The 115,045-nt window shown below is 36.6% G+C and overlaps 1 protein-coding gene and 1 non-coding gene across 10 annotated transcripts; both read left to right on the top strand.

Annotated features, from left to right (window-relative positions):
- The first annotated feature begins 1,264 nt into the window (after positions 1–1,264).
- Positions 1,265–114,388, top strand: LRCH2 (leucine rich repeats and calponin homology domain containing 2). 9 transcript variants are annotated; one of them, XM_078363111.1, is made up of 22 exons: positions 1,265–1,666; positions 43,375–43,519; positions 47,078–47,204; positions 51,802–51,907; positions 51,990–52,126; positions 61,678–61,811; positions 66,230–66,317; positions 66,621–66,732; positions 66,918–67,015; positions 67,108–67,166; positions 68,735–68,842; positions 73,557–73,634; positions 75,523–75,588; positions 86,383–86,431; positions 86,510–86,626; positions 99,006–99,050; positions 102,349–102,399; positions 104,964–105,021; positions 105,780–105,892; positions 106,074–106,211; positions 106,367–106,444; positions 112,536–114,388. In XM_078363111.1, the coding sequence occupies exons 1-22, from the start codon at positions 1,318–1,320 to the stop codon at positions 112,653–112,655; spliced, it is 2,376 nt and encodes a 791-aa protein (XP_078219237.1). In that variant the 5' UTR covers positions 1,265–1,317; the 3' UTR covers positions 112,656–114,388. The 9 variants fall into 9 exon arrangements, with proteins under 9 accessions (XP_078219237.1, XP_078219240.1, XP_078219239.1 ...); XM_078363114.1 differs by lacking the exon at positions 112,536–114,388 and adding an exon at positions 108,081–108,197; XM_078363113.1 differs by lacking the exon at positions 73,557–73,634.
- Positions 102,744–102,872, top strand: LOC118150832 (small nucleolar RNA SNORA35). The gene has a single exon (XR_004738963.1). It is a non-coding gene; the product is annotated as a small nucleolar RNA SNORA35 (small nucleolar RNA).
- Positions 114,389–115,045: the final 657 nt, after the last annotated feature.

The following is a 115,045-nucleotide window of genomic DNA, read 5'->3' as shown; positions in this document are numbered from 1 at the left end:
AAAATACAAAAAATTAGCTGGGCATGGTGGCGCGTCCCTGTAATCCCAGCTACTCAGGAGGCTGAGGCAGGAGAATTGCCTGAACCCAGGAGGCGGAGGTTGCGGTGAGCCAAGACTGGGCCATTGCACTCCAGCCTGGGTAACAAGAGCGAAACTCCGTCTCAAAAAAAAAAAAAAATAACTGAACATGTCCAAGCATTCTGATTGTTTAATTCAGCAACTGTACTGAATCCTAGTGAAAAATATTTGAATGACTGTGATTGAGAGTGGAGAGGGCAGTGGGTAAAGGAATGGCAGTGGCCTAAATGCTTGGGTGATAAACCTGGCTAGTCTTGGGGTTAAATTATGGTGGCCTGGAATGCCTGATAAAGGACTTTGAACTTTTTTCTCTATGTCCTCCACATTAGAAATGTCTTCAGTTTCTGGGAATGAACTCCTAAAATTCAAGATTGATGGCTTCATAATAACCAGGATTAAATCTTCAGAATTCCATCTAAAAACAAAACCTGTATTTCAGAAATAACCTTTAAGACTGTTTGTTGATCAAAGAGATTTTCATCAGCCAATACTGACACGATGAGAAGAAACTAGAGATATTTTGGAGATCTTGGCACAACTTCAAAGAGTGATAGAACAGAATGTGCATAACTCTTCCAAGTTTTGGAAGGCATCAGTCTGGCCGAGACTTACATATATTGAAACGAGAGACTTCCTTGAAAACATTTTACAAATCTTTTTCTATTTTGGAATTCTAAACTATGGAGAAATTCATATATGTTCAAAACTCAACACTGCACTCATTTTCCTCCCCAGATGACTCCCCAGTGTTTCTCTAACACTGGTAAAGGATTCCTGAGGTATTTGCAGTAAGCTTCTCAATAATCTGCCCCATATCCCTTCTAAGTGCAGTTTCTGTATATTCTGAAATGAATCCCTTCCATCCCTAGCTTATATATTTGTTTCTGTTTTGCAGAACGGAAACAGTGTAGCGACTTAGAGATTTGTGGACATACAGCCCAGATGACCTGTAGTTCGCCTGGTGTCGTTTCGCAAGATTTTGGTACCCAAAGCAACAGAACCGGGATTTAGCATCCTTCTTCTTATCATACATTTCTTAAAGCAAGCGTTCTGCTCTTTCACACATCAACTCTTCGCTATCCAACACCTCCTCCCAGCCCGCCCTCTGGTTCCTTCCCACCTTCTACCTCGCCCACGCCCCCCGCCCCCCGCCCCCAGCCTGCGCATGCGTCCTAAGAAATCCTACACTCGCGGCACAGGCTGACAGTATTGTCGGGGGCTATTCTCTCTCCCAGGAACATGGCGGCGAGTCAGGGAGGAGGTGGTAACAGTGGGGGCGGCGGTTGTGCTGGAGGTGGAAGTGGAGGTGGCGGTGGAGCGGCCGGAGGGGGAGGTGGCGGGGCCGGAGCGGGAGGCGGTGGCGGCGGCGGGACCCTGGTGGTCCCCATCCCGGTACCGACTCTTTTTGGTCAGCCGTTCCCCAACGGGCCGCAGTGGAACCCGGGGAGCCTGCAGCCTCAGCACACTGTGAGGAGCCTGGACCGGGCCCTGGAGGAGGCGGGCAACTCCGGCATCCTGAGCCTCAGTGGTCGGAAACTCCGAGACTTCCCGGGCAGCAGCTACGACCTGACGGACACCACCCAAGCAGGTGACAGGACGGGGGGAGGGGAAGCTGGCTGTGAAGGAGGAGGTGCCGGGAGTGGGTGGCTGCGTGGCTGCGTTATTGGACTCTGCAGGTCTGGGTGGGTGCACGGAGGCTGCCAGACTAATAAAGTCGGGGGCAGTCAGTTCTTCTGAACGTGAGGGGCAAAGCATGAAATATGGGAGGGGAGGAATGCTGCCTGAAGGATGTATGGAAACTGGTGGGATGTTAGGGGTGAAAGAGCATCATTGTTAAAGCGAGTTTCCCCAGTTTGGGTGGGAGGGAGGTATTGACACCTTCCTTAATGCACTTCTTTCAACTCTCCTGGATCTTCCCATCTTTCCTGGAAAACCAAACCAAACCAAATCATACCAAACCAAACATAAAAATCATAATCTCTACATATTCCTTAAAGGCATACGTGCCTGCAAGAATGGCATATCCATTTTCAGAGTACAGCAGCAGGATTGCCATCGTTTTTCCGTCTGGTTTAATCATCCTAGGATATTCTTGGCTTCTTTCTTGTCACGTATGCCTTTAAACACTGAGATTTTTCATTTTCCTGTTGTTGAGAAGGTAGTGGTGGTTAAATTAGTATTTGCTGCAGTGGCAAATTAAATCTTCAATAACTTACATGTCTGCTTACTGGAAGAAAGCTAATCCTTGTTTTGAGTTATCATAGAGTCTTAATTTTTATAGTAGAAAGCTAACAATTTTAAGGACATTTTTGAGAAAAAAATAACTCCATTCCTTATGGAGTTGTAGATTAAAGGCTTATTTTGGATGAGAAATTGGCTATTGTAATGCTCTTCATATACTCTCTAGTAGTCTTTGTTGTGGCTGGCATTTTTTGTTAGGGACACAGTCTCTTATAAACCAATGCTGGATTTTTTAGACATGTTTAGATTTGGTTAAAGGTTTTTTATTTTTATTTTTTGCTTTTCATAATCTTTAAGTGTGTTATTTATGTCTGTTTTCATCTGTTTTGCTGAAATAAATCCTGCACAAAGTTATTTTAATAAATGTCATGATTTTGAAACAATATGGTAAGTTAATTCACCCATGATGAGGCGTAGTAAAAGACCTGTTATTTTTAGAACAAGACAATTTCAGTTTTATTCAGTTTTTAGATCTTAAATCTAGGTATTTGTGTTGGAACAAGGTGGGGAGAGGAGGAAAACCTAAAATTGAAGCTTTCTGCCCAGTGATTCTTTTAGGAATTATCCCAATAACTATGAATATGTAATCAATCACTGATTTTGTATTTTGTAAAGCATGTTTGAGTATTTACTCCTTCACTCTGAACAAATTTCCAAAATAATATGTTCACATATTCATGACTCTTAGCAAGACATTATGCAACTTGGTGTGTTCTTTAAAGGCTTCATTAAAAACAGTTTCAGACTGCATCATTATAGTGATTTTTTTTCTTTTCTTCGTCTTCTTTTTTTTTGCTTATTATTCTTTATAACTTATAAAGGGTTCTTCTACCTGCGGGACAAAGTTTAAGCATCCTAGCTTGTCATTCAGAGCTTTCATTGTTGGGCTCCAATTTATTGTTGCAACCTTATACCCCAAAATGCTCCCACATAGAATCCTCTCTTTCAACTAGGTTAACTCTCTGTCTCTCAAATATGTTTTGTGCATTTCTGCCTCATCTTTGTACAAGATCATCTGTATGCTTGGGATTTCCCTCTTTTCTCCATCTATTTAATTTTATTCAAGCCCTAGCTCTTCCAAGAAGTTGTCTCCAACTCCCTTAGTCCACAGGAATCTCTTGTTTCTTTGAATTCCCATGACACTCATTGTCTTTACCACTTACTTGTCAGTGCTGGCTTTATTTTCTTTTTTGTGTTTCTGCGTTGCTGTCTCTTAGAAGAAATAGAGCCCCTTTAAAGGCAGAGTGTAAGCCGTATACTTGATCAGTCTTCTCATTTATTGTATTTGATAATATTTCTCATAAATATGAATATCATTTGATACAGTTACAAGCTTTGGCTTTTAAGCCTTCAGTTGGTTTTCTGAGGTAAGCTTCAATACAAAGCAGAAGCCTATCTTCATGGTAAACATTCATTTGTCATAAGCTTCATTTTACTTTTTCTCTTCAATTGCATGAGTGTTTCTTGTGGGAACATTTCAAAAATCAGAGTAAACAAGATCTGTGCTGCTCTTTTTTTTTCATTTAAATTAGATATCTTTGAGTGACTCATTTGCCATTTGTTTTTTGACAAAATTTAGTCATGAAACTTTTAGGGGCAGCATTTTTGAATGTAAAAAGAACATTATTTATTATGTGTAAATGAAGGCAGGTACATTGGAGTTGAGGAAAAATAGAGCTAGAGTGTGTTTGAGATTATACATACATATGTACATACACACACATACATACAGAAACACACATACAATATATTCTCTATTTGATGAAAATGATTTGTTTGGTGATATTGTTATACTTAAAGTGAGTCTTAGTGGGATAATGTTTCAAAACCAAACTGATTAATTAGACAAGCATATAATGGTTTATTGCATTGGGAAGAGACAGGAGGAAGGGAAAATAGCTAAGAAGTGGTTAATGTTAATCTAAATGAGAGGTGGTGAGAATCTGGGTGAAACAACAAGATTGAATAAGGAGAAATTGAAATTGATACCGAAAAAAGTGGGGAAGGTTTTTGCATTAAGATGAAATGGACACCTGGTTCTCCACCCTGGCTGCACATAACAATTGCAAGGGAGATTTTTTTTTTAATCCCACCTGGATCCCACCCTAGACCAATTAAATCAGAATCTCAGGGGCCAGGGAATTTAAGAAAAAAAAAATCTTCCCAGGTGATTCTAATGTGCACTCAGGGCTGAGAAACCCTACAATGGTTTATTTTTTAAGCGCTCAAGAAATATTTGTTCTTTGAGTGAAAGAACATTGATAAAAGTTTAGTTATTCACTTTAAAGCCACTTGTCAAGAGAGTTAAAACCAAAACTAAGAACTAAGTACTCAAGAATTGTTTCAGGTTGTTTGATAAATCTACGTGAAGAAAATGGTGCCCCTCAAACATATAGCAGCAAAAGCTTTTCTCTGCTAACAGTCTTGCTATGAGGAAAAAGGGATTGTAGGCAGCTGTTAGCAGAGTTTATCTTTGGTGTCTTTTTACCTCTCTCTGCATTTCTAGTGCCTGTTCTTGGCTTGCCTCCTCCCTTTGTCCCCATCATTGCTTTTCTCCTTTCTCTTTCTCTCTTCAGCCTCATTCCCCTTACTTTATTGGAATGGAGCTCAGGTAAATGTTTATGGCAGCCTCTCTAGGAGATTAACATTTAAAAAGGGGGGGGGGTTGCTAATTTACTTGAATCTCCAATTGGTGACTGGAGATTCATGACCTTTTTGAGTAGATTTCCTTCCAGATACTCCTCGATTAAAATTCACTCACGTAGGACATAAAACAGGGATCAGAAAGTTGGTAACCCATTTCAATAAAGTAGCTGACTCTTGTTGTAATGTCTCCTCTGAGATGGTCTGTGGTAGATTTGACAAGATGAAGGGAAATTGCTTAGAACTTTTTGGTTGCTTAGGACACTATGATACTTCGTTGACTTGAAAGTGAATTTAATGGTTACCCAAACAAATCCTGAAACCTTGCATAGTTGACTCTGTTCCCAGTGCTACAAATAAGTGGATATGTTTCAGCCTACTTGCAGCTGCTCCCTCTGCTTCTTTATACCTGTTTGTGTACATGATCAGTAGGTCTGTGACACAGATTTAGGAATTCTTACATCAGACTGTGCCATGTCCTGGATAATCACGTGTTTTCCTGTAAACCAGGAGTCAACTCTAGTATTTCCTACAGGTGCAGGTTCACCTTTTCAACTGTAGGACATGGTGCATTTTATCAGGTTGTAAAATGGAGCCAGATAAACAAAGCATCTGGTTTTATTAGGTGAAGGTCCTCTCAATGCATTTAGTGGAATGAGCTCATGATTGTGATTTTGTGGCCTTATTCAAATATCTTCCTTATTTTGTGTAATAAATATCTTCTTGAAAAATCAACTGTGAAGCACATTTTTGACAGTTGACTCATATTTTAGTTGCTATAGATTGAATCTGAATTACTGAAACTTGTAGTGATTTATTCAGTGATAAGTTTCACAGCATAAATAGTTATCCCTTAATTTCTTTCATTTAAAATCAAATATCTTTAATTAAAGGGTACATTCATCATTAAGATAATACCAATTATATAACTCTTTATAAATTTCTAAGTACTTTCATGTATGTTTTGATATATATTATCCTATTGTATTCTAATAATAACCCTGTAAGCTTGGCAGAGTACATGGTAATTGCTCCTTGAGATTGAGAGAGGTTAAGTGATTTGTCCAAAGTTAAATGGTGAATCTGGCAGAGTGTGTAGGTCAGAGCCTAGGCTTTTCAACTCCAGAGCTATCCTAGTGTTATTTCCGCTGTAACACGTTCTCTCTTTTCCAAAAAGCTGTTATTAAACACCGTGCCAATAAATAGGTTATTTATTCTGAAAATTCAATGCTTATTTAACTTCATAGGTTATATCGTTTTTATTTGTGGTATCGTGTGTTTTGTTTTGTGTGTATTTGCATAGCTATCATGCCTTTCTTATGGTTTTAGAATAGATTCATTAAGCAAGCATTTATTGAACTTCCAACTTTGGAAACATGATTATGGCTAATAGAGACATGGTTTTTGTTCTTAAAGGGTTTATAAAATAGTCAAGTGTGTACAGTAATATAACCATTAGAAAAGAATTTCTTTATAATATATGACGGTATCCAAAATAATATACTTCAATACACTGTACAAATAAGAGATATAGAGCTGTGGCATAAGGCTTAATTCTGAAGGGATTAATTTAGTTTGAGAAAGCTTCCCGAAAAGTTAGTTTAGGTATTTGTTGCATGACACGTATAAGAACAGAAGTGGTTGATTGGGATGCTTTAAAATTGGGGTTAGTGGAATACTTTTGCTTAAGCTTTAAATATAATATTTCAATTTAGATTATTTGTGATATAAATTCTGATGCATTTATTTGGCATAAATGTAGACAAGATCCAGAACCTCATTGAGAACATAAGAAGTATTTCTAGGGACATTTACTACAAATAAAAATAATTGAAGACTTACAAAATTGATTTACTGGGAGGTGGCATTTGTTTAAGTTCCAAGGCACACAGTGAAACTTTGCAAATGAGGCAATTGTTCTCCCAGCCCAACCTAGCAGCCCACTCTGTGAGATGCCTTAACTGCATGATATCCACCTCCCCATTCTGCAGAAGCTGGTTATCATCATGGCCTAGAAAGGGAAATCTTTTAGTTTTCTCTTTTTTCTCTACACTTTCGGTGAATTTGGGTACTTCTTAAAACATTGTAATACTCTTATAATCAGTTATCTGGAAAATTTCAGAAAGGGTTGTCTGCTTTTCTTTTATAGAAAAAAATACCTTACACACCAGGGAACCATTTAATGTAATAAAAGTAAACTGTATAAGTCAGTTTAATAGCAACATAAATTTATGTTTACTCTCACTTTCAACTAGTTCATTCAGTCTGCTAAAGGTCAAACTGTAATTTTTAATCTTTACACTTCTCTTGTTTCATGTAAATTGATAACATTCCATTAACAGTATACCTGTCAATGGACTGTAATGGATAATTCAATAGTGGATACTTTCTAATGTATTTTTTTATATCCAATTTTTTAAGGAAAAGTTTTTTCCAAATAAGAAAGTAAGTTCTTTCCTTTTCATGGTCACTTGATTCTGTGTAGTCTTTTATAATTTGTGATAATGTTGTCACTTTATTTATTTATTTATTTATTTATTTATTTATTTATTTATTTATTGAGACGGAGTTTCGCTCTTGTTACCCAGGCTGGAGTGCAATGGCGCGATCTCGGCTCACCGCAACCTCCGCCTCCTGGGTTCAGGCAATTCTCCTGCCTCAGCCTCCTGAGTAGCTGGGATTACAGGCACGCGCCACCATGCCCAGCTAATTTTTTGTATTTTTAGTAGAGACGGGGTTTCACCATGTTGACCAGGCTGGTCTCGATCTGTTGACCTCATGATCCACCCGCCTCGGCCTCCCAAAGTGCTGGGATTACAGGCTTGAGCCACCGCGCCCAGCCTGTCACTTTATTTTTAAATTAATTACTTGTCTCAGTAGAATATTAGAGATTCAAGGTGACAAGAGATAGACATAAGATAACTGTGACATAAACTTTTCTTTGAACCATATGGAGACCAACCAATTCTAGAACATTTGTGAATTTGGATTTCACTCAGAAATGACTTTTTGTAAACGATTATGTTCCTAAGAGAATCTAGTATGTGTAGTCTAGGGATTTTTACTTCTTAAAAAAATAATTGCAATATGTAATTCCTTAGTACTTTGAGCTAATTGGTTGGGAATGTCTATGTCAATGGAAAATAATTACATTGAAAGGTATTTGTGAATTAGAAATAGTAAATTAAACATAGATAACTGTGTCCTTCAACTGCCTTAATGAGTATGTAAGAGTAGATTTGTCATACTGATATTTTGTAAAGGTTGTAAAGTTGCAGTTTTCAGTGAGTTAATGATTTCATAATGGTTTAAAATAAGAACTCATATACTTATTCTATCCTAGATCAGTAGTTTTCAATTCGGGGAAGGTTAGGGTTGGAGAGGTTTCCGCCAGGGGACATTTGGCAGTATCTGGAGGCTTTTTTTTTTTTTTTTTTTTAAGAGACAAGGTCTCACTATGTTGCTCTGGCTATGTTGCCTCGGCTGGAATATAGTAACTGTTCACAGACTCTAACTCTGGGGCTTAAGTGATCTCCTGCCTCAGCCTGCTGCGTAGCTTGGACTATAGGCCCATACCACTACGCCTGGCTGAAGACATTTTTTATCATCACAATTTGGGGGTTGCTACTGACATCTAGTGGGTAGAGACAAAGGATGCTGCCAAGCATCCTACAGGGAAAAGGACAGCCCCATACAACAAAGACTTACCTTGTCTGAAAGCCCATGATGCCAAAGTTGAGAAAGCCTGGGTTAGAGTAAGATAAATGGAAAGTGAAGCATAGGTTCAAAGAAGGAGAGATGACATTTGATTGAGTTGTTGGAACAGCAGAGGTGGGCATTATACAGAAGTTGGAGGTTTGACCTTTAAAGAGGAGGCCTCAGATTTTATAGTTGTGCTTAGGTGGAGGAAACTACATGAATACTGATATCTCAGAGTCTCCTCAAACTCAGCTTGTCAAATAATGAACTCTTGTTATTCACTCTAGGCCCCCTTGTCACCCAGATCTAAGGTTTGAGAGTTATTTTCCAGTCTTCCCTTTCCTTCACCTTCTATATCTAGTGAGGGACTAAGGCCTGTTGGACGTAACTCTTTGAATAGCTTTCCAATCAGTTTCCTTCCTATCTATTCCCAATGTCATTCTTCAGATTCTCCTCAATTACTCACCTTTAACTGGACCTGTCAATAGTTTCCTAAATGATCTCTCTGCCTCAAGTTTTCTTCAACTTCAATTAGTTAGCCCTTCACACTGTAGCTTAACCATTCTTTCCAATGTGCAATTCTGATTGTCACATGTTACTAAAACATCAGTAGCTAGTTTTCAAACAATATGTTTCAGAATCTTATTTCCTTATTCCTTGTTTTGAACATAAAAAAACTAATATATACACTCTGCTTTATGTAACTGTGGTAATTTTTATATTTCATTAGTTAAAATTAAGTTGCTAAGATTCATCCAGATTGTTTAAAACTGCAGTTCATTGTTTTGAATGGCTGTTCTCTTTCATCATATGACTATACCACCCTTTATTTATTCCCTTTCTCACTGATAGCCATTTTCATTCCCCTCTACTTTTCCCCTTTTTCTCTTGGGAATAGCACTACTATCAACGTTATTATACATGTCTCTTGTACTTGTGCAAAGATTTCTCTTGTATGTATACTTCAAAATGGAATTGCTGGGTTGTATTTTTTGTCAATGTTCAAACTGGTTTATAATTTCTGTTTCCATTGACATGTGTAGGAGATCCTATGAATCTGTGTGCCCTTTAAAACAGTATTGTCAGATTTAAAAATTTTGGCCAAGTGTGTTTAAAATGGTATTTTGATGAATTCTTTCTTGATTTACATTTCCCTGATCACCAGTGGTGTTAACCTTTCTTCAGACGTCTGTTGGTCATGTGTCTTTCCTGTACTGTGAAATAACTTTTCATTTATTTTTGCCCATTTTCTTTTGGTTGGTTGTCCTTTTTTTTTAAATATATATAGAATTCTGTGAGTTTAAAAAAATACTCCTTATAAATCATTTGTCTGTTTTGTATATTTTGAATGTCTTCTTGTTTATAACTTGCCTTTTTGCTTTTTGAGGGGTGTTTTGATGGACAAATTTATAAATTTTAATACAGCCAAATATCTCAGTCTTGAATTTTATAGTCAGTGATTTTTATGTCCTGTTTAAGAATATGTAAAATATATTCATCTACATTTTTTACTAAGAGTTTTAGTTTTGTTTTTGTTATTAAAAATTGAATTATATGGATTCAATTTTTATATATAGCGTGAGGTAGAGGTCCATGTTCATGTTTTTACATATGGGTTATCTTTTTTCAGATCCTTTTTTTAAAAAAAAATTCTGTAGTCAATATATCAGATATATGGTTTACAAATACTTCTTTCCTATTCTGTTGGTTCATCTACTTTGAAACACAAAATTAAAACATTTTGATATCACCTATTTTATCTGTTTTTTTCTTATGTTGCTTGTGCTTTTTGTGTTATGTATAATGAAGCATTGCCTAACTCACAGTCAGAAAGATTTATCCTATCTGAGTTTTATAGTTTTAGCTCTTTCATTTTTTACATTTAGCTTTACTGCTTATTTAAGGTGATTTTTGTGTGTCATGTAAGATCTAGGTCCAACTTCATTCTTTGACATGTGGATATCCAGTTGTTCTAGCACCATTTTTTGAAAAGATCATTTTTTCTTCATCTAATTGCCTTGTCACTCTTGTTTAAAATCAGTTGACCATAACTGTAAAGGCTTATTTCTGGACTCTCAATTGTATTTCATTGATCTATATTTCTGTTTTTAACTCAATACCGCATTGTATTGATTATTGTAGCTGTGTAGTGTTTTGTAATTGGGAAATGTGAATCTTGCAACATGTTTTTCAAGATTTTTGGGGCTATTCTGGCACCCTTGCATTTTCATATGAATTTCAGGATCAGCTACTCAATTTTTATTTTTTTGAAAATGTAGAATGCAAGTTGGGATTTTGAAAAGGATTGTGTGAATCATTAATTTGGGGGAATTTTGTCATCTTACCAATATTAAGTTGTCCAATCCATGAATAGGGGATGTCTTTTCACCTACTTATATCTTCTTTAATTTCTTTCAGCATCGTTTTATAGTTTTCCTAAGTATTTTTGATGCTACTGTAACTGAAATTTTAAAAATTTAGTTTTTGGGTTGTTCATTGTTAGTGTGTAGAAATATAATTGAGTTTTATAAGTGATCATTTATCCTTCAACCTTACTGAACTTGTATATTCTAGTAGTTTTTTTTAATGGATTCATTAGGATTTTCGATGACATGTCATCTGCAAACAGGGATATTTTCACTTCCTTTCAAATTGAAGCCCTTTATTTCTGTTTCTTGCCCAATTGTTCTTTTAGAACTTCTAGTTTCAATAATGCTAAGCAGATGCTGTGAAAGTGGACATTCTTGTTTTGTTATTGAACTTAGTGGGAATACATTCAGTCTTTCACTATAAAATATAATGTTAGCTCTGGTTTTTTTGGTAAATGATCTTTATCAGGTGGAAGAAATTCCCTTTCATACCTGGCTTTTCAAATGTTTTTATCATAAAGGGGTGTTGGATATTGTCAAAGGCTTTTTCTGTTCTATTGAGTTAATCATATGGTTTTTGTCCTTTTTGTTTGTTTGTTTTGAGGGGGACAGAGTCTCACTCTGTTGCCCAGGCTGGAGTGCAGTGGCATGATCTCAGCTCACTCACTGCAACCTCCGCCCCCAAGGTTCGAGTGATTCTCCTGTCTCAGCCTCCCGAGGAGGCTGGGATTATAGGTGCAAAAATAGCACCTGGCTAATTTTTGTATTTTTATTAGAGATGGGGTTTCACCATCTTGGCCAGGCTGGTCTTGAACTCCTGACCTCATGATCCACCAGCCTCAGCCTCCCAAAGTGCTGTGATTACAGGTGTGAGCCACTGTGCTTGGCCCTTTATTGTATTAATATGGTATATAATATTGTTCGGTTTTTGAAAAGATCATTTTTTCTTCATCTAATTGCCTTGTCACTCTTGTTTAAAATCAGTTGACCATAACTGTAAAGGCTTATTTCTGGACTCTCAATTGTATTTCATTGATCTATATTTCTGTTTTTAACTCAATACCACATTGTATTGATTATTGTAGCTGTGTAGTGTTTTGTAACTACTACATTCCTGACCACTCTGCATTCCTGACCTACCTGCACTTCAGTTTAGTCTCATACTGCCTTGGACTTCTATATTCCAGTCTGTCAAACTATAATATGTGTGGGTTATTGAAAGTATCATGCTGTTCCATGCCTCAGGGTTTTTTTCTTTTGTTAATATCCTTTTTCTGCTTTCCACCTCTTGAACTCCTATTGATTCTTTGTATCCCACATAAGGCCTTTATCTTTTTCTCCTTTCCCCTCATCTTCTACATATAGTGATTACTCTATACCTCTATTCTAGTCACTGTGATTTAGTATTGCAGTGAATATATTTTCTTCACCTTAGCATGCACCATCAATTTAATAACTTTACTGACAAAGAAACACCACTACAGTAAATGCATGCACAGATTTCAGAAATGTTAATCATTAGAAGAAAATATGCATTGTTCAGTTAAAGAAATATGGGTTATTTGTTTGCACTTCTCTTTTTATTGGATTTAGAGTTATTTGAGTATTGGGACTCTGTTGCCACTCCAATAGCTAGTAGTACAGTGTGTGGTACATAGTAGTTGTTTAGCATGTTTTGTTCAATTAAGTATGCTTCTTGCCATGGGTGCCTTTTTGGGTCCCTGCACAATTTGTCCCTTTGCTTTTTGTGTTTTCCACTACTTCAAAAATATATACCCTGTTTTCCAGGGTATACATTTGAACCTTTCATTGTTTCCCTGATTTTTGTTTGTATTGTCTTATTTTTAAAAATGAAAAAAAATTAAAAAGGAAAAAGAAATAGCTTGTTATTGCTTCATAAGCAGAGATATGAGTATTAAACTTTAACAGTTTGGAAATTTGCTATAGTTTTTATATATTCTTATACTATGCCACTAGATATCTTTTTATTTAAGAGTAGCTGGCTGTTTCAAAATATATACAGTAGCAGCTATTCATTAAAATTGATTTCAAAGTATTGTTTATGATGTTAAATAAGTTAAGACATTGAAAATACTAAATTAATTACAAAATGTTTTAAGGATTAATATGTTCATTTAACAAACTGTATTTTGAAAATCATATTTGTAGATGAAGTCCAGGAAAAATTGAGAGATAAATGGACATTTGTAGATGAAGTCCAGGAAAAATTGAGAGATAAACGGACATTTGATGATTAGGTTTAGGAGTTTTCTCAGTAGTATAGCTCTAAATGATTTAAAATTGTGTTTTAGCATGTCTTGGTCTTACTTTGTCCTCTTACTGTCTGCTCGCCCCTGTTTGCCACAGGCAAAGTTAAGATCCCAGGATCTGCTACCTTTCAATTACGAAGTTTATCATCCTTAGCAGGATCAGAGATTAAAGGCACTCACAACAGCTTTCCGTATTCACTACTTCTTCTCTTGCAAAAAGCCTCATCACCTAATGAATGACAAAATTTTCTCATATTTATCAATATAATATTGTTGCCTTAAACACCTATCCATCATAGTCTATTGTGTACTCTTCTTCTACATTGTTCTTTCAGAACATTTTCCTTATGCCACTGTTCCACTGAAGAAAAATATATGGAGGCACCATAATTTATTTAACCATTCCTCTATTGTTAGATGTTTAAGTTACTGTTTAATATGAATAAACAACTAGGTGCAATTGTGCTCTTGGTTTTACATTGCTTTCTCCTTAGAGAAATTTAAACTTCTTTAGGACATATATTGCATTCTGTATATAAATTCTTGATAGTGTTTGGTTCAATGATATGACTCTCTGCAATAGTTCATAATAGAGGATTGTCTAATTTTTGAACTTTAAATTATGGGAAATAGTGTGACAATTTTGTATACTGACTTTCTATATTATTTGTGTGTAGGAGAATTGCTCTGCCATGGTGCCTTGGTGATCTTGCATGTTTCCACATAGGCTGCATAGGCAAGGTTCTACCACAATCTGTCTCAAGTCTTGGGGGAATACTTTGTGATCCTTTTTGGTAGATGGTAAGGTAGATTTGTGAGGAGCTGTCACAAGGCCATTTCTTATACACTTCTCTGTCTTGTAGGAGGCTACCTCAAGGCAGCTTATTATCTCCTATTTTTATTCTGGTGAGGCATGAGACTTTCCTTCAGGCACTGTTGTGACTATGAAATGACATAGCTGCAGTCTAGAGTTGACTCCTCAAGAACAGCAACCCACTGTGGTGTTGTATTTCATTTAGTCCCTCTAGTTTGGGTTTGTCCTGTAGGATTAGGGACATGGGGAACTTACACCATGCTGATCATGCTTTCTCTGTCTGTGTTAGTAATAAACTGTCTGAATCCATTTGGTCTTACTGGCAGCTCCCACTGTGCTTGACCATTTAATGTAAACAAACGGGATTTTTTTTTTGGACCAGTTTGAGGAATTTGTCATTACTTTTTATTTGGTCAATTTACTGTAAATTGCTTTTAATTTCAGGATCCAATGTTTAATACTTTGCTGTTAAATAGCTCAAGTAAGGATGGTCCTTGCTCTCTAAATACAGTATTGTTTTAGGGGGTTCAGCATGCAGCTATAAAATTAGTCTTAATCTAGATAAATCAAAGATAAAACGATTAGTTTTATTTAGTACAGTGGCTTGCAGTTGGTTTTTTTCTCCCTATCTTTTCAAGGACTACTTTTGTTTTGCAATCTGAAGCCTGCTTAAGTTGTCCTGGAGAGTCAGTTTGATGCAGACCTTTCTCATATTATATTAGACTTTCCTTTCTCATGCAGTAGAAAGGTACTAAGGTATATTAACATGCAAATAAAATATATATTGTATACACAGATCTACTTGATTTTCAGTGGCTGATTGACCTTGACCTAGGCAGAAAGATCAAAGTCAAACTGTTACCAGGGGAGGGTATCCAGATTCTTGGCATTTTGAACAAAGCATTGGACAAAATTCCATCTTGAATTTTTTCCTTGCACAAAGCAAAGAAAGCAAGATAATTGTTTTGCCGTTGCTTACTTCATTAGTCAGACTAATCATAACAATTCAGATGTTAGGTTTTTTCTTTAAAAAATAAGTTACATGAAAGCATGATTTTGTTTAGTTAATTATTTCATTCATTTACTTTTTAATTTTTTGAGCAGGGTTTCCCTCTGTTGCTCAGGCTGGAGTGCAGTGGTCCAATCTCAGCTCACTGCAACCCCATAAAAAAACTAGGCAAAGGATGTGAACAGACACTTCTCAAAAGAGGACATGTATGTGGCAAGGAAACATAAGAAAAAAAGCTCATCATAACTGGTCATTAGAGAAATGCAAATCAAAACCATAATGAGATAACCATGTTATGCCAGTTAGAATGGCGATCATTAAAAAGTCTGGAAACAACAGATGTTGGAGAGGATGTGGAGAAATAGGAATGCTTTTACACTGTTGGTGGGAGCATAAATTAGTTTAACCATCGTGGAAGACAGTGTGGAGATTCCTCAAGGATCTAGAGCCAGAAATACCATTTGACCAAGCAATCCCATTACTGGGTATATACCCTAAGGATTATAAAGCATTCTACTATAAAGACACATGCACATGTATGTTTATTGCAGCACTGTTCACAATAGCAGACTTGTAACCGATCCAAATGCCCATCAATGATAGAAAATGTGGCACATATGCACCATGGAGTATTATACAGACATAAAAAAGGATAAGTTCATTTCCTTTGCAGGGACATGGATGAAGCTGGAAACCCTGATTTTCAGCAAACTAACACAGGAACAGAAAACCAAACACTGCATGTTCTCACTCATAAGCGGGAGTTGAACAATGAGAACACATGGACACAGGGAGGGGAACAGCACACACTGGGGCCCGTTGGGGGATGGGGGCCTGGGGAGGGAGAGCATTAGGAGAAATACCTAATGTGGATGGCGGGTTGATGGGTTCAGCAAACCACCATGGCACATGTATACCTATGTAACAAACCTGCACGTTCTGCACATGTGTCCCGGAACCTTAAACTATAAGAAAACAATATTTTTATGGGTTTGGGGGTATAAGTGTAGTTTGGTTACATGGATATACTACATAGTAGTGATGTCTGGGCTATTAGTGTAACCACTTGAATAGTGTACATTGTACCCATTAGGTAATTTCTCACCCCTCAACTCCCTCCTGCCCTCCTACGTTTCTGAGTCTCCAGTGTCTATTATTCCACTGTCTATGTCCATGTGCACACATTATTTAGCTGCCACTTGTAAGTGAGAACATGTGGTATTTGACTTTCTGTTTATGAGTTATTTCAAAGATAATACCTCTAGTTCTATCCATGTTGCTGAAAAAGACATGATTTTGGCTTGGTGCAGTGGCTCATGCCTGTAACCCCAACACTTCGGGAGGCTAAGTCAAGAGGATCCCTTGAGCTCAGGAGTTTAGAACCAGCCTAGGCAACATAGCAAGACATTATCTCTATTAAAAATAAAAAAAATTAGCTGGGTGTAGTGCCACATACCTGTAATCCCAGCACTTTGGGAGGCTGAGGCAGGAGGATTACTTACACCTAGAAGATAGAGGCTACAGTGGGCTATGATCATGCCACTGCACTCCAGCCTCAGTGACAGAGTGCGACCCTGTCTCAAAACAAAAGAAGACATGATTTTATTATTTTTTTATGGCTGAGTAGCATTCCATGGTATGTGTGTTGTGTGTGTGTGTGTGTATACCCATATATGTATGTATACATATATATGCCACATTTTCTTTTTGAGATGGAGCCTCACTCTGTTGCTCAGGCTCCAGTGGCATGATCTCAGCTCACTGCAACCTTTACCTCCTGGGGTCAAGCAATTCTCCTGCCCCAGCTTCCGAAGTAGCTTAGATTACAGGTGCCTGCCACTATGTCCAACTAATTTTTGTACTTTTTTAGTAGAGATGGGGTTTCACCATGTTGGCTGGGCTAGTTTTTAACCAAGTCATCCATTGATGGACACTTAGCTTGATTCCTTATCTTTGCTATTGTGAATAGTGCTGCGATAAACATATAAATGCAGGTATCTTTTTAATATAATGATTTCTTTTCTTTTGGGCGGATACCTAGTAGTGGGATTGCCAGATGGAATGGTACTTCTACTTTTAGTTCTTTGAGAAATTGTCATACTGTTTTCCCCAGGGGTTGTACTAATTTACATTCCAACTAACAATATATAAATATTCCCTTTTCTTTGCATCGTCACCAACTATCATTTTCTAACTCTTTAGTAATAGCCATTCTGACTGGTATAGGGAGGTACATTGTCTGTCTCAAAATTTTGTCTTGTTTTAATTTGCATTTCTCTGATGCTTAGTGATATTGAGCGTTTTTTCATATGCTTGTTGGCCATTTGTATGTCTTCTTCTGAAAAAATGTCTGTTCACTTATTTAAAATAGTGTACTGTTGTGTTTTTCTTATAACAAAAGTGGTGCTTGCTTATTGTAGAAAATTTGGAAAATACATGCATAGGGAAGAAAATACAAATTACTTCTCATTCTAGCAAGCCTGAATAAACATTAATATTTTGGTAAATTTCCTTTATATTCCCAGCCCTCATCCCCTTGCACATACTTATAGCTCTTTATAAATTTATGTAGGAGTGTATAAAATATACATTTTTAAAAGAGACGAATGATGAATTTGGTGTGTATAGTTTTATATTTTAAATGCCCTAGTTATTATACTGTGAGCATTTTTTCATACTAAGGAATCGAGCCTATAATATGATTTTTAAAGGCTACAGGATATTCCATGTTAAGGATATAAAAGTTTGTTTAGCCTTTATTTTACTGTTGGACATTTAAGTTGTTTCTAATTTTTTACTATTTAAAATAACCCTGAAGTATGTATATTTTTTACATATCTCTATTGGATTTCAGTTGAAAATTGCTAGAAATTGAATTATTAGATCAATGATTATGAACGGTGTTAAGGACCTTGATTCACTTTGCCATATTGTACTCCAGAAATGTTACCTCATTTTGTATTCCCACCAATGATGTATAGAAGTGTCTAACTCAAAATAGTCTTGCCAACCCCAAAAAACCTTTAAATTTGATGAATGAATTCTGTTTTTTTTTTGAGATGAGGTCTTCCTCTATGATCTGTGTCACCGAGGCTAGAATTCAGTAGTGTGATCTTGGCTCACTGCAACCTCTGCCTCCTGGGTTCAAGCGATTCTCTTTCCTCAGTCTTCTGAGTATCTGGGACTACAAGTGTACACCACGTCACTTGGCTAATTTTTTTATTTTTATTTTTAGTAGAGACGGAGTTTCATTATGTTTGCCAGGCTGGTCTTGAACTCCTGACCTCAAGTGATCCTCTGGCGTCGACCTCCCAAAGTGCTGAGAATACAGAAATGAGCCACTGCACCTGGCTGAATTATGTTATCATAATTTTTACATTTATTTTGATTACAGTGAGGTTGAAAATATTTTCATACGTGTCTTGATCATTGGTAGTTTTCATTTTTGAAACTGTTTATGTCTTTGGCCCAGGTTTTATCTATGAGTTGTGGATATCTTTTTGCTTTTTGATAGACTGAAGTTTTTCTTTCTTTTTATGTAGCTTAACCTAGAAATCTTTCATGTGTGAATTCTTTCTTTATATTAACACTTTGAAAGTCCTTCCCCATTCTAATATTAGATGACTAGTCACTATAATGTTTTTCTTAAAGGTTCATTTTCATATTTATCTTTTTCTTCCATCTGGATTTTGTTTTAGTAAAAGTTATGTGATAAAATAATAGCATTTGTCTTTTGAAAGTAAAGTTATCCAATAGCCATTTGATGAGTAATAGGGCATTGATTTGAAATGACAAACTTATAATAAATTTTATAAGGATTGAAGTATAGTGCCTTTCTTAAATATCACTTTGATGTTTGAATGCCATTACAGTGATTCAGTAGTGGTTATTTCTTGGTGAAACTGAAAAACTTCCTAGAATGTCCTACAGATATCTCTGCATAGAGCTGCCCCTCCCTCTTTTAAATAAAGTCTTGTCTTTCCATGTGGCTTAATTGTTGCAAGTCTCGAAGTCCTTTCCTCACTGAGCACGTACCTATCTGCCCTCTGGTTAGCAGCTGTGGTTTTCCCTTGCAATATCTGTTTTAGTTTGCACCTTTGCTTCTCAAAGTGCCTGTGCTCAAAATGAGCCTTTCATTATTAGTTGCTTCAGGTCATTGAGATCTGCTTGTTATTGTTTCTCATAATTGTTAACTTTGAAGCATTTTTTTCTTCATTTTTTCCAATGTCTACTTTACAAGTTGTTTTTTTCTCTCAACTGAACTTACAGTTAATATTTTAATTCATCATAGAGTAGGTTAGAAATTCTGCAATCCATACATCTTACTCATTCAACTAGATCTCAATATTATGGACTGTTTATTATTTTGTCCTGCACAACACCCTTCTAGGGAATACTGAATCAAGAAATCACCTGTCTTTGCAGAAGGCATCTGTTGAAACAGATGCCGGAGCCATGGGGTTGTCATTTCTCATCAGGCTCCATCCAATATTAATCTTTAATACTTCAAAGACGCTTTCCATCCTTGCATCAACAGACAGCTGTGGTGCCTTCTGTTTTCTTGCTGCTTTTTATTTCTAGTCTTAACAATTCTTTTAGATGGAAAAATAGGTAAGGAATTGCTAACATTTGAGAACATATTAATCAGATTATACACACTTTGTGCTTAAATTTGAGTAATAATACTAATAGTTACCAAAGAGCAGAGAAACTTAATTTTTTCATGTTAGGAAATAAGTATCTGAGTTGGTTTATCTTATGTACTCTCTTGAAGACATATTTCTGGTATATATTTTTTATGTTACAAGAAATAAATATAATGGTCTAATTTCCATCATTTTATTTTCTATCTTTAGGAACATTACCTATCATTATGTACATGTGGACAATTTTCCCTTCATTTCTCCAAAGTGCTTGGATTGCAGGTGTGAGCCACCATGCACGGCCAATTTTCCCTTCATTTCTATTGATTACTTCTTCTAGGGATTTTAGGTTGTTGCAGAATACTTAGTCATTACGGGTAGCCCTGAAACAGTGAGGAATTAAGTGATTTTGGCTCTATTTTGTAGGCAGTAGTAGATTCAGAAATGCAGTTCATATCCGGTCTAGAGCTCATCTCCCCCTCTTTTTTAGTCAGTAAGAATTCTGTGAACTTTGAGATATACCCCAAGGATGATGCTGTATTGGTCTGGCCACAAGACCTTTATATTATAGAGACTACAATTTTAGTAGAACTAAATTGAGGTGATTATTTTTGGATTTCTTCACTAAAGTGTTACTATCTAAGCACATATTACTTGGTGTTGAAGTGGAATAAAAATTGATATTACCTAGCGTTGGTGTCTGGTTGAACTTTTGATCTACCCTAACATCTCATGCTTAATTTATAGTTAATGTTTAATGGAATTTTGTCAAATGAATGATAAAGACTAGGAGTCAAGTCAGGATGCTACCTGGCAACTATGGACAATGAGGCTTGGAAGGTGAGGATCAGAATTTGCTTGCCTCTATCACAGACTCTGGAAGTGCAGAACCACAAATAATTTGATATTAAGATATTTAAATATTTTACCTTGTATGTTTTCTGTGATTAGGCTGTAACTTCTAAAGCCTGCTGGAAAAAGAATGCTACTATTCAAAGACAATTCACCATGGTTTCACGTTTCTGCACATCTTATAAGTGAGGCACTAACTGCCTGTGTTCTGAATTGTATTTTCAAGGATATTGGTACAGTGACCAGCTTTGCAAGATAAACATACAGTTTCCCTTCAAAACAAGGTACAGGCTGGATGCAGTGGCTCACACCTGTAATCCCAACACTTTGGGAGGCCAGGGCAGGAGGATCACTTGAGCCCAGGAGTTTGAGACCAGCCTGGGCAACCACATAGCAAGGCTCTGTCTGGATTTTGTTTTTTTAGACAAGGTCTTACTCTGTCACCCAGGCTGGAGAGCAGTGGCACAATCAGCTCTTCACAGCCTCAACCTCCCCAGGCTCAGGTGATCCTCCTGCCTCAAGCTCCCAAGTAACTGGGATTACAGGTCCATATCACCACACCTGGATAATTTTTTGAATTTTTTGTAGAAATGGGGTTTTGCCATGTTTCCCAGGCTGGTCTTGAATTCTTAGACCCAAGCAATCCACCCTCCTCAGCCTCTCAAAGTGCTGGGATTATAGGTGTGAGCCACTGCTCCTGGCCGAGACCCAGGCTCTTTAAAAAAAAAAAAAGAAGAAGGCAAACATGGTGGTTCACATTTGTAGTCCCAGCTACTCAGGAGGCTGAGGCAATAGGACTGCTTTAACCTGGGAGGGCAAGGCTGCAGTGAGCTGTGATTGCACCACTGCACTCCAGCCTGGACGAAAAAGCAAGATACTGTCTTTAAAAACAAACAAATAAAACAAAAAGCAAACCAAAGCAAAGGGCAGATTTGCTTGCATCCTTGGACGAATTAGATAGTGTTTCTCTCTAAAGCAGAAGACAGTAATGCTTAATGTCCAATAAAATAAAGATAATGTCTCCCTTAGAACAAAAAGCAGGCATGCTTACTGTGATAAAAGATTTGGGTTCCCTCAGTTCAGGTTCCTTTCCTATAATGTGATAATATTGCATGTGCATTCATCCATGTGGACCCATCAATATTGCCCCCATGGGATTTCAGGGAGTAAGGGGAACTGACACATATATGCTGCTCATGCCACGTGCTGTGCTGTGAGCAATAAATGCTTCTATCTCTCACATAAGAGTCTCTTGTCTTCTGCTAGCATCTGTACAACAGTGTTAGGCTACCATACTGGCTTATAAATAGGGTAAAATCTGACGCCTCAGAGTTCTTGACAGGTACTCAGCACAGTAATTTTGCCTATAAGATGTTATCCTCCTTAAGACAAAATTTGTTTGACTAATTTTCTTTAATCCTTGTTTACTGAATTGGTTAAAAATATTGAAAAAGTAATAAGGGCCCATTTGTTTGACTAATTTTCTTTAATACTTGTTTATTGAATTGGTTAAAAATATTGAAAAAGTAATAAGGGCCCATCTCTTTAAGGAGTCAAGAAAGCTCTGTGTCATCTCAGATGAAATAATTTTGAATTTGTAAATTAGGAACAGCTGACGACTTTATAATGATATTCATTATTCTCTGAAACAAAAATTGAACCTAGAAGTAAGATTTATGTTCTGCCTCCTATTGCAAGTAGCAGTATTGGGTGTGTGTGTGGATGCTGTTAGGAGATTTAGAATTCCTCTCACCCTGGTTTATGGTTGCAGTGGGACAGAATATTTGATATGTGGGATGGAAGGTCACAGAAGTATGTTGGAGGAGTAGAAAATCACAGATAAAACATAGGCTTTGAAGACACATGAGTTTGGAACTTCAGTGCTGTCAGTTATTACTAGTTTTTGATTTTTTTTAACATTGGGAAAGCATATCACTCAGTCTGTCTTTGCTTCATATGTGATTTAGTCTGTTTTCACACTGCTGATAAAGACATACCTGAGACTGGCCAATTTACAAAAGAAAGAAATGTACTGGACTTACAGTTCCATGTGGCTGGGGAAGCTTCACAATCATGGTGGAAGGTGAAAGGCACTTCCCACATGGTGGCAAAAAAGAGAAGAGAGCTTGTACAGGGAACCTTCCCTTTTTAAAACCATCAAATCTCATAAGACTTATTCACTATCATGAGAACAGCACGGGAAAGACCTGGCCCTATGATTCAATTACCTCCCACTGGGTTCCTCCTACAACACATGGGAATTCAAGATGAGATTTGGGTGAGGACACAGCCAAACCATATCATTCTGCCTTTGGCCCATCTCAAATCTCATGTCCTCACATTTCAAAACCAATTATACCTTCCTAACACTCTTCCAAAGTATTGACTCATTTCAGCACTAACTCAAAAGTCCATAGTCCAAAACCTCATCTGACACAAGACAAGACCCTTCTGGCTATGAGCCTGTAATATCAAAAGCAAGTTAGTTATTTCCTAGATACAGTGGAGGTACAGGCATTTGGTAAATACAGCCATTCCAAATGGGAGAATTTGGCCAAAACAAAGGCAAATGGGAGAATTTGGCCAAAACGAAGAGGCTGCAGGCCCCATGCAACTTTGAAATCCAGCAGGGCAGTCAAGTCTTAAAGCTCCAAAATGGTCTCCCTTGACTCCATATCTCACATGCAGGTCACGCTGATGCAAGCAGTGGGTCCCTGTGGTCTTGGGCAGCTCTGCCCCTTGGCTTAGCAGGGTACAGCCTCCCTCCTGCCTGCTTTCATAAGCTGGCATTGAATGTGGCTTCTCCAGATACACAGTGCAATCTGTTGGTGGATCTACCATTGTGGGGTCTGGAAGATGGTGACCCTCTTCTCACAGCTCCACTAGGTGGTGCCCCAGTGGGGACTTTGTGTGGGTGCTCCTACCCCACATTTCCTTTCTGCACTGCCCTAGCAGAGGTTCTCCATGAGTTCCCAGCCCCTGCAGCAAACTTATGCCTGGATATACAGGCATTTCCATACATCCTCTGAAATCTAGTCAGATGTTCCCAAACCTCAGTACTTGACTTTTGTGCACCACAGGCTGAACACCACATGGAAGCTGACAAGGCTTGGGTTTGCACCTTCTGAAGCCATGCCCTAAGCTGTACCTTGGCCTCTTATAATCATGTCTGGAATGGCTGGGACACAGAGCACCAAGTCCCTACCCTGCACACAGCACCGGGTCTCTTGGCCTGGCCCATGAAACTGTTTTTTCATCCTAGGCCTCCCAGGCTGTGATGGGAGGGGCTGTTGTGAAGACCTCTGACATGCTCTGGGGACATTTTCCCCATTGTCTTGGGAATTAGCATTCATTTCCTGGTTATTTATGCAAATTTCTACAGCCAGCTTGAAATTTCTCCTCCAAAAATGGGATTTTCTTTTCTATCGCATTGTCAGGCTGCAAATTTTCCAAACTTTTATATTCTGTTTCCCTTTTAAAACTGAGTGATTTTAATGGCACCCGTCACCTCTTGAATGCTTTGCTGCCTAGAAATTTCTTCTACCAGATACCCTAAATCATCTCTTTCAAGTTCAAAGTTCCACAAATCTCTAGGGCAGGGGCAAATGCCACCAGTCTGCTTGCTAAAACATAACAAGAATGTCACTTTTGCTCCAGTTCCCAACAAGTTTCTTATCTCCATCTGAGATCACCACAGCTTGGATTTCATTGTCCATACCATTATTAGCATTTTGGTCAAAGCCATTCAACAAGTTTCTAAGGAGTTCCAAACTTTCCCACTTTCCCAAACTGTCTTTTTCTGAGCCATCCAAACTGTTCTAACTTCTGCCTGTTACCCAGTTCCAAAGTCACCTCCACATTTTTGGGTATCTTTTCAGCAGTGCCCCACTCTACTGGTACTAATTTACTGTATTAGTCCATTTTCATGCTGCAGATAAAGACATATGCGAGACTGTACAATTTACAAAAGAAAAGGTTTATTGGCCTTACAGTTCCATATGGCTGGGGAGACCTCACAATCATGGTAGAAGGTAAAAGGCACATCTCACATGGTGGCAGACAGGAGAAGAGAACTTGGGCAGGGAACCTTCCCTTTTTAAAACCATCAGATCTCATGAGACTTATTCACTATCATGAGAACAGCATGGGAAAAGACCTGTCCCTTTGATTCAATTACCTCCTACCACGTCCCTCCCACAACATGTGGGAATTCAAGATGGAATTTGGGTGAGGACACAGGCAAACCATATCAATATGTGAAATGAGAAACAGTAACTACCTAACAAAGTTGTTAAAAGGATTAGAAATAATCTGTGCAAACTGCATGGTATTGTGATCTAGCATATAGGGAGTGTGTGTATAAAGTTGCTTCAGTTCCATTTAAGTTATTCTTGATGTGAATTTAGAGTTCTGATTTCAAGTTATTTCTCCATTAACTCCCATGTTCCTTTAAGCAGAAAATTATATGGTGATATCTCTATTATAATGATGAAGATGTGTTCAAATAGCATACTTCATTATTAGAAATTTTATCAGAGGTAAAAATCACATAGCCCTCTTCTTAACAAGTTTGTTTAATTTCCCTCTGCTTTCCTCTAAGGATACATGTGATGGCATTTTTAGGATCAGAGGTAAATATGTGTCAGGCTTTCAAATATTACCAAGGATTTTAAAATTTTTTTTATTTTTATTTTTATTTTTTATTGCATTTTAGGTTTTGGGGTACATGTGCAGAGCATGCAATACAGTTGCATAGGTACACACATGGCAGTGTGTTTTGTTTGCTTTCTCCCCTTCACCCACATTTGGCATTTCTCCTCAGGCTATCCCTCCCCACCTCCCCCTCCCACTGGCCCTCCCCTTTTCCCCCCAATAGACCCCAGTGTTTAGTACTCCCCTCTCTGTGTCCATGTGTTCTCATTTTTTTTTCTTTTCTTTTTTTTTTTTGAATTTTTTATTGGATTTTAGGTTTTGGGATACATGAGCAGAGCATGCAAGACAGTTGCGTAGGTACACACATGGCAGTGTGCTTTGCTTTCCTTTTCCCCTTCACCCACATTTGGCATTTCTCCCCAGGCTATCCCTCCCCACCTCCCCCTCCCACTGGCCCTCCCCTTTTCCCCCCATAGACCCCACTGTTTAGTACTCCCCTTTCTGTGTCCATGTGTTCTCATTTTTCATCACCCGCCTATGAGTGAGAATATGCGGTGTTTCAGTTTCTGTTCTTGTGTCTGTTTGCTGAGGATGATGTTCTCCAGATTCATCCATGTCCCTACAAACGACACAAACTCATCATTTCTTATTGCTGCATAATATTCCATGGTGTATATGTGCCACATTTTTCCAATCCAGTCTATTATCAGTGGGCATTTAGGTTGATTCCAGGTCTTTGCTATTGTAAACAGTGCTGCAATGAACATTCGTGTACATGTGTCCTTATAGTAGAACGATTTATAGTCTTTTGGATATATACCCAGTAATGGGATATAGAAAAAGGAACACTTTTACACTGTTGGTGGGAGTGTAAATTAGTTCAACCATTGTGGAAGACATTTTGGCGATTCCTCATGTGTTCTCATTTTTCATCACCCACCTATGACTGAGAATATGCGGTGTTTCATTTTCTGTTCTTGTGTCAGTTTGCTGAGAATGATGTTCTCCAGATTCATCCATGTCCCTACAAACGACACGAACTCATCATTTCTGATTGCTGCATAATATTCCATGGTGTATATGTGCCACATTTTCCCAATCCAGTCTATCATCAATGGGCATTTGGGTTAATTCCAGGTCTTTGCTATTGTAAACAGTGCTGCAATGAACATTCGTGTGCATGTGTCCTTATAGTAGAACGATTTATAGTCCTTTGGATATATACCCAGTAATGGAATTGCTGGGTTAAATGGAATTTCTATTTCTAAGGCCTTGAGGAATCGCCACACTGTCTTCCACAACGGTTGAACTAATTTACACTCCCACCAACAGTGTAAAAGTGTTCCTTTTTCTCCACATCCTCTCCAGCATCTGTTGTCTCCAGATTTTTTAATGATCGCCATTCTAACTGGCGTGAGATGGTATCTCAATGTGTTTTTGATTTGCATCTCTCTGATGACCAGTGACGATGAGCATTTTTTCATATGATTGTTGGCCTCATGTATGTCTTCTTTTGTAAAGTGTCTGTTCATATCCTTTGCCCAATTTTGAATGGGCTTGTTTGTTTTTTTCCTGTAAATCTGTTTGAGTTCTTTGTAAATTCTGGATATCAGCCCTTTGTCAGATGGGTAAACTGCGAAAATTTTTTCCCATTCTGCTGGTTGCCAATTCACTCTAGAGACTGTTTCTTTTGCTGTGCAGATGCTGTGGAGTTTGATTAGGTCCCATTTGTCTATTTTGGCATTTGTTGCCAATGCTTTTGGTGTTTTGTTCATGAAGTCCTTGCCTACTCCTATGTCCTGGATGGTTTTGCCTAGATTTCCTTCTAGGGTTTTTATGGTGCGAGATCTTATGTTTAAGTCTTTAATCCATCTGGAGTTAATTTTGGTGTAAGGTGTCAGGAAGGGGTCCAGTTTCTGCTTTCTGTACATGGCTAGCCAGTTTTCCCAGCACCATTTGTTGAACAGGGAATCCTTTCCCCATTGCTTGTTTTTGTCGGGTTTATCAAAGATTGTATGGTTGTAGATATGTTGTGTTGCCTCTGATGCCTCTGTTTTGTTTCATTGGTCTATATCTCTGTTTTGGTACCAGTGCCATGCTGTTTTGATTACTGTAGCCTTGTAGTATAGTTTGAAATCCAGTAGTGTGATGCCCCCCGCTGTGTTCTTTTTCCTTAGAATTGACTTGGCTATGCGGGCTCTCTTTTGGTTCCATATGAAGTTCTTGGTGGTTTTTTCCAGTTCTGTGAAGAAAGCCAATGGTAGCTTGATGGGTATAGCATTGATTCTGTAAATTACTTTGGGCAGTATAGCGATTTTTACGATATTAATTCTTCCTAACCATGAACATGGAATGTTTCTCCATCTGTTTGTGTCCTCTCTGATTTCGTTGAGCAGTGGTTTGTAGTTTTCCTTGAAGAGGTCCCTTACGTTCCTTGTGAGTTGTATTCCTAGGTATTTTATTCTTTTTGTAGCAATTGTGAATGGCAGTTCGTTCTTGATTTGGCTCTCTTTAAGTCTGTTATTGGTGCAGAGGAATGCTTGTGATTTTGGCACATTGATTTTATATTCTGAGACTTTGCTGAAGTTGCTTATGAGTTTCAGGAGTTTTTGGGCGAGGCGATGGGGTCTTCTTGGTATACTATCATGTCGTCTGCAAATAGAGACAATTTGGCTTCCAACTTTCCTATTTGAATACCCTTTATTTCTTTTTCTTTCCTGATTGCTGTGGCTAGAACTTCCAGTACTATATTGAATAGGAGTGGTGACAGAGGGCATCCTTGTCTAGTGCTGGATTTCAAAGGGAATGCTTCCAGTTTTTGCCCATTCAGTATGATATTGGCTGTTGGTTTGTCATAAACAGCTTTTATTACTTTGAGATACGTTCCATTGATACCAAGTTTATTGAGGGTTTTTAGCATAAAGGGCTGCTGTATTTTGTCAAATGCCTTCTCTGCATCAATTGAGATAATCATGTGGTTTTTGTTTTTGGTTCTGTTTATATGGTGAATTACGTTGATAGACTTGCATATGTTGAACCAGCCTTGCATCCCCGGGATGAATCCTACTTGATCATGATGAATAAGTTTTATGATTTGCTGTTGCAATCGGCTTGCCAATATTTTATTGAAGATTTTTGCATCTATGTTCATCATGGATATTGGCCTGAAGTTTTCTTTTCTTGTTGGGTCTCTGCCGGGTTTTGGTATCAGGATGATATTGGTCTCATAGAATGATTTGGGAAGGATTCCTTCTTTTTGCATTATTTGGAATAGTTTCAGAAGAAATGGTACCAGCTCCTCTTTCTGTGTCTGGTAGAATTCGGCTGTGAACCCATCTGGACCTGGGCTTTTTTTGTGTGGTAGGCTCTTAATTGCTGCCGCGACTTCTGCCCTTGTTATTGGTCTATTCATAGTTTCAGCTTCCTCCTGGTTTAGGCTTGGGAGGACACAGGAGTCCAGGAATTTATCCATTTCTTCCAGGTTGACTAGTTTATGCGCATAGAGTTGTTTGTAATATTCTCTGATGATGGTTTGAATTTCTGTGGAATCTGTGGTGATTTCCCCTTTATAATTTTTTATTGCATCTATTTTGTTGTTCTCTCTTTTCTTTTTAATCAATCTGGCTAGTGGTCTGTCTATTTTGTTGATCTTTTCAAAAAACCAGCTCTTGGATTTATTGATTTTTTGGAGGGTTTTTCGTGTCTCAATCTCCTTCAGTTCAGCTCTGATCTTAGTTATTTCTTGTCTTCTGCTGGGTTTTGAGTTTTATTGATCTTGCTCCTCTAGCTCTTTCAATTTTGACAATAGGGTGTCAATTTTGGATCTCTCCATTCTTCTCATATGGGCACTTATTGCTATATACTTTCCTCTAGAGACTGCTTTAAATGTGTCCCAGAGATTCTGGTATGTTGTGTCTTCGTTCTCATTTGTTTCGAAGAACTTCTTTATTTCTGCCTTCATTTTGTTGTTTATCTAGTCAACATTCAAAAGCCAGTTGTTCAGTTTCTATGAAGCTGTGCGGTTCTGGGTTGGTTTCTGAATTCTGAGTTCTAACTTGATTGCACTATGGTCTGAGAGGCTGTTTGTTAATATTTCAGTTGTTTTACATTTGCTGAGCAGTGCTTTACTTCCAATTATGTGGTCAATTTTAGAGTAGGTGTGATGTGGTGCTGAGAAGAATGTATATTCTGTGGATTTGGGGTGGAGAGTTCTGTAAATGTCTATCAGGTTTGCTTGCTCCAGGTCTGAGTTCAAGCCCTGGATATCCTTGTTGATTTTCTGTATGGTTGATCTGTCTAACATTGATAGTAGAGTGTTAAAGTCTCCCACCATTTTTGTGAGGAAGTCTAAGTCTCTTTGTAAGTCGTTAAGAACTTGCCTTATGTATCTGGGTGCTCCTGTATTGGGTCCATATATGTTTAGGATCATTAGCTCTTCTTGTATCGATCCTTTTACCATTATGTAATGGCCTTCTTTGTCTCTTTTGATCTTTGTTCCTTTAAAGTCTATTTCATCAGAGATGAGAATTGCAACTTCTACTTTTTTTTGCTCTCCATTTGCTTGGTAAATCTTCCTCCATCCCTTTATTTTGAGCCTTTGTGTATCCTTGCATGTGAGATGGGTTTCCTGGATACAGCACACTGATGGGTTTTGGATTTTTATCCAATTTGCCAGTCTGTGTCTTTTGATTGGTGCATTTAGTCCATTTACATTTAGGGTTAATATTGTTATGTGTGAATTTGATACTGCCATTTTGATTCTAGCTTCCTGTTTTGCCCGTTAGTTGTTGTAGATTCTTCATTATGTTGATGTTCTTTAGCATTTAGTGTTATTTTGGAATGGCTGGTACTGGTTATTCCTTTCTATGTGTAGTGCCTCTTTCAGCAGCTCTTGTAAAGCAGGCCTGGTTGTGACAAAATCTCTGAGTACTTGCTTGTTCACAAAGGATTTTATTTTTCCTTCACTTCTGAAACTCAGTTTGGCTGGATATGCAATTCTGGGTTGAAAATTCTTTTCTTTAAGGATGTTGAATATTGGCCCCCACTCTCTTCTGGCTTGTAGTGTTTCTGCCGAGATATCTGCTGTGAGTCTGTTGGGCTTCCCGTTGTGGGTGACCCAACCTTTCTCTCTGGCTGCCCTTAGTATTTTCTCCTTTATTTCAACCTTGTTGAATCTGACGATTATGTGCCTTGGGGTTGCTCTTCTTGTGGAATATCTTTGTGGTGTTCTCTGTATTTCCTATAATTGAGTGTTGGCCTGTCTTGCTAGGTGGGGGAAATTTTCCTGGATAATGTCCTGAAGAGTATTTTCCAGCTGGGATTCATTCTCTTCGTCACATTCTGGTACACCATCAAACGTAGGTTAGGTCTCTTCACATAGTCCCACACTTCTTGGAGACTTTGTTCATTCCTTTTTGCGCTTTTTTCTATGATCTTGGTTTCTCGTTTTATTTCATTGAGTTGATCTTCGACTTCTGATATTCTTTCTTCTGCTTGGTCAATTCGGCTATTGAAACTTGTGCATGCTTTGCGAAGTTCTCGTATTGTGTTTTTCAGCTCCTTTAATTCATTCATATTCCTCTCTAAGTTATCCATTCTTTTTATCGTTTCCTCGAATCTTTTTTCAAATCTTTTTTCAAGGTTCTTAGTCTTTGCATTGATTTAAAACATGTTCTTTTAGCTCACAAAAGTTTCTCATTATCCACCTTCTGATGTCTAATTCCGTCATTTCGTCACAGTCATTCTCCATCCAGCTTTGTTCCCTTGCTGGTCAGGAGATTTGGTCCTTTCTAGGAGGCGAGGTGTTCTGGTTTCGGGTGTTTTCGTCCTTTTTTGTGCTGGTTTCTTCCCATCTTTGTGGATTTATCCACCTGTCGTCTGTGTAGTTGCTGACTTTTCGATTGGGTCTCTGAATGGACACCCAGATTGTTGATGATGAAGTATTTCTGTTGCTTGGTTTTCTTTCTACCAGTCTAGCCCCTTCGCTGTACGACTGCTGAGGTCCACTCCAGGCCCTGCTCGTCTGGGGTGCACCTATAGCAGCTGCGGAACAGTGAGGGGTGCTACCAGTTTCTTTTTCTGCTATCTTTGTCCTAGAATGATGCCTGCCAAATGTCAGTCTTTTGGTTATAGAGGGGTCGTGAAGCTGCTTGAGGAGACAGTCTGTAGTTTATAGGAGCTCAATTGCTGAGCTGTGAGCTCTGTTGGTCATTCAGGGCTGTTAGGCTGCTATGTTTAATTCTTCTGCATGAGAACTCAAAAAAAAAAACCCTTTTTTTTCCAGCTGCTCTTTCTGAAGGGGTTGGGGCTTTATTTTTGAGTGTCCGCTGTGCTGTCCTGCCCAGCTAGGAGGCAGTCTATTCACTATTTGCCTGCCGAGGCTCCGCCCTGCTTGTGTGAGGTTCACTCTGTTGCTGCAGGCTCTGCCCTTCTCCTACGGTCTCTGCCCTGCTGCCACATGCTATGCCGTGCGCGGGAGTCTCTCTGTTGTACCGGGTTGCCTCGGCAATGGCATGCTGCGTCAGGAATGGCCGTGTATCTCAGTAGGGGCTGATTGCCTCGGTAATGGCGGACGCCCCTCCCCCACGGAGCTGTGCTTTAAGGGAACCTCCTCACCGGGAGCATTTGGAATCGCTGTTTTGTTTGTTGCACTGTGCTACCCCAAACGCTGTGTCCCTGGGATTTCCTGAGCTGGCTCACTGTCCAAGTCCCGTTCATTCTCAAGTTCAGCCCTCTCAGGTCTCAGTTTGCCGGTTCCACAGGGCACCCATAACAGTGCGCTTTTGTATGGAGCACTGTGGAGCGTCTCTGCGCTCTGGCACGGGCCGGAGCCACACTGGCTGCCGGCTACACCAGCCAAACCCTCTGCCTGGCATCCCACGTCTCTTTTATACCTGGGAATTTCCCCGTTCTGTGGGCAACTAAGATCTGTCTGGAAATGCATCCCCGACTCACCCTCTCCGCGCATCCAGCAAGAGCTTCAATCCTGGGTTGTTCTCACAGGGCCATCTTGAGTCCTCTCCCCGATAAATTTTCTTAATGTGTAAAACTTTCTGCATTCGAAAGACTTTCATTTCTTTCCCAAGCTTAATGATCTTTGGGGGATGAGAGGAGTCGACTGTGGATCTCAGACCAACCAATAGGTCATGAAATGTTTCAAATGCAAAATGGTGCTGCAGCTCACACATGGCTGGTACATCGCTGGAAGTCTCTGCCTTCTTCGAATTTCTTCCTTGAATTCCAGATGTCCCATAAAGCTGCGCAAATGCCCCAGTTCTCAATCACGCCATGAAAAAGGTGATCTGGAGGGTCTCCACACCTGGCTGTCTGCTTCCGTTTCACCCATCTGTTTCCATACACGTGCTCCTTTGTCAGGATTTTTATTTTTAAAGAAGAGACTATGATAATCCATATTATTAAACAGCACTTAAACTTAAGTTTAACAATTTGTGCAAAAAACTATCTCTACCCATTTGTACACTGAATAATATAAGAATATAATTAGTATAGTATAATAGTATAATTTCTGAAAGTCATTTTGTATATTTGGCAGAAATGGTAGACAGTGGGCCAGGAATTTCACTGGGCAGCAGGTAGACCAATCTGTATCTCTGTGGCTGTAGCTTGGGAGACAGCAAACAGATTTCCATTCTATCTGACTACTCTCCTTCTTCTCTAGCCTCCTTGACTTCTGAAGCTTAAGAGTGTTACAGAATATAATTTAGATTGGGTTACTTAAGATTATTGACCGAGGTCTCTAACAGACCCCCAGCAGCTTTACAAGGAATGTCTTGAAGGAAGGCGGGAAACAGTACACAGCAATCTGTCTACTGTTGATTTACTGCCAGTACTGCTTGATGTGATTTATGATTAAAAATAAGACAAGAAAAACAGCTCCATGGTTTTAAAGATGCTTATCCCTAAGGATACTAATTAACTGAGGTATCAATACTGTACAAGAAAAAAAACATACACAGCTACGTAATTTAAAAATATTTACAATCATTCTCTCATTAATTCCAATAAACTATCATTATGGTGTATATTAGTTTCTTGTGCTTGCCATAAAAAATCATCACAAACTTAATAGTTTAAAAAACAGAAATTTAGTTTCTCACAGGTTTGGAGACCAGAAATTAGAAATGAATTTAATTGAGCTAAAATCAAGATTTTGGCAGGGCCACACTCCCTATGGGGAGGCTCTAGGGAAGAATCCATTCCTTGTCTCTTCCAACTTCTTATGGCTACTGGCATTGTGTGGCAGAATTATTCCAGTGGCTGCCTCCTTCTCTCCGTGGCTCCCTCTTCAGTCTAATTTACCTTCCACCTTTCTCTTATAAGGATACATGTGATGGCATTTAGGGCCCACATTGATGATTCAGGCTAATTTCATCACAAGATTCTTAATTACAACTGTAAAAACTTTAGCATATAAGATAACACACAGAGGTTCCAGAATTAGGATCTGATATTTTTGGAGGCCACAGTTTCAGCGTACTACAGGAAGATAAATAACAAGTTTTAATGTCCTTTTTATGTGGAAAAGGTGAACCATTTTTATAATTGTCATTTCCCAAGTACTGTTTGTTGCCTAAGGCTTTGAAATTGTTGTGAGGCAAATCTCCCAAGGAGGAATAAATGAGCAGTTTTCCGATTTTTTATTTATGTTTTTGAAAAGGACAGGATCTCACTCTGTTACCCAGGCATGAGTGCAGTGGCACAATCATGGCTCACTGCAGCCTCATCCTCCTGGGCTCAAACCATGCTCCCACCTCTTAGCCTCCAGAGTAGCTGGAACTACATCATGCAACCACGCCTGGCTAATTTTTATATTTTTTTGTAGAGATAGGATTTTGCCATGCTGCTCAAGCTGGTCTGGAACACCTGCACTCAAATGATCCTCCCACCTGGGCCTCCCAAAGTGTTGGGATTACAGACGTGAGCCACTCACTGCACCCAACTGTTTTTTCCTGATTTTTAGTTGGAATTTTTTTTTTTACTGGAACTCAATTAAAATACCAGTTCTGCATTTATTTCTCAATTATTTGTTCATTATTAGTCATATTTTTCTAGCTTCCCTAGTGTACATGTTAATTAAGTGGTTTTTAATGTTTAAAAAGCTCCTTTATTAATTGTATACCACAAGATAAACATTTTAAATCAGTTTAAATTTTATTCATTATAGCTCTACAAAAGTTAATCTTCACTTTTTTGATGGAAAATATGAGATGCTGTTAGTGTGAGACAGTTCAAGAAATTAAGATACAAATAGTTTTGTGTTATTTCCCATTTTTCTTTCCATAGTTGTATTATTTTTGGCACTATTATTCTGTTTACCCAATGATTTAGAAAGGCTGTTTACAATGATTTAAAATCTGAAACACCCAAGACTTAGATTTGTTATTCTTCATTTGGTTTAACTTTGTTAAATTAGAATAATAATTATAATTTTAAGTGGTATTTACTAAATAAATACATGAACTCATCCAGGAAATAGTTTATGAATGCACATTTAATTAAGTTCCCCTAAGGGAACTTATAATATTACTTTGTAATTTAACTAAATAATCTTTTATTTGGAGGGGAAATAAAGCATCATGAAAAATGTGTAGATTATTAATGTCTTGATATTATTTAAATCATTAAATTATTCTTGTTATTAATGTTTTAGTATTTTTTTCATGTCCCTTTTTGGTACTTTATTTGCTTTTTTATTTCATAGACTTTATTTTTCAGAAGTTTTAGGTATACAAAAAAATTGAGCGGATTGTACAATTACCCCATATTTCTTTTCTCCAGCTCATAGTTTTCCTATTTTTAGCATCTTACATTTTTGTAATGATTTTTTACAATTAATAATATGGTATCCTTGATGATGATGAAAATTGATGAAGCAATACTTCATTATTAAAATCTATACTTTACATTAGGGTTCAGTCTTTGTGTTGTATAGTTGTATGTGTTTTGACAAATGCATTTGTCATGTATGCATCATCACAGTATCACATAGAAGAGCTTAACTGCCCTGTAAATTCTCTATGTTCCATGTATTAATCGCTCTTTGATATGGTTTGGCTCTCTATCCCCACCCAAATCTCATATTGAATTGTAACCACCCTGTGTCAGGGAGGGACCTGGTAGGAAGGAGGTGATTGGATCATGGGGATGGTTTCCCCCATGCTGTTTTCGTGAGAGTGAGTGGGTTCTTATGAGATACGATGGTTTTTAAGTGTGTAGCATTCCCCTCCCACCCTCTGCCTTGTGAAGAAGGTGCTTGTTCTTCATGTTCTGCCATGATTGTGTTTCCTAAAGCCTCCCCAGTGATGCAGAACTGTGTGTCAATTAAACCTGTTATCTTTATACATTACCGATTCTCAAGTAGTTTTATATACCAGTGTGAGAATGGGCTAATACAGAAATTTGGTACCAAAGAAGTGGGGCATTGCTATAAAGATTACTGAAAATATGGAAGCAACTTTGGAACTGGGTAGTGGGCAGAAGCTGGAATGTTTTGGAGGGCTCAGAAGAAGACTGGAATACGTGGGAAAGTTTGGAACTCCCTAGAGACTTGTTGAATGGTTGTGATGCCATGGTGATATTTACAACAAAATCTAGGCTGAGGTGGTCTTAGATGGACATGAGGAAGTTATTGGGAACTGAAGCAAAGGTCACTCTTGCTATGCTTTAGCAAGGAGACTGGTGGCATTTTGCCCCTGCCCTAGAGATCTGTGGAACTTAGGACTTAAAAGAGATGATTTAGGGTATCTGGCAGAAGAAATTTCTAAGTAGCAAAGCATTCAAGGTATGACCTGGCTGTTTCTGAAAGTGTTCAGTTATATGCATTCACGAAGAGATGGTCTGACATCGGAACTCATGTTTAAAAGAGAAGAGCATAAAAGTTTGGAAAATTTGTAGCCTATATGGTAGAAAAAAAAACATTTACTGGGAAGAAATTCAAGCCTGCTGCAGAAATTTGCATAAGTTAAAGAGGAGCCCAAATGTTATTTTCCAAAACAATGGGGAAAATGTCTCCAGGGCATTTCAGAGATCTTCAGGACAGCTTCCCCTGTCACAGACCTGGAGGCTTACTATGGAAAAATGGTTTCATGTTCTGGGTCCAGAGCTCCACTGCTCTGTGTGGCCTCAGAATATGGCGCCCTGTGTCCCAGTCACTCCAGCTTCAGCTGTGGCAAAAAGGGGCCAAGATGCAGCCTTTAATGTTCCTTCAGAGGGTGCAAGCCCCAAGCCTTGCTGGCCTCCACATGGTGTTGGGCCTGTGGGTGCTTAGAAGACAAGGGTTGAGGTTTGAGAATCTCTGCCTAGATTTCAGAGGCTGTATGGTAATGCCTGAATGTACATGGAGAAGTCTGCTGCAGGGCCGGAGCCCTCATGGGTAACCTCTACTAGGGCAGTGTAGAGGGGAAATGTGGGGTTGGGGACCTACACGGAGTCCCCACTGGGGCACTGCTTAGTGAAGCTGTGAGAAGATGGCCACCATCCTCCAGACCTCCAGACCGACAGCTTGTACCAAGCACCTGAAAAAGCTGCAAGTACTCAGTGCCAGCCCCTGAAACCAGCCATGGGGGCTATTCCCTGAAAAGCCACAAGGGCAGAGCTGCTCAAGGCCATGGGAACCTGCCCCTTCCATCAGTGTGCCTTGGATGTGAGACATGGAGTCAAAGGAGATTATTTTGGAACTTTTTAAATGACTTCCCCGTTGGATTTTGGACTTGCATGGGGCCTGAGGCCCTTTCATTTTGGCCAGTTTCTCCCATTTGGAATGAGTGTATTACACAATGCCTGTACCTCCATTGTATCTAGGAAGTAACTAACTTGATTTTGATTTTACAGGCTTGTAGATGGAAGGGACTTGCCTTGTCACAGATGAGACTTTGGAGGTGGACTTTTGACTTAATGCTGGAATTAGTTAAGACATTGGGGAACTGTAGAGATGGAATAATTGAGGCCATCGTTTATTTGCCATCATATTTATTTGCCATCATATTGCCTAGCTTTTTCATGCTTTGTGTATTTTTATGTTGGTTTCTGCTCATCTGACTTCATAGCTATATCTTTTTTTTTTTTTTAATTACTTTCGTGTGGATGGGGGACTTTTTTCTTGAAGATGCAACAATGATGTTGATTGGGTAGGACCTTCTGTCTTTGCTTCCAGGTGCATGCAGTAGTGAAGAATCTGTATGGCTATCCTTATTGTGTTAATATGAGGTTCTTGGTGGGGACTGTGGTGAAGTTGTGCTTGTCACTAGAATGCCTGATGGGCCCATCATCAGGTTTTTTTGAGGTGAAGTCTCAAAAAAACAAAAGTCACCCAGTCTGTAATGCAGTGGTGCGATCTCTGCTCACTCACTGCAACCTCCACCTCTGGGTTCAAGCGATTCTCCTGCCTCAGCCTCCCGAGTAGCTGGGATTATAGGCACATGCCACCACACTCAGCTAGTATTTTTGTGTTTTTAGTAGAGGTGGGGTTTCACTGTGTCATCCAGGATGGTCTCAAACTCCTGACCTTGTGATCCACCCACCTTAGCCTCCCAAAGTGCTGGGCTTACAGGCATGAGTCACCATGCCCAGCCAGGTTTATGTCTATCCTTGTGACCCGGGACAGCATATGCTAGTTCCTGTGTTGGCAGTTTCCAGGCAGGCTAATAATTTTGGCATCTGGCTGGCTTTCTCAGATGCTAGTTTTAGTAGAAGTATACCAGGCAGATAAGCAGGCTCTTGAGCTCCTGAGCGGCTGGGGTAGTGTGGGTGATAGAGGTAGAGGTGGTGGTAAGATGATCTCCTAGTTCCCATGCACTGTGCTCTTGTGCTGGAAGTGGTTGCGACAGGCCATGCAAACTGGCTTCTAGGCCAGAAGGTGGTGCTTGTAGCTGAGACTGTAGAAGTAGGGTGTTTATGCCCAGTCTCTGTCTCCTAGAAGTGTTCATGTGTCCCTGGTGGTTGATTGGGTTGTGGAATGCCCCAGAGCCTGGGCCCCAACAGCGTTTGGCATAGGGTTAGGGGGATGAAGCTGGGTGGATCCAGATTGGGCAAGCTTGTACTTAGCACCTACCAATAGCAAGTGCATGCATCAGCCATGATGTGGGGGTGGGGTGGGCAGTATAGTCCTCAGGCCTCTGGTGAAATGCTTGGGTGAGAAGTAACTGCTGCTGTGCTGAGGTCCTGCCATGGGTGCCAGGGAGGATGAGCCCACTACCGTCCCTCCCCCATCCCAGCTGTGGCAGCCAACCAGGCTGTTCTGTTATGGCAGTTTGCACCCAGGCCATAATTCAACCATGAGCCATTGAAGCCAGCACCCAGCTCAAGACCAAGCCTCTTCAGTAACTCATCCTGCTCGGGATTGGAGCATGGGGAGCCTGGTTCCAATACCAGAGGCTGGAGCCCATGTATGCCATGTCTGATTCTCAGTTTTGGTTGTGGGATCCCCATCCCTGCTCAAGCCCCTGCTCTGCAAGATGCAGCCTGATCTTCCCCAATGGCCAAGAATGGTACTGCAGATTCCCAGGACCACTCATAGTTTGCTAAGAGCTAGGATCAAGAATGGCATCTTACTGTGACTACTTAGTTCTCAGGAAGGGTGTGGGACCCAGGGCATGTTACCTCCCTGGGGCAGTTCCTTCTCACAGTCTCCTGGATGCCCCCTAAATCAGATTCAGGATTTGGATGGGTCAGGATGGTTTCCTGTAGCCTGGACTGTATGATTCCCAGTGGGGAAGTGGACTGGAGAAAGATACTCTCTCTTGTATTAGGGATTCATTGCCAGTTCCCAGACTGTCCTGACCACACAGTCTCTGCTTTCCTTCTCATTCCTAGATTTTGGAGTTTCTTTTCACTTTTTCTGTTGAACCCCGTGTTCCCTCCTGGATAATGTATTCAAAGTGTGATTGTCTGTCTACCATTTGGTTTTTCGAAGTGGATGAGGTGTGCTGGAAATAGTTCTAATCAGTTATCTTGGAAAAAAAAGGTCAGCTTTTTGAACTTGTTTGATCTCTTCATATGGTTACTGTGTTTTCTCATGACCATTATTTTCAGCCTTTTCTGCTTGCTGTTTTTTTCTCTACTCACTTTCTAAGTGTAGGCCTTCCTGATAGCCAATTTTTGATCTTTCTAATTTGATACTCTGATATTAGGTGATGTCCTACATTTCTGTGATTTAACAGAAGTAACCATATTCCTACAACTTTCATGTTTTTTTTTTTTTTTTTTTTGAGACAGTCTTTCTCTGTCACCCAGGCTAGAGTGCAGTGGTGCCATCACAGCTCACTGCAACCTCTGCCTCCTGGGTTCAAGTGATTCACCTGCCTTAACCTCCTGAGTAGCTGGGATTACAGGCGTGTGACACCACACTCAGCTAATTTTTATAATTTTAGTAGAAATGGGATTTCACCATGTTGGTCAGGCTGGCCTCGAACTCCTGACCTTGTGATCTGCCCACTCTCCACCCAAAATCTAGTTGGTTTAAATGAGCAGAATGATCCATTTTTCCATTTTAGGTGAGCAGATGTTTATGAAAGATCTCAGAACTGTTTACCTCATTTATCAGGAAAGTTTACATGGAAAGAAGCTATTAATCAAATGTCTACTTGTAAATGTAAGACGACTAGGACTCAGGCTTATATCTTATACTTTTAACATGAACTTGTTGAAAGAATCGTTAACAATTTCAAAACTAAATTAAACAAATCTTAAGTTTTTCCCGGCAAAAACATAAAAGTGGAAATTATAACAAGAAATTCTTAAAAAATAAAAACAACTGTTCCTTATACTAGTTCTTGAGTAGTTACCATAGAACAGGTTCTTTTTGTTACTTTCTTTGAAAAGAGATTTTTGGTCCCAAGTCTGCTCCTGCTTGGTATCTGCTTCGGCCTTCCTCTCTCTCCAAGCGGCTTCCTAGATGGCCTCTGGGAACCCTGGAGCCCGACTGGCTGTAAGAATCATGTGGTGGAGGGCTGCCCCTTTCTATGGGCGGAGGGAGCCATGATCCTCGTCTGCCTACTTGGTCTTGGCCCCTCAAGTATCGGTCGCTCTGGATGTAAATTTTGCTGTAACTGTCGCGGCCGTTGCGGCCCTGGTACTCCTTGTAGTGGCTTCCTCCTCCAGAGTGGCCTCCTCCTCCACTCCTCCTGTAACTGCCGCTGTAACTGTTGTGGCCCCCAGTGTAGGCATCGAGTGAGCGGTGCCGGTACTTCTTGTAGAGGTCTCCTCCTCCATAGTGGTCGCTCCAGCTGTAACTATTTCTGTAATTGTCACGGCCCCTGCTGTAGGCATCTAGGGAGCGGCCCCCTCTGTAGGCCTTGAGGGAGCGGCCCCTGCCGTAGGCTTCCAGCGAGCTGTCCCCTCCGTCGGCGTCGAGGGAGCGGCGCCCTACATAGGTGTCAACGGAGCGCCCCCCTCTGTCAGTGTCAAGCGAGCGGCCCCTGCCGTAGGCCTCGAGGGAGCGGCCCCCACCATAGGCGTCGAATGAGCGGCCACCGCTGTAGGCTTCCAGCGAGCTGCCCCCTCCATCGGCATCGAGGGAGCGGCGCCCTCCATAGGTGTCGATGGAGCGCCCCCCTCTGTCGTTGTCAAGCGAGCGGCCCCTGCCATAGGCCTTGAGGGAGCGGCCCCCACTGTAGGCTTCCAGCGAGCTGCCCCCTCCGTCGGCGTCGAGGGAGCGGCGCCCTCCATAGGTGTCGACGGAGCGCCCCCGTCTGTCGGTGTCAAGCGAGCGGCCCCTGCCGTAGGCCTCGAGGGAGCGGCCCCCACCGCAGGCGTGGAACGAGCGGCCCCCGCTGTAGGCTTCCAGCGAGCTGCCCCCTCCGTCGGCGTGGAGGGAGCGGCGCCCTCCATAGGTGTTGACGGAGCGCCCCCCTCTGTTGGTGTCAAGCGAGCGGCACCCGCTGTAGGCTTCCAGCGAGCTGCCCCCTCCGTCGTCATCAAGCGAGCGGCCCCCACCTTCGGCGTCGAGGGAGCGGCCCCCTCCATAGGCGTCGATGGAGCGCCCCCCTCCGTAGGTGTTGAGCGAGTGCCCCCCTCCATAGGTGTCGAGCGAGCGGCCCCGGCTGTACGCGTCTGGGGAGCGGCCCCCGTACTCGTCATGGCGGCCTTCTCTTACATAAGATGGCGGTGTTCCCTGCCTGGGGGCGGTGCTGTACGGGTCCCCGCAGCTCTCAAAGGGCTCTCGGTAAGGGCTTCTGCTTGGATGATCTGCATAGTCACGGTCGCGACCCTTGTAGCCGTCTCGGTGGCCATGGCCTCTCGAGGGACAGTAGCCCCAGACACTGGAGTGGCCATAATGATGGCGGCTGTACTCTCTGGGTGAGGGAGCAAAATCCCGGGAGTCGTAGTAGTATCGGCTCGAGTAGCTGTCTCTGGGCGTCTGCCAGCCCAGGTAGGGGTGGTAGTGTGGAGGCTCCCAGCAGGGCAGGCCTGAGCAGCCGCCTCGCTCCCCCAAGGCTAGGGTGTTTCCCTGCATTTCACTGCCACCGCTGCGAGCTAGGCCCCATGGTGCGGCCCTCTTGCGGCGTGGGCTGGCCCAGTGCAGTACCGGCTGCAGCCTGTGCTTCATGGGCATTTGGGCTCTGTAGCGCCTCACGTAGCCGCCATTATCATTGGGCCTGCCCCATGATGGGGGTCGCCACGGGCTGCCGCCACCCCCACGGATCCCGCGCGGGAACATTGGGTGGCTGTAGCTGCTAGGGGGCCTCGGGCCCCACCGGCTGCTCTGGAACGCCGGTTTCATGGCCTGGGCCACCCTTATGGACTTACCATCCAGGTAATTGCCATTCATATCTCTGGCGGCAGCCCTGGCGTCTTCCGGGCTTTCAAAGGTGATGAACGCAAAGCCCCTCGACTTCATGGTTTCTCGGTCTTTCATCAGGTCCACCTTGACGATGCAGCCATACTTGCTAAACTCTGCCCTGAGGGCTTTCTCGTTGGTTTTGAGGTTGAGGCCCCCAACGAAAAGCTTCCCCGGGAGATCCACTTCCATCATGTCTGCCTGTGGAGTGGTCGCTCAGAGGCAGTGTGAGGGAATGAGGCAGTGGGAGGGGATGAGGCGGCGCGAGGGGATGAGGCGGCGCGAGGGGATGAGGCGGCGCCAGTTGCGGACTTGGAGCGCTCTTTATTGAGGGCGGCTCCTACTGGTTGGGGGTGTATATCTCAAGAAGAGAAAGTGTCTTACGTCATAGTTCTTGGGAACACCCACATTTATGATACAGGTAGAGGAAAACCTAGCAAAAGAAAATAAGAAGTAGGCAGAGAGGTGTTAGGAAGAGATCCCAGAATTATAGTCTTCTAAGCCAAAGGAAAATAATATTTCCAGACATATGGAATGGTTATTGATATGTTGGTTGTTGGTATTGGTGAATGTGAGAGTGCATAGAAACCAGTTTGTAGTGCCTTGAGAAGTCTATGGTAAGTAAGAAATTTAGTTGTGTTGTGGATTTATGTAAGTTTGGCTGTGAAAGAAGAAGAGGCAGATGGAGGGGGGTGCGGGATCGTGGGAGGTATTTTTGTGTTTGCTTTTAAGGATTAGATATAAATCTTCATTGCTATTTTAAAAGACATAGCATGTTTGGATTTTAGACATATTGAAGCATATGAAGTATGCTTAGTTAATAAACATGTATTCTATGAGTATTTTTTTTTTTTTGAGACAGAGTCTCGCAGTGTTACCCAGGCTGGCGTGCAGTGGCATGATCTCAGCTCACTGCAACATCCACCTCCTGGGTTCAAGCAATTCTCCTGCCTCAGCCTCCTGAGTAGCTGGGATTACAGGCACCCACCACCACATCCAGCTAATTTTTGTGTTTTAGTAGAGACAGCATTTTGCCATATTGGCCAGGCTGGTCTCCAACTCCTGAGCTCAAATGATTCTCCTGCCTTGGCCTCCCAAACTGCTGGGATTACAGGTGTTAGCCACTGCACCTGGGTGTATGAGTGAATTTGTTAATGATATTTTTTTCCCCTCAAGGGTAACATTGTCTATTTTAAAATATTTTAAGTAGTTGCTTAGATTCTAAGTGATTCAGCAAGTGTGAAAATAGTTATTTTAATTACCATAGATATAGGTATATGTCTAATACTCAGACACTTTTTTTTCCAGATCTTTCCAGAAATCGTTTTACAGAAATTCCTTCTGATGTCTGGTTATTTGCACCCCTGGAAACATTAAATTTATATCATAATTGCATCAAAACCATTCCTGAAGCCATTAAAAATCTGCAGATGTTGACATACCTTAACATTAGGTAAGGAAACAAAAATAAATTTTGTTTTTTATTGTCATTCTAATTCTTTTTTAGTAGCAAAGGAATATGTTTGATATGGCTGTGTAGCTTAAATTTATCTCAATAGTATCTTATTTGTGTTTTTCATATGTTCATGTTATTTTGTAGGTTTTTATCTTGTTCTTGAGAGTGGAGCTTCTCAAACTTTAACACATAGGAATTACCTTGGGATCTGTTAGAATGCAGATTCTAATTTCTTAGGTCTGTTGTGGGGTCTGCATTTCTAATAGGCCCCTTGGCAATGCCCATGCCTACCTGCTGGTCCTTAGACCTCAGTTTGTATAGCAAGGCTTTACACTATAAATATTTTCCTGAAATTATAGCATCACAATACAGATTTTACATGCATCCTTAGATATGTGAAACAAAGAAACAGTGCTTGAGCTATTTTTTCTCACTTTTATGACCTCTTGCTTCTACTTCAAGTATGGTTAGAGTGGGATGGGAATGTTGAAAGGTTTGGAAGTGGATGACAGTTCGTATTTATACTTAGTAAGTGCTTATCATGTGCCAAGCAGTATTCCAAATGCTTTACCCATATTACCTTATCTAGTTTTCATGACAGCATTTTGAGATAGGTATTATTGTTATCCCTGCATTACAGATGAGGAAACTGGGTTAAGCTCTTTGTCCAGATTCATAGATATATGCAGCAAGTGGTAGAGCCAAGATTAAAATCAAAGCAGTATGACTGTAGAGCTCTCATTCATACATAGCTCTTACCCTATGTATATAAAAGAGTGAACACTCAATAAGTATAAGACAAAACTTTCCCTGCCAAATCAGTAACATTGAATGAAAATTGATATATTTTGACTTAATTTTAGAATTTGTTCTTTTTTTATTCAGTTGGAAGGGATAATCTCCTCATTAACCAAGTTGTCTAAATTCACATATAGAGGAGTAATAACTATAATATACATAAATGATAATGTTCTCATCTCACTTCTTTTATATGACTCCTCCAGTGATATTACCTGACAGTACATGCTATTTTAACTGAAACCACTTTACACTGCCAGGTGCAGTGGCTCACACCTGTAATCCCAGCACTTTGGGAGGCCGAGGTGGGCGGATCACAAGGGTCAGGTGTTTGAGACCAGACTGACCAACATGGTGAAACCCCATCTCTATGAAAAATACAAAAATTAGCCGGGTGAGGTGACAGACACCTGTAATCCTAGCTACTCGGAGGCTGAGGCAGGAGAATAGATTGAACCCAGGAGGCAGAGGTTGTAGTGACCTGAGATCACGCCATGCCCTCCAGTCTGGGTGATAGAGCAAGACTCTGTCAAAAGAAAAGAAAAAAGAGAAGAGAAGAGAAAAAAGAAAAGGAAAGAAAAAAGAAAAGGGAAAAGGAAAAGAAATGTGTGAGAGAAATTTCCTTCCATATATATCAATCCTTGTTCTCTAAGTAGGTATAAATCTCCTTGGCCTGGCATAAGGGAGGTTTGTGGAAAGTGAGGTATGTTTAAGTTTTGTCTTTGTTTCTGTTTCATTTTGTTCTTTTGCAGAAAAAATGATTTGCCAAAAACTGAATTATATTTCTCCCTTAACAAATATGGTAATCTTAGTTTACTAAAACTTTCTCTGATTCTATCCTGTTGTGATCTGTAAGAGTCAACTTTGATTGTTTTTTATAGTCATAAAAATCTTTGAGCAAACTATATTGAAATAACATTTGTTCTAGTGACTGATTTCCTCTTTAAAGCATGTAGTAAAAAAAATGACAATTAATAACTTATTAGCTAGTATGAAGAAACCAGATTCTCATGAAAGATGATTATGTGTTAACTCAATGAATAGATATATTTTTTGAGTCTTGTTCTGCCTCCCAGGGTGGAGTGGTGCCATCTTGGCTCACTGCAAACTCCACCTCCCAAGTTCAAATAATCCACCTGCTTCAGCCTCCTGAGTAGCTGGAATTATAGGCACCCCACCAGGCCTGGCTAATTTTTAGTAGAGACAGTGTTTCACCATATTGGCCAGGCTGGTCTCAAACTCCTGACCTCAAATGGTTTGCCTGCCTCGGCCTCCCAAAGTTTTGGGATTACAGGCGCGAGCCACTGTTTCCGCCCTGAATATGCTTTTTAAGGGAAGAAAATAAGCTGATTTTAAGCTATTTTTGGCCTGAAGAAGTATTAGAATGAGTTTGCCATTATTTCTTCCATGTATTTATTTATTTTGCTGAAAATATCTTAATAAACTTATAAGATAATTTTTCAACTCTTCTCTCTTCCTATATACTACCCCCCTTTTTTAGTAGAATCCTACAGAAGGATCCTTGTGTGCCCTGGTGTGAAGGGGCCCAGAGGGACCGTTTTTCCAAGGAGCCTACTAGACCCTGAAAATATGAAGGATTATGACAGGACCCTAGCACATTTGATATTCCAGCAGCCTGGCCAGTATTGCTAGTTGAGGGGCATTGCCATTTTTTGTTTGTTTGTGCCATGTGATTAAAGCCAGTCTAGTGTTTCTGGATGTCCTTTGCCAGAGAAAAGATGAGGTGAAGGGTCTTGAAGTCTCCCTCTTGGGTAACACTGGACTTTTGTTGCTGTGTATGTTATACAGAATGCTACATACAGGTTTATAAACGTCACTTTGAAAAATAGGAAAAATAATAGCTTATTGCTTATCAATGCTTGTTAGTATGTAAATGGAATGGCAAAATGTGTATTTTCATAAGGGGTTTTTTGGATTTTGGCATATAAATTTGACCATAGTAATTTGAGGGCCGAGGCCCCAGAGCCAGATTGCCTGGGTTTGAATCCTGCCTCTCCCACTTTACAGCTGTGTGACTTTGAGCAGTTTACTTAAACTCTTTGTGACTATTTCATGATCTGTAAAGTGGGTATCATTGTGAGAGTTAATTCACATGAGCTGCTCTTTAATGTTAGTTATTATATTTAAATGTATCTACAGAGATGAGAATGTTTTTACCAACTTTGAGCTGAGATAAAGGTGCTAATAGGCTGTTAAACTTTAAAAGGGAATGGGTTAGGGTTACTACATGTTTTTGAAGATACAGTCCTATTCATTCTTTTATAAATTTGAACATAGTGCATGCATATTTATTCCTGGAGACTTTCCTTAGCATAGAAGTATTGAATATACAAGACATATTAAGGAGCAAGGTTCTGACATTCTTGAGCTCAGTAGAATCATTCCGGGTTTTTGAGAAGTGATGGTGTGTAGAGCAGTATCATAGGTCTGACTGCATAGGCTTTGCTATGCTATGGATCTCTGCTGTACTTGGGCAAGTCACTTAAGCAGTTTTAACTTTCATTTTCTGATTTGTATAATGAAGATAATAACTACTTGATCTTGTGTTGTTAATGTGAGAATTTAATGAGACAGTGCGTATAAGAAATTTAGCACTGTGCCTGATGCAAAGTGAGCACTCAGTGATTATTATTACTTAGTGATAGAATATTATTTACTTACAAAGTGATTTCTTCTTTTTTAATATGTCACATTTCATACGTATTTCTCATAATGAGACTATCTGATTCTTTTCAGTCGAAATCTTTTATCAACATTGCCAAAATACCTATTTGATCTTCCCCTTAAAGTTTTGGTCGTCAGTAATAATAAACTGGTATCCATTCCAGAAGAAATTGGGAAGTTAAAAGATTTAATGGAGTTGGTGAGTAAATAGTTATATTAATTGAATGTAATATGCATAATATATGCACTTTTACATTTTGGAAGATTATTATTTTATAGAATTTCATTTTAATTTTTTAAAAAAGTATTACCTTTGTATATGTCTCAATTCAGTAAGACTTAGTAAAATCTTGAGCTACTGTATGTCTGAGTTTTCCCAGTCACAAAATAGCATGGTTCTTTCTTAGTCCTAGTGATGTTAGAAGGCTTGCTTACAAACTTTAAGAAATACTTTTCAAATGAATAAGCATTTGTTTACCCATTTTATGGACAGTAAAGGTCTTAGAGAAAAGCTAAGGGAATTTATTAAATAGGCTTTTGTAAGACTATGATATATCCTTAGAGAAAGGAGGTAGAAGAAAGTGTCTACAAACAGTAGAATTTGCAACATAACTTCCTCACTGTTTGCTTATGTGATAATACTTTTTAGACTGAAATAAATGGTAAGACGCCATTATATGCAATTGATTATAGAAATACAGAATAATTTAAATTAATTACCTGGGACATAACATTTTAGGTATTAAAGGACATTGAATTGTGAGAGAAACATATTCAGATCCTCAAACCTTTGAGCTATTTTTTATATCTTTTGTTTACCTCTACTTTACACAGTGTACCATGCTGCTTGTTTTTCTTTACTTTTATCTTGAATGATGCTTTGCTAATAAATAGATACTTTTAAAGTATTCTTTTTGTTTTTTTTGAGACAGAGTCTTACTCTGTCACCCAGGCTGGTGTGCAGTGGCACGATCTTTGTCCACTGCAACCTCTGCCTCCCAGGTTCAGGCAATTCTCGTGCTCAGCCTCCCAAGTAGTTGGGATTACAGGCATGCACCACTATGCCCAACTAAATTTTGCATTTTTCGTAGAGACAGGGTTTCACTATGTTGCCCAGGCTGGTCTTGAACCCCTGACCTCAATTGATCTACTTGCCTCAGCCTCCCTAAGAGCTGGGATTACAGGTGTGAGCCATTGTGCCTGGCCTAAAGTCCTAAAGTATTCTTATGTATGACTATATTATATCCAGGGGCCCAAAAGTTTTCTTGAGGAACTTACCTCCAATTTTAAATGAGAAATTAATTTTAACAGAATGTAATGAGCAGAAATTTTAGGAGTACCTTTTATTCATTAAGGAATACCTGCATGTCTAATCAATGTCCAATTATAATACAAGGAAACTTCCTTGAATTTTACCTTATGTTTTAGAAACATATAATTTAGAGATTATAAAAGATCTTAGAAGTGATCAGATACAACCACTTCCTAATGTAGGAATCCCTGACACATCTACTGTATATTTTCAATGGTGGACAATTCTGTATGTGTGTGTGTGTGTGTGTGTGTGTGTGTGTGTACATGCATGACTGTTCTAATTCTCCTGTGCAAAACTCTATTTGTTATTACTCGTTCTTATTTTGAACCAAAATACATGCTTCTATAATTTTTTTCCATTGATCCTGGGACTACCATATGAAGAAATCAGATACTTGTAATCTGTTGTGTGCCTACTCTCCATTTTACTAAACTCTTAAGATGTGTTTTTCTGTAACTTAGACATCCTTATTACCTTTATTCCTTTGTATGACTTTTTACATTTAGCTATTTCTATTTAGAAAATGATCCCTTTAAAATCTCTCTTAATGTTATACTAAAAAATGAACAAAGATTCCAGATGTGATCTAACAAGTTTGTAATAAAAGGGACTATTATTTTCTTTTATTTGAACACCATTAATGCTTTTCAAAATTTTTTTTTTAATTTTTTATTGGATTTTAGGTTTTGGGGTACATGAGCAGAGCATGTAAGACAGTTGCGTAGGAACACACATGGCAGTGTGCTTTTCTTTCCTTCTCCCCTTCACCCACATTTGGCATTTCTCCCCAGGCTATCCCTCCCCACCACCCCCTCCCACTGGCCCTCCCCTTTTCCCCCCAATAGACCCCAGTGTTTAGTACTCCCCTTTCTGTGTCCATGTGTTCTCATTTTTCATCACCCACCTATGAGTGAGAATATGCGGTGTTTCATTTTCTGTTCTTGTGTCAGTTTGCTGAGGATGAAAGATTTTATGTCTCTGTAATTTATTTCTTTTAAATTTAGTTTTTGGCCCTATGTTTTTAATTTCATTACATGATGTAATTTTCAGATAAATGAAATGTCAAAAATAATTAGGAGTTTTAGTTTAATTCCAGCGCAGTTGTCCCTCTATGGGGTATTGGTTCCAGGATTCACCCCGTACCCAAATCCATGAATGCTCAAGTCTTTTATATACAAAGATAGTGTTTACTTACAACCTACACACGTTCTCCTGTATGCTTTAAATCATGTCTAGATTGTTTATAATGCTTAATACAGTGTAAATGCTATGTGAATAGTTGTTATGTTGTATTATTTAAGGAGTAATGACAGGAAAAAAAAGTCAATATATGTTCAGTACAGGCACAACCATGCTTTTTTTTCCTGAATATTTTTGATTAGTATTTGGTAGAATTCATGAATGCAGAACCCATGGATACAGAGAACCAACTGTGTTTTTATTTAAGTAGAAAGTGTTTAAATGTTAAATACTATTTTTTTTAGTAAGTACTATGAAATTATTGTGATTTAAACTCTTGAAATCAGTAACAGTAGATGGGTAGATAGCATTAGGAGGGCTAGTTGACAGTTGTAAATCATATGTTGAATTTGTGTGTATTCCCTGTCAAACTATTTTCCCATGATACTCTTCCACATGATGTGATAATCAACAGTAATGAAATTCTATCATTAGAAACCTAGGAAATACTCTCTGGCCTCCAATCCTCTGCAGAATATTTTGTAGAACACCCACTGGTGTGGGTTCATTTTCTATGCCTGGGTGTATTTCTCTTGGGAAATGACAGCCATCTCTCAAATTTCTATGGATTTTCCATGTGGAAATCTTAAATACCTTTAGAAAGAAGCAATAATGTTTAAAGAACATTTTTGCAAACTTTTATTATCCATCATTTGAATAATAGTCTATTCTGAACATAGCAGCTAATGTGATCCTGTCAAAATATAAGTCAGATCATGTCAATCCTCTGTTCAAAAGTTTCTGGTTCCTACCCATATCTCAGAATAAAAACTAAAGTCATATCCTTCCCTCTATTCTACTCTCTCCCTTGCCCATTTCCCTCTAATTACACTTGATTCCTTGCTGTTCTTTGTAAGGTGTCAGGTGTGCTCTGCCTGAGCACATTTACTTTTATTGTTTCTTCTCTCTGGAATATTCCTTTCTTATATATTAGTATGGTTCACTCTTTTAGCTCTGCCAATCACCTTCTCTATGAGATGAGCTAGTATATCTGCTATTGTGAGCATAGCCATTTTCCTACCCTGTTGTTATTTATTTTTTAAATAGTACTTATTACCTTCTAGCATATTGTATAGTTTACTCCCCTTGCTAGCATGTGAACTCCATGAAGAGCTATGAGAGCAGGAAATTTTATTTTGTTCCTTTATATATCCCCAGTCCCTGGAACACTACCTATCAAATATTAATAGCATTCAATAAATATTTCTTGTTGAATGAAGATGCCTTAGATATTGTTTGAAAGACATGTGTAGGATATGTTTTCTTAATCATCTATAGCATTATTATATTCTTCTCTGCATGGATTTACTATTATTTTGAAAACTGAATGTATGTACTATTCTCCTCCATCCAAACTAATGCCATTTTCACTAAAAGTTGGAAATTGGTGGCAATTGCAGTAGAATAAGAATTTCATTTGAGGTGTGTCTAGAATGATTACTGTCTGACACCATGCTGTAGATTTCTCTTCTTTTTGTTGGTATTATTATAAGAAAGAGGGGAGAGAGGATAGTTCACTGCAACTGTTCTTTATTTTGTTATTATGATAATAAATAAAAACCTCAATTTGTTATTATGGAAACTTGATATTGTTTACCTTTAAATTGAGGTTTGGATTTTGACTGCAGAGATTTCCTGAGAGATACCTGAGAGATTTCCAACTCAAATCTCTTAGAATGTCTTTGAGTTATGATGTGAGTCACAAGTGTTTGAGCTTACTTCTCATTTTGTATCCCTTTGGAGAAAGCAATTTAATTAAATTGATCCTGATCATAGTCTGTTTCTCTAATGCACATTTGTAAATCCTTGACTTTCTTAGCTTCTGCCCAACGAAGTATCTCAAGACAACTACTGTAATTGACAGATTATACAATGTTTGAGAGTTGTTAGTCTTTTACTTTACCTGTACATGAAGAGTGCTGGATCATTCTTATTTCTGGTTTTGGCTGGTATGAGATGGTCTTTAGTTGAGATTTTTCAAGAGGCAGACTTATGTAGTTACTAATCTATAACCTCAAATTTTTGTATGGAAAGTTTCTATTTGCTGTGCTAGGTTGACTTCATGATATAATATAAATAGAAATCTGCCAGATAATCCATCTTTAGAGCAATGACATTAGATGGTAACTTTTGCTAGCTATTAACCATGTGCTTTAATTTAAAGATCAGAATATATATGTGTGTGTGTGTATATATATTTCTCAGTTAGCTTGTTATAATTCTGTTTTATTGTTTTCTTTAGGATATTAGCTGCAATGAGATTCAAGTCCTTCCCCAACAAATGGGGAAATTACATTCACTTAGGGAGCTAAATATAAGAAGAAATAATCTTCATGTTTTGCCAGATGGTAAGATGTTCACTATTTTTACTCACATGAATAAGAGAGTAACTACGTAAAATTTAATTAACTGTTTTTTGTTTCTGACCAGAATTAGGAGATCTTCCCTTAGTCAAGCTGGATTTCTCTTGTAATAAAGTGACCGAAATTCCAGTTTGTTACAGAAAGCTGCATCATTTACAAGTAATAATTTTGGATAACAATCCATTGCAAGTACCACCAGCACAGGTTTGTAATAAAGATATTATACATATTTCTTCTCATTTTTGATCATAATTTTATCTGTTTGTGACTGGTAAATCAAAAAGCACCTAAATCAAGAGATAATTTGTTGCTTAGGAACTGTTGTCTAAAGTTTTTCTGAGCATTAACTTTTGCATTTTGGTAGGAGTTTTAGCTTAGGCTCTAGGATAGCATTTGGAAAACCTAGATAATAACTTTCTGCTTGTGAAATGATAATTCTGGTTGTTAGTTATTTACAAAAGAGACTCTGAAGTCTCTCTATTTCCCACTCAGGTATATATCTACTTGGGATTTGTTGTGGGATTGATTGGAGCACATTTTTGGCACTGAGAGATGGAATTATAACAGGAAGAACAAGATACAAGTGGAAAATATTAATTATGACTTTTAGTTTAGTGAGAATTAAATCCATGTGGAATCCTCTAAAATGATAATTAAGGAATAAACTATGATATAAACCCATAAGGACAAGAATGAAAGAGAAGAAAGAGGACAGTAGGTAAGAGATGTCAATCTGAAAATGGAAAATAGAATAGTAGAAACTAGTGCCTTTACTTAGATTTCACAAGAGTATTTGGCTGAGGAGCACGTAGCAGTGAAATGGTACTTTATGCTGTGTGCCCTGGAAGAGGGTTTGCAGACATCCAGAAGAAAGGTTGTCTTTTTCTTCCTACAAAAGTACATTCCACTCATTCCAAAGGGTTTACCTTTCCTCATTCAACTAAAGACTGGCTAGAGGGCTGGTAGTAGCTGCTTTAGCAGAATGAAGAAAGCTGAAACTTGTGCCTGCTATGGGAGAAGGCAATCGGAAGCAAGTTGATTTACAAGTCAAACCTGGGAATGCCTTGAGTATTGGAGGAAACATGCAACTCTGAATGTAGGGATTAGGTACTGAAAACATGATGGGTTGTGGAATATCTAAGGCAGTGCTGTCCAGTAGAACTTTCTGAATGATGGAAATGTTTTATAACTGACACTGGTTCAATACTGTAGCCACTTGTTCATGTGGCTTTTGAATGCTTGGAATATAGCTAGTGCAACTAATGATCCAAACTTTACATTTTATTTTAATTTGATTAATTTAAATGTAAATTGTACATGTAACTGGTAGCTCCCATATTAAACACCACAGTTCTAAGATTTACACCCTCAGATTCTGGCCCTCAGCCCCACAGCCACAGACTATGCCTTACTTGCCTCAGCAGAAGGTCAGAATTTATTCTAAGGAATAGGTGAATCCTTAGGTTTTCTCCTTTAGCTCAGTGGCCAGATGGTGACTCACTTCTTGCCTCAGCAGAAGACTGGTATTCACTCTTTAGAGAAGCACTGTCCCACTTGTACTTGCTGTGGTGATGGGTATGTTCTATATCTGTACCATTCAATATGGTAGCCATAGTGGCTACTGAGTACTCGAAAGTATATAGTATGACAAAAGAACTGAATTTTTAGTTTGATTTTGATTTGATTAATCTACATTTAAATAGACACATGTGGAACAGAAAACCAAACACCACATGTTCTCACTCATAAGTGGGAGTTGAACAATGAGAACACATAGACACAGGGAGGGGAACATCACACACTGGGGCCTGTCAGGGAGTGGGGGGCAAAGGGAGGGAGAGCATTGGGACAAATACCTAATGCATGTGGGGCTTAAAATCTGGATGATGGGTTGATAGGTACAGCAAACCACCATGGCACATGTATACCTATGTAACAAACCTGAACATTTTGCACATGTATCCCAGAACTTAAAGTAAAATGTGGCTCGTGGTACCCTATTGGACAGTAAGCTATAAAGGGATTGAACCAGAGTCAGGGGCTCCAGGTACAGCTTATAGCAAGAGTGAGACCCAATACTGAAAACAGTGAATACTTGCATGCCGAATGTTGAGACTCTCCAGCTTGGCTCCCAGAATGCTTGCAGCCTGTCTTACATATCTCAGACAGAATTGGTGGATTTCTTCCTTAGTAAACTGCGCCAGGAGAAGAGACATATCTAGGTACTGAACTTTTGGGGTCACCTGATGAAATGGCTAGTCTGTGTCTGATCACCAGATAGGTGGAAGCTCACCATCAGGAAACTTCCCCATGTACACAGAGCTTCCAGTTTGTTTTTTATTAGCCCCTTTCAAAATTAACAGATAGATCAGGTGGTAGCTCATGCCTATAATTCCAGTACTTTGAAACCTTGGAAGGCTGAGGTAGGAGGATTGCTTGAACCCAGTAGTTGGAGGCTTCCATGAGCTGTGATCATGCCACTGTACTCCAGCCTAGACAACAGAGTGAGACCCTGTCTTAAAAACAAAACAAAACAAAACAAAACAAAACAAAAAAGGGCTGGGTGTGGTGGCTCACACCTATAGTCCCAACACTTTGGGAGGCCGTGGCAGGCAGATTGCCTGAGCTCAGGAGCTTGAAACCACCCTGGGAAATATTGTAAAACCCTGTCTCTACTAAAATACAAAAAAATTAGCTGGGCATGGTAGTGCACGCCTGTAGTCCCAGCTACTCAGATGGCTGAGGCACAAGAATCGCTTGAGGCCCAGAGGTGGAGGTTGCAGTGAGTCGAGATCGTGCCACTGCACTCCAGCTTGGGCTACAGAGTAAGACTCTGTCTAACAAAAGAAAATGATCAGACACCCACGGATCATTAGACATTGCAAGAATAATCTCTAACATGAAAGAGACCAAAACACCAAAAGGCCTTCATTAAAACAAAAGGGAGCACATTAATTTTTGTGTGTGTATATCCAGAAATATTTGTAAACTATATATCTGATAAGGGGTTAATAGCCAAAATATATAGGGAACTCATACAACTCAATAGCAAAAAAATTAATAATAACCCAATTAAAAAATAGGCAAAGGACTTGAATAGACATTTTTTCAAAGAAGACATACAAATGACCAACAGCTGTATGTAAAGATGTTCAGCATTTCTAGTCATCAGAGAAATGTCAATCAAAGCCACAATGAGATATTTCTTCACACTTGTTAGGATGCCTATTATCAAAAAGAAAAGATAACCAGTGCTGGCAAGGATATGGAGAAAAGGAAACTGTTGTACAATATTGATGGGTATGTAAAATTCTACAGCCATTATGGAAAACAGTATAGAGCTTCCTCAGAAAACTGAAAATAGAGCTATCATATGATATTGCAATCCTGTAACTGGGAGACAGGAGCAGGGCTGCAGGGATGTTCCAAAGGCGCTCATTGTTCCCCGATCAGATATGTTTTTTCCAGGTCCTTGGCCTTTTACTCACCCAAGAATGAGGAGGAGACCCAGATGGTGCCGTGATATTGTTCAAGTAAATATTGAACCCAAAGAGCTTTAGGGAAAAGCTATTTATTAGGCAGGGAAAGAGAAATAGACAGACAGACAGAGAAATAGATAGAGAGCTCCCACCCTGTCGTGGGAGGGAATCCAGAGATGTAGTCCCTATAAGTAAGGGAGTAGGAGGGATTTTAACCCCAGAGTTACTCCCACCCCATTCAAGTTCTTGTCCAGTGAGGGGAGCTTTTCCAAACTTCCTCTGGAGTGATTGATCTTTGACTCTGTTGCTGGATTGACTGCCTGGCTTGCAACAGAGGCCCTCCTTCCAAGGCTTTTGGTGGGCTTTCTAAACAAAGGGAGCTCACCTGGGCTGCTTACCCTTCCCACGTGGGAAAGTTAGACAAAAAACTCTAGTCTCCCAGATGGGAAGGTGAATGAAGGTATGGCACTGGGAAGTTTTTGCCTTTAACCATGCTCCTTGTGGACCTGGGAAGAAAAGTTAACATAGTCCTTTAATCCCACTTCTGGGTATATATCTGTAAAAGATAGAAAAACAAACCAAACTGTTTTTCTAGTCTAACCCTCAATACAAAATACTTCACTTCTGGTCACCAAAATGTGTGGAGATTTCTTCATACCACCAAGCAGTTCTCCAGCAGACATTGACTGGGTGTCCTATAATTCAATTGAATTCTGACACTACCTGGAGTCAACATCAGATCCCATAGGTTAAGAGCTCAGTCCCACAGACTGCTCATCTATACTTCTGACTGAACAGCTATGAATTCAGGTTCCCATGACCCCCTCCTCATATTCAATTAATTTGCTAGAGTGGTTCACAGAACTCAGGGAAACACTTTATTTACTATTGCTGATTTATTACAAAGTATACAAATGAATAGCCAGATGGAAGAGATGGATAGGACAAGGTATGTGAGATGGGGTGCCAACTGAAGGGGTAGAGAGGGGATGATCCCTTTCTTCCCCATTGTAAGGGTCATGGCTTATACCCCTATAACAAAAAACAAGTAAACAAGATAAAAGGATAAAAAATTTATTTGATATAGTTTTACGTGACACTGGAGCCTTCAGAATGCGGACCCAAAGATATAGAGAAAGTTAACTGACTTATGCTTAGATTCAACTGAGACTGGGACAGTGATGTAAAAATGTGATTGGACAAAAAAAAAAAAAAAAAAGAGTATAAGCTAACGGTAATAGTTGGAGTGGGAGAACCTAGCAAGGCCTTTTCTTGGCGTCTCTGTTGTAGCGTTTGTTCCTCCTGCATATAGGATAGGACTCCTCTGGAATGAGGGTTTTAATTTCTTTATGACCAGTGGTTACACAGAAAGTTAGGGGAAGCTTAGAGTAATATTTTTAGGCTTTATGGCTTGCTTTGGAAAAGAAGGGGTTCTAGTGCCTATGACTGGCCTTGGGGAAGAGAAATTCTTGTTTCCATGACTTGTCCCTGGTGAGAGTGAGTAGGTGAGAGACAGGGGGCCGGGAGAAAGTCAGAGAAAGACTTTGCCTCTGAGGCTGCTTCTGAGGCTTTCATTTTGGTGTATTGTTTTCTGAGACTCAACGAAGCTTCCATGCCCTCTTTGATCACGCCACCTTGCAGGCATCTCCATGTGTTTAGCAATTTGTAAGCTTTCTGAATCCTGTCCTTTTGGTTTTTATGGAAGCTTCATTGAGGAGGCATGATTGGTTCCATCATTGATCGTTGGTGATCAACTCAACTTTCAGCCCTTCTCTGGTTCCTGGAGGTGAGAGAGGTAGGATTGAGAGTTTCAACTCTCTTATTCCCATGGTTGTTTTTCCTGGCAATCAGGCCCCTATCCTGTGGCTATCCAGAAGCTCTCAGCCACCAGTCATTTATTAGTATACGAAAGGATACTTATCACTTAAGAGATTGTGTAGGAATTTTAGGAGCTGTGTGTAGGAAACGGGAGCTAGACCAAGTGTACATTCCTTACAAATTACAATATCCAAAGGAAATGGAATCAGGATCTTAAAGAAATAATCTGCACTCCCATGTTCATTGGATTATTCATTACAGTCAAGATATGGAAACAACCTATATGTCTGTCAACAGATAAATGAGTAAAGAAAATATAGTGTGTGTTGGGGGGTGGGGGATGTGTCTGTGTGTAATGCAATATTATTTAGCCTTAGGAAAAGAAGGAAATCCTGTCGTTTGCAACAACATGGATGAAACTTGAGACCATTATGCTAACTGAAATAAACCAGACACAGAAAGATAAATGCTGCATGATCTGACATATATGTAGATTCTTAAAAAAATAAAATAAGAAGTTGAACTCATAGTGATAGAGAGTAGAATGGTGGTTATCAGGGGCTGGGGGTGGGATAAAGGGGAGATTTTAAATGATACCATCCTTCAGTTATGAGTAAGTATTGGAGACCTATTGTAGAGCATGATGATAATGGTCAATAATATTGTATTGTATACTAGAAATTTGTTCAGATAATTGAACTGAAATGTTCTCACAACACATACAAACAAGGTAACTATATGAGGTGATGGGCATGTTAATTAGCTTGACTGTGGCAATCATTTTACAATGTATACTACAGTTGATCCTTGAACAACATGGGGGTTAGGGGCATTGACTCCCACATACCATAAAAATCCATGTATAACTTTGGACTTGCAAAAAACTTAGCTACTAGTAGCCTACTGTTGACTGGAAGGCTTATTGATAACATAAACAGTTGCCTAACATATTTTGTATGTTACATGTTATTTACTGTATTTTTATAACCAAGTAAGCTAGAGAAAAGCAAATGTTATTAAGAAAATCCTAAGGAAGAGAAAATATATTTACTATTTGCTAAGTAGAAGTTGATCATCATAAAAATCCCAAGGTCTTCACGTTTAACAGGGTTGAAGAGGAGGAAAAGGAGGGGTTGGTTTAGCTATCACAGGAGTGGCAGAGGTGGAAGAAAATCCATATATAATGGACCTGCACAGTTCAAACTTGTGTTGTTCAAGGGTCAACTGTATATCAAAGCATCACATTGTACACCTTAAATATAAACAATTTTTATTTGACACTCATACTTTAATGAAGCTGGAGGAAAAAAATAAAGAGGAAAAATGGAGCATATTAATAGGAGTGCTAATCAGAATGACTTTCTAGCAGCAGCCATGCTGCCAGATTGGAATGATACCTTTGAGGACTAAGAAAATATTTTCAACATTCTACACCCAAACTATTATCAAATGTGAGGTAGAGAAAAGTTTCAAACATGCAAGGTCTTAGAAATTTTAACTCCTGTGTACCCTTTCTTAGGATGCTAGCAGAGGGTGTAATATACCAAAGTGAGGGAATAAACTAAAAAAAGAGAAGTTCATCATGTCTGAGATTGACAGATATGCATAGGCCTAGTAAGCAGCAGTCAGCAGTTTGGAGTACAGGAGTTGTAAAAATTTAAAAAAAGGAAGGAAGAAAGGAAGAAAGAACGAACGAACAAAGAGAGACAGAAAGGAGGGAGGGAGGGAGGGAAGGAAGGAAGGAAAACAGGGAAGGAGGGAGGGAGGGAAGGAAGGAAGGAAAACAGGGAGGGAGGGAGGGAGGGAGGGAGGGAAGGAAGGAAAACCGAGAGAGGGAGGGAGGGAGGGACTTGTATTTGTTCACATGGAGAAATGTTTTATAGTTCTAAGTCAAGATGAGTTTATAATAGGAATATAGAACATTTTTCAAAAGAGAGAAAGAAAGGAAGGAAGGAAGGAAAGAAAAAGAAAGAAAGAGAGGACTTAATGTGTTTGTCCACATGGAGAGATGTTTTATAGATCTGTCAAAGTCAAGAATGAATTTATAATAGGCATATAGAAAATTTTTCAAAGGAAAAAAATGGGGCCATAAATTACTTTAGAAAAAACAAAACTTATAGGAGAAAGGAAATGTAATCCTATTACTCTGCAGAGTTTGTGAATATTTTCTTGGTCATAATAATGTAAAAACTGGATTTTGATTTAGTAAAAAATTGGGACATAGCTATAAAAGCAGACATTTGTATAGGACTTACTGTGTTACAGACACTGTTGAAAATGCCTTACATATATTGAACTTATTTAATTCTTATATTAACCCTGTAAAACATGTACTGTCATTATCCTCATTTTGCATATAAGGAAACAGGCATAGGAGTTAAATGACTTGTTCAAGGTCCCATTGCTAGCATGGGTTAGAGCTAGGATTCAACCTATGGCAGTGTGACTCCAGAGTCCATGCTTTTAATCACTATGTTATGCTTCTGCAGAGAGAAGTATTTTATGTGAATTGATAGGAAGTGGGGAGGCTGGGATGGTGGGTGTGAATAATGTTAGAAATCCAAGTTCTCATCTTCCTTAATGAGACTCCAATGAATCTACGATTGAAAAATTTAAAACAAATAGCAGTAGAAGTATGTTATTTATAAATATGAAGGCAAATAATTCATAAATATGAAGGCAGAAATTCAACTAAAAGAGTTTAAAGTGGGAATTCGGTCTTAGAGATTGAAAGAAGTAGAGTGGGCTGGGCACTGTGGTTCATGCCTGTAATCCCAGTACTTCGGGAGGAGAAGGTGGGAGGATCCCTTGAACCTAAGAGTTCAAGAACAGCCTGTGCAACATAGTGGGACCCTGCCTTTGCAAAATATAAAAAAGATTAGCCAGGCATGGGATGTAATCCCATCCCAGCTAATCCCAGAGGATCACTTGAGCCCAATATGTCAAGGCTGCAGTGAGCCGTATTTGCGCCACTGCACCCCAGCCTGGGCAATAGAATGAGACACTGCTTTCCAAAAAAAAGAGAGAGAGAAGTAGAATTAAGGATTATGTCTTGTCAGCTTTATAATTATTTTTGAGTTTAAAAACTGTGTACATGAAGTACTATGATAAAAAGTTAAAATATACAAAAGGGAATTATTTACCAGATCTTAATTTGGTAATTAAGATAAATTTTTGTTGGGCTTGGACATATAATAGGATACTATCTCTTTGTTTGGCTTGGACATATAATAGGATACTATCTCAGATATTTTAATTTTAGTACATTTTGGTTGATAATATTTAATAATTTGTAATAGAAAATTAATATTTAACATATTTAATTGGTAATTAATATATTTCTATTCTAATAGCTCAAAAGTTTTAATTTTTCTTTTAAATGAAATTTTTCAGTGGTCAAGACAGACCTAGTATCTGTTAGAATTACCTAAGAAACATTCTTCCTTTTGACCTGTAATGATAATTGCTTTTTAATGTTCTTGTCTTACTGTTTTCTTTGTTGATTTTTTGCATACAAGGTAAGCTTATATGAGCCCATAAAATGTTACATTTTTATTAGAATTTCAGGAAATATTTATTTGCTGTCACTCTGACTGTAATTAACCTTGGTAAAGCTAACTTACAGTTTTCTTACCTCTCATTTATAGTGTTTTTACACAGACTATTTTTGTTCACATAGTATTTTATTCCTCATTATTCATTTTCTCTATAGCCAATGAAAGTAATTTCTAGGGTACTATTCTAGTTGAATTGACCATTGTTTTCTTTTATTATTTTAATCTTACCAGTTTATCAAGAAATTCATTTTTCCTATATTTACATTTTTTAATATTAGCCTTTTTCCAGTGTTTATGCCAAACTTCTTGATAAGATTACTTTAAAGAAGACAAAAAATTAGCCGAATGTGGTGGCATACACCTGTAATCCCAGCTACTCAGGAGGCTGAGGTAGGAGAATTGCTTGAACCTAGGAGGTGGAGGTTGCAGTGAGCTGAGATCGTGTCATTGTACTCCAGCCTGGGCAACAGGGCAAGACTCTATCTCAAAAACAGAAAAAGAAAAAAGAAAAGAATTCCATAGATAATTTCTTTATTCTTTTCTTACCATTCCAATGAATATGTTTCTTTTCAGTTTTTCAAATAAAGAACACTTTTATGAGTTGTGAACTTTATATTGTTTAATAGTTTACACATTCTGCTTTTAACAACAAAACTCCAGTGAAATACTGAAAACTTAACTTTTTAAAATAAGAATAGAGATGGCAATAGAATTTTAGCTGGTATCAGCATTGTCAGATTTTTCCACGTGGTGTCAGAAGTACAAATTATTTAAATATGCAAAGTATGAATCAAGGTTGCGATGTCTCAATGTAATTTGAGACTATTGAATAGTAGAAAATGATAGACATCATTTATATTTGGAGCTATATAGTTAAATTGCCTTTATTTTTTATTCACAGATATGTTTAAAGGGTAAGGTGCACATATTTAAGTACTTAAATATTCAAGCATGTTGCAGAATGGATAAGAAACCAGATTCCCTGGATCTTCCATCATTGAGTAAACGAATGCCCTCCCAGCCTCTCACAGACAGGTAATGTAAGATTCTCACAGTTTCATTTGATGATTGCTGTCTTCTCTTGTTGTAAAAGATACTTATTAATCTTGAGTGTTCTGAATATATTTAGGCTGATTGGTTCAGCATGAAAATCAATAATTGGCTGAAGCTAAATATCACCATCATAGAATGAAGTTCTAGGATACTAGAATAATTTTGACGTTTTCTCAATTATTTAAGTTTTAGTAGTAAAAATGTAAATGTTTGGCATTATAGTACAGAAACACTAATTTCTCAGCATGTGATGAGTATTAATTTACTTTTCTGATCACTGTATTGTACATTTGTTATAGCAGGTAAAATTTGACTTTGAACTGAGGTTGGTGGAAGAGCAAGACTTTTGGGGAGTACATTTTCCCTTTCATCATAGTCTTTATGTCTGGATCGAAGATGATATATCATAATATCATCTTTGATATAATCTGATGAACATCTTTGATGTTATGATTTCAGTGTTTTGATTCTCATGAGATTTTGAGATGGTAGATTCAATATTCTGTTTTTAATTCATCCTTTCCAAGATGTAGATTAGTCTGAAAGATTTTATGGAAGTATAAATCCATGTAGTAGTTTAGAAAATAACCTGGAATGGGATGAGACTACAGAAAGCTAGACCATGCCCTTGCCTAAAATATTTGAAGATTTGTCATTGCATATGTGATAAATTTTAGATTGCTTTGAATGGCAATATAGTAATTACTATTGTTAACAGCACAAGTTCTTAAATTCCCAAATAGGACTTTTCCTTGAATATTTTTATTTTGTAAGTAGAATTAAGTATCTAAACAGTAGATTTAGTTCTTAAAGATTATTTTGTTTAATATTATGAATTATATTAGGCCAAACAATTGCTCCAAAAATTGGAATTAAGATATATTCTAATCTCTTAATATGCTTTATATTTATTTTAATATGAATTTATTTTTAGTAATGGCATGTACTATTTTAGTCATTTATTTTACAAATATCAGTTGGATGCCTACTAGTAGATTCAGTTATGTTTTGTTGAATGTCATACATGTTGGTCTTGGCACTCATGTTGCTCACAGTCTACTGGAGCAGGAGTCAGTGAATAAACAAAGCAAGGAAATACACACACTTACAAAATTTCAAATTGTATTCAGTGCTATGAAGGAACGTATTTCAAGAGTATGGTCAGGGAATGAATAAAAGCCAGCTCTGTGAAGAGCAAAGGTAAGAGCATCTTAGGCACAAAGAATGACATTGTCATGGCCTTAAGTTAGGAAGGAACTTAGTGTGTTCAAACAACTGAAAGGGGGCCAACATGATTGAAGCAGAGTAGCTGAAGGGGAACAATGTGGTACAAGTTGGTTTGGAGAGGTAGTCAGAGTTCAAGTCATTTGGGTGCTTTGTAGGATATGGTCAGAAGTTTGAATTTTACTTAAAGTACAGTGGGAAATCATTGGACAGTTTTAAGTGGGGGAATAACATGATTTGACTCATGTTCCTTTTTTTAAAAAAAAACTATTTTGGCTCATAGGAGAATAGATCGGAAGTAAGCAAAAATAGAAGCACAGGGACCAATTGAGTTGTTGTAGTATTGCCAAGAAATCAGGGGGTCTAGAATAAAGTGATTGCAATGGAGATGGAAAAAAAGGGCAGAATTAAGATATATTTTGGAGAGATTCTCTAGCGGTACCATTCAATAAAAATATAATATGAGACACATATAATTTTTATTTTTTTGTTATCCATTTGGAAAAAAGTAAAAAGAAATACATGTTATTTAGTTGAGTATATCCAAAATATTATCATTTCAACATGTAATTAATGTGAAAACTTGGTGAGATATTTTACATGTTTTTAAAATATTAAATCTTTGAAATCTGGTATGTATTTTACGTGTATAATGTGTCTCAATTTGGAATGGCCATATATAGCTACTGGCTACTCACTGTATTGAACAGTGCAGGTCTATAAAGTGGGTTGTCAGTTGTGTTAATTTCTTACTCACAGCCTGTATTGAACTACTTAGAAAATTCTTATATGTGCTTTCCACTTGCATACTCAGGCTCTTGGCTATATGGTTCTTAACGACCTAGAATGCTGTTCTATGTCTTGTCTGTTTTGTAAACTCTTTATTATACATAGATAGACATTACAGTAGTTACATATAATAGCTTTTAGAGTCAGCCATAATATGGCTTGCCAGGGTCACCACCTGCAGGGGTCTGTCCTGCAGACCCTGATTCAATGATGAATGAATAAAGTACGCTAACACACAGATATTATGCTTTGCCAGTTTGAGTGCCGGGCCGCTTACAGACTCCCTGGAGAGTGCTGGAAACAGTTGCAACCACCGGCCTTTATTTAGCATGCATTAAATGACAAAAACTCTGAGTCAACACCACTAGAGGTTAAAGATTAAAGGACAGGTTTCGAGGCCTAAAGCAAACACCATTAGAGGGTAATATCCCTGGTCAACTGCCACCCCAAGAGAGCCATCTGGAATGATCAAAGGTTAATTTTAGAACCACATGAGTAAACAAGTCAGTTAGGTAAACTCCTCACATTCCTTTGTTTCTATTCTAATTTATTTAACTAAGGGGACAAGGCTACCTTCAGCCAAGAACTATAGAAAAAACCCTAGGCCTTCCAAAAGGGTTTGAGACTATATAACTTTCTCTAATATTTTTCTCTTAATATTTTTACTACCACTCTGACTGAACTCTCACAATGGCTTTGAAGCCCTTTCATGACTCTTAATAACTGTATGTCCTTGAGTCTGAATGTCTCTGGTCCTTAGTTTTCTTATATGTAAAAAGGAAAATAATCACACAGGTGCTGTCAGGATTAAATGAAGCAATGTATATAGAGTACTTAGTGCGATGCCTTACCATTATATTTCCTCAACAAATAGTTTATTATCATCCTTGCTATTTACTACAAATACATGGATGTATTTTGTGCGGTGCAGTCAGATGGATTTTGACTCTAATAGTGGTTTAACCACTTAATTTCTTTATGGCTTTGTATAAATTATTTAACTTCTCTGAGCCTGTTTCCTCATCTAAAATGTTAACCATACACACTTCTACCATTGTGAGAATTAAATGTGTGCCTGGCAATTATTAGTTCAATAAATGATAAACAGTAAATGTTACAATTTTTTCCCTTGGGAAGTTAACTTTTGTAAGCTTTATTATTTTTATTTGTAGAAAGAAATAATAACCTTAAGACTGTAAGAATTAGGTCTAAAATATGAGGTGCATCTAACACAGTACATAACACAGTGTAGACACTCAGTGGATGCTAATAGTTATTGCCTGTCTTCATCCTCAAGACTAAGCTAAAATGCCACATTCTTGAGTTATGCCTTTCCTAACGACCGAGGAGAATTAGTTGACCTTTTTTTTCTTCCTCATAGCACTTTGTATTTACCTTCATCATAGTCTTCAAAACATTTAGACACATTTATTTTTCCTCTGGGCTGAGAGGTCTTTTGAAGGCAAATTTAAAAAATTTTATTTTCTCTTAAGCATTCAGCATAGTACCTGATACTTGGTAGGTGCTTCCCTTAATTTATTGATACACTTCTGAAAAGTACAAAAATGAGGGTTTTTTTTCAGCATGAAACTGTTTTTAGGAGAGGAATTGTAATATAGTGATTATGACCAGGGACTTTAGTGCTAGATAATTGGGGATCAAATTTGGACTGCTGGCTGCAAGTTGTGTGTCCTTGGGTAAATTGCTTAATCCCTTCCAGTTTAAGTTTTCTCATATAAAAAGTGAGAAAACACTGTCAATTTGCTATAGTTTTCATAAGACATATGTAAGGTATTGTCTTTTAAACATTTAGCACAGTTCCTCATACATAATAAGTGGTCATTGTAGACTGTGTAATGAAATTGCAAATTAAAGTAAAAAATACTTTGCTTCCTAGGTGGTATTTTTGTAATTCAGAAATTTGCAAGGGCAAATGGAATTTGAAAGTATTGAGTTGCATATTCCATACTTTGTAGCCTTCTTTTTTGCATCCTCTCTTAAGTATTAGATGGCCATTATTTATACAAATGAAAGAGCCAATGAAGAGTAAACCATATAAATTGAAAGCTCTGTGCTGAAATTTGACAAACCAATGTCAAAAACAGGTCTTCTAAGGCAGCCTGATTTTCTGAATATCTTAGGAGAAATAATAGGTTATTGTTAACAATTGACAGTTTAGAGTATATGAAGGGAACAATATTGCTTGAATGGCATGAATAAAATGTTTTGTAGGAAGAGTTCTGTTATTTTTCTCCTTAAGACCTTAATTAGGGATCTTGGACATCAAGAGTATATATTCTGTATTATCTAGGGAAATTTTAGGTCGAGCGTGCATTATCTATTTAAGAAGAAAACTCTAACTGCTCTTAGCATTTCTGTTTCCATAGTATGGAAGATTTTTATCCAAATAAAAATCATGGCCCTGACTCTGGAATTGGAAGTGATAATGGAGAGAAACGATTATCCACAACAGAAGTGAGTATTTTCTATTGCTGATCTATTCTGTTTTATAATTTTATTAGATCATTGAAATAGAGACACTTGTGTATACTTGAGTTTTATTTTGCTTGAAAATGTGATCTTTATATTTTATGACTAAAACTGAAAAAGGAGGACATGCTGATTTTTAAAGCTGAGCAGTAAACCTTATGTTAATGTTGGGTTTGAGAACTGGAGATGTAAAGCAAACATTCTGTAATTCATCTGCAAAATTGAGGCAACATAATTCATATTATATATTTAAAATGCTTAGTTTTACTTTTTGCTTATTCCTTTTAGCCATCAGATGATGACACAATCAGCCTTCATTCTCAAGTCTCAGAATCAAATAGAGAGCAGACCTCAAGAAATGACAGTCACACTATAGGAAGTAAGACTGATTCTCAGAAAGGTAATTCATATGGTACCTGCTATTTTTGTTTCATGTACACAGCCCACATTAAAAATGGGCTTTGAAAAATTATATTATCTTTAGCCAACTCTTATATTGCGAAAATGTACATTTGTGTAAGGACAGCGGTGTCAAGCATATAGTTTACTATGTACATTTTCTAATAAATATTAATCTATACCTAGACCAGGAGGTTTATGATTTTATTGACCCCAACACAGAAGATATAGCAGTTCCTGAACAGGGAGATGCACATATTGGATCATTTGTATCTTTCTTTAAGGTAAATAAAACTTTGAACAAATATTAATAACATGTTCTCTTGATCTTATAAAAGGGGACTATACAATTTAAAATAACTTTCTTCTCTATAAGGGAAAAGAAAAATGTTCTGAAAAGTCTCAGAAAAATGAAGAATTAGGAGATAAAAAAAGGTAAGCACATGTGAAATTGAAGTGTTACTTATAAGCACTTGAGCCATTATTAGATATTCCTACTTGAAAGAGTACTTGAAAAATACGAATTTTTGTTCACTTACCTATTACATTTAGAGAGTTAATTTGTAAATACTGCATATGTCTGTATTTCTCAGTTAAACATAAAATTATAGTAAGTGTAGGATATGCACTGTTTTTCCCCCTGAAGTGTAATAATGACTTCTATTATTACTACTGAGGAGGACTATGCTGTCACATCCATTGCTTCATTTGAGCTATTTAATGACCCTCTGAAATAGATGGTATTCATATCATTTTACCAGTAAAGACACTGAAACCAGGAGTTTTAAATGTCTGGAGCTCAGATGTACTGTCTCTTGTTCTACTGTGCTTTCTATTTTGTCAGGCTTGTTATGACTTTTAAGGGTACTTATGTCCACATTTTATTAAAATAATTGTGCTTTGGATCTTTTCTGAACCATTCATCTTATAAAATGATGGAGTATCACTTACCACATTTTTTTCAGTTGCTCCTTCAGGTTGCTTTATAGCTGCAGAAAGGAAAGAAGGAACATTTGGTGAATACCTAGCATGTACCAGGATTGGTACTATGTGCTCTCTTAACGTTTCTCATTTAATCTTTGTTAAAATCCTGCAGGATAGATATTGACATCCTTTTTTCAGATTAGGAAGGTGAAGTTCAAAGTTTTATGCCTAAAACCACTTAGCTAGTATCCACTAGTACCTAGAGTGTCAATGTAGCTCTCTTTGATTTTTAAACTTTTTTCTTTTTTCTACATTATGCTGCCTCCAAATGACTTTGTCAGTAGATTTTAAAAGTTGTTAATCATCTCTGATGCCCTATAAGGAGGTACATTGCTTTGTCTTGAACTCTTTAGATTTCATTCTTTTACTTTCTCACCTCATCTAATGAGGCCAATTGCTTAAACTTAGGAGTCACCTGTGGCATGTACGATGTGGTAAAGTCACAAAGATTCATGGTTTGATACTATTTTTAAAGTGAAATGCCTTTAAGATAAAATAACTAGAGTTTGGATAACAACTTATTTAAATTTTTTTTGTTCTCTTTGATAAAAATGAAATATTAATATTTTCTGGCAAATTTTCCAATCTTATTTGAACCTATTTTGGATTTTCTTTATTTAGACATTTTATATACATATTTTTAAAATCAAAAGAAATCGATAAAAACAGGATGTTTCAATTAAATGACAAAATTTTACATTTTAAATTTATGTATTAAGACAGACCATAGAGAACTCTGCAGTCCTTATTATACTCAAGGCTGGAGAATATACACTTTTAGATTACTATGACTATTACACATTTCAGAAATTTAAAAAATGGTTATATACTTAGCTATTATTTGTTAGTCATTAATTATATTATTACAGCCAGTATGCTACATTTCATAATGAGTAGAGAATGTAGGATTTTAACTTTCACATGGTGTTAAAAACAAAAAATGGTTTCTGTTTCTGGAAGCTGGCGTAAAATATGGTCTGCCTTACTTTTTGGATAACCATGTTTGTGTCACCTTTCAGACTTGAGAAAGAACAGTTACTGACAGAGGAAGAGGATGACGATTTGAAGGAAGTAACTGATTTGAGGAAAATAGCAGCTCAGTTATTGCAGCAAGAACAAAAGAACAGGTATTCTTTTCAGTGATGAGATTTGAATTGGCAAGTTTTATAATTGTTAAATCTGATTATTAAAGATTATCAAATAAAGTATATGAAGTTTTGAGTAAACAATAGTGCCCTCTTAAGATCTATCTTAAGGGATAACTACAGATTGAATATCCCTTATTCAAAAATCTGAAATCCAATCCCAAGCATTTCAAATAAGGGATACTCAACCTGTATTAAAAGGCAGTAGGAAATACTTAGGACAGAAATATAAAATTACATTTGCAACTAACAAAATGTACTCATATATGTAGTCACTATAGTTAATATTGCTTAGGTATTTCTTTTTTATCCTATGTATGTGCTGAATCATAATAACTGATTTATTTGTTGATATTAATTTTAGCTCACAGTGGCATTATTTACATTGTAAGCTTTTTTTTTTATATCGGTACATGTCATGTATATAATGTGCTTTTTAAAACTCAGATTCTGAATTACTTGGGCTATGTCTAAACTCCTTAGAATGGAGTTAAATTTTATAGGGGTTGATTAAATCAGCATGATGATTTGAGGGTCACTGGCTCACTTTGGTCTCTTTCTTGGTCAGAGACCATTTTCCCCATCTTTTGGTTAGGCTTTCTTCAAATACATGTTGTTGGCAATGAGAAGGACACTGTGTGAATGAGAATAAAATCAAGACAAGTCCATTTCTAATGCAGGAAAAGTCCCATATGCTGCTGAGGGTCAGCTGTTATTGCCATCTTCATGTACTGAGAGGACTACATTTATAGTTTTGAAATGATAAAGATCTGAGTGGTCTTTTTTTTTGAGAAAAGAGAATATGTTGGTGCATCTAACATGGATAAGTAATAAGTATTTTATTTCATTTATTCAAAATAATAAATATGGTTAATATGGCAATGTTTTGGGAAGTTTCAAATTTAAATATACTGGCATTTGTTTAAATGTACATTGAAAAATAAAATTAAAACTTTAATGACAAATATACAGTTTCTAGGGGCCACTTTTTAGGGCAATCTAGGTAATAGCTAATAAGCTAAATAGCCTAAGTATCTTTTTTGCACAGCTGCTCCATTTATAGGTAAAGAAAATCATATTAGAAAATCACTAATCTTTATCTCTTTCTTTGTTAATGTATCTTTATCCACAGTTCACATTTTTCTTCTACTATAACTTTCTGTCAGCCTTTTTTATGATGTTTATCTTTTCAACTTTTCCTGTGATTCCTTTCTAATGGGCCTTTTAAAAATTGACAACTTATGAGGCTGTTTGTTTTTTCCCCTCCAATATAAGTGTTGATTGCCCTTTGGTTTAAGAGGTTTGATGAAGCAAGCCACCACTTGTTCTGTGGAGCTTAAAAAGTTTCTCTCTCCTCTACCTAGCAGGTGAAAGAATTGTATTTATCATTATGGGACGAGAATATTGTTTCCTTAAGAACCCACAGCTCTCTGGGTGCTATGGTTTACGACTGTAATCCCAGCACTTTGGGAGGCCAAGGCCAAGGTGGGTGGATTACTTGAGCTCAGGAGTTCAAGGCCAGCCTGGACAACATGGTAAAACTCTATCTCTACCAAAAATACAAAAAATTTTCCGGGCATGGTGATGTGCACCTGTGGTCCTAGCTACTTGGGAGGCTGACGTGGGAGGATTGCTTGAGCCTGAGAGACAGAGTTTGCAGTCAGCCAAGATCATGCCACTCTACTCCGCAGCCACATCCATTTTTCTCATGGTATTAGGAATAGAATTTGAGTGCTTAATTATAAATATTTATATTGCCATGTACAATATTTTTGTATTTTTCATTTTTCCTATTAGTATATTCGTTTTTCATCCATTCATAAGACTTAAAGTATTCTTTCTAGCCCAGGCAAAACATTGACTAAATCATTATCTTTCGTTGGTTTTGTTTTTTGTGATAGTTTTGTAATCAGTACAAAATAGCACCTAGCACTATGCCTTATACATAGTAAGTACTCAGTAATAGTATTTTTGGTTAATCACTTGAAAAGTAAATCAATACATTTAAAACTAGTAGGAGCCATTAATTTAGTTAAAAATTATATGTTCTACCTAAAAAAACTGCTGTTCTTCAAGATATATGCAAAAGTAATTTCTGTTTTTCTGCTTCTTGTTTTAGATATTAGTACATACTAATATAAGAACTTTTTAGATTAAATATTAATGTATAGTGACATGGTTGTGATAAGTATGTCTAATTTTTTCAGACATTAAAATATTTATAATATAATATGATCATAAAGTAAAGAGCACTTTTTTTTGAGACAGAGTCTTGCTCTGTTGCTCAGGCTGGAGTGCAGTGGTACAGTCTTGGCTCACTGTAGCCTCTGCCTCCTGGGTTCAAGCCATTCTCATGCCTTGGCCTCCCAAGTAGCTAGGATTACTGGCGTATGCCACCATGCCTGGCAATTTTTTTGTATTTAATACAGATGGGGTTTTGCCATATTGGCTGGGCTGGTCTCAAACTCCTGGCCTCTAGGGTCTCACCTGCCTCAGCCTTCCAAAGTGCTGGGATTACAGGCGTGAGCCACCACTCCCGGCCAAAGAGCACATTTTACTTTTAAAATGTATAATGCATAGAGAATTTTAGATCCCTAGCCAATTCTGTTAATGTCTGAACTTAATTTGGATCTCAGAAATTTTTAATGCTAAATCTAGTATTTTTTCTATTAAGTAATCTTTCTTCCTTCTACAATATGTTGCTATTGTTTAGATCTTTTAGATTGAGATAATTAAAATTTTTTGTTTACTGTCACAATATTTGAATTTGAATGAGACCAAAAAACTAAGCATAATTCTATATAAGGATGTATTCTACAGTGAATTTGGTGTAATTTATTCCTTCTCTGGTTGTAGATTTTCTTTTTCATGCTGTATTATTGTATCTTATATTCCAAATATATTAGTGAAGGATCTGAAATGCTACTTAAAATTGTAGGCCAGAAGTTGTATCATCTCTTTTTAGGTTTTAAAACAGTTATTGTAATTTTTTGTTTGTTTTCAGTCTTGATTAAAAATAATTTAACTGGATTAAGATTACCTCACCTACCAGGAAGTATTATCCAGGACTTTGACTGTGTACCACTTAACTGTTCTTTTAACTCGCTGCTAGTAGAAGACAAATGCAATGTTAGCTCTCAGCTAAATGAAGCCATGTATCTTCTCTCAAACTAGAGGTAATTTAAAAGCAGCTTACACTGAGTTCAGTGATGATTTTCTTATGGCAGGTTTTGCCACTTGCTTTGTTCATATTATTTTTTAAAATGTCTTTGATTATTTAAGAAACTTTATACCAGTACTTGGTACATGAAACTATCCTAGGGGAGCAACAAGAGGATAGTATACAGAATTAATACTCAAAAAGGGTGGGAAAGAGATCAGCAAATAAACCATCAAGTTGGTAACTCATATGGTTTTAAAGTCTGAAGCCCAGTTATTTAAAAGACTGCCCCCCACTTTGACTGATTAAGGTGTGTAGATTAAGCTACTTTATGTTTACAGCTTATTGTTGAATTTTTTTAATTGATAAACAATCTTTATCATCCCCTGTCAGAACACTGGATTATTATTTCTACTTGTATCTGATTGTATTGAAGTTACTCTGAATCAATGACTTTGATTATTTAATGACTTTGAATAGCTATCAAGCAAGTTATAATTTTACCTTCAGTGTCATTTGGGAAATTAATAAAAAAGGTAGTCTTGAAAAAAATCAGTATCTTAAAAATAATGTCTGATGAATAAGTTCTGGAGATCTGCTGTACATTGTGCCTATAATTAACAATACTGTATTGTATACTTAAAAGTTTCTTGAGAGATCTCATGTTAAATGTTCTTACCAAAATAAAATAAAATTCTAAAAAGAGAGCAGTTTTTTAGAGCAGAAAGAAATCAAGGAAGGAACTCAGAATAAAATGATACTATTAGAATATTTTTAATATTAACTTGATAATAAAAAAGAAAATTCTGTTGAAAAACAAAAAAAAAAGTTGATATGTATTATAAATTATTGAGCCAGTTCTCCAAATTTCCATGAGTCTTATTCATTTATGTTAGTGTTAGAAAAGTGGCTACTGCTCTTTTTCTTATGTTGATTTTCTTAGGGGCTTAATAAGTACATGTTTAGCTGGCTTCTTAAATTTTATCATTCTAAAGAAAGGATTAAAATATACGTGTGACTTTGCAATAAATAGCTTCATTTAACTGGTTCTCATTGCATGTTTGTTCCTGCTAACTTACTCTGTAGTATTTTCTGTTATGTTTTTCCTTTTTATAATTATTTTATTTGCTTTTAGGTGTGTCATGAGAGATTTTTTCCTTTGTTGTTGAAAGATGTGCTTCTGAGTACTATGTGTTATAGCTAAATACCAAAAAGTAATTATGAAAAGTTATAATTAAAGTGTAATTAAGGATCATGGAAAGCAAAACTAGGTTTGGGAAGTTTATAATTTTGTTTTAGTATTATAGAAATTATGGACATTACGTGTTTTATTATTTTTCCTTATCATAGGAACATTTCAATTGGAGGAGCACTGTGTTAACCTCTACCTTGTTAAAACTAATTAGGTAGATCTCTTAGTCTTTGAAATCTATCTATTCTTTCATTTCTGTGTTCTTTACAAATGACTACCCTGTCCTCTTCAAAAACGTCTTCTTCTCCCATCTTTTGGTTGATTTATGTGAAATGTGAATACAGATGGAGGCCTTTAAATTGTAGAGCATCATTCAGTGATAAACTTTTCCAGAGGACCAGAGCAACAGGACATGCATCAAGGTATATAGTTATATAGTTATATATAGTTAGTATATAGTTAATACTTGAAGGAAGCCTTCAAGTATTAAGGGGCCAGGTTGACACAGCTGTATTACATAGTGTTTTACTTAAAATAAGTACTGCTAACTAGATTAGGAAAGTGTGTTAATAATCTAGATGTTTAATTAGAATAGATGTTTGTTTTGACGTTGGATGTCAGAGTAAAACATAAAATGCAGTGTACATAGCAAAATTTTACACAGGGAATTCCCAAGTACATAAAATATATTTTATAGGTAAGTGGATCTCAACTTTTTTTCATTCTGTTTCAGTATGACTCATACACAAAAGTAATCCCAATGCTAATGAATGTGTGGTGGGAAGGAATGAGAATTTACCATAGTGAAAGCTATTACTGTTTGACTCCCCTCCCCTTGTGATAATTCTGATATTTCCCCAAGGATAGTACTTACTGCTCTCTCTTCTTTTAAAAAAATATTTTTACCAATAGTTTTGGATATTTCATTCCCTTAATTTTTCTGCATTTAGGAGTTTAAGTCAATTTTAATGCATGCCTATATAAAGAAGAATAAGTGTCCTTAATTCTGAAATTGTTTGGCCCAAAGTTACACTGATTTGTGTATGATACTTGTCCTTTGCGTCTCATTATCAATTTTTCCTAGTGAGGCCCTACTAGATCCAAGCTAGTGAGTAACCCAGAGTAATGGACTTTGGTTTCTTTATGCTAACCACATTTCTGTAATTACCAACGTTTATTTAATTCATTATGTATTTTATTAGTCAATATGTAGCTTTTATTTAAAATTTGTTTCTATATTCTTTGGGTAGTTAACATCTGAAGATTTTATTTTGAATAAAAGGCAGAGATTTTACTTCTATGTTACTAAATTTTAAAAGTGAAAATTATATTTATATATATAGTAACATAAAGAACTCTTAAATAGCTGGGTGGGGTGGTTCATGCCTGTAATCCAAGCACTTTGGGAGGCTGAGGCGGGAGGATCACCTGAAGTCAGGAGTTCGAGACCGGCCTGACCAACGTGGAGAAACCCCATCTCTGCTAAAAATACAGAATTAGCCAGGTGTGGTGACACATGCCTGTAATCCCAGCTACTGGGGAGGCTGAGACATGCGAATCGTTTGAACCCAGGAGGCTGAGGTTGTAGTGAGTGGAGATTGCGCCATTGCACTCCAGTCTGGGCAAAAAGAGTGAAATTCTGTCTCAAAAAAAAAAAAAGAAAAGAAAGAAAAGAAAACTCTTTAAATAAGTGTAGTTACTTATGTTAAGGATAGTTAATAATTCATTACTTTAGACTTTGAGATTAATACTTAGAATTATGTAACATTATGTACAAATAGTTCTCTCTTATAATGGTTCATCATTATCTTTTCTTTTTTGGTTTTCTTTGAATAGGTTAGTTATTAAAAGTTTAAGAAACACGTGCTTTTTTAAAAATTGAACTTTAGCACTGATTCTGCATTTAGGATTAAAGTTTTTCATTTGGCAAAATGATTATGTATTACATCTACATACCTCATATCATTTGCTGTGCTGGGAAAAATAAATCAGTCATGATGATACCTCTGTATCTCTTTATCTTCTATCTTAGCCAAAAGTTAGATATGCAAACGGCGATAATAGCATGGCTAGAAGATACCCAAACTTTGAGAAAGGGTTTATAAAAGAAGATGTGTGGAAAGTTGCTGAGCTTCATTTTGGTATAAATAGTGCACTTATGGGCATTTTATCTAAATAATATTTAAGTATTCTTTTCTAGCAAAGATCTTCAAGGACCAGATACAGTGGATTTTGGAGATTTTTTTAATATAATGTGATATAATATTCTCCTTAATATATTTGGGAATTAATGTGTTGATTTACTTCTAGGATTCTTAATCATTCAACTTCTATCATGAGAAACAAGCCAAAACAAACTGTGGAATGTGAAAAGAGGTATAAAATATCTTCGTTTTTACATTTAATATATTATAATGAGTATTGATCCTTTGACAGCGATGTTTTCGTATATAGGCTTTAATTAAATAAGTGATATAAATTTAATATAACTAGATAATTTAAATAGGAAATGTGTTAGAACATGAGTTAAATTTACTTTTGACATAAGCAAAATAAAAAATGCTGGTCTTTTATGCTTATAGATGCATTTTTGTCTTGATAAAATAATTCATCTATTCAGCAAACATTTTTTATATTTCTATTACTGCCAGGAATAATGTGTTTTTTTAATCATTGATTGTATTTATTCTCTATGATATTGTTTATATTTTCATTTCTTTTCAATTGAGTGTTAATAAATTCTTATATATGAATACATGACATAAATTCACATATATGAATTCCTGAGAACTAGAAGAACTTGAAAGATTCATTTATTCTTTTTGATGGTTTGAATTTACGTTAGTCTCAACTCCTGAGTCAATCCTTTGAGAATGTAAAGGTCCAAAGCCGCAGGGTAGTACAGAAGTTCACACAGAGAGAATTAACATTTATTGAATGCTTTGTTAAATGTGTGGTGACTTTAGTGCTTTAGATGTGTTATCTCATTTAATCCTCACAATAATTCTATGGAATTGTTACTATTGTTATTCCTATTTTACAGATGAGAAAACTGAACTCAGAAATTTTCAAAACTTGCTCAAGGTCACATAGGTAGTAAGTGATGGAGTCAGGATTTAAAGCCAGGTTTTCTGATTTCAGAACCCCACGACTTAACATATGGTAACAAACCCATTTTGTTTGCTTCCTCCAGAGCCTCACATCCCCCTCAATGTCTCAATATCTTTTCCTAGATATCCTATAGTCCAAACTGAACTTATTTTTCCCCAGAGCTATTTTTTTCTCCTGTATAGTTCATCCTAGTGAATATACCACTATTTGTATAATCACCTAAGTCAGCAACTTGGGAATTACTAGAAACTCCTCTCTCTTACGCACCCCTCCCAATCCAGTCATTCACAGAAAATTATAGCTTCTTAACATTACTCGTATTTATCGAAACCTCTCCATTCCTATTGTAATTATGTTGGTTCAGGCGCAGTCTTTTTCTGCTTGGCTTATTGCAATAGTCCCCAGACATAGTTTCTTTCTTCAGTTTTGTCTAGCATTAAATGTGTCTTCTGCACAATAGAAGAGTGATAATTCTGAAACATAAATCTTACTGTATGACTCCCATTTATTGTCTTCTCATGGCTCTTTACAACTTTTAGAATAAATCTTAAAATATTTAACTTAACCCATAAGGTTGAAGTGGGTTTCTGCTTATCCTATGAGCCTCATCTTGTACACTCCCCAACTGGCACTGTTTGCTTTTAGGAACAGAATTTCTTTCTTCATTACAGGATGATTTTATCTCTGTGTTATACCTTCTTTTAATTAATTAATTAATTAATATATTTTTAATTTTTAATTTTTTGTCTGTGTTCTACCTTCTACATCCTGGTCTCTTTACTAGAATTTCCCTTCTGTCTATCTTCTTTACTTAGTCTTTCAGAATTCAGTTCAAGTGTGAGATTACGTTTCATACCCAAGCCTAGGAATATTCACCCATCTCACATTTGATTTAATTTAATTTAACCCACTTTTTCTCTCTTTGAATACCGATTCTGCTATCTTACATTTTTGCTTTCTTTAAGTTTCTGTTATTTACTTTTCCTTCCTTTGTTTCCTGCCTTAAGTTTCCTCCACAGGTTCCTAACATTCTCTTGAGAAGGCCTCAATTGCCCAACCTTAAAACTATGATATGCAATCCTGGCCTTTCCTTTATAAAACTATTACTTTTCTTTTTCTCATTTTCAAAAGTTATCAAACTCCTTCTTTAAAGACAAAACCAAAAATTCTTTAGTGTTTTCCTGATTGTGAGAGTTGAAAAATTGTAAACTTTGGCAAACATAAAGAAAAAAGTAACAAAAGAACATCACTCATTATCTCACTCTCCAGAGATGACAAGTCACATTATTCTGCCACTTTTCCTTTTAGCCCTTTTTTCCAAATGAATATTTGCATTCGCATATATGTACATGTGTATGTACACACACACACACACACACACACACACACACACACTCTCTGCAGGGTTATATAACCTGTTACATACCCAACACTGCCACTTAGATGCATATTTGACATGCATATTAGGCATGGCAAACATTATTTTCCAAAACTATACTCTTAATGTTACTGTTGTATCCCTAAACTTGTTCCTCCTACATTTTTCTCAATTTTAGAAAATGCCAACTCCATCCTTCTGGTTGGTCATCTCAAAACTTCAGAGTCATCCTTAACTTGTCTAATTCTCTCACACCTGATATCTAATCCATTAGTAAATCTTGTTGCTCTACTTTAGAATACGTTTAGAATCTAATCATGTCTTACCACCTCCTACCATCCTAGTCCTAGCTATCTCTTACTTCAATTATTACAGCAGCCTCTTAGCAGGTCTCTTTTCTACCCTAGCTTTCATTTACTCTGTTTCCCACAAAGCATCAGATTGATATTTTGAAAACGTAAGTCAGATAATATCGTTTGTCTTCAGAATTCTCTGCTGACTTCCCATGTCAGTCAGAATAAAAACTAGAGTGCTTTAAGGCTTATAATGCCCTGCATTTGGTTTCAAAACCTGTCTTTTCTTTATCTCCCTGGTTACTCCTCTTCTATCTATACTGGCCTCCTTGTTGAATCTCAGCAGACCAGGCATTCTCCCCATCCCCAAGGCTTTTTATTTTTGCCTCTGCCTGGAATGATTTCCCCCCAGCCATATGTCTTAATCTTGTACATTCAGGTTTCTGTTTAAATGGTACTTCATCAGCAAAGTGTTCTCTGAATAACATATATAAGAGCATTCCTCCCCAACTCCTTTGTCTCTATTTCCCACACCTTGCTTTATTTTTCTTTATAGAATTTAACACCATTTTTCATTCTGAATATATACTTCTATACTTGTTTGTTTTTTTATCAGCATCCCACTACCCAGTGGATACACAACAATGTGAATTTTATGAGATTACAGACTTTATTTTCTATTCTGCAGTATCTTTCCAATTAACACAATGCATGGCACACATAGTAGGTCCTCAATAAATATTCATTGAATGAATAAGTTGGGAAAATATGTTGAAATGATGAATGCCAGGAACTGTATTGTGTGCTGGGAGACACAATAGTGATCAAGAGAGACATGGTCCCAGCCATGATGAGATTAATGATTGATATTTTTGTTTGTTTGTTTTTTTGAGATGGATCTTGTCTGTTGCCTAGGCTGGAGTGCAGTGGTGCAATCTTGGCTCACTGTAGCCTCCGCCTCCTGGGTTCAAGTGATTCTCCTGCCTCAGCCTTCCAAGTAGCTGGGATTACAGGCATGCACCACCATGCCCAGATAATTTTTGTAATTTTAGTAGATACGGGATTTCACCATGTTGGCCAGGCTGGCCTCGAACTCCTGACCTCAAGTCATCTGCTCATCTTGGCCTCCCAAAGTGCTAGGGTTATAGGCATGAGCCACTGCACCCAGCATGATTAATGTTTTACTATATTGCAGTTTTGGGTGTGTTCATTTTTTGAAATATGGCTTTTGAATATACAAATCCATGATTAATAAGAATGGGTTGCCTGTTGTTGGCATTTGGTAGCACGTAGGTTTGTAGGAGAACAATGGAAAAATTCTGGGTACTTAGGTTTTGGGTATGAATGGTCAGTCTCCCTGAAATGTCTGGACAGCTTTGTACTAGAAGTGATCTCAATGGACTACTCTCCAAAGATTTCTAGCCACTTCTAGCGATCAGCTAGACATTGTAAGCTCTGGGACATTGTAAACATACAAGAAATCTGTGATAAACTATTGAGAAAGTGGTTGGCCATGTATCAGGGAACAGTTGAAAGAGCGTGGGTCTTGAAGTCAGGCAGATTTGGGTCAGAGTCCCACCTTTAGCACTTACTAGATGTGAGGCTTTGGATAAGTTTTAAAATCAACCCTAGTGCCTGGCACCTATGTGCTTAGTAAATGTTAGCTCTCTATTTCTTTCTACTAACCTTTTTCCTATAAAGAGGTAGATTAGTGTAGTGGTTAAGAGTTCAGGATCATAGAACGATGCTGTCTGAGTTTGGATCCTGAATCTGTCTCTTGGGAAAGTTATTTAGCTTACTCTGAGCCACATTTACCCCTTCTGTAAAACACAATAACAGTATCTACCTCATGGTTACTGTAAGGATGAAATTGATTAATGTAGTCAATTGCTTATAACAGTGATTAGTACACAGGAAGTGTCACATATGTTAGTAGTTGTTAAACGATAGTTGTTACTATTGTGGACTTTCTTATTTTTCTTTTTTTTGTATCTCAGCCCTTCCTTTTTCAATTCTCACCTCCTTTTTTCTTCAAAAGGGAAATAGCTTTGGGGGTATTCTTTTTCTGATATTAAGAAGTATTACATGACCTTAATTTGTTTTTTCTTTTTTTTAATATATACTTTAAGTTCTGGGATACATGTGTAGAACATGTACAAGTTTGTTACATAGGTATACACGTGTCATGGTGGTTTGTTCTGGGATACATGTACAAATACATGTACAAGTTTGTTACATGGTTTGCTGTACCTATCAAAACACATTAAATTTTAGGAAAATAATTTAAATTCTGTGACTTTTTTTCAGCAGTGGGTGGGGGAGCACACCCCACCCCTTCCCCACCTATAGAAGAATCTCATGTACCTTCTGTTAACAAAAATGAGATCACACTAAGTATACTATTTAGTAATCTGCATTTTTCATTTAATATTATCGTGATGGTTTTTATATATCCACTAAATCTAAATTTAAATTTTGATAGAACTTTATATATTCTGTACACTTGTATTTTCTTTCTTTCGTTCTCTCTCTCTCTCTCTCTCTCTCTCTTTCTGTTTCTGTCTGTCTGTCTTTTGACCGAGTATTGCTCTGTCACCCAGGCTGGGGTGCAGTGATGTGGAGAAGAGGTTTCACCATGTTGGCCAGCTTGGTCTTGATCTCCTGGCCTCAAGTGATTCACCTGCTTCAGCCTCCCAAAATGCTAGGACTACAGGTGTGAGCCACTGTACCTGGTCCACTTGTATTATTTTCTTAACTTAAATGCTTAAAGGCATTAAGCATTTATTGTTATTGACGAACTAAAACATGAATGTACACAATAGCAAAGACCTGGAACCAACCCAAACGCCCATCAAGGATAGACTGGACAAAGAAAATGTGGTACATATACACCATGGAATACTACGCAGCCATAAGAAACGATGAGTTCATGTCCTTTGTAGGGACTTGTATGAATCTGGAAACCATCATTCTCAGCAAACTGACACAAGAACAGAAAGCCAAACACCACATGTTCTCACTCATAGGTGGGTCATGGACTCAGGGAGAGGAACATCACACACTGGGGGCAGTTGCGGGGGGTAGGGGAGAGACAGTGGGTGTGGGGAGGGAGGAGAGGGTGGGGAGGGATAACATGGGGAGAAATGCCAGATATAATATGCACCTAAAGTAAAATAAATAAATTAAAAAATAAAAAATAAGTGAATGTACATTTAAAACTTTTGATATATTGTCTCCAGAAGTTTTTATGTTTGCATTTGCACAAGTAACGCATGGATGGCTTTACTTCCGTACTTGTTAACACTGTCCATTATCAATTTATTTATTCTTTGCCAATCTAAAAAGAACGAATTATATCAGAATGTTTTATTTATTTCAGTGATTAGTGATGTTATTATTTCAAGTATTTATTGCCTATCTATATGGCTTCTTTTGTAATTTGCTTATTTGCATCTCTTGTAGTCAGAAGTACTTTGTATTGTTCAAATTTATTGAGTTTTTTTATGGCCAAGATTATAGTCTGTCATGGTTAAAAATTCTGTAGGAACTTGGCAAAAAATGTTTTCTGCAGCTGTTGTTTAGAGTCTTGTATAATGTCAACTATGTTAAGTTGGTTGATAGTATTGTTTAAATCTTCAATACCTTGCCTATTTTTTGTTTTCTTGTTCTATCAGTTAGTAAGAGAAGGTTATTGAAATCTCCAACACTAATTGTAGATTTACCTTTCTCCTTGTAGTTCTATCATTTTTCTTTCATACATTCTGAAGCTCTATTATTAGATATACAACGGTTTAGGATTGTATTGTCCTCTTGGTGAATTTGTACCTTTGTCATTTTGAAATGACTTTTCTTTATATTCTTGGTAATATTCTCTGCTCTGAAGTCTACTTTTCTGACTTTAATATTGTCAGTCCAGCTTTATTTTGTTTAGTGTTAGCATGATGCATGTTTGTCCATCCTTTTATTTTTAACTGATTTGTGTCTTTGTAGAGAAAGTACATTTCTTGTAGTTAGCATATGTAGTTAGTATCTTCCTGTTTTTTATTGAATCTGACAATCTACCTTTTAATTGCAGTGTTAAAAATCATTAAATTTTTGTAATTAATGATACTTTGAGGTTTGCTGTATATTTTCTTTCTGTTCCATCCTTTTTGTTTTTCCTCCTTCTCTGTTGTCTTTTGAATTATATTTTAAAATTTTTGCTCATTTCTTTTGTGAGCATATTTGCTTTTTGTTATGTTAGTGGTTGTTTTAGGGGTTAAAGTATGATATTTAGGTTGTCACAGTCTATCTTCAAGTGCTATCATGCTGTTTCATGTATCATGTAAGAACCTTACAACAGTATACTTATATTTCTTCCTTTTTAGCCTTAGTGTGTTGTCATACATTTTACTTTTATATATCTGTTATATATAACATAACAAATTGTTACTATTTTTGCTTTAAACAGTTATTTCTTAAGAACATTTAAATAATTAGAATAATGCTTTTATGTGTTAAACCCTTAGTTACTATCTCCAGTGCCCTTTATTTTTTTGCGTAGATTCGTATTTACATGTACATCATTTTCGTCCTGCCTAAAAGAGACTTTAACATAATTTTACTACTAGTCTGTTGATTGAATGCTTTTTAGCTTTTGTATGTCTGAAAAAGTCTTAAAAAACATTTTTTTTTTAAAGAAACAGAGTCTTGCTCCAGTCCCAGGGTAGAGTGAAGTGGCACCATCACAGTTCACTGCAGCTTCAACCTCCTGGGCTCAAAGGCTCCTCCTACCGCTCAGCCTCCCAAGAAGCTGGGACTACAGTCATGTGTCATCACACCTAGCCAACTTAAAAGAATTTTTTTTTGGTAGAGACAGGGTCTCACTATGTTGCCTAGTCTGGTTTTGAACTCTTGGCCTCAAGGAATCCTCCTTCTTTGGCCTCCCAACGTGTTGGGATTACAGACATGAGCTACCGTGCCCAGCTCACCTTCATTTTTGAAAGATATTTTGGCTCATAGAAAATTTTAGGTTGACATTTTCGTTTTCTTTGAGTACCTTAAAGAGGTTTCTCCACCATCCTCTGGATTGTATTGTTCTCTATGAGAATATTCTTTGTTTTACTGTGTCTAGTGTGCCCTTTTTCCTCTAGGTGTTTATAACATTTTTTCTTTATCACTTATTTTAAGTAATTTGATGATGATATATCTTGGTGTAGTCTTCTTCATGTTACTTTCCTTTGGAGTTCATTGAGCTTCTTGAATTTGTGGGTTTATTTTCATGAAATTTGAGGTTTTGGGGGCCTTATTTCTTCAAATATGTTTTCTATCATTTGACCTCTTCTGTTATGTAACTCCAATTATATGTGCATATATTAGGCCACTTGAAGTTTGCCACAGAACGCTGATGGTCTTTTCATTCTTAAATATTTTTCTGTCAGTGTTGGGTTTTGGCTACTCTTTCTGCTTTGCTTTTGTGTTTACTAGTCATTTCTTGTGAAATGTCTTATCTGTAGTTAATTCCACCCAGTTTATTTTAATGTCAGATGTTGTACTTTTTATTTCTAGAAGTTTGATTATGTCTGTATTTACCATGTTCAGTCTTTTCCTTTAGCTTCCTGAACATTGCTTGGTTGAATTTTTGATTGAATGGCAGACATTGAGTACTTTACTTTCTTGAGTGTGGATATTGTAATATTATTGTACATATTTTTGACTTGTGTTCTGGGATGTGGTTAAATTACTGGGAAATAATTTGATATTTTAGGACTTGGTTTTATAATTTTTTTTTTTCCTGAGACGGAGTTTTGCTCTTGTTACCCAGGCTGGAGTGCAATGGAGTGATCTCGGCTCACCACAACCTCCGCCTTCTGGGTTCAGGCAATTCTCCTGCCTCAGCCGCCCGAGTAGCTGGGATTACAGGCGCGCACCACCATGCTCAGCTAATTTTTGTATTTTTAGTAGAGATGGGGTTTCACCTTGTTGATCAGGATGGTCTTGATCTCTTGACCTCGTGATCCACCTGCCTCGACCTCCCAAAGTGCTGGGATTATAGGCGTGAGCCACCGCGCCCGGCCTGGTTTTATAATTTTTTTATGTGGGGCCAGTGCTGCATTTAGTCTAGGAAAAAATTCGTCCCCTTAATGAGGCAAGACCTTTCTCTACTGGATGTTCTGTGAATTATGAGGTTTTCCAGTCTAGCTGGTGGGACTTGGTACTACTCCTGGTCCTCTGAGAATCTGGGAATTATTCCCTCTAATCGTTGGGGGTAATTTCATCCTTCTGCCTAGGGTAGTTTCCTCACATACATGTTCGATGATCAGTACACTCAGATGAAAATTTGAGGGATGCCTCTGAAGATCTCTTTCCTTTCTCTGTGCATTGCCCTTTTCTTTGTTGCTGTGTGCTGTGAACTCACTCTGCCCTTTTCTCCCTAGCTCCAGCTCTGTCTCCTGAATTCTGGGCCTGCTAGACTCTGCTTTGATTTTTCCTCCTAGGCTGTGGGCTGGAAACTCTTTTCATTCAGCAACTTGGCTCAGTTCCAGAATTCAACTTGTTACTCATCTCTAAAGGATAATGTCACTTTTTGCCTGATATTCAATGTCATAGAAGGAGTAATTTTATGTATTTTGCCATTCTTATAGTTTTTTCAGTCAGGATATAAATCTGGTCACTGTTAATCTATCTTGGTCGCGAGCAAAGTCTAGTTTCTACATTTTATGTGTTCGTATTTGTTAGTATTTAATTTTGATTGTTTCTCCCATAGGCTCTCTCTATTCCAATATTTTAAAAATTACTGCCTGTATTTTTTGATACTTTTCTTATTTCTTCTTTATATTTAAATCTTTTAACCCTTCATTTTGATATTTGGTATCAGGTAAGGAATCTAGTTTTCTTCCTCCCTCCTCTACCTTTTTCTTACCATGTCTCCTCCTTCCCCTTTTTTGTTCTTTCTTTGTGAGTATATTTTACAAGTGGTCAATCAGTTGTCTCCCTACTACTTGTTATATAAGCCATTACTTTCACAATGATTTTAAATGTCATTTTTTTCAGAAGTTGTAGTACTTGTGGTCCTGTACTCCTCTTCCATTGAAAAGTCTGTAGATTCTGGAGCTAGTAGAAAGGGAGGGTGGAGAAGTCCCCTTTATTAATGTAACTTTTCTTTTTTTTTTTTTAAAGACGGGGTTTCACCATGTTGGTCAGGCTGGTCTTGAACTTCCGACCTCAGGTGATCTGCCCACCTTGGCCTCCAAAGTGCTTGGTTACAAGTGTGAGCCACCACGCCCGGCCCTATTAATGTAACTTTTCTCTTCCTGATTATCCATTCTTCCAAATTAACTTTGAAACTACTTAGTAGAGACGTGGTTTCACCTTGTTGTCAAATTTCTAAAACAAATCAAAAAATACTTCTTGAGTTTAAAAAATTATTATTAGAGTTCATTTCAGTTATTAATTAAGTTGAAAGAGAAGTTATACCTGTAATACTTAACCTATCCAAAAACCTTTTGGTTATTCAAGTCTCTTACTAGACATTTGTAGTTTTTTTATGTACATCTTGTAGAAGTACAGTTAAGTTTCTTCCTAGGTATTTTATACTTTTCTTTCCTTTTATGAATAGTATTTTTCCTAATATCTTTTAACTCATTATAGTTGATGTGTAGGAAAGCTATTAACTTTTGTATGTTTTTCTTTAGTAACCTTACCTCTTGTAATGATATTTTTTTTATCTTTTTCTTTTGGATAATCATGTGTTCTATAAATTATAAAAATTGGATTCTTTATCTCTAATTTTTATATTTTTTTGTTATTGTGCTACACAGAAGTTCCACAATAGTGTTAAGTTATAGCAGCTTCAGAGGACATTTTGTTTATATAATTTTCCAAAGGAACTCCTTGATCAAAATTGCCATCTAACAACAGAATGCATAGTCTGTCTTATCTCAACAACAACAAAATATTAGATGAAAATAATTTCCTTCATAGCCCCTGTTTGGTTAGTATGAACAGGTTGAGGCCCATGATCAGTAATTCTGTAGGCAAAAAGAATTATTCCCTTGAGCTCTTTGGCATTTAGACAAAATAAATTATTAGTTTTTGTTAATTATTTTAATATAATAAATATCCTGTCTTTAGATATTTCAGTATTTTAGCCTCTGGGAATTCCTTAGAGTAGACCTATGCATAGGGTATACATAGAATAAACCCATTTTGATGTTTCCTATGGAGCAAGAGGTATTAGAAAATTAAATATGTTTCTGTCGATTTTAAGTTTTATGTAATTAGGCCAAAGTGTAGACATGGGTACATTATTTACAATTTTTTTTAAAGAATACATAATAATGTTCATAATATATATTTAAGAATGTATTCTAAATATTTTAATGTATTAAGTCATCTTTAATTTTTTAGTGTCTCAGCAGATGAAGTTAATTCACCATTATCACCCCTTACATGGCAGGTAAGAAGAAATTAAATTACTATTATATCCATTATTTTGTTCTCGTTTATTTAGTTAACAGTAATTGTCTCCTTACAGCCCTTAGAAAATCAGAAGGATCAAATAGATGAACAACCGTGGCCAGAATCTCACCCTATAATCTGGCAGAGTGAAGAAAGGAGGCGGAGTAAACAGATTAGAAAAGACTATTTGAAGGTACTCTATATTAAAGTTTTTAAATTTACTTTGTAATTATTAGTTTTTATTTTGTCAGTTTTGTTTTGAGTTAATAAGGCAGACTGTAACTCTCTAGTTAAATGTAGTAAATGTGTTATTTTGATTTCTCACATGTATGTGGTAATACAATCTAATTATATCCATAAGCCTTCGCTAGTTCAGAATAATTGAGTAGATCAATATAAATTATAATCATAATTTATATTTTACAAATATAAATTTACCAAATACTTTACAAGATAGATGAATGTTTGCTGCACTTCTAGTTGTAGCAATATGTAGTATGTTTTGAAAGAATTGTTTTGGAAAAGTCTTTCATTGGATTTGTTTCAATAAATAGTTGACAGATATTTACAATTATCATTTAATTGTTCCTATGTAAATAAGTGCTGTTTATGTAGTTCTAAAAATGCTTGAGGGCAGATTTTTCAATTTTTTTCTTCTTGTTACCTTAGATTGCTTGAGGGTCTTTTAGCAAAAATAAAATCTCAGATCATCTGAATTATCCCAAATTTCTAGTTAGCAGAGTTTTAATGAAATTTTACTGTGTACACCTTTGTAAATATTGTATTATTGTCCATTTGTGTTTAAGGTCTTTAGAAGCCAATCATTAGAATTCAGAATAATTTTCAATACTAGCCAGAATTCATTTCTGGACTCAAATGAAGGGTACAAACAAGCTTTTGCTCCATGAATAGCAAATTTTGTTGTCTTTGAACACCTTTTATATTTCCAAAAGCCTAATTATTATTAGATGATAATAGTAATTTTATCTAAACACATAGTACTAGTCTACATTGTAGGTCATTTCAAGTTTATATCACTAATAAATAGGATTATGTTTTCTGTTTTCCTCTGGTAGAAGTAAGTCTGTATGCACATTTATTTGTTTCTATATGCAGATGTGTAACATACATTTGGAAATAGTATCATATGACTAAAACAAAAATGTTACATGTCTTAGTGAATCTGTGATAAATTTAAGCCTTCAACAAATAAATACTGAGTCCTTTTAATGAGTCTGACATTACTTGGTCAATATGAGAGATAATGAAGAAACAAAAGACATGAGGAAAAGGGGAAGGACATTCTAAGTAGAACCCTCCCTGGCCAATAACATTGAAAGTTTATTTACCCCAACCCTTTATTCATCTGTACTTGTTTTTACATTCTAGCATTATTTTAAAGATTCCCTTTTTAATTCATCAGACCTTGGTCAAAGACACTGAATAAAATTTGCTTGTTGATAAAACTTAGTGAATGATTGATGATATGGGTGAAATTTTAGTCGTATTTCAAAATAATAAAAGAAGTTTGATATTTATTCAATCTCCTTTATTGTAGTATAACAATACAAATTCCTAGTATACTACCAGTATTGTAGTATAGCAAAACCAGTTTTCCTTTCTCATAGTAACAATACCAATTCTGACTATTTGTCAAAACACTTGCATAGCACTTACTACGTGCCAGGCACCGTCCTAAGACTTTACGTAAAGGTCAACTCATTTACTCTTCATAACAATCCTACGATGTGAGCATAGTTATGATTATTTCTGTTTTACAAATGATGAAATTAAGGCACAGAGATGCAAACTAATATTCTTCAGGTCACTTTAGTAATAAGTAGCAAAGTTGAGATGAACCCAAAGCCTGTGCTATCTTGCCTCTTTATCTACTGTGTTTAGCCTAATATCAAATGAACAAACATGGTCAAACAAACACAATTTCACTGGATTTTAATCTTTCTTTCTTTCTTTCTTTCTTTCTTTCTTTCTTTCTTTCTTTCTTTCTCTCTCTTTTTTTCTTTCTTTTTCTTCCTTTCCTTTCCTTTCTTTCATCTTTCTTTCCTTCTTTTTTTCTTCCTTTTTTGAGACAAAGTTTCTCTCTGTCAAACAAACACAGTTTTACTGGTTTTTAATTGTTTTTTCTCTCTCTTTCTTTCTCTTTTTTTTGAGACAGAGTCTCTCTCTGTTGCCCAGACTGCAGTGCAATGGCATGATCATAGCACACAGCAGCCTCAAATGCCTAGGCTCAGGCCATCCTCTGGGCTCACGTGATCGTCCTGTCTCAGCCTCCCCAGTAGCTAGAACTACAGGCATTTCCCCCAGTGCCCTGCACAATTTTAAATTTTTTATAGAGACGAGGTCTTACCATGTTGTCCCGTCTGGTCTTGAATTCCTGGCTTCAAGCGATTCTCCCACCTGCCCCCCGAAGTGCTGAGATTACTGACATTTCGGGTCCACTTTTACTGTTTTAAAAAAATATTTTACAGTAACTTAAGTGGACCTTTCAAGATGTCTTAATAGAGGCCACAGTGAGCATTTTAAAAACATAATTATTTGGTTTAATAGCATCATTCATTGGTATTTTATTTTTTATAAAATAAACATACCGTCTATAAATTAGTTATAAAGTTATTAAAGGAGATTAAATGAGATAATATTTGAAGTGCACATTACATGATCATCATTCAACAAATGTTCATTTTTTCCTTAATAGAGTAGGTGCAAAGATAAGCTTCAGTCACTGGGAAGTTTAGGCGGGTGGATCACGAGGACAAGAGATCGGAGACCATCCTGGTCAACATGGTGAAACCCCATCTCTACTCAAAATACAAAAAATTAGCTGGGCATGGTGGCGCGTGCCTGTAATCCCAGCTACTCAGGAGGCTGAGGCAGGAGAATTGCCTGAACCCAGAAGGTGGAGGCTGCGGTGAGCCGAGATCGTGCCATTGCACTCCAGCCTGGGTAACAAGAGCGAAACTCCGTCTCAAAAAAAAAAAAAAAAAAGATGTGTAGTTCTCTTAAATCGTCAAAAGATGTCAGTATTAGGACATAGTAAAATGAGTATGTCACTAGTTTTTTTCCTAAGATGTCAAGAAAATATAAAATTGTCATATAATTTCCTAAATTAAATCAACACTATTATTCAGAATTGTCAGTATTTTCATGACTAAAATGTCAGCAGCTTCTATGAAGTGACTTTTTCCAAAAAGGAAATTTCTCTTAATCACCTATCTCCTAATAATTGAAAGGGCTATTGGTAGGTTGTATTATTGATGTTAATCTGGATCATTAAATAGTAAAATACACTACACTCGAGGTTTGTATCAGATTATCACTGAGCTTGTTCAGTGGTGGCTCTTTTAGGTTTCGCTATGTTATAACATGTACAGAACTTTTGTGCAACTTTAGCCTAATACATAAAAATGACTGAGACACAGGATTTCTTTGTTTCTGTCTCATGGCAAATTATTTGTCATGGTTATTCAGTGTATTTATTGAGTGTGTGTGTGTAAGAAATCCAACTCTATTTCTTCTTAGTTTCCAAGGCTAGTTTTGGATAGTTTTTTTTTTCCAGGTAAGGGCCTGAAATTAAGTAAAACTGTTTCAACATATTGGCTAGATTATCTGAGCAAGAAGACAAATTGGGTCAGGTTAAGTTGGTAAGTAAATCATGGTAGGAAAGTTACATCAACTCTTAAAAAATTCCCAGGCCACTATTGTATATAGATTACTATTCTAGTATATAAAATTTAGTGTTCTTATAGCCAAAATAAAATAACTATATTTCAGTGAAATTCATTATGTCAGGAAGTATTTTATTAAACATGTTTTTTATTTTAAATTTTTAATTTTTGTGGGTTCATAGTAGATGTATATATTTATGGGGTACATGAGATATTTTGAAAGGCATACGATGTGTAATCACATGGAGAATGGCATATCTGTTCTTTTAAGCATTTATCATTTGTGTTATGATCAAATTATACTTTTTTAGTTATTTTAAGATGTATGATTAAATAATTATTATTTTATTTTTTTTATTTATTTATTTTGAGACAGAGTCTCACTCTGTTGCACAGGCTGGAGTGTGATCTTGGCTCACTGCAACCTCCGACTCCCTGGTTGAGGCAATTCTCCTTCCTTAGTCTCCTGAGTAATAGGGATTACAGGCACACACCACCATGCCCAGCTAATTTTTTGCATTTTTAGTAGAGACGCGGTTTCACCATGTTGGCCAGGATGGTCTTGATCTCCTGACCTTGTGATGCACCCTCTTCGGCCTCCCAAAATGGCGTGAGCCACTGTGCCCAGCCTGATTTATTGACTACAGTCACCCCGTTGCACTGTCAAATACTAGGTCTTATTTATTATTTCTATTTTTTGGTACCCATTAACCATCCTCACTTACCCTCTACTTCCCCACTACCCTTCCCCAGCCTTTGATAACCATCCTTCTACTCTCTCTCTTCATGAGTTTAATTGTTTTGATTTTTATATCCTATAAGTAAGTGAGAACATGTGGTGTTTGTCTTTCTGTGCCTGGCTTATTTCACTTACCATGACCTGCATTTCAGTCCATATTGCAAATGATAGACTCTCCTTCTTTATGGCTGAACTGTACTCCAGCGTGTATGTGTACCACATTTTCTTTATCCATTCTTCTGTTGATGGACACTTAGGTTGCTTCCAAATCTTGGCTATTGTGAATAGTGTTGCCATAAACATGGAAGTGCAGCTATCTCTTTGATATACTGATTTCCTTTCTTTGGGGTATATACCCAGTAGTATGGTTGCTGGATTGTATGGTAGCTCTATTTTTAGTTTTCTGAGGAGCCTCCAAACTGTTCTCCATATTGATTTTACTAATTTACATTCCCAACAACAGTGTACGAGGGTTTCTTTTTCTCCACATCCTCACCAGCATGTTATTGACTAGCTTTTGGTTAAAAGCCACTTTAACTGGGGTGAGATGATATCTCATTATAGTTTTGATTTGCATTTCTCTGATGATCAGTGATGCTGAGCACCTTTTCATATGCCAGTTTGACATCTGTATATCTTCTATTCAGAAATGTCTATTCACATCTTTTGCTCATATTTTAATCTAGTTATTAGATTTTTTCTTATATAGATCTCTTGAGCTCCTTATATTCTGGTTATTAATTCCATGTCAGGTGGGTAGTTTGCAGATATTTCCTCCTATTTTGTGGGTTGTCCCTTCACTTTCTTGTTTTCTTTGCTGTGCAGAAGCTTTTTAACTTGATGTGATCCCATTTCTCCATGTTTGCTTTGGTTGCCTGCGCTTATGGGGTATTGCTCAAGAAATTTTTGCCCAGACCAGTATCTTGGAGATTTCCCCCAATGTTTTCTTACAGTAGTTTTATAGATTGAAGTCTTAGATTTAAGTCCTTAATCCATTTTGATTTGATTTTTGTATACGGTAACAGATAGGGGTCTAGTTTCATTCCTTCTGCATATGGTTATCCAGTTTCCCAGCATCATTTGCTGAAGAGATTGTCTTTTCCCCAGTGTATGTTCTTGCACCTTTGTTGAAAATGAGTTCACTGTAGGTGTGTGGTGTTGTTTCTGCATTCTCTGTTCTGTCCCATTGGTCTGCATGTCTCTTTTAATGCCAGTACCATAATGTTTTGGTTACTACAAATCTGTAGTATAATTTGAAGTCAGGTAATGTGATTCCTCCGGTTTTGTTCCTTATTCCCAGAATAGCTTTGGCTATTCTTGGTCTTTTGTGGTTTTGTCTAAATTTTAGGCTTGATTTTTCTATGTCTGTGATTAATGCCATTGGTATTTTGATAGGGATTGTATTGAATCTATAGATTGCTCTGAGTAGTATGGACATTTTAACAACATTGTTTCTTCCAATCCATGAATGTGGAATATATTTCCATATTTGTGTGTCCTCTTCAATTTCTTCCAGCAGTGTTTTACAGTTTTCATTGTAGAGATCTTTTACTTCTTTGGTTAATTCCTAGGTATTTAATTTTATTTGTGAGTATTGTAAATGGGATTACTTAAAAAAAATTTTTTTTTAGATTGTTCACTGTTGGCATGTAGAAATGCTACTGACTTTTGTATGTTGATTTTGTATCCTGCAATTTTACATAATTTGTTTATCAGTTCTATTGGTTTTTTTGATAGAGTCTAGATTTTTCCAGATACAAGATTATATTATCTGTAGACAAGGATAATTCGACTTCTTCCTTTCCAATTTGGATGCCCTTTATTTCTTTCTCTTTTCTAATTCCTCTAGGTAGGACTTCCAGTACTATTTTGAATAACAGTGGTGACAGTGTGCATCCCTGCCATCTTTTAGATCTTAGGGGAAAGGCTATGAGTTTTGGCTTTTATTATGTTGACATCTATTTCTTCTATACCCCATTTTTTGAGAGTATATTAGTCCATTTTCATGTTGCTTATAAAGACATACACAAGACTGGGCAATTTACAAAATAAAGAGGTTTATTGGACGTACAGTTCCACGTGACTGAGGAGGCCTCACAATCATGGTGGAAGGTGAAAGGCATGTCTCACGTGGTGGCAGACAAGGGAAGAGAGCTTGTGCAGGGAAACTCCTCTTTTTAAAGCTATCAGATCTTGTGAGACTTATTCACTGTCATAAGAACAACATGGGAAAGACCTGCCCCCATGATTCAATTACCTCCCACTGTTATCTCTCACTGGTATCTCCCATGACACATGGGAATTGTGTGAGTTACAACTTAAGATGAGATTTGGGTGCCAAACCATATCAGAGGGTTTTTATCGTGAAGGAATGTTGGAGTTTATCAAATGTTTGTCCAGGATCATTTGGAATGGTCATATGGTTTTTGTCCTTTATTCTGTTGATATGATGTATCACAATAATTGATTTGCTTATGTTGAACCATACTTGCATCCCTGGAATAAATACCACTTGGTCATGATAAATGGTCTTTTTAATATGTTGTTGAATTCAGATTGCTACTATTTTGTTGAAGATTTTATATCCATATTTATCAGACATTTTGGCCTATAGTTTTCTATTTTGGATTTGTCTTTGTCTGGTTTTAGTATTAGGTAATACTGGCCTTGTAGAATCAGTTTGGCAGTATTCCCTCCTCTTCAAATTTTTTGGAATACTTTGAGTAGAACTGGTATTAGGTTTTCTTCAGTTTTTGGTAGAATTCAGCAGTGAAGCCATCAGGTTCCACACTTTTCTTTACTGGAAGACTGTTTATTACATATTTAATCTCATTGCTTGTTATTGGTCTATTCAGGTTTTGGATTTCTTCATGATCCAATCTTGCTAGGTTTTATGTGTCTAGGAATTTGTCCTTCTCCTCTAAGTTTTCCAATTTATTGGCACATAGTTGCTTATAGTAGCCAGTAGTGACCCTTCGAATTTCTACGATATCAGTTGTAATGTCTCCTTTTCTATCTCTGATTTTTTTTTTTTTTTTTTTGAGACGGAGTTTCGCTCTTGTTACCCAGGCTGGAGTGCAATGGCGCGATCTCGGCTCACCGCAACCTCTGTCTCCTGGGTTCAGGCAATTCTCCTGCCTCAGCCTCCTGAGTAGCTGGGATTATAGGCACACACCACCATGTCCAGCTGATTTTTTGTATTTTTAGTAGAGACAGGGTTTCACCATGTTGACCAGGGTGGTCTCGATCTCTTGACCTCGTGATCCACCCGCCTCGGCCTCCCAAAGTGCTGGGATTACAGGCTTGAGCCACCGCGCCTGGCTCTATCTCTGATTTTATTTATTTGCTCTTCTCCCTCTCTTTTTTCTTAATCTGACAAAAGGTTTGTCAATTTTGTTTATCATCTCAATAAACCATATTTTTGTTTCCTTGATCTTTCATATTTTGTTTTGTTCATTTCAAATTTATTTCTGCTCTGATTTTTATTATTTCTTTTGTTATTGTTTGTTAGTTTGAGTCAGAGTCTCACTCTTTCTCTCAGGCTGAAGTGCAGTAGTGTCATGGCTTACTGCAACCTTGACTTCCCAGGGTCAAGTCATTCTTACACCTCTCAGCCTCCCGAGTAGCTGGGACTACAGGCACCACCGCACCCAGCTAATTTTTGTATTTTTTGTAGAGATAGGGTTTTGCCATGTTGCCCAGGCTGGTCTTGAGCTCTTTGGCTCAAGTGATCTGCCCACCTCACTCTCCCAAAGTGTTGGGATTACAGGTGTGAGCCATGACACCTGGCTGTTTCTTTTGTTTTACTAACTTTGGGTTTGGTTTGCTCTTCTTTTTCTGGTTCTCTAAGATGAATCAGTATGTTATTTATTTGAGGTTTTTCTTCTTTTTTGATGTAGGCATTTATAGCTATACATTTTCCTCTTAATAATGGTTTTGCTCTATCCCATAGGTTTTGGCATGTTGTATTATCATTTGTTTTAAGAAAATTTTTAATTTCCTTCTTAATTTCTTCATTGACCCACTGGTACTTCAGGGCATATTGTTTAATTTCCATTTGTTTGTGTAGTTTTCAAAATTCTTTTTGTAGCCTCATCTACTTGAGGGGGGTAGAGGCAAGAGGATCGTTAGAGCCCACGAGGTCAAGGCTGCAGTGAGCTGAGATCATACCACTGTACTCTAGCCGGGGTGACAAAGTGAGACCGTGTTCCAAAAAAAAGCTCTACTTGTAGTTCTCCTGCTGTTTCTACCTCATCTATAGTTACTTCCTCCACTGATGTCTTGAGCCCCTCAAAATCATCCATGAAGATTACAATGAATTTCTTCCAAACTCGTTAATGTTGACATTTTGGCCTCCTCCCATAAATCACAAATGTTCTTAATGGCATCTAGAATGATGACTCATTTGCAGAGGTTTTCAGTATACTTTGCTGAGGCCCATCAGAAGAATCACTATCTATGGCCGCAATAGCTTTATATGTTATTACTTAAATAGTAAAACTTGAAAGTTGGTATTACTCCTTGATCCATGGACTGCAGAATGGATGTTATGCATGAAAACAGCATTGACCTCTTTGAACATCTTCATCAGAACTCTTGGTTGACCAGACTCATTGTAAATAAGTAGTAATGTTTTGAAAGAAATCTTTTTCTGAGCTTGATAGTGGGCTTAACACATAGAGTAAACCACTCTGTAAACAGATGTGCTGTCATCCTTTGTGGTTCTATTTATAAAGCACAGGAAGAATAGATTTAGCATAATTCTTAAGGGCCCTAGGATTTTTGGAATGGTTAAATGAACACTGGCTTCAGTTTAGAGTCAGCAGCTTCATTAGCCCTTAACAAGAGTCAGCCTGTTCTTTGGAGCTTTGAAGCTTTGAAGCTTTGAATGAAGCATTGACTTCTCCTTATACAACAGTCCTAGATGTCATATTCTTCCAATAGAAGTCTGTTTTGTCTACATAGATTTGTTGTTTACTGTAGGCACCTTCATCAATTGTCTTAGGTAGCTAGATCTTCTGTATAACTTGCTTCAGCTTCTACATCAGCACTTGCTACTTCACCTTGCACTTTTATGTTATGCAGTCAGCTTCTTTTCCTTCAATCTCATGAACCAACCTCTGCAGCTTCCAACTTTTCTTCTGAAGCTTCGTCGCCTTGACTTCATAGGATTGAAGAGAGTTAGGGCCTTGCTCTGGACTAGGCTTTGTCTTAGGGGAATGTTGTGGCTGGTTTGCTATTCTATCCAGACCACTCAAACTTTGTCCATATCAGCAATAAGGCTGTTTCACTTTCTTATTTTTGTTATGTTCACTGGAATGAGTAGCACTTTTAATTTTCTTCAACAGTTGTTTGCATTCACAGCTTAGTTAATTGGAACAAGAGGCCTAGCTTCACCCTATCTCTGCTTTATACATGTCTTCCTCACTAACCTTAATCATTTCAAGGTTTTTATTTAAAGTGAAAGACATATTCTTCCTTTCACTTGAACACTTAGAGGCCATTGTGGGATTATTTATTGGCCTAATTACCATATTGTTGTGTGTCAGGGAATAGGAGATAGGGAACAACTGGTTAGTGGACCAGTCAGAACACACACAACATGTATTGATTAAGTTTGCTTTCCTATATGGGTGTTGTTTGAGTCACCCCTTAAAAATTACAATAGTAACATCAAAGATCACTGATCACAGATCACCATAACAGATATGATAATAATGAAAAAGTTTGAAATACTGTGAAAATTCCCCAAATTTGACAGACATGAAGTGAGTATGTGCTATTGGAAAAATTGTACCAATAGACTTGCTTGATACAGGGTTGCCACAAACCTTTTCTGCAGATTTTGAAACTTTGTATTTGCACATTTACAAAATTATATATCCCAATAAATAAAATCACTGGAGCAAAGAAATTGATACTCTGATTAAACTGAATTTTATAGCTTTCCAGAGACCTTGGGCCAGCTTGGTTTTACTCTAGCTTTCCCTGTCATTCCACCCTGCTTCACCAACATTCAAATTCTTTTCCTTATCTGCCAGCCAGCCACGCAGATGGGAGAGGCAGGAGCAGTCTTCATTTTCAGTAGCTCTTGATTCTTTGATGTGAGAGGAGCAGTATAGTAATTTAAACTTGATCCAACCTCTTTGTTTCTTTCAAAGTTAATCAGCCAAAAGAAGTAAAATAAGAAGACAATGCTTATGCAAGATACAATTCATTTTCATTATGTATACCTCATTATGATTCGCCTGCTTGCTTCTCCTGTTTGGTCATTTTTTTGGAAGGCAGTGGATTTTTTTTCTTGTGTTTTTGTCTTCTTCAATTTTGACTTAGCAGATTTCTCAGTCCCAGCCATACTGGGTTTGTTGGATGTGGTTGCTAAGGAAGTGGAGTAAGGCTTTTGAGTGAGCAGAATCTGGTCTGCTCAGTGGCCACCATCAGGAGTCCACAAACCCTCAGTTTGTAAAAAAAAAATATTGTATCTGTGAAGTGCAGTAAAGCAAAACTCAATAAGATGAGATGTGCCTGTACTTTCCTTCATGTGATTGTTAGAACTATTGAATTATTTAATAATAAAAGTGCTTAGAATTACGCTTGCCACAGAGGAACCACTTAATAAATATTAGCATATTCACTCAAATATCACTGTTTCATTGACATACAGATTAAAACCAAAAATAAAATAAGTGACTTCAGTGATTGTCTTGCCTGATAAATAGGATTTTTTCACATAAGCCAATTTCATTTAGTGGCTTTCTGGCACACTGGGTTGAAGGCATATTGAGGTTCTGTATGAGACCACCTGGAAAGAGCATGCTGCTAGATTAGTGATAGTTGTCATAGGAGAGACAGTGGAGGAACAATATGTCTTGTATTTATTATTCCTAATACAGCTCACCCCCCAGTTTGTGGTTATCAGGTCAGTTATCTATTTTTTCAAGGGTTATGGAAGATAATGCTGCATATGTAAAGGGGACCATCAAATAGAACCTTGAATGCCAGGCAAAGAAGTTTGGACATAATCCAAAAGTTAGTAGGTTTTTCAACAGCACAGCCATGAGCTGTAAATGGAAGGTTAATCTGCCACTGATTTGCAGGATCATTTGCAGTGAAGAGGAATCAGAAGTGAGAATTCCAGTAATTGTCATATTGTATTTTCTTGATCCTAAGAAGTATTTTTTTTTTTTGAGACCGAGTTTCACGCTTGTTACCCAGGCTGGAGTGCAATGGTACGATCTCGGCTCATGGCAACCTCCGTCTCCTGGGTTCAGGCAATTCTCCTGCCTCAGCCTCCTGAGTAGCTGGGATTACAGGCACGCGCCGCCATGCCCAGCTAATTTTTTGTATATTTTTTAGTAGAGACGGGGTTTCACCATGTTGACCAGGATGGTCTCGATCTCTTGACCTTGTGATCCACCCGCCTCGTCCTCCCAAAGTGGTGGGATTACAGGCTTGAGCCACCGTGCCCGGCCAGAAGTATTTTTTTACATGTAAACATAGTTCTTATGTAGTAGGGTTGTTAAGAAGATTAAATGGGTAAATATATGTAAAGACATTTAAGTCAGTTCCTGGCATATACCAAGCACTAATGCAAACATTAACTTTCATCATCATTATAATTATTAAACAATCAATAGATACATTTAATGTAGTGTTTTTTTAAGCTGAAAGCAGTAGGTTTCTTAATAATAGATGACATCTTAGAATGGTGAGATTACAGACCAGGTGTAAGATAACGAGGGCCTGGAAAAGGGTGGTAGTTGTGAGAATTCTGAAGAGGTAAGTCTGAGAGAGATTACAAAAAAGAATTGACTTGATGACATGTTGGATATACTAAATTAAGGAAAAGGAAAATTCTAAGACAACTCTCAGATTGCACACCTTAATGAATGGGAAATAGTTTGGCTTAGGAAAGAAATGTTACTTGATCTGTGTAAAGTACTTGTTATAACAATGCCTTGCACATGGAGAGCATTATATATGTTAGTTATTAGTGGTAGGATGATTTTTATACTTGTTATATACTTAAATTTGATATCAGGTAATTTAATAAAGCTACCAAAACAGGAAAGAACCTCATACGTAATTTACTAGAGAATTTATATGTTCAAAGGAAAATAAATTATGTGTTTTAAATTTTTTTTCAGTATAAATCAATGAGGAAGAGTTCAAGTGGCAATGAAAATGATGAGGTGAGAAAAGAGGTTAATATTAATCGTTATTTGAAATGTTTAATTATCATATGAAGTTGGCTCAGTGAAGATAAAATGCAGTCCATTTTTCAGTTTGTTATTGATTTAATGCATTTTATTTTTCCAACAATAAAAACATCTGTGTATCATCATACAATTATTAATCATTTAATTTCCATATGTCCTTTAGAATGGAATTACTAATAATTCAGCATTAGAATTTTATTATTCATCTTAGACCTATAATCCATGAGTGTAAGTGTGTTGTCTTTCACATCTTTTATCTTTGTAAATCAACCTGATTGTCAAGAACTTTGTTTAGGAACTCCTTCCATAAATTCTACATACTATTTTAAAATTTAAAATTAGACTTCTACAGTTTGTGCGTTACCATAAACCTTTCTACTGCACCAGTGCAAACTATGCAGCAACCTATAGTTGTTGAAAAGATATATTCTCATCACCATAAATACTTAAATTTCGTGTATTTTTGGTTGGAGAGATTGAAACTTAATTTGATGTTGGGTACTTAGCAGGGCTTCTGAAAATGCCTTTAGTTTTAGGATATAGAATCACACAGGGAAAAATAATGAATAGAGCCAGATGATTGGTCTGCCCCCAGCTCAGATGCTGATTTCTCTCCATGGCCTCTTCAGTAGTATTTACTGGGATTAATAAAAGTCAGTTATGGCTATAGCTGGTCATATTTTCACGTTAGTATTTAAGATCAAGCTTGAATTACATGTATTATATGGGTATGTTTGGTAAATATTACCCGCCCCAACTTTCCATTGAACCAGCTCCACAAGATCCCAGCTTACCCTTTAAATATTATTCCCAGAGAATGGCCCACTGTGTGGTCTCTGGCATGTCTTCACCAGCTGTCAAGGCTTCAGTGAATAATACCTGTGTACCTGCTGAAGCCTCTCAGATTTGTCTCTAGTCCAGACCTCTCCCCTGAGTTTCAAGCCCTTGCAATCTTTTATCTGTCTTTTCTACCTGCTTAGAATTTCTGCTGGATATATCTCTTAAACGCACTAGGACTAAATATGTTCAAAACTGAGTTTAAAAATTTTTGCTTCTAAACCCACTTTTTCACTAATATCCAACAGTTTGTGCAGTGCCTCTCAACTTTGGCTGTACACTTTTAGTGTACCAGGTGAGCTTTAGAGAACACTGTCACCTGGGTCACACTCCCTAGGTATTATAATTTAATTGGCATGTGGTATGGACTGAGCAATGAAGTTTTTAATGTTTCCGATGTGAGTTTAATGTCCAGCCAAGGTTGAGAACTATTGAGTTAATGGGAATCACTTTCCATCATCCAGCTGTAGCAGGGGCTGACAAATTATAACCCAGAGGCTAAATTTGGCCTACTGTATGTGATTATAAGTAAAATTTTATCAGAAAACAGTCATACTCATTTGCCTATGGCTACTTTTGCATTACAGTGGCAGACTTTGAGTATAGTAGTCCTCCTTTATTCTCCATTTCACTTTCCAAGGTTTTAGTTACCTGTGGTCTACCACAGTCCAAAATTAGGTGAGTACAGTACAATAAGACGCAGAGAGAAACCACATTTACGTACCTTTTATTATAGTACATTGTTATAATTGTTCTATTTTATTATTAATTATTGATGTTAATATCATACCTGACTTATAAATAAAACTTTATCATAGGTATGTATGTATAGGAAAAAACATAGCACATATATTATATAGGGTTTGGGACTATCTGTGGTTTCAGGCATTCACTGAGATTCTTGGAAGATGTTCCTCATGGATTAGGGGGAACTACTGTAGTTGTCACAAAGCCTAAAATATTTGCCATCTGCCTTTGACAGAAAACGTTTCATTTTCCCTATCTCCTCCTACCCACTTTTCTCTTGCCTGCTTCACAATATCTAATCAGTAGCCAAGACTTACTGTTGATTTATTTATTTGTACTAAAATATTCTGCATCCATCCGCCTTTTATTTCTACTGTTTCTGCTCTGGCAGAGGCCCTTATCCATTTCTTGCCTATACTACTGCAATAGCTTCCTTGCCCTTCTCCCTTTCCCTAGTCCATTCTCACTGTGGCCAGAGTGGTCGTTTCAAAGAACACAGATACAATCAGGCCATTCCCTTGCTTAGAAACCTTTAATTTCTTCCCACAACTCAGAAGACAAATTCTAGATCCTCCTTTATCAAGCCTCTGCTTGCCATATCAACCTTAATTCAAAACTTGCTCTTCTTTCACCTTACCCTCCAGCAATACAAAACTGCTTAGAGGTTTTCTGCAGTCATCTTTACATTTATTGCTTCCATGCCTTGGTTCTTCTCCTCTCATCTTGTTGTTACCTTCTTTCTTTTTCCAGTAAACACTCAGTTTTACTGCTTAGAGGTTTTCTGCAGTCATCTTTACATTTATTGCTTCCATGCCTTGGTTCTTCTCCGCTCATCTTGTTGTTACCTTCTTTCTTTTTCCAATAAACACTCAGTTTTACTGAACTATACTTTCTCAGGAAACTTGTCTGTCTCCACCATCTTCATCATTCCCCCAAGTGCCCCTTATCTGTGCATCATAATATGCCATACATAGTTCTGTAGTATACCGAGAGTGTTGTGTTACCTGTATATGTGAATCTATTTCTCTCCTCGACTGAAAGGTCCTTGAACGGGTGATATTTTACTAAATTTCAATACTCTAGGTGTCTAGCATAGTGTCTGACATATAGTAGGTAGCCATTAATCATTTGTTGAATGAATGAATAAATGTTCTATGTGGAGTGCATATTCTAAGTTAAATGTCAAAATTTTCATATTTCGTTGGCAGTAGAATAGTCATTTAAAAATCATGGACCATTTAATGTTTTATTAAATTAAATTCTTTGTAATTATCAATAAGTCTATATTAGATACATATAAATTTTCAGATGAAAGTTATTTGGGGTAATGGAGATTTTGCATGCCTTAATTTACGTGTCTCAGATTTGTAACACATCACTGCTATTATATTTAGATAATATCTTTCAAACTTTAAAGTACTGTATTTCAAACCACTTAAGGGTCTTATTGAAATGTAGATTCTGAGTTAGGTCTTGGGTGAGGCCTGAGATTCTGCATTCCTAAACTCCCAGAGGATCCCTATGCTGCTGGTTCACAGACTACATGTAGAGTGTCAGTGTGCTGGATGGTATATTCCAGATTCTTCCTTTACTATTTGATCAAAACAATTTTTATTTTCCTTTTATATGTTTAAATCATCATTTGTATTGTAATTTCATCTTTCATCTTTTTATTTTTATGTTTTAGCAAGATAATGATAATGCTAACATGTCACCACAATCTCCAGTATCATCTGAGGTACAAGTTATGTTTTTATATGTTTTTATGTGTTTTAAAAATGTTTTGTATGTTTTCTGTGTTTTACATAAGATTCTTCCTTGCCACTTCCCGTATTTTAAAATTCATGGCAGATTAGTTTGTGCAAACCTTCTAGCCAATAAAAAATTCTAAGAATGCCATCTTTTGTAAAAAATATTGATAACAGCACTTGTTTACTTATGATTTTCTTATTGGGAAGTGTCTGTAGATACAGAAAAGAATTCACTTTATGAAAATCTGTGATTTCTCGTTCATCCATATTTTAAAATAAATGATGGATTTTAAGAGCAACTTTCAGATTTTTTAATTTGAAAAAAGTATTTCAGCATTGTGCAATGGCCTTTGGTTTTTCTTGTAGCCAGTTAGGTCTGAAAGCAATGCAAAAGAAATTTCCTTTTTCCACGAGAAACATCCCTGCAGTGGGTTGTTCCTATCGACAGGAGGTTACACATTTTTGGGAGAATGGGTATCAGAAAGTTAGAGTTTGTGACATTTCAGTCAAATACTCTGGTGGTTTGAGTGACTGGTTCTTCTAATTTATTTATTTATTTAAGTCCATTGCTTTATAACAAGAGATAAATTTTTAAAATTCTAAGCTCTGTCTCTTCTACTTCAGATTACCTTATTCTAAAGTATATTGGCATTAGTAAGTAAATGATTACACATTCATTTGATGAATTCAACACTTTACCAAAGTGTTGGATGGCCCAAATTCACTGTGTAACTTTGGTTACATAGATGGTATTAATATTTCATTATATGTAGGTGGTGTTGCTTTTTTAATAGGCTAGGATTCTTACTCTGTTGTTGTGGGTGATCTGCATTACAAAACTTTTAAGTGGATTTGGACATTAATTTATAAACATGTTTCTAAATTATTTACGTGACAGGTAAAATGGTAAACATACTTTTAGAAAGCAGTTTAAATTAGGATATCTTAAAATTAGTCTTTGTCATATGCTTTCATAATTCCTTTCTTTTACTTTGTTACAAGTGTAAGCATATAAGTGACTACTACTTATTTGTCTGCTTGATTTATGATTTTATGATCTGTGCTCACAGGGAAGACCATTCATACCAAATTTCTTAAATAACTTACATTGCTATACATATATATATATATATATTTTTTTCTTTTTTCTTGTTGAGACATGATCTCATGCTGTTTCACAGGCTGGAGTGTAGTGGCATGATCTCAGGTCACTACAACCTGCACCTCCCACATTCAAGTGATTCTTGTGCCTCAGCCTCCCGAGCAGCTGGGACGACAGGCACATGCCACCCTGCCTGGCTAATTTTTGTATTTTTAGTAGAGACAGGGTTTCACCATGTTGATCAGACTGGTCTTGAACTCCTGGCCTCAAGTGATCCACCTGCCTTGGCCTCTTGAAATGTTGAGATTACAGGTGTGAGTTTTATGTTTTTTATTTCATTTGGATAAGTGAAATTTTCATCTAGGAATTTATAACAATTTAAACCAAAATAGTGAAGACAAACTGGGAGGCTTGTAGGTTTGGATAGGGTGGTGAGTATGTGTGTGTTTTGGTGATTCAACTGACATTTAACTTCAACTGCATATCACATGTTAATCAACAGAAGATTTAAATAATCTACAGAATTCTGTTTGCATCAATTTCATGTGTGATTGGAAAACAGTAAAACCAATTAGTGTAATGCTTTACTATTAACAAAGTGCTTGCCTGTAATTTGAACCTAAAAGCAGCCCCATAAAATAGGTATGATCCTCATCATTTTACAGCGGAAGAGATGGATAACTTTCCCAATGATTTTAGTTAATAAATGGCAGAGAAATGACTGATGCTGAGCTCTACTTACTTCACAGAGTTGTTGCACAGATTAAATAAGGTGCTGCTAAGATTACATTATTTTGTCACTTTACACAGTAGTTTCTTAGTTATCTCATTTAATCTTCACTGTAATCTCGTTTGAAAGATGAAGAAACAATCAGAGAAATTATATGTTATGCTCAAAACAAAGCCTAAGCTTTTAAACTCCAACTTCAGATTTGTCTAATGTACTGCAGATCTTTCCACAGCAAACCACTGTGTGTGAAACATTTGAAACAATATTCATTCAAATATTTATCATCTATCATTCTGCAGTCCCCATACAAATATATTTGGCTTTAGATTATCTACTGTTAGGTGTTAAGTCCATAGTACATACTGAGTAAATACTAAATTCACTTATCTTTTCATAAAAGCTTATTTCATTTTTTGGGAAACTTCAATCTGGTTCTTTCAAAAAGTACGATCTATTTTATACACTTCACTAATGATTTTCATTTTCTTTCTACTATGAGAGGAAAGTATTCAAAGCCTATATAGTTAACTCATCTAGCAAATATTAATTACCTCTTGAAAGTAAAATGTATCAACTTGAATTGAAATGCAAGTTACTTTTCACTGATTATAGGAAAAATAAGTATTTCCCCAAATTGAAATGAATGTGAATAAGCATCTTGATTATTTTGAAAGAAAAGAAGTCTTATTATTTATTTTTAATGTTTAATTGTTTTTTAGGAATATGACAGAACTGATGGTTTTTCACACAGTCCGTTTGGCTTGAAGCCTAGATCAGGTAAATATATATTCTATAAATAAAATGTATTAGTTATATTTGAAACTAGTTTCCCAGCTTAAATGGGATTGATTCCATAGTTTTAAGTACACATAGATTCTTTCCCCTCTCCTAAAAGCAATTTTTTCTTAACCTTATTTGTCTTTACAGTTCCCATTCCTATTTCTTTCTTCCTCTTTACCTTCAAGCTCCTGAAACCTCAGCTTTTTGCCTTAGATTTACTGCAGTCTTATTTCTACTCTACTGTGACTGCTATTAGAATGACCACTCTGCCAGCAGACCAAACACTGTTTGAAATTATAGCACTCCATTATATTGTGGTTTTTATAAAGGGATATTTTCGCATCTGGCAAGCCCAAAAGAAAATGGATCCATGTTACCTGGCAAAGTATCGAATTATAGTTTTTATTCCTGAATAACTGTATTGACCTTCAAGAATAATTTTCTTTTTTAAAAGATAGAAGACTGACATATGTTCAGTAGTCATTTTTAACCTGGGTCATAAGTTTCTGATAATGTATGTTTGAATAAGAACATGTATAGGTGGTAGAAATCATTACACTTATCTTCCCTGTTGCTTTCAATTATGCAGGTAAGTAGAGCTCAAATGTATTCTCAAAAAATATTTGGAATGTATTAGTGAGTAATAATGTTTTATGTAATTTTGTATTGATTCTTTTTATCACGCCTCTTTCCTCATCAATACTTGCTCTTTCCCATTAACTTTGTAACAAGTTAGGAAATTTCTGTTTTTATAGCTTTTAGCCGCTCATCTCGCCAAGAATATGGGGCAGCAGATCCGGGATTTACAATGAGAAGAAAGATGGAACATTTACGGGAAGAGCGAGAGCAAATACGACAACTTCGCAATGTAAGTCAGATTGATCTGTCTGATCTGCTTTATGGAAATGGGTTTAACTTGCAAAATTTATAAGGTGTATGGATTTTATTTTCACTACTCCTTAAAATGTTTGGATTATACAACAATTAGTAATATAAACATAATATGTATATTTAGATACAATGTCTGATTTACACCTATTTCTCTATAGAATCTTGAATCCAGGTTAAAAGTAATTTTGCCTGATGACATTGGAGCTGCACTGATGGATGGAGTTGTTCTTTGCCATTTAGCCAATCATATAAGGCCACGTTCTGTTGCTAGTATTCATGTACCATCACCAGCAGTGGTAAGTTTTGTTTTCAGTTTGTTAGTTCTCTAAAGGAATATATAGCTTCTTAAAATTGTCTTTTAATAATATACCTCAGTGAACTTAGTTTTCAGTTTTGATTAAGTTCTATATAAAAATGCCTAAAGGTACATGTTTTCCCTCTTACTTTACAGCCCAAACTGAGCATGGCAAAATGTCGAAGAAATGTAGAAAATTTCCTTGATGCTTGTAAAAAGTTGGGTGTCTCACAGGTAATTATTGTTTATCTAACAAAGTAGTCACTTAAATATGAATTTGTTACATGCAAACTGGGGTTCTTCTTAGAGCAATGAACAATGCTTTCTGAAAATGAAAATGAATGCCTTCTCTTGGTACCTTCTCCTAAGCTCCAGCTTTAACTGTAGCAGTTATCTAATTAATGTTTTTAAGCTACTTTTAAAGTAACTTACAAAATAGCTACAAATATGGAAAATCATGCACATCACTGACCACATATAACTCAGTGGCCATATTTAGAACTTGGTTGTGATGTCATTGCTGCTATCTTTTTTTCTCTTTTTTTTTTGCTAGAGGACATTTGGACTCCTTTGTAAATCATTGGATAGACTCTGATTGGAAGATTTGCATTCAGTGTGAACAGCCTTTTAAACTTCATTTAAAATGCAAAATTGGAAATTATAGCAGCAATTATGATAATATCTGTATTGGACAAGCTTTGAAATTTGTAGGAATTGGCTTACGTTTCATGTAATAACTACAATACTATACAATTCTTAAAGCAGTATTGTAAATATATAAGGAACATGTATAATCACAATACTGCTTCTTTGTAAAGCGTTATAAACCTAACCTCAATATGAATGACTATGGAGAGAAATGCCATTGTTACCAGAGCACAATTAAGTTATGCTTGTTAAGCTGTCTTTTGAACAGTATCTTAATAATCTTGTCTACAGATCCCACTTTAACCTCTTTCCTCAAGTAAGTAAATATAATTTAATGTGTAGAGAATTAGTGAATTACTGTGTAATTTGGAAATTACATAATGTTCTCTAATTGCCTCTTCTCTATACTTGATGTGATGTTTTAAAATTTTAATTCTTAAAAATGTTTTTTGTTTCTGTTTTCTACTCTCAATCTTTCAGTGAGGAAATAGTAAACTTAGCAACATTTTTTCCAGCCATTGTATTATATAAATTTTCCTGTTTTGCCATTTTTTCTTTTTTTAAATTAAAGAAACCTTTTTTTAAGAGATGGAGTCTCACTGTGTTACCCAGGCTGGACTGGAACACTCCTGAGCTCTAGCAATCCTCCCATTTTCACTTCATGAATAATTGGGATTACAAGCATTCACCACCTCACTAATGTTATGCCACTTTTGTTTTAAGGGTTTTATTTTTAGCTTCAGTGTTTTTCTCTGAGCTCAGAAATGATAATATATAATCATTTCTAACTGAATTTTCTGTTTTAGGATGTTTTCTAATTTTTAACATACAATATAGTGCATATAAGTAAAGTGTACAATTTGATCGGTTGTGACATGTGCATATACCATGAAATCATCACCACAGTCAAAATAATGAACATATCTACTGCTGCCAAAAGTTTCCTCATGTGTCTTTGTAATCCTTCCTTCTCTGCCAAGCACTAATCTGTTTCCTGTCATTGCAGATTAGTTTGCACTTTCTAGAGTTTTATATAATTGGAATGATGCAATATCTATGATATTTTTCTATGTTCTTTCACTCAGCATAATTAAGACTCATCAGTGTTGTTGCATATATAAATAGACCATTGCTGTTTATATCTAGATAGTATTTAATTGTATGGATATACCACACTTTGTTTATCCCTTGACCTGCTGATGGCCATTTGGGTTGTTTCCAGTTTTAGGGCCTACTACAAATAAAGCTGCTATGAGCATTTGTATACAAGTCTTTGTATGGATTTATGCATTCTTTAATTTTTGGTAAATACCTGAAGTGGAATAACTGGAACATATGGTAGGTGCATGCTTAACATTTTAAAGAAAATACAAAACTCTTCCAAAGTGGTTGTACCATTTTACATTCCTGTCAACAGTATGTGAGAGTTCCAGTTGCTCCACATCCTCACTAACATTCAGTATGATCAGCATTTAAAAATTTTAGTCACTGTGATGCATATATACCAACTTGCTAATGCAGTCTTAATTTGCATTTTCCTAAAGACTAATGATGCTGATCATCTTTTCAAGGGCTTATTTGCCATCTGTATATCTTCTTTTTTGAAGTACATATTCTAATCTATTTTCTATTTTGTATTTGGTTATTTATTTTCCTATGATTGTGTTTCAGATTTCTTTATAAATTATGGATGAAGTCCTTTACCAGATCTGTGGTTTATAAATATTGCATCCAAATCTTTGGTTTTTCTTTTCATTGTCCTTAGAGTGTCTTTCAAAGAGCAGGAGCTTCAAAGTTTTTGAAGTACAATTTATTTTTTAAAATGGGTTGTGCTTTTTTTTGTCAAAGCTAGGAAATCTTTACATAACCCAAGGCCACAAAGATTTTCTCCTATGTTTACTTCTATAAGTTTTATTATATTAGGTTTTATGTTCATATCTATGATCAATTTTGAGTTAGTTTTTGTATATGGTAAAATGTATGGATTGAAGTTCTCTTTTTTTAAGCCTGGGATTGGGCATATACATTGATTTTTTTAAGAAAATATTTTTATTGATATATAATTAAAATGTATATGCTGATTTAAAGTGTATAATTAAATGGTTTTTAGTATAATCACAGAATTCGGCAACAGTCACAACAATCTGTTTAGAATACTTTTGTCACCCCAGAAACAAAGGCCTTACCCATTTGCAGTCCCTCCCCTGTTCTCTCTATGGATTTGCCTATTCTGGACTTTACATATAATAAAATCATACAATATGGGATCTTTAGTGTCTGGCTTCTTTGACTTATTATAATTTTTCCAAGGTTCATCCATGTTGTAGCCTAAATCAGTACTTCATTTATTTTTATGTCTGAATAGTGTTCTGTTTTAAATACATACCACATATTATTTATCCATTCATCACTTGATAGACATTTGGGTTGTTTCCACTCATTGTTTGTTAGGAATAATGTTGCTGTGAACATCTGTGAATACGTTTTTCTTTGAACACCTGTTTTCAATTCTCTTGGTATATAACTAGAAGTGAAATTGTTAGGTTATATGGCAACTCTATATTTATAATATTTTTTAAGAAACTGCCAAAATATGTTGCAAAGTGACTACATTATTTTTATAATTCCACCAGCAATATATGAGCATTCTAATTTCTTCACATCATCACCAACAATGGTTACTCTTTACCTTTTTTGGTTCTAGCTATTTTAGTGGGTATGTGGTGGGATCTTATTGCAGTTTTGATTTGCGTTTCCCTAATAGTTAATGAGGTTGAGCATATTTTCATGTGCTTATTGATTTGTATATATTCTTTGGTATAATGTCTATTCAAACCCTGTCTCCATTTGTGAATTGGATTATTTATCTGTTTTATTGAGTTGTAGTTCTTTAGGTATTCTAGATACAAGTTACCTATGAGATATATGATTTGCAAATATTTTCTCCCATTCTGTGGGTTGTCTTTTGACTTTCTTGATCATATTATTTACAGCACAAAAGTTATTAATTTGATGAAGTGTAGTTTATCTCATTTTTTCTTCTACTGCTTATGATTTTGATGTCATATCTAAGAAAACATTGTGAAATTCAAGGTCACAAAGATTTTCACCTGTGTTTTCTTCTAAAAGTTTTATAAGTTTTAGGGCTTACCTTTTTGTCTGTGATTCATTTTGAGATCAGTTTTGTGCATGGTATTAGGTAGAGATCCAAATTCATTCTTTCACATGTGGATATCCAGTTGTCCCAGCACCATTTGTTGGTAGGACTCTTCTTTTCCTAATTGAGTTGTCTGTCTTAGTTCCTTTGTCAAAAATCAGTTGACCATAAATTCTTTGTTTCTGGACTCTCAGTTTTTTACCACCAAATTCCTTATTTCATAATCACACTGTCTTACTTACTGTACCTTTGTGATACATTTTGAAATCAAGAAGTGTGAGTCTTCCAGTTTTGTTCTGTTGTTTTGGCTATACTGGGTCCCTTGCATTTCCCTATCAATTTTAGGATTGATTAGCATGTCAATTTATGCAAAAAAGCCAGTTGGGATTTTGTTAGGGATACTGAATCTGTGAAATGATTTGGGATGTATTGTCATCTTCACAACATTTATTCCTGTGATCCATTAACATGAGACATCTTTTCATTTATTTACATCTTCTAAATTTTATTCCAAGAGTGTTTTGTAAATTTCAATGTATGAGTTTTTCATTAGTTTTGTTAAATGCTTAGTATTTTATTCTCTTTGGTACTATTGTAAATATAATTGTTTCCTTAATTCTACTGTCAAGTTTTTATTGCTACTTTATAGAAATAGAAGTGATTTTCTTTTATTGATTGTGCATTCTGCAGCCTTGCAGAATTCATTTATTAGTTCTTTTTTTTTTATTATTTGAGACGGAGTCTTACTCTGTTGCCAGGCTGGAGTGCAGTGGCGTGATCTCAGCTTACTGCAACCTCCAACTCCCTGGTTTAAGCTATTCTCCTGCCTCAGCCTCCCAAGTAGCTGGGATTACAGGCACGTGCCACCACGCCCAGATAATTTTTGTATTTTTAGTAGAGATGGGGTTTCACCATATTGGCCAGTATGGTCTTGATCTCCTGATCTCATGATCTGCCCACCTTGGCCTCCCAAAGTGCTGGGATTACAGGAGTGAGCCACTGTGCCCAACCCATTTATTAATTCCGGTAGTTTTTTTGTGTGTGTTTTTGTATGCCTTAGGAGTTTCTCTCTACAGAATCATGTCATTATTCTTTCAAAGAATTCAACATTTCAGCTAACTTGTCAAACTATTGTTATGAAGTTGTTTATGATGTCTCCGTATTATCATTTTTGTATTTGTGTGATATCTTGTGGTGTCACTTCCCTTATTTATGACATTGGTAATTTGTGTATTCTCTCTTTTTTTCCTGATTAGCCTAGCTTGAGGTTTATGAATTTTAAAAAATCTAAATGAACTAACTTTTGGTTTCATTGATTTTTCTATCTATTGTTTTCTGTTTTCTTTATTGTTTTCCTCTCTCATTCTCATTATTTGCATCTTTCTTTTGTCATTGGTTTAATTTGCTCTGCTTTTTTTAGTTTTTAGGGTAGAAGTTGAAGTCATTGATTCGAATCCTTTCTTCTTTTCTAGTATACACTTCAGTGGTTATTTGAATAAATAGACAAAATATTAAGAGGGCAACAAATGTAGCAGTGAAGATGGAGATGAGGCAATAGTTCAGAGAACTCCTTATGAGATACCATCAGTAGTACTTGGAGAATGGGTTATCGGAGTAAGGAAGAAAGAGGAAGACTATTATAATTCACAGTTTTGTCAATGGAGATTGAATAGTGTATTACTGACTAAGATATGGAACACAAAAGGGCAAGTTAATTTGGTAAAGTAGTTCTGTTGTAGACACATTGATTTTAATATGTCTGTTGGATGTCTGTTTGGCTGTGTCCAGTTGATATTTTTATTTGGAGCTCAATAGAGAGATCTTGGGAGGAAATAAAGTATTGGAAGTCATCAGTATGGAAGGGTAGTTAAAACTAGAAATTGATGATAATACCAAAGGAGATGATATAGTGTAAAAAGAGAAGAGAGTGAAGACAGACCCTTGGAAACATTTAGGATGTTCGAAGAGGATTAGTTAGGGCTAATTAATGAAAGCTACTGCACAATTACTGTCAGAAAAGTTGAAGTAGAAAGAATGGTGTTACAGAAGACAAGAGAGGGTTAAGGTTTCCAGAAAGGTATTAATCAAAGGCATAATAAGACTGAGCAGTCAACTAGACATGTGCAACATTTGGCATTTAAGATGGCATTGGTGATTTTTACTAAAATAGTTTTAGTAAGCATATGCTTTAGGGTTAGATGTAAGATAGTAGTGGTTGAGTAGTGAATGGGAAATGCAAAAGTGGTGAGCAACTCTTTTATTAACATTTTCTTTGTAGAGAAAGAGGTACAAGTGTAGAATGACAGCATTTCAAACAAGGCCAACTTCTATAATCTTTTTTTAGCATAAATTAGGAATTTAAAAACATTTTAGATTACAATATGTATAAGAGAAAACTTAGAATTATGTATTTTTTTCTTGATGTTTTGCAGAAATCATGTTTTTAAAATCCAATTCTGACTTAATTTTACTTTACTTCAAAAAAAATGAATGTTCAAATACCTTTTTTTTTCTCTCCAGGAAAGACTTTGTTTGCCTCATCATATTTTGGAAGAAAGAGGACTTGTGAAAGTTGGTGTCACAGTTCAGGCGCTCCTTGAATTACCAACAACCAAGGCATCTCAGCTTTCTTTGGCTTGATATAACATTTTAAAATCATAAGTGTATAGTTTCATTTATTTGAAGTGATTTCAAATATTTCAAATTCATGAATAAGGATATTCAGTCAAAAATAGTTTGCCTTAGGTCATGCCTTAGGATTTTGAAAAAATTACATTGAAACATTAAACCTAGAATTGCCCAAACTTCTTTTGGGGGAAAATTGGATTAATTTAATAAGAGCATTTGATAAACTCAAATTCTCTTTTTACTAAGTCAGTTGATAACCTTGCTTATTTTTCAGAAAGCAGACTGATACTAAATTTAAAATGTAGTTTCAATTTAATAATCACATTAGGTTTAATTTTTTTACGTCATAGTAGTAACCATCTGGATAAAGGTAATTGTTTTTTTAGCAATTTAGAGCAATTCTATATTTGAGTTATTTAATACACTTCTAATTCTAGTTTATACACAATTTCTTCAATCCTTGGTCTTAGTTTTCTAGAAAAAAAGGTATAGAAAAAACAATTCTGGCTTCACATTAAATTCTTTTAGTATTATAGATTGGTGCCAAAATATTTTCAGTTGTACTGTAGATTGTTTACATGTGAAGTGCCTGTGTAATTGATGACTCTTATATAGTCTTAAGCATTTTTGCAATTTTTTAAATGTATTAATAGAGTCAATGGAACTTTAAAATATTTTAGTAGATTTTGTAAGGTCAGTAATATGTGAGGATTTAAATGAGCCTCACAGTGTGACATTTGTGTTTTTTAGTTAGTCCATTGCAATTTCTCTTAAATTGGTTATTCATGTTGTCAAAAATACCAATGTTAATATGATTAATTTATGCTATTTAATTTTGTGAAACTTAATCATCTTTTAAAATGTATTATTTGAAGAGTATGTTATTTCTGTATTGAAAATGTTACACAAAACAGTAAGGTTTTTGAGAAAAAGTTAAGTACTCATTATCAAGGACATTTTTATAAAACTGCCAAAGTTTTGGTTTATATTTTACTTTTCAGCAGCATTATATCAGTGATGTCTTTAGCTATATTCAGAGAGCAGCTGTTGAGGAATATGTTTTTACTCAAAATCTGGCCATTTGTGAATCCTGTAAACCTTGTGATCTTCAATTACTTTGATGTTGAATTAAACACGGATTATTCTATAAATATTTTCATGAGATACTATGTTACACAAAGTCCTTGTTTAACTTAGAGATGGGTAAATTTACATTGGTGGTATTGCAGGAATCTTTCAAAAACATTACTGTAATGAATAACTGAGTTTCCTATAGAAGAACTTTAATAATTACTTTTATAGTAACCAAGCAAGCATCATATCTCAAGTATGTGATCATTTGCACTTGTTACCTCTTAATGTGGATGCAACTTATTAAAAAATATTGTCCTGGGTATTTCAAAGTGTATATATAAAAGGTAAAAACTAGTGTGCCAAATAGTATAGGAACAACTGTACTTTTTTTGATCAGTTGGCATGAAGCCATAAAATTAAATTTTGGCTTTAGAATACAGATGTGTTTTTTACATTTCCCAAGGGTCAAATTGGAGCTTTTAAAGAATTAAAGCTTCTCTGACCATGTGGTTTAATAATTAAATTATTAGCAATTTATTATTTTAAATATTTGAGCTGATTAGTTGTTAATTTTTTGGGTGGATTAAAAAAAAAACTCACTGACCTAATCTCCCTGGTGCAAACTTGGGTAATATATGTAAGAAATGGCAAATAAATACCTTAGTTAATAACTTTTTATGTAAAAATTTGACAGCATTACAAATTAAGTGACCATTAAAAACACAGGAATCATTCATACTGCTTTGATAGGTGTTATGATAGTCTCTGATTAACCAGTTTAGTGTTAATATTTTACAAGTGTTGTCCTGTTTCATATCTTTGAAGTAGTAGTGAAATTGTAGGCCATTTTCTTATTGCTTTTCACTTACTTGTCAGTTAATTGTTCCTCTGAAAAGAAAATACAGCAGAACCTCACTGTAGCATTCTTTACTGCAAAGCAAAATTCCATTTAAGATGGACTTATCTGAGGTCCACATCATGACAGTTCATGTACTCTTGTGCCAAATGGAACACCACCTCTAAAGCGGTTTCACAGCATAGTCCCCTGCAACATTATACCAAGGCTCTGATATATTTCTTTTAGTAGTTTCTAAGTGTAAAATTTATTCTAAATGTTTTTATGCTTATTATCTATTTCATCAGTTATTGAGTTCAGATGATTTTCATTACTTGAATGGGATTTGTGATTTAATGACAATTGAATAATCAAAAATATTTTATTAGTCCCCCAAAATTTAATAGATAGCTATTTCTGTTAAATTTTATTACTGTATGGCAAAAGAAAGAAGTGACATTGGGTATGTTAGAAATGAAATAAGGAGGAAAAA

The sequence above is a fragment of the Callithrix jacchus genome, chromosome X, assembly GCF_049354715.1.
Source record: "Callithrix jacchus isolate 240 chromosome X, calJac240_pri, whole genome shotgun sequence".
Lineage (NCBI taxonomy): Eukaryota > Metazoa > Chordata > Mammalia > Primates > Cebidae > Callithrix > Callithrix jacchus.
This window is presented reverse-complemented; position numbering and strand designations above follow the sequence as displayed.

What these genes read in the sequence shown, in the direction of transcription:
- LRCH2 (XM_078363111.1), top strand. Translation starts at nt 1,318, where the DNA reads ATGGCGGCGAGTCAGGGAGGAGGTGGTAACAGTGGGGGCGGCGGTTGT. An exon ending in AACGATTATCCACAACAGAA is followed by an intron (nt 66,318 to 66,620) that starts GTGAGTATTTTC and finishes TATTCCTTTTAG; the next exon opens with CCATCAGATGATGACACAAT. An exon ending in ACTGTGGAATGTGAAAAGAG is followed by an intron (nt 75,589 to 86,382) that starts GTATAAAATATC and finishes TTAATTTTTTAG; the next exon opens with TGTCTCAGCAGATGAAGTTA.